The following is a 121,896-nucleotide window of genomic DNA, read 5'->3' as shown; positions in this document are numbered from 1 at the left end:
AAAGCAATGGGAAGAGACCAGTGAGCTCTGAAAACCGGAGTCCTCTGTGAGTCTTCAAACTCCAAGGTGGGGAGAGAGGAGGTGGGGCTGAGGTTAAGTATTCTTTACCTCCACCTCTGTAGAAATAGGCTTTGCAGACCTGTGAGTTGAATAGGATTCCTCTTCTGAACAGTCATGAGACCTTGGCAAATGTTACACTTTTCCAGTTGGTTTTCTCATCTGTAAAATAGGAATAGCACACCAAAAGGTTGTTGGCTGGATTGAGCCGGTGCACATGAACAAGCTCGTAGAGCACCTGGCGTGTGGCGGGTGTTCAGTAACATTACTGTTGTATTCCATTATGCTATTCCCCCTTCGGTGATGGGCACCAAGCTGAAGGATCAGGGACAAATGATTAGATTTTTATCTTTTCTCAATTTGAAATCATGAATGAGGCTCCTGATGGATCATTCTGCCCAGGTATCACAAGCCCGGTAAATTTTCCTCAAGCCTCTTCGAGCAGACTGAATCAATTCTCCTTCACTTGGCTACTTCTTCAGCCTTTCCCTTTTCACAGATCAACTGCCGGATACTGGCTCTATTATGACGAGGGTTACAGAACTGTTCTCTTCCCTCCATAATGATCTAAGTAGTTTCTCTGGGAAGCACTACTGAGACACTAAGACAAGGATGGGAATCCCAGTCCAGTTCAGGCAAAGACTAGAAGGAGGCTCCCCTCACAGGGGTGGCATTCGGTCTTCCTGGGGTTTAAATATTTGCCTGGGGCACTAATTTACATGGACCGCCAAATGTCATTGAAAGAATTAGAATTAGGGGACCAGTCAACTCAGGTTTCCATTTGTAATTCTTTAGGTTCACCAGCCTAAGGGATGCAAATTGGTCCTACTGCCATTCAGTATATTGAAGAAGTCTCTTATTTGGAATTTGAAATTGTGACAAGAAACCCCATTCTAGGAAGGAAGCATCTTGATAAGTGAAAGGGATTTATTTGGGTGAGTACAAGCTAAAACGTCATCCTTAGTATGACTTAATACTCTCAAAGATGGGATTTAGTAACGGGTGAGGATATGGAACTTGGGAGGATGTAATTAGGAAAATGCGAAATAGCACAAGCAGAGAGGGGTGGGGAGGGAGAGGACAGGGGGCCAGGAGAGGGGATATTTCTGTACTTCCAAGGGAAGAAAGAGGTGAGCCCCAGTGGCTGGCTGGTCTGCTCCTGAGTCCCGGGAGAAGAGACTCAGAGCAGCAAAGCTATGAGCAGAGAGCTCTCATTTGCCTGATAGCTCCTGCCCCCAGCTGTCTCTAGCTCATTCTTGGGAGTTTTGTTTTGGGAGAAAGGAATAATTAGACAGTTGAACCAAAAGTTCATGATTTTTACTAATAGGAGACCAAGTCCCCTATCTCTACCAAATGCATATTACATAAATACTCAAAGTATATTTTTAAAGGGGGTGCCAAATTCTTACCTGCCCAGGGCACCCACATGTCTGGTCCTGGTGCCGGGTGCTACATGAGGCTTTCTGAGCACATCTCATCTGAAATGGAGTCACTGAGCTTCAGTGGGGGGCCATGGAATTCTCAAGATCTTGGGGGCTGCATTTGATCAAGGCAAGGCAAGGAGAAATGGAGTAACAGGGGAGGAAGTAGATGCTGGTCAACTTCTATTTGAAGTTATTTGATTTATTCTCATCTCAGCGACAGAGGGAGGCAGAGAGTAAAAAATGGTGTGGGTCAAGCCCTGCACAAACAAACAATAGGCATGTGTAAAAAGGCATACAAAATTTAAGGTATTTATTATGAGAAAGAATTTGAAAAGCTTCTGAGTAGCACACAGGCAGTTCTCTAGAATCATTGGTATTTAGGAGGGAAGACTCATAATTCTAGTCTAGAGGATGATGAGACCATACAGGATGAAAAGAGGTTTGTTATTTAAAAAAGACTTCGTATTTTTTAAAAATGACTTTTTTTTTCTGATCCTCCTTTGGCTTACAGATCTGTTTTCTTCTGTAAACATGGGGCTTGAATTCAAGGTGCAACGCTGTGCCTTTGGAGAAACCGCTTTTCTCTAGACCTCAGAGAGGAGAGGGACTGAGCCTGCAGCTCTCAGGAGAAGGGGGGAGAGCCCACAAAGGCATGGGTGGGCGCAGCCTCTCCCGTGCCATCAGGCCTTCACTGCATTCTGGAAAAACCACTCTGTAGTGTGGAAGGGAATGCCGGAGAATGTGAAGCCACACTTAAGCATGCTTGGGGGGCCTGGGCAGTGCCCAGTAGGCTGTCAGCACAGGACCCCAGCGTCCCAAGGCTCCTAGCATTCCCTGAATGCCTGCTGACGCCTTACATCACACACTGGCTTCCTCTCCTCCGTGTCTCTCCCATTCCTCAAGCGCTTCCAGGTGGGTGAATGCCTCCCTTGAAGTACTTCATTTCCAGGGAAAAATGTGGCCATCTGGTTTCAGCAGTCATTTTCCTTCATAATCTGGTTCAGTATATGTCGAGTTCTGTCTTCCAGCAGAGGAAAGACTTTTATCAGGCATCTAATGTGTTCCTGAAAGTGTGTGCGTAGGGTGGGTGGGCCAGGGGCGGCAGGTAGGAGTTTGAGAGAAAGACAGAAAGTCTTGTATCCAAAAGGTCAAACTATCATGTGCTTATTTTACCCAAGAATTCCATTTTTCCTCTTTTACTAAACCTCAAAATTTCACCTCGCAGTTCTCTACTTTTTATTTTTCTGGTCCACTGTTCAGCGTTAGTACTAAACTAACAGTAAATGGAGAAATGAGAGCTGAGAGGGGGAGACCTGGATTGCTTTGTGGGCATGGGTCCCCAAGGATGAGCACCATTGGAAAGAGGGACCTATGTAGGATTGTGACAGATTTCACCCCTCCCTGCCTCCTGCCCCAACATATTATATTCTAGAACCAATCCAGCTCTTTTCAGGGGCTTGTTATTTTGTGAGCGTTGTAGCATATTTTGAAAACTCTACTCTTCTTAGGAGATTCACACGTAACTCTAAAATCCATCATCTGGTGAACAATATAACAGTACAGCTGCACAGGGACAAATTAGTACAGTGAACTTCTTCCAACATTTAATCTCTTTTTATTTGCCATTTGTTATAAAAACGGAATCTTTACTTTACACAAAAGCTACTTTAAAACAGGAAAGTTTACCAAAAACCACTGAATCTCAGGCAAAGGGATTCACCACCAAAATGCAGATTTACTACATGGTAAACCTGAGGGCCAAAAACATTCAACTCACAACATGATCTTATATTTTCTAATAATTCATTACCAGAAGCAAAACCCGAGCACGTACGTGTTTGAGAAAATACGTGACAAAGATAAATAATAAATGCTAGCTTTCACCGTGAAGCTAACCTAAGCAAATGTTTCCACCCGAGATTGGCCCGTTATTTCACTCAGAGTGAAACATTTGAAGAGCTTTAAAAATATTTCAAACATAAATATTTAGGCTTATACACAACACATATGCACAAACATACCCATTCTAATTCTATGCCCCTTTGTATTTTTTTAAATTGCACCATCTCTGTTAGAGATAATATATAACATGCAGGAGACATTCATAATTGTTTTTCTCAGCAGTGGGGTATTCTACAAGTCAAATGCAAAGCTGAAATATGAATGAAGGTCAACTGGAAGCCATCTCAACTCAGTACGTTAACTCATATAGTCTGCATTAATGCTTTAGTGTTGATGAAATTGTTCATATATATATATATATACATATATATGTGTATATATATGTATATATATATGTGTGTATATATATATGTATATATATATGTGTGTGTGTGTGTATATATATATATATATATATATATATATATATAAAGTTGAAGAGAACGTAGTCCATTACCAAAGGTACTGAGGAGATAGTTCCCAGTGGATGTAGAAGTGATGGATCAGGAACAAGAGGAAACCAATTAAATAGGACCGCAGGTTTTCACTGCTTTCACATTCGACTGAATGTAAGATATAATTATATCCAGGGCATTTCCAACAGTCATTAGTTTATCCCATTTCATGTATATAATGTCTTCATAATTCAAGTGAGGATACAAAGTAGCTCCTCCCCCTCCCACCGGCCTTCCTCTTGTTTCCAGAAAGAAATAAACACAGATTTTGATGCAATATACAGTTCTGGGAAACCAAGTGGACTTACAGTTATATTCTCATGCTTTTGGTAGGCATGAGAGATCATTGATTGAATCAGCTCTAAATACTGCAGGGATGGGTAAAGTGGGGCTTCTATATTAGGCATCATTATAGGCCTTGGCTTCCCCCCAAATAAATACACGCTCAAGTATGACTCCAAGTTCTCTAGCACAAATATATTCTGTTATGTACAAGTGCTGACCAAATTTAAGGAGGTGAGTGAGTGGAGAAGGACAACAACATACCTATGCAGTTAGGACAATATGAAGAGAAAATGTAAAGATGGAAGGAGGGTTTTACTGGAAATACAAGGAAATAAAGCTATAAATCCACAGAATAACTGTTTGATTATTTTAATGGTTTCTGAACCCGTCAGTATGCAATATTTTAAACATACAAAATTTACATCATGAAACACATGAAGAACAGAAACAAATATTGTCACTCTCAAACAATAAAATTACGCAGATAACTCACTGCAGCTTACCATAGCACAGTGGTAAGCTTACCACACAAACTGGAGCTACGCCACAGTGCTGAGAGCCTACGGATCTCTACTTACCCTGTTTAACACAAACGTTTGTTAAGGGACAGTGAAATACGGTGACATCCCGGGAGAAAAATTAAGACTGAGGATGAAGAATGAAAACACACATCTATGTGCCACACAGACATATCCTTATGTAGGTTAGGGAAAGAACACTATACCTCACCAAGAGTGCTCAAAACTGCTCTGGTGTGTGCTTAGCTATGGGCGCCTGGGTAGGTCTGTAAATAAAACGAACCTATGCCATTGCTAGCATAAGCCATCAATTTTGTTCTGAATAACATCCACATTGACTTTTTGGAACATGCACTGTGCATTCTTGGAAGTCAAATGCCAACTAAAGTCTCATAATGGGACAAACTGCATTTTCCTCATTGAAAAGCCTCTGAAATGAATTTGAACACTTGCAAAATGAACACCTGTTCCAACAGTGCAGTAAAGGTGACATGAAACACCACGTGCTCATGTGTCAAGTGGTGGCCTCACAGTTCATTCCATCAGTGCTGTGTGAATTGAAAAGCTACCTCAACACTGGTATGTAGGATTAAACAGAAATCTAAAAACTATGGCATCAAACAACAAAGCGTGCACCAGTAACTGTACCCCAGTGTTTGGAAAGCAGCTTACAGTATTTATCATTGACCCTGATAGTAATGTACTTCCAGAAATTGAAAGAAGCGATGAGGAAGATTTAGTCAATGACTTTTGCAGGAGAAGTTATATGTAGTTTGTGAGAATGATAGCCAATCTGAAATTTGCTTCGAAAACTCTTCTTTATGGAGGAGGGTGGGATTTTTCATATTATGGCTAATTATATGGCCAAAACCATTTAGATACCTCTTCGTGTATCATATTCACAGCCAAAACTTAAGATAAATCCTATCCAACTTTGGAATTAGTACGCCTGACAATTTTAGTGTGAAACATTAAAATGGCCATTAACTTACGTTAAAAAAAAGAAAACAAAAAACCCTAGATACAGTCAGAATCTGTTTTCTAAAGTCCTAGATGAAAGAAAGTTTCGTCAGTTAGGCCTGGGTCCCTGAGAACTTCAATGTTCTGACTAAAGGCAAGTTTTGGTAGGAATTAACATTTTTACACTGCTCTGTCTCGTTCAGAATAAAAATAACCTTTTAGGCAGCTTCTGGCGTTAATAGATTTATATAATATTATTCAAATTACATTTGATGCAGACGATTCTTTTTTCTGAGCTGCAGTTCAGGGGTGTGTGGCGGGTGAGGGGGGCTGCAGATTTTGCTACAATTTCAAGACTCATCTTCATCTTCCCGGAACAGGCAAAGCAAGACACAACATACCATACATCACAGTTCCATGTTTACAGTACTCTTTATCCATAGTGTTTTCCAGTTTTGTCTGGGTGCAGTTAGTAGATTACTTCATCATTAACACCCCAAATGAGACAGGCATCATCATGCCTAGACCCGCTGGAGAAAAACACAGTAAAACTGTACATTTTCCCAAAAATGAGTCACTTGATTTTATTCATTTTACAATATGCATGATAATAAAAGGCTAAACACAAAGCTCTTTATAAAAAAAAGAGCAAAATGTATTCCAGGAAAGTCAGACAAAGGCATGAGATGAATTTCAGTTAAATGGATCTACTTTGTGAGCTCTGAGAGTTCTTCTTAAATACTGAATAGAGGCCGAGTGTTTTACATTATAATCATATCTAGAGATCATGCAGCTGGAGAAGAAAAGTATTTTGCTTTAAGTCTTAATTTCTCCAAGTGTTTTGAAGTCAGTTTTAAGGAGTCAAATCTGTACCTCTCCCCTCCATCACAGTTTTTGAAGTAATTAAGAATTGTACCCGTACAATAGCACAGCAACTAGGGAAGAGAGAGGTAGATGATGTGGCCATCCTCTTATAAGGAAACCCCCCAAATATTTTAGGGCATGAAACACAAGGCTTTTGTTATCCAAAAGTAATGAGTTGCAGAGTACAAAAACATTCTGGAGCAGAATGCACACAAGTAGGAGACGCGTAAGTAGCCCAAACCAAGCACATTAATAGTAAATTCTTAAAGAAATGCATGTGTTCTCTGTACCTTACAAAAATTATTCTCACAGATTTTGAATCCAAGATTATACAATAGAAAATATTTATATGCTTTACATTTAATATAAAAATTATTAGCAAATAAAAAAGGCTTTGATGATACACAAGAAGAGATTTTAGAGAATACATGAATTTTTAGGAGGCCCTGAGGAGGACATGCCCTAAGCACCCTTTCCTTTTCTATGCAAGGGCCAAAGGCAAGCACTTTCTCAGGGTTCACCACAGTTTTGTTTTTTTTGTTTTTTTTTGTTTTTTTAGGGCTCACCGTTGTTGAGAGAAAACAAGATGGAGTAAGACTCGAGCAAGCTGGGACAGGAAGTAAAAATCAAGCCAAGAAGGAATTCTGCCAAGCACAATGCACACCCTGCCTAAAAATATTTAAGAATAAATCATAGAGTGTGGAGTGTACACCAAGGACATTATATTGATGAATTTATGGGCGAGGTGATAAATACCAAAACAGGAAGTCAGTTAAAACAAGTGTGCAAATAAGTAAGTAGCAGGGAATTGGGGAGGGAGATGAAAGAATGCCTAAGCTTCAAGGTAAAAACTGCAAGGGAGAGACTCAGGAATTTCATGTCCCCCATGCCACCCTCCAAGTGTACTTCTCACATCTTAATAAGTTAAAAGTCAATGATTCACAAAACTTTTAGTTCAGTGTTAACACTTTTTACCTGTTTAATGTAGGGCTAGACACTGAGTTGCCTTAAAGACATCTGGTTATAGTTAGTCATAATTATTACCCATTTTTCATCGTTATAACTTAGGAAATTTTAGCTCTCGTTTAAAGCCCTGGGGCAAACATTTAAAAGGTATTTCCCCTTTCGGTCAACATTTATCTAAGCACGTCTGCAAGCGTTCTGTTACAGGGAGAGGAAGAGTGTTGAGCAAATTCTCCTCGACAATCAGACAGCTCCGTTTTAGGGACTGACACCCTTCTAGTTCAGGAGGGAGTGTTTCCAGGTAATTACCAATGAGCTCCAGATGAGTAAGGTTCGACAGCTCACCCACGTGAGGGGACAAACTCATCAGGCTATTTTTCCCCAAAAGTAAACACTGCAGCTTTTTGCACTGAAACAGCCCATCTGGTAGCATCTCAATCTGGAAAGGGAAAAAAAGAAGCCAGTGAAACTGGTTTTCCATGGCCTATGATAACGCATTTATTTATTTATACCCCTACCTTTCCCCAAAAACACTTCTAGACATTTACAGGGATACATAGAACAATGACGATACATTCGAAGTAGATGGAAAAGATAAAGGAAAAGTAAGAACATCCTGACATGAAGTCAGCACTGAGACCTACCGTGAACTTCCATACCCTTGCTGTACATATGGGTGGGCAAAAGACTTGATTCTAAGCATTCTAACAAGCAGTCTCAAATAAAATCTAATTAGTCACATACTCATTGTCCCTAAGGAAAAAAAGAACCAACAACAGTATTTCAGGAAAATTGTAATTATTCTTGAGGCGGAGTTACTGTGTAATGTAATGAGCAACATCCTCAAAAACATCGTGAGTACAGACACAAGGCTCTTTCTCAGAGTTTCAGACTACAGACTGAAAACTTTATTCTGTTAAAAGAAAAAAGTCAACAGAAGCAGAAACAGGAAGATATGATCATATATCATGCACATTTCTTTCCCCTCTATATACACACTCGTGAATATTTACTTCTTCTTGCTCTCTGGCAGTTTCAATTAAATCATGCAACACAAAGAAGTAATTTAAAATATGATAAACAGCCTGAAATTAGGTCAACTCCTACAGCTGCTCAAAGGAGCTGCCCCCCCCTCGTGGTGGGTAGGTTGCACGTGAATTTCTAAGGGAGCCCCATTGCATACATGAAAGATAGTTTATCGGAAAAGACATCCAGAGAAGAGCTGAGAGTAAGCATTCTCAATTCTTGGCATGCCACAGAGATGTGAGTTTGCACCAGGCAGCGCTGGACAGCACACGCTGCAATCTACAATACTCCACATATTTATGTACCTGTGGATGGGGCATCTTTTCAACTATGAAGTAATGCAGGCTCCTTGGATCAGGAAGTGGCTTTGTTAGACAAGGGATGAAAGGGGCACTCAGGGGCTCAGTCTGCTCCTGTGTTGGGCTAACATAGCCCCACCGAGCCAGCCCTCTGCTGGAATTTCCAGGACCATCCAAAACTATCTCCTTAGAAGGATAAATACTCTCTACACAAACTAAAAAATGGTCAAACTACATTCAAACCTGCTCATTATATTGGAAATTACCCTCTCTTCCATTCCCTACACATACACTCAATGCTGGATATCCTAGAAAACAGATCGAATGATCACCATTGCTAAGAATGGCATTCAATATAACTCATCATTGTATGTCAAAATACTAGGTATAAGCAAAGGAAAGATATCTTCCCTCCTATTTCACTCCCCTTCCAAGAATGCAGATGTAAACCCCCACATCCGTGGATTTCAATGTAGACATGTAGCAGAGGGATAAGTGACAGGGGAAATGTAGCCCCTTTCTAATGCAACCTCTTCTGGTCATATACCTGCAGCTCAGAAGTAGGGTCAGTGATGGATAAGTAGAGGAAACAATCTGTCCTCTGCAATGTGCTCAGAGTTGAGAGTGTCCATTGGTGTCTAAACAATGACTTAGGCAAACCAGTTGAATAGAGGGTAGGCTTGGCTCATTTGTATTCAGTAAATGCATGCAGAGATCCTCCTTTTGTGCCAGGCTCCCAGTTAGGTCTTGGGGTTAAAGTGCTGAGAAGACAGATGAGTCTTTAAGGACCTTGGTCTAATGCAGGGTTTTTCAACCTGCAACGTTGGCAATTTGGGTGGGATAATTCCTTTTGTGGGGGGTGCCCTGTGTATTATACACTGTTTAGCAGCATCCCGGGCCTCTGCCTACTAGATGCCAGGACTATGCCCCTCCTCAGCCATGATAATAAAAAATGTCTTCAGACAAAAGTCTCTTGTGGGGCAAAGTGCCCCCATTTGAGTAGCACTGGACTAATAGGTAGGAAATACTAGACAATTTTGTTAATAATTAGTCTCTGCTGGGAAGGAGTGTCCTGCTCAGGGCTGTATCAGGGACTCCCCCATCTCCCTTCTTCAGTCAGCTTCCAGATCCCCAGCAAGTACCTTGTTTTGTTGGATTCCTTTCCACTGAACAAATACCCTGAAGCCATTGCCATCACTGCCCTGCCTGGCTATCAGCACACTACCATGTTCTCACCAAATATTCTTTCAAATTTCTGAATCTGTGGGGCACCTGGGTGGCTTGGTTAAGCATCGGACTCTCGAGACTGGCTCAGGTCATGATCTTGCTGTCGTGATCTCACAGGTGTGAGATCGAGCCTTGCGGCTGGCTCTGGGTTGAGCATGGAGCCTGCTTGGGATTTACTCTCTGTCCCTCCCCCGCTCACCCTCTCTCTCAAAAGAAACACACATTCAAATCTCTAAATTTGTCATTTTTAGTGACTTCTCAGCCCTCAAAGACCGGAGGAGGATTTCACAGTGTGATGGGAGTGAGCTACTGGGCCAGGCCCTCATCAGAGGCCTCTCAGCTGTGCTGCTGTCATGAAAGTGAGTCAAGAGCTGTGGTTAGTGGTGCTGCTTCCTGAGTGCCAAGTGTCCACCTCAGGGACTTTCTCTCAGAGTCAGCGTCCAACTGAGGCACAAGACCCTTGTTCACCTGCCTGACTTGAATTATGTTAAAGGAGGTTGGGGAGCTGTGTTAAGAGACTCAAGACTTTCTTTCAATTAAGCAATTTTATACTGAAAAAAAAAATCTACTTACAAACCTTTAAAAACAGTTTGCCCTGAAACTTACAAAAACACCAAAAATATTTTTCCTGGGCCAATTCATTTTATAAAAAATGTTAGATAGCCTTTCTTTATACTGAATTCATGTAACATGCTCTTTACTAGACAATATACACAAGCCAAAAACGAAAAAATTACCCTAATGGACTACTGATTTCTTTTATAAGATCATAAGAAATGTTTTCAGGGTATCAGGGAGATGATAAACTTCATAAACAGAATGTTTTTATAGAACTATAATACACACACACACACACACACACAGCTATGAAATCAACTGAAAAAAAGACAGAAATGAATAGCTACATCCTAGAATTCTCCAGCAACAAAGTATCTTTAACAAAATGTAGTAGAGCCCCCAGAACATCCAGGGAAGGAAGGTCCTCCTCCTGTGTCTATTGTGGACACCGACAATGAGTACTCCCCTGTTTCCAGAGGCTGAGAACTTATTTCAGAATCCATCTCAATGCTAGATCCCCCCCCCCACCCCCCGTTTTTTTCCCTGGCCATTGACACATCATCTCAGAACATGCTAACCAAATCCATAAAATCCAATTGTTTCAGGAAACAGAAATGAAATATTTCCATTTCTAAGGAGTGATGTCAAAAACGAGTACTACCGCATAAACGATTTTCTGAAGGAATTTCTACTGCCAGCCAGAAGTCTTTGCACTAAGAAAAGACATGCATTAAATTCACAAATGTCGAAATTGGAAGACCTGGGTGCAAATTGGAGTGGTTTTTAAGATTTGAGCGAAACTATGAAGTCCTCCTTTTCCTTGCTTCTCCATCACCTTCGGTACCATCATAATGCAATCACACTTTGGCATTGGGTTAGAGGTAGACGCTGCCTCCCCTTCTCCCATCCCCCGTGCCCACACAGCACTGCTTCCCACGTAACAGCATTTGGTCTGACGCATCTGTGATGCGCCAGAGCGGGCGCTGGAACACCTGCCTTCCACCCTAGGTCCATCACTAGGAGCTTCAGACTTCAGGAACATCATCCTGAGCGTCAGTTTCAGTTTCGGTAAAATGAGGGTAATAACTAGAGCAGAGGTTGGAGAAGTTTCTCTCTACATGAGCAGGCCAGTAAATATTTTAGGCTTTGTGTTAAAAGGCAAAACTGAAAATATTATGTAGATACTTTTACAAGACAGAAAAAATTTCATACATTTTTCAGTGATTAAATTCAAAATATAATAACTGAGTATAAATTTTTTGTAGTATAGGCCCCTGAATGAGAAAAATGGAATTTATTCATATGGACAAATTATATGAGATTTGAATTTCATATAATTTTCATGTGAGACAAAATGTTATTTAAAAAAAATTTCCCCCAACCATTCAAAAATTTTAAAAACCATACATAGGTCAAGGCTATATAAAAATTCAAAAAGCAGGCCTGCGTGGGTGGCACAGCTGGTTAAGCGTCCGACTCTTTTGTTTTTTAATGTTTATTTTTGAAGGAGAGAGAGACAGAGCATGAGTGGGGGAGGGGCAGAGAGGGAGGGAGACACAGAATCCAAAACAGGGGCCCCAGGCTCTGAGCTGTCAGCACAGAGACCAAAATGGGCCTCAAACCCACAAACCATGAGATCATGACCTGAGCCAAAGTCAGCGGCTTAACCGACTGAGCCACCCAGGCACCCTGTGTCTAACTCTTGATCTTGGCTCAGGTCATGATCTCACAGTTTGTGAGTTTGAGCCCTGTGTCTGCCTCTGCGCTGATGGTGTGGAGCCTGCTAAGGATTCTGTCTCTTCTTCTCTCTGCCTCTCCCCCTGCTTGTGCTCTCTTTCTCTCTCAAAATAAATAGATAAACTTAAAAAAAAATTAAAAAGCATTCTTAGCTCAAGCGGTGGGTGGGTTTTGGTCCCAGGCTGTAATTTGCCGACTCGGTGGCCCATGGTGTTCCTCTAAGATATAAATCTTCATTTCTTGTGTTTAATTTATATTCCTACTTCTAAATCATAACTGATTAAGTCTTTTCATGGGGTTTTATTTCTTGATTGTACTCTCCCAACCCTTCTAAATGCTGCAGTCAGAGCCTCTTTTGAAGGAACCAGTTCAAGTCTGACCCCAGCTACTATCCAATGAACTCAAACTTGAACTTGACTCGCAAACTTAAAAGCATTCTCCATTCTGATGCACCTTCTAAACGCTCTCATCTCTTATTGCATCTGAGCCTGCCTGTTGTAATCCTCTGCACATGACCTCTGTCCTTTTACATTCCCCCCCCCCCCCCCCCCCCCCCCCCGTCCTCAGGAACACTCTTCTCAAGAGTTACTGTAAAAAAGAACATCTTGGGGCGCCTGACTGATTCAGTCAGTAGAGCATGCACTCTTGATCTTGGGGTTGAAGTTTGAGCCCTACACTGGGTGTAGAGATTACTTCAAAATAAAATCTTGGGATGCCTGGGTGTCTCAGATGGTTAAGTATCTGACTCCTGATTTTGGCTCAGGTCATGATCTCATGGTTCACAGGTTTGAGCTGCACATTAGGCTGTGCCCTGGCCGGGTGGAGCCTACTTTGGATTCCTCTCTCTCTCTCTCTCTCTCTCTCTGCCTCTCCCCTGCTTGTGCTCCCTCCTTCTCTCTCAAAAGAAATAAATTAAAAAAATAAAAAAAAAAACTAAAATATTTAAGAGTATCTTGCTCAAATACGTTTGGTAAACGTTGCATGTCATGTCTCTCTTAGAGAAGCACAATGCATATTCAAATTCTAAAGGCTCTGAGGAATCCTGCAGCAAAAAAATATGACAAAAAGAAGTGTTTAGTGTTCTGTGTGGTAACACTGATTACTACCTTGTGGAAGAAACTCTAGAGTGCCCTCTCTGGGAATGTCTGTCATTTGGGGGATGCCCAGTATCTTCAATGTCTGGAGAATTCCCTACCTTATCTTGGTGGGAAGCAGAGTCCACTTCCCACTGGGGGGACTGACAACACCAGATTCTAGTGTTCCCAGCTCCCTTACAGCTTGAGTGTGGGTGGGCGTTCATAAACTCTCAGACTTGGACTTTAAATTGGGGCTCCTGTCACAAAGCAGCAGAAACCATGAAGAACCTATTTTGTGGGAGGGCAAGGGGTGCATTAGCAGCAGCATCTAATTTTCAGGGGCAATGCTGTGCCCAGTGCTGGTATGGTCAACGGCAGGGTATCCTCACCATTTTGCTTTTGTGCTATAATTTTGGCCTTTTGGCTATCTAACTCTATGCTTGATTGCTTTCCAAGCTCAATTATTCAGCCTTTTCAGTGATAATATGACATTTCAATAAATGTCTTTTCTACTAAACCACAGAGAGTATTTGTTGCCTCCATCCATGAACCTGGTATACTCCCCAACTTTTTAGAAGAGTATTTTAAAACCTCTTCCTTCAGGAATCTTTACTAACTTCTATTCCAAATGGAGAGATCAACTACATTTCTGAGACTATGCATACCTAAATATTTATGCATCCAATTTGATGTTTTATTTTCTAATTTTAATAAATATTTTGGTCTACCTCATAGAATCTTAAGAATTTCAAAGTTAGAAGGAAACTTGAAACTGAAGCATGAATCCCTGATTCCCTTTAACAATATTCCTACCAAGTAGTTGACGACCCATATCTGACAGTTTTATTCATAAGAAAACCAGGGCACCTGGGTTGCTCAGTTGGTTAAGCATCTGACTCTTGGTTTCAGGTCAGGTCATGACCTTATGGTTCATGAGATTGAGCCCCTCATTGGACTCTGTGCTGACAGTGCAGAGCCTGCTTGGGATTCCTTCTCTCTCTATTTCTGCTCCTCTCCCACTCATTCTCTCTCTCTCTCTGTCTCTCTTAAAATAAATAAATAAACTTAGAAAAAAAGAAGAAAATAAAAATCATTTCTCCCTTCTCAAAGGTTCAATTTTTGGACAGGATTTCGGGAAACATGAGAAATCTTTTCCTGCTTGTCTTGGTTCAAACACTCATGGTTACTTTCCAGAAGATTTCTTTTCTATTAAGTGTTCCAAATATTTAAAGACCAATATCATGGACTATTCTTTTCCCTTCCCTCCCCAATATTTCCTATTATTAGGCTGTTCCATCAGAGAACTTTTCATCTCTCTGGCTTCTGTCTTCTGAGTGAGTTTCACTTTCTCCATATCCTGATTATATAAGTCTCTTCAGAGTTCTGAGGACAGTGTCCTTCAACCATTCAAAGGTGTCATGGTCATTGTTATGGCTCTGGGATGCTTAGCAATTGCTGATTATCAGACTTCTTTTAAAAAAAAATTTTTTTTTGAGAGAGAGAGAGACAGACAGACAGACAGACAGCATGAGTGGGGAAGGGTCAGAGAGAGAGACACAGAATCTGAAGCAGGCTCCAGGCTCTGGGCTGTCAGCACAGAGCCTGATGCGGAGCTTGAACTCATGAGATCATGACCTGAGCTAAAGTTGGATGCTTACCTGACTGAGCCACCCAGGTGCCCCTGGTTATTAGACTTCTGAGACAACCCAGCCTAAGATATCATTCTACTTTGGCCATAAACTGCCTTCACCATAGGACTTTACATGTCAACCAAGTATCCTCCCTAACTCAAAATAAAATGTGTCTGATACTCACACCTAGTTTCTCTTTCACATATGGTAAAGAAGTCAATAAACTTGGTGTCAAAAGTACCAATGGTCTTAAGGTTTTATTACATTAAACTAGGAAAAAACATTAACCTGCCTATACATTTAAGTAATTCATGGCCAGCTAACAATTTAATCAGCTTCAACTTTTAAAAATTCATGTAGTGATATAACTATACAACAACTAGTGGAACCAGTGCCTTTCAAAATAATTATTAATAATTTTTTAATTTGTGATTTAACAATGGAAAAGTATAGCCAAAATATTAATATTAATCTACTGCATAATTAAACAACACTAATGATAAATCTCTAGGCCTGTAGTTTTCAAAGTATGGTCACCACACCAGCAGCATCAGCTTCATCTGGGATTTTGTAGAAATGTAAACTCTTGGACCCTACACACCAAACCTGCTGAATCAGAAACTCTGGGAGTGGGGTCCAGCAATCGGTGTTTTAACAAGCCCTTCAGGTAATTCTAATGAACACTGCTAATCTAGATCAACCCTCAAGGAGTTTTACAGCCTCCTAATCCTTTAAGTCCTTAAGATTTCTCAGGGGCGCCTGGGTGGCTCAGTCAATGGAGCGTCTGACTCCTGGTTTCAGCTCAGGTCATGATCTCACGGTTCGTGAGTTCGAGGGTGCTTGGAATCCTCTCTCTCCCTCTCTCTCTGCCCCTCTCCTTCTCACTCTCTCTCTCAGAATAAACTTAAAAAAAAAAAGACATTAAAAAAAAAAAAGACCTGAAGATTTCTCATTTATTTTAGAATGGGCTCTAGCTTTTTGCATATATGAGTCAAATCAATTTTCTAAAAATTGGCATGAATTCTGCTCTCATTCCTCAACTTTTTGGTGTTTTTCCAATCCATGGTTTTTGAAAATAATGTCTGGTGATTAATATGTTTATTAGCCAACAGCATGCTCATAGCTATATTTAGCATGAAATGCGAATTACAAAAAGTCTAAGAGATAGTACATTTTTTGGGGTAGGAAGAAGTAGTTCCCATTTTCTACTACTGGAAGACCACTTTCGTCTTTTGGCAGACCTGATTTCTGAAAGATTATTTTTCTTCTTCCCATAGGGGCATTACCATCACTCTCTTGCCCTTTTGGCTAGCATGATTTTTTTTTTTTTTCTTTTTCTTCCTCCTTCACATTTTAACCTAGGAAACTGGTCATTTATTTTGTTTTTTCTTGTTTCAGTGAAGTCAAGTTTTTCTTAACTTGGCTTTACTGTTGCAAATTATGGTTCATTTTTAAAGTATGGATGCTGGAAAAAGCTTCTAAGAAGCCCTAGTGTTGCATTATAGAACCAGGCCTTTCATTTGGAATTGTCTTTCTAGACATGCATGTAGATTTCCAGTTTTTTCTTACTGCATCACAAAAAAGATTTATGAATAATTCATGATCCCAGTATTTTTAACAAAAAGTTCTTCTCCTGTGACAGATTTGGAAAGCTAAAAACTTTTATGAAGCTTCCTAAATACTTAAGATCTTTCCAGAATGAAAAGTAAGCTCTGTTACAATTAGTTTAAAATACTTCAGCTGTGATGTTTATGTCAAAAATGGGGACAGAGAATAAAGAGAACATTCGTTGAGCATTACTATGTGCTAGGAACTGGTGCTTTAACTAGATAAATATAAATATAAATATAAATATAAATATAAATATAAATATAAATAATATAAATATAAATATAATTTTTTCTTCTATAAAATCTCCATGACAACTTATCAGTAGATTAAAAACTGATGCTCAGTGTTTTGGTAATTTGCCCACGGTCACATATCTGGTAAGTGGCAGACAGGCCAGGCTCAGAGGATGCTTAGTATGACTACAAATCCATTTTCTTTACGCGCATTATACGCTACAACAACAGACACTCAAAACACCAGCTAAATGAAGGCAAGAACAGATATACTTACATTGTTGTTGGTCACGGCAAAGTACTGCAAATTACTCAGATACTGGATTTCTTCTGGAATGAAGGTCAGATGGTTATAGCTTAGATCCAAATAATGTAGTTTGGTGCATAGGAAAAGCTGTAGGGGCAGATTCTCAATATTATTATGGTTCAAAGAGAGCTGCTCTAGATTAGATAGTGCCCCAATCTGGGCAGGAATATAAGCAATGTTATTGTGCCACAACTTTAAGCAGGAAAGGTTCTGGAGATGCTGAAAGCTAATAATCTCTTCCACGGTTTTAAGGTTATTTTCTTTTAGGTCTAACTCATGCAAATTGTTCAGACTGAAAATGGAGTGTGGGATGCGTTCCAGGTCACAGCTGATAAGCTCTAGGCTTTTCAGATTGACCATCTTTTTCAAGTTGTTCAACACAACCAGCTTGCTTCCCTCATTATCAAGGGATAACTTCTGCAGAGAAGGCAGGAGGTCTGTAATGACTTGAGGGATCCGGGAGAGGCTGCTCTTCAAGTAGAGGGTCCTCAGGTTTTTTAAGTCCTGAAAGCCCTCCAATTGCATGGTACTCAACTGCTCAGGTAGAACACAGCCTGACAGATAAAGTTCTTTGAGATTCCTCAGGTGAAATACCCAGCGTGGGATCTTCCCCATTTCAGTAAATTTCAGGCGGAGGATTTTTAAATTCTCCTCCAGAAAGCCCAGCGCTGGATGGTCTACCACCAGGGACGAATGGTACACATGAAGCTCCTTGAGGTTGACCAGCTGCGAGACTGTGGAGGGCAGCTTGACCTCCGGGATAAGCTCCAGGCTGAGCACTTCGATTTCTGTCAGCTCAAAGACGTTGTCTGGAAGACCATTTAGCATAAAAAGGTGCAGTTCTACCTTGTCCTGGGAATTTTTCACAAGCTTACTTTTCAGTTTCTCAACCGTCCATTCGTTATTGAGGTTGATCTGTTTTAGTTTGTTCTCACTGACCTCCGAGAGGAATATGGAGAAGCGTTTGGAATAAAGAGGATCATATTGATCGGCCAGATGGAGGATGAAGGCGAAGTCATTCTTGACGTCAGGGATATCGCTGTAGTTGCTTTTCTCTCTCAACGCCTCAAAGGAATATTGCTTCAGAGAACTCCTCAGCATCCACCACAAGCTGTAAGAGGAGGTGAGACCGTAAAGTATAACCAAAATGACATAAAATGAAGCCAGGACCTTAAATATTTCTGCCAAGGAGTAGACACACTGGTAGCGCTTGTATCCTGTAAAAGCCTGCACGTCAATGGAACAGTCGATTTCCAGAGTGATGTAGGTTAGGAAATATGGAACATAAGTTATGATGAGGATGAACAAAATGACTTTCACTATGATCTGCTTCAGATACACTCTATAAATGATGTCCTTCTGCTCCACGTGCATGCGGAACCTTTTCACTTTTTCAAAGATGGCTTTGGCCTGTTCGCCCTCCTTCTTGTCCAGGACGCTAGAAGTTGGGCTTTCTATGCTGGCCGACTCCAAGCCAGGCTGTGGGTAGGGCAATGACTGCTTGCTGGAATCGACGTCGGCTGAACACCCTGAGGATGAAAGCAGAACCTTGGACTTGGAGAGTGTCAGGGGCCTCACCGACTGCTCGGCCACTGTTTCGGACAGGGCACGCGTGGTCCACGGGGAGTCGAAGCACTTGTGAAGGATGGCCACAAAATGCTCGAGCCTGGAGCTGGTACTCGGGTAGTGAAGCCAAAAGTTGCTGCAGGCTGCAAAGATGAGTGTGTGCAAGAGCACCAGGTAGGGGAAAAACTTGGCGAACCAATGGAGCTGTTTCTCGTAACAGACAGCATCGATGTAGGAGTACTGCTGTCGGTGGAGGTCATTCTGGATTCTGAGGGGAAGTGGGAGCGGTGTCCCAGGATCAGAGGATGTGTTTGCGCTGGCTTTCAGGAGGTCCCAAGGCACGGCACAGTGATTGTCAAATTCCACCTTACATGGAAGACAGCACAGAACCCTGCTCTGTGTAAGCTGGAGAGCTCCGGCCAGCACGGCCACCAGCAGCATGATCAGGGTAATGTAATACCAGAAGACGTCCCACCATGGTTTTAGGATGTGATAAGATGACTGGGCGTCTGCTAAACATTTCAGCTCTGTTAGCGTAATCATGACTTTCCCTTGTAGGAGTACGGAAACTGGGAGAGGAAAATAAAAAGAAAAACCACTGAAGGGAGTATCCAAAATAAGCATTTAACTCTAATGCTTGTAGGTACCCAAGTAGGATCTAGCTCAGGGACCAAATCTGGGAGGCAGGGCTGATCAAAGGATATAAATGTCTTCTGGTTTCATTTGAAACCTTAGGCCATCCCAACTGTGCACTATAAAGTCCTTCAGATGAGACACCATTTGGTGATAGCCAGACTGGATCTATAAAGGTATTTAGGGCAGATTGTGAAGCAACTATCTAGTTTCCTCCTGGATCTTGACTCCATCCCAAGCTATTAAAAACCAGAAGCCATATTTTATGCCTTCCAAATGGTCTGAGTAAGCTCTTTTCCACATCCTGTCCCACACCTGGCGCATCAGTTACAGCCTAAGAGTTGTGTTTCAACCACCATGGGGAACCTCTTTTGAGCAAGCACTGCTTTACCTAGTTATCCCTTAGGATTAGAGGGATCTACCAGTTCTACGTTCAAAACAAACTGTGAGTTAATGCATTATCTCCTTTCCCCCCAAGCTCTTGCTTTGTAACTTAAGTTCATGTCCAACTTAGAGTATTTAAAAGCTGATGAAGCAACACTAGTGGCTTAACACGGGATAGGGAAGAAAAACTCAGAACATGCTACTATGGGGGGATTCTCACTCGTGGTTAATGTTTTGATGGCAAGTAACTAATAGGATAAATAAGTAAGAGTATACTCTATTACTAAATTATTTTTTGCCTCAGAAAAACAAGAGGTAGATTTTCCATTTTCACATTAAAAAGTATTCAGGCAGTGTTCCTTACAGAAATGATTTATGTAACGTTCAACCTTATATAAATCAATTGTTTAAAAAATTGCTAATTAGTAAAATCCGGACAACCTATAAAATGGCACAGAGTACGAGAAATAAAAAGGAAACATTTGGGTCTAATAACATATCTAGTAAGAAAAAAGAAGAAAAAAATCACAGCAGCATGGTTTTTTAATGGATAAAGAGAATGAACCAAATCGTCTCTAAGGACACCGCCAGCCTCAAAGTTTATGGCTGAATTTGTCCCCTTAAAGGTCCTGAAAGTTAAATTCATTTAAGACATGAGACTGAAATTGCAAAAGAATATAAACACAAATAGAGATAAGGGTATTCAGACAGCGGTTATTCATTCAACAAAGAACACAAGTCAACATTGACCAAAATAAAGTACTTTAAATATTTACACTTACTGGATGAAAAAAAAAAGGAATCCAATAAATTGACTGTGCTTCAATCAGGAGGCCGACACCTTTTGAAATTTCTTAGACACACCATCTCTGTGTTTGTCTTCATTCTGTGAGAAAGCACAGATATCTTATAATAGCTGCAGTATTTCAAACAAAATTGGAAACACTGTCTTCAGAGACCCTCTCCATCATAAGACACGATATGGCAAATAGATTTTCATAGATCAGTTTACTTTTCACACTAGAGGACATTTTGGCAAGGTATATATAGACAGGACCCCACCCATATATGAGATCATACTCAGCCCCTGAATTCCTTTAGGTTACAGAGAAGTTTCCACAGAAACTTAGATGTTAATGTATTTTAAAATGCCATATTTACATCACTTAGATGAACACTTAGCTTTTCCAAGCAGCCTACATATGTTAATTTCTCTCATTCAGTCCTCATACACAGTTGGTCTTATTTGCATTTATCAGATGGCCTGTCAAACCATGTAGTTTCTGCATCCTAATTTAAAACCACACATCTCTCCAAGTAAGACTCGGTGCTCTTCAAATTTAGCCTGATTTCATTAGATTTCATTAGAAATAGTCACAAGTTAATAACTTTTGAAGACACAGCTCAGAAATTTGCTGAAATTCTCTGAAGTTATATTATTAAATGTAGCTACCCTTTATATTAGCTTTTTTTAACCTTGTAGGTTAATAAAAGCCATTCTTAGCATCTACTTGAAACAATCACTTGCAATAATTTAAATTACATATATATCGATCAGTTTGAAATATGAGGATATTCTAAAACATATAAAAATTTAATTTGGTATGAAAATTGCCTATGGAACTTCTGAAGAGCTGCTGGGAATGTTTATATAGTTGCCCCAAAGATACAATCCTTTTTGGGTTTATCAAGTACTTGAAACCCAGCTCAGTGTACTAACTCCAAATTGCATTTAAGATATTTTCAGTAATACTCTTGTGATCTCGTCATTTTCAAAGATCAAAAAGTTGGACATGTCTGAAATTTACTTTGGATTTACCAATCCATGTGCAAAGCCTACTTTATAACTGCCATCCCGTATCAAATTATTTTGCAGGCCAGAAAGCAGAGTTAGTGTGTACGACAATCTAGCTGTGACTAATTCATAATTAGATACGACCAACGGAGTATGAGTTTCTCATTCACAATTCATTTTTAAAAGGCTTACAACATATGATACACACCTGCATTTATGTGCAGCAAGCATGATAAAATATTTGAGGTGTGAAACATTTTACATATTCTTCCATTGCACTGGGTCTATAATATATCCGGAAAGAATATATTACATAATTCCAGAGTGCTTCTCAGCCATCCAGATATTTATTATACAACACAGTTTCCTTTAAATATTGTAAACATATTTTCTACTTTAAACACAGTATTTCTATGAAACAGAGTCACAAACCTCCAACTATAGTACTATTTTAAAACACATATTTTAAAATAATCAATATGAGAAACTACTATAACTAATCCATTAGAGAACCACAACTAACTACAGGTTTACTATATTTATACTAACTTAAATTTATTAGTAAAGAATTTTTTCCTGTTTGCCTTTTTAAGAACTATAAATTTTCCCTCTAATCACCTAACTCAGATTTTCATTGAGGGGTTCCTTGTCAATAAGAGCAAATAAAAATATACTGTTTAAAATCTAATATCTGTCTTTCTACTTTCAAAGCACTTTCATTTACGTTAATTTGTTTCATATAATAAACCATTAGATATATTATTAGTCTTCACATTTTAAAACATGGAAATAAAGCAGGCCCAGAGGAGTTATCCTGTCCAAAGCGACAAAACTGGCAAGAAATAGTTCCAGTTAGAATGGAGGTCTTCAGACTCAAATCTCAAGCCTCGTCCACACTGGAAACAAGATCACATTGTCATTAAATCCAATTAACTGTGCCACTCAGTTCTCTCAAAGATTAAAGAAATAGCTAAATATTTATCTCTTTTCCCCAATTGCAGTGGACTAAATATTTTGTCCCCCTAAAATACATATTTTGAAATCCTAACCCCCAAAGTGATAGTATTAGGAGGTGAAGCCTTAGGTCAGGAGGGTGGGATTAGTGCCTTTACAAAATGGACCCCACAGGGCTCTCTTGCCCCTTCCACCATTTGAGGACACAGCAAGAAGGTGGCACCTATTAACTAGGAAATAAGATCTCATTAGAATCTGCCAGTGCCTAGGTGCACCTGGATGCACCATTGGTTAAACGGCCAACTTCAGCTCAGGTCATGATCTCACAGTCTGTGGGTTCAAGCCCTGCATCGGGCTCTGTGCTGACCGCTCAGAGCCTGGAGCTGCTCTGGATTCTGTCTCCCTTTTTCTCTGCCCCTCCCTCCCTCATGCTCTGTCTGTCTCTCTCTCAAAAATGAATAAACATTACAAAAATTAAAAAAAAAAAAAAACACAACATCTGCCTGAGCAGTGCCTTGATCTTGAACTTCCCAGTCTCTAGGAACTGAGAAATAAATATGTCTGCTGTTTAGGTCACCCAGTCCATGGTAATTTGTTATAGCAGCCCGAACAGACTAAGACATCAATTTACCCCAACAATTGCATTGTAACTTGGTTCTATTTTAGTCTTTTGAAAAACAAAAGATGTAAATGTACAGTTTCCTGCAATGTCCCCTATAACATAATATATAATCTACTTTCTCAGCTGAACTTTTTCTACCAAACATTTTCCACTGAACTAAGATTCAATGTATAAATAGATACCATCCAAATCTAATGATGCATGAAAAGTCTCAAGCATTCCTATATATTAAATGATGTTAACTTTTTCTAACGGAAGTTTTTAACTCAAGAGCTAGAGCATAGCTGTCCTTTGTCATTACAAAATTTAATTCTGTTTGTGTGTCTAGGAAATTTTTTCCAGACCATATTTTTGCAAACAATGAGGATTCAATCTAAATCAGATCTCTATTTCTAATATACAAATGCACTAAATCAGTTCAAAGACACAATGTTAAGAGTAAAGGATTTTGTGGTCCTAATCCCACTCCTTTAGCTTTTAAACCTCATTAAGAAATCATAAAAGCTTTTCAAAGCACATGAATTCATTTGACAATCTCACCCCAAAGTCTCTAGGATTGAAACAAAAACACTCAAGTTAGGCATCTTGTCTTCCCACTAGTCCTTATTTTACTTTGAAAGCTTTTCCAAAATAACCAGTGAAAAAATAAACAAATGATGATCAGATGGTATTTAGAGTCATTCTATGCAGAGAACTGGACACTACTTCAAAGATCTCTGTCTCTGACCCCAGGCAGGATATAACCAAACAATTCAAAATGGGGTTTCTTTCTGCTCTAACTGCAAATTGATTTAGAGATTGCCTTATATCCCTTCAAAATGTTTAGTACTACTTCTCAACAAGAGGTTTCTTGGGTCTAACGTATATCCAACTGAAGTTTAAATTCACCTCTTGGAGCTCTCTCTCTGGGAAATAGTGTGTCAGTACTCCCGATAATTTGTTCCATTTCTTCAGACTAAATAACCCCTTGAACCGTTCTTCAGAGATCTGATGATTGTTCAGCATTTCTCAAGTACTTAAATGATCACTAGCAAGACACATGATATGCCAGCTTATGTCCCTTACCAGTTGCTTCAGATCTTGTCAGTGGAGTAATTTTCAAGTGACAAACACCCTTTCCAAATTTAGTTGTAGTTTTGAGACTTCCTAGAAGGAATTAAGATTTACATAGTAAAGTGTATCTTCAACATTAATGCTCATAAAAATCATTGGAGAGCATATTAAATCGCAGAGTGGTAGGTCCCACCCTCAGAGTTTCTGATTCATTAGGTCTGAAGTAGTCCTCAAGAATGTGTCTAACAAATTTCTAATTAATGTCGATGCTTCCAGTAGGTAGAGTAACCATTTTTTGAGAATCTAAGACAGTGGTTTTCAGTTTTGGCTTCACATTAGAACAACCTGGAGCAGTTTAAAAAACCTCAAATCCAGGGACACTTGGGTGGCTCAGTCGGTTGAGCATCTGACTCCTGATTTCAGCTCAGGTCATGATCCCAGGGTGGTGGGATTGAGTCCTGGTGGGAGGTGGGGGGCGGGGGGAGTCCATTCTGAGTGTGAAGCTGGCTTGATGTTCTGTCTCTGTCTTTCTCCCTCTGCCCTTCTCCCCCACTTGCATGCACTCTCTCTGTAAAACAAAAACAAAAACTCAAATCCAAGCCCTTCTCCTATGATTGGTCAAGCAATTCAACTGGTCTAGCTGAGACCAGTACTTTTTGTTTGTTTGTTTTCTCCAAATTTCCCCAGGAGGAGAAAGCTCACAAGACAGACTGACAATGAAATATCTGGGGAAAGTACTGTCCTTTTAATCCTTCCTGGAAGTTTCACTAGGTATCTAGAGTGCCTCCCCCTCTCTGCAGACTACGAGTAACAGCTACCAGCAACTCCACAAACTCTTCAGAGACCTGAGACCCCAGGTGTGCGAAGCAGTAGGTCAGAGAGTTATTGAGCTATAGAGATTTGCAGGGTGGATTTGAAGAGGAATCAGAAACAACAGAACCCAGCCAAAAGGTATTTAAATTGCGTAGGCTGGAAGCAACGAGGGAAAATTTTGCAATGCACTGGAAAGAAAGCAATGAATGAAATAGTCACTGTAAATGAAAATTCAACACCATTTAGCAACATCAAACAGAGGGGTCCATGGAGAAGCAGGAGTCAAATGGATTAACGTTTTGAGTCTATGGTATTACAGTATCCTCCACAGTTTCTAGCATGTGGTGTACGACAAATATTTGTACAATAAAAAATTGAACATATCAGAAGGCAGGAAATAATGTGGTCAGATGTTAGGCAGGGTATATCTAAGGTAATTGGGCATTTCCTGAGAGAGACTAGAACACAGCCGCATGTAGACAGGAAGGACTTGGGCTAACTCTTCTGCATATTCTAAAGCCTAACAGCTTAAAAAAACAATAGTGTTTTATTTCTCATGATTCTGTGGGTGGTTCTTTCACTTCATGGTACTGGCTGGCACAAAGTGGCTGGAAGGTCCAGAATGTTCTCATTCATCAGGCGGGTAGCTGGAGCTGCCTGCTGGCTGGCACTTTCAGTGAGACTCCTCATGGCTGTTTCAGGGTCCTCACATAGACGGTGGTTGGGTTCCAAGATGGTGCATCCCAAGCACGAAGGTGAAAAATTGCAGTTCTTTTAGGGCCTGGCTCTCAAAGCTACGGTGTCACATCCACTCCATTCTATCAGCCAAAGGAGCCATAGATCCAGCCTAGATTCCAGGGAATGGGAAACGTCACTTCCCAATGGGAGGGGTGGCAAAGGATGGGCAGCTCTGCTTAACCTTCCCTGGTCTCTCTGCCCACAAACGTTGTGAAGTCCTCCTACATGCAAAGCACACTCACCCTCTTCCAAGCCCCTAAAAATTTCGTCCAACTCTGGTATCGAGTTCAGGCTTGAAGTCCAGGATCTTGTCGTCTAAATTAAGTAAAGGAGGCTGTGGGACAACATTCTTAAGGTCCTTGGAAGCCCTGTTATCTAGTTAAGAAGCCCCAGGAGGCACAGACTTACATCTTTTTGAAGTCATAATATAGGGTCTTGCCGCTATGCCCTTGCTTTCATTTGTACCTTGAGATTAAGTTTTATTGGCAGTATTGCTCTGGATCTGTTCTTTCCACCTGAGGCCATTTCTTACTTTGAGTACCTTTTCACTGAGTCGAGAAGCAGGGAATGAGAAACAGTTTTATTTACAACCCTAGAAAATTCTGGATTGGAAACACATCCTCTAAAGTCTACTTAAAATCTGAACAGTTTCTTCTTTAATTCATCTCTCTTTTGCAATACTTTGGTCATGAGTGGTTAAAAAAGTCATGTGACGCTTCCAACATTCTGCTAGAAAATCCCCTAAGCTGGATATACAAATCCATTGGGTTCATTTTCCATCTTCCGTGTTATTGGAGATACAAGTCTTGTCGGTTTTCCTGTCAGTATGAAACAAGGGTACTGTTTTATAGCCTCAAAAAGCAATTTCTTCATCTCCCTACCAGCTACCATTAATAGTTGTCTTACTTCCCTTCAGACCTTCACTGTCACCTGGTCTCAAAGCCAATGCCAGATGTTTTGTCACGGCAGCACCTCACTTCTGGGTACAAATTTTTGTTTTAGTTCTTTACTGCTATGCAAAAAAAAAAAAAAAAAAAAAAAATCCGAAACTTCGTGGCTAAAACAACCATTTATCATTTCTCATGATTCTGTGGGATGATGAAGCAGTTCTTCTGTTTCACGTGGTGTTGACTGGAATGCTGGGAGGGCTAAGTTCTAAAACGCCTCAGTCACAGGACTGGCATTTGGGTTGTCTGCTGGTCTACAGCTCAGCTTAGGCTAATGACCAGAGGCCCGGCCACTACTCCATATGGCTGTTCAGGCTGCCCCACAGCAAGGCAGCTAAGTTCTAAGGAACACTGCAAGCACACAATAGCAGAAGCTACACACTTCCTTAAATTCCAGCCTTAGAAATAACTCCACACCATCTCTGCCATGTTTGAGTGCTCAAAAAGGGTAACAGGGCCAGCCCAGAATTTTAAAGGGAAGGGTAACAGACCCCAACTAGAGCATTTACAGACATCTTTAATTCACCATAGGGACTCAAGAATATTTAAGTAGTAGATACGCCATAAAAGTGAATTAACTCTTTGAGAGAAAGAATTGAGTGAATGAAGAACAAAATCTCTTTCCTAGATAATAAATCCCATGAGGAAGAACTCTCAGACCGAGAGGAACAAAGGGGGAGAAAGAAGCAGGGTCAGTGAGATAAAAGAGAAACGCGGCGTTTCTGGAGCACAGAAATTCAAGGAAAGAGTCTGACATCATGGTTGATAACACAGAGAAACCAAAGGAAAAATGTGCTGCGTAACTAGCGTTCTGCAGCTTCTTACCAAAAGCTGTACAGTGGCAATGGGTCTATGAAACAATCGTAAATAATATTCTAAATCCTAGGAAAATTAATCATCTGAAGCCCCAGAAGACACTTGCTGAATATGACAACACCATGGTAATAACTCTAGAACTCCTTATTAAATCTGAGTTGTTCTGAACTTAAAAAACAAGTAACAACAATAAATAACAACAATAAATAAAAAACAGTAACTCTAGAACTCCTTATTAAATCTGAGTTGTTCTGAACTTAAAAAAGTAAAACGTGGCTTTACTTTTCCTTGTTTCTAACAGTTACAGAACACATGATTTATTTAACGTAGATGGCGAATGTCCTTTTAGGAAAAGACATCTCAATTCTTTGATGAGTTCAGTAAGCTACCAAATTCTCTAGAATCCATTTAAAATGAAAGAAGTTGCAGTCACATTATAATATTAACACTAGCACATAAGCCACCAGTGGCTACATAATTCTTTGGATGTGTGAACAGAAGGCCACCTCAGACCTTTCTCCACCATCTTCATTGTTAATAAAAATGTCTTCTTGCCTCCCCCTCCCACCACCCACAGTAAACATGCAATTTGGCTCTTGTGAATCTACATGCTCTCCTTTCGAATGTCTGGCTGATAGCTGAGACAATTACAATTACAATTGCTTTTCCACTGGTTACTTACTTTCACAAGAGCTGAGTCACATGGGCTATTTAATCCAGGAGGAAACCATGGAGATCAGAGTGCAACTCTTTACAAGTAAGAAACCTAAAGTTTAGAGGTGTTTAAATTGCTTCTCCAGGGCATGGAATTATGGTCACATTTCCTAATTTCAAAAGAGCTGGGAGATTGAGAGCATTGATTCTGGCCACCTGTCCTAATTAATAATAGGCTCTTCCTAACAAAATAAACAGGGTTTTATAACATGAATTTGCAAATGGAGTCCAGAATATTTCTTTGTTATATATATATTTTTAACTATAAATCAAAATGATTTTTTTTTTTTTTTTTTTTTTTTTGCTTTGGGACGAACCAGTGTGCTCTAGAAATGCTAAAAATATGATTAAGCCACTAGTCTTAACCCTTTCTCTAAACTTAACATTTATATGCACTCAATTATGGAGGCTAGGACTACAAAAGCATACCGAGAAAATATGAGACCTTGTTTGTGCTTTCATGGGATTTACAGTCCTGTTGTGGACAGAAGACACGCATAGTTGAAAGTCAGCACCACCATGTCATGCTGTCACCAGTATCAAATGGGTGGGATGACAGCTAAACCTAGAACGTACTACATCTGATTCTATATAAAGAAAATACCCAAAGGGGTGCCTGGGTGGCTCAGTCGGTTGAGCGTCCGACTTCAGCTCAGGTCACGATCTCGCGGTCCGTGAGTTCGAGCCCCGCGTCGGGCTCTGGGCTGATGGCTCAGAGCCTGGAGCCTGCTTCCATTCTGTGTCTCCCCCTCTCTCTGCCCCTCCCCCGTTCATGCTCTGTCTCTCTCTGTCTCAAAAATAAATAAAACGTTAAAAAAAAAAAAAACAAAATACCCAAAGAGAATGGGTGAAATATCTTAACAGCAGCATTTCTCAAAGAGAGGTCAGGATTTTAGTCTGTAGAATGCCTATTATGTGCCCAGGGGAGTTCAGAGGGTTCAGGAAATATAGATATGCAAGACAGAAAGATCCCTGCTCTCAGAGACCTTACTGAGGAAAAAGGGAAGAGAGGCAACCAAACAGACAACCATAATAAAATCAGAAATGCCATGAAGAATATAGAACTTCTTTATTTATTTTTAAAGCATTTTTAAATGTTTGTTTATTTTTGAGAGAGAGAGAGAGACAGAGGATATGAAGGGGGCTCTGCGCTGACAGCAGTGAACCCAAGCCCGATGTGGGGCTCAAACTCATGAACTGTGAGATTGTGACCTGAGGGTCATGACGTTGGACGCTCAACTGACTAAGCTGCCCAGGTGCTCCTAGAGCTCCTTTAGAGTGGGCAGACAGGGAAGGCCTCTTTAGACCTGAATGGAGCCAGCCATGCAATGATATTGGGGAAGATCATTCCACATAGAAGGAGGAAGAAGCTTATGAATGGGTGATCAGAAAGGAGGCCCCAGGCTGGAATGTCAGGAACCTGGGGAAAGCAGAGGAGTGAGAGGGCCTGCAGACAATACACAGAGTTTGGATAAGAAACAGCCCAGGAGTGATGGGAAAGACACTGAAGAGCCTTAAGGAGAGAAGTAGCTGATCTCATGTTAGCTTTTAAAAAAGTCAACTCAGCGGATCAGCAGGGCTATGTGGATATACTGAAGACATCAAAGGATCTATACCTTCATCTATAAAAAGAAGGGTATTCACAATACATTAGAGGACAGAGGCACTGTCCTCACCATTCCTTAACCTAGATTATATATGTTCAGAGCTGGGCGATACACTTTTCAAGATATCTGTCATATTCACAGTACTAGAGAGTCATGCTACTTAACACAGTGTACAAATTCATCGGTCATTACGTCAAAGTCAAAAGCTCTGCCACAGAACTAATTTAAGATTAATTTGCCACAATTATAAAAGATAAGTGATGTTTCTAGGAAGCAACAGAGAATAGGACTTTTTTATTTTTGACTTACGTAATTTGGGAAAGCATGGCTATCGTTACTTATGGAAACATGGCAAATTGATTCCATGCATAAAAAACACTACCTTGAACAAAACCCAGAAAACTATAGACATGGAGTTACAGAGTCTAAGCCTGTCATTGACATTAAATTCCTCAGATCTTTAAGGTTTAAAAAAATGACAAATATCAAACATACACACATATATTTTGCAACATACAAGACCAACGAAGGATAGCAAGATGACATTTTACCAAAATGTACAGAGATTTAATTGTCTGTTTATTAACTGGCTGAAAAACGTAAAAAAGATTTTATTCAAAATGTCGGTCGAAATAACAATCTCTTTTTACATACTAAGTATTCAGTATTTGCCCCAAGCTACCAATGTTAAGAGTAATTATCTTTACCATGTGTTCACAATTCAGAACGTTAGTCTTACCCTATGAATGGTGGTCAACTGGAAACTCTGCAATTAGTTTCTATTTGAAAAATTCCTAAAGAGAAATCATAAACATATTGTTACATTTTACCCATCAGACTGCAAGACAAGTTATCCGCTCATGCAGCTCTAAGATTTCCAACATCTATAATAACTTTATGAAACATACAAAAAGTAACTAAAAAAGTGAGTGTTGTTAAAGAGATCACCTTCTGATCTCTTGCAAAGGTTATCAACTAATACCCAGGGAGTGACCCAGGGAATAGCACAAGTTACAATTTAATGTCATCACCACAGCAATTTACAAGGCATAAAATATGAACATTAAATGTTTACTTGAGAATGAGATAAGCATTATATCTCAGGTACCACTCACTTTATAAATAATAGAAAAATCCCATTGAAAAAACCCATTGAAAATATCCATGTTTCTTATAGAAAAAAGAGGAAACATGGTGGGGTGGGGGGAGCCAATATTTGGGATAGTTTCTCTCTCCAGTTTTTGTTGCCACTGTTTTTGTTTTTTTGTTGTTGTTTGCTGGCCTGCTAGTTTTACACAAACTATGCCATTGTAAAATTCAATGGCACAACATTTTTGCCTATTATTTATCATAGGCTTTCTCAGTGTTGTCACAGTTTCTCTAAATAGCATTTTAAAAAAAGATTTTATTTTGAAGTCGTTTCTATTCTCAATGTGGGGCTTGATCTCACAACCCCAAGATCAAGAGTCATATGCTCTTACCGAATGAGCCAGCCAGGCATGTCCCTGAACATCATTTTTGTTTTTGTTTTTATAATAAAGTTTATTTATTTATAAATTTTTAAGCTTATTCATTTATTTTGAGAGAGAAAGTGTGAGTGGAGATGGGGGGGGGGAGAGAGAGAGAGAGAGAGAGAGAGAATGAATCCCAAGCAGGCTGCACAGAGCCTGATGCAGGACTTAAACCCATGAACCGTGAGATCATTCGTGACCTGAGCTGAAGTCAGACACCCAACAGACTGAGCCATGCAGGTGGCCCGTATTTATTTTGAGAGACAGACAGCGTTCAGGGGAGTAGCAGAGAGAGGGAGGTCTGTGGTGACAGAGAGACTCAATCTTAATCTCACGAACCTTGAGATCATGACCTGAGCCAAAATCAAGAGTCAGACACTTAACTGACTGAACCACCCAAGGAGCCCAACATCATTTTTCTTAGGAGTGTAATAGTACATATGTATGTCATAGTTAAAAAAAATATTTCCTTACTGAATCTTGGATTTTCCCTTTTCCCCCCTTTACTAATAATACTGTAAATATCCCTGTACTCTGTTAATATGATTTCCTTTGCATAGATCTCTAAAAGTGAGAGTAATGGGCCAGAGGGCATAAACATTTTAAGGCCTCTGATATATAACAACCAATTGTTTCTCAAGAAATACACTGATTTTCTTTTCTATAAACAATATATGAGTAGCACCCTCACCAGATGTGGTCATCATCATTAAAAAAACAAAAACAAAAAAAAACCCCAAAACACAAAACTGTGCTAATTCCATTCTAAGTTATTTTATTGTTTCTTTATTTTGCATTTCTTTGATGGAGTGGAGGTGAACGCTTTTCAACATGTTTTATTAACAAATTTCATTAACATTTATTTACCTACACCAGAGGAGTATTTTGCTGAGAAGACGGAAATGTAAAGACAGCTCTTACAATGACAGCTTGTCATCTCCGAGTGAAGTGACTGCTGCCAAGTAAAAAAAACAACAGAATGTAGCTCGGTTTCTGTACCCAGGCTAAAACCAAATCACTCAAACTAATTTTAGAAACTACAGCAAAAGTTATCGCCTTTCTTCCTCCTCAGCCCCAAACAAAAGCACCAGTTAGAAAAATGAAATGTGAAAATACTAAATGACAATGCTTGTTCTAACGGAATAAATAGTCCACATTAGGCAGCTTAAAAACAGGCAGGACTCTGATTGCCAGAGTAACGCTGACCGACCCGTGCTGACATGGGCTGTGGGGTCAGTGGTTCCTCCAGCTTGCGAGGCTAATGGGTTTTATAAAACTGGCATCACCTACCCCACCCCCCAAAACATTTTTGCTCCCCAGTGGCAGGACACAAGACGTGTTCACTTTCACTTACAAAGTCAATTCCAAAATAATCTCAAAACACGTATTCTGGAAGATTAGGAGAGGACACACAACACTAAGAATTGCCTTTCTCAAATAAGAGCTCCCTCTGGGAGGTTCCTAGTGAGGGACATATAAGGGAATACCCGCCCCTCCCCCCCAAGGACTGGGGATTAAAGAACAATAGGGGACAATCAACTATGACAGAAAAACAGGAGGCCCCCAGCCTTTTACTTTGAAAGCAGAGAAGTCTGGATGCTCTGATTTCCTTCTGGTCAGTAGAGATAGGGGAGACTGACAAAATGAACTCCTTTGTAGTTAAGCAAAGAACGGTTATAAAACTTTGGGATCTGAAAATTGGCTTTCCATTTGGGCAAATTTGTGTTTTAGATGGCTACATAAAATCTTTCCCTTTAAGGTTTAGCAAGAAGTCAAAAATCTCTGCATAGTAACCCGATCTCATTTTGTAAGTCAGATATGGCAAGAGTCACTGCAACATCACACTTATTCATCCTGCCTTGGGCAATTCCGTAAGTTTAAGGCTTTAGGTTATATAATAGCCTATTTCATCAGTTTGAAAAGTTCAAACTATGAATACCAGATGTACTTAAAAGAGGGACATTTCCTTTCACCATCTGTCCTATCCTGATCACCTCCATGAATCACTTCCATGAGCCACCTTGACCTCCATCTGTGTTCCTATGACACTAACAGTTCTCTCCCACTGTTTTATGGTATACAATAAGCTATTGCCTCAAGTTCCTTGAGTGCTGGGACAGCATCTTATTATCTACATCTCCAGGACTGCTCTTGGTATCTCTTTCCAGTGCTAGATTAAAAGCCTGCATGTTACGGCAGCTTGCATGTACAGATTCATCAGCAGGGTGTTGAAAACATCTCTGGAAACTTAACTAGATTAAATAAGAATAGTATCCACCAGAACTTTTCTCAGGGATTGTACAGAGTGTGGTTGCAAGGAAAAAGAAGGGGTCTGCTGTTTTACTTCTGGTCAGTTGAGATGCTAGGAACTTGAGGGGTTCTTTGGCTACCCTTTCCCTCTCACCCAGGGCTTGGCTTTTCCTCTTAAAAAATGTTGTGAATAAATATATAAAGAATAACAGTCTGAAGTGGCATCAAATCATTAGCCTGCCCAGGGTAACAAATTATTAGCTTATCTCTTGTTCCCTCATGTTTCAGTCTTGCCTCTATTCCCACCATAAATATTTAGTACATAATTACTGAGTGAACAAATAATACTAGGTCAGGTCTTACCACCCAGTTAGGAACCAAGTACAGAGGAAGAGGCCCAGCTCTGTGAATGGTCCGTGAACCCAACCACACACATGATGAGTCTCAAAGGGTGAGAAAGCAAAGCAGAGGGAGGGGACAGAACCTCTGGCATTTCCATCACCCCATGATACACCCAGAGATTCAGAAGCAGAGGCTAAGCCTTCACTCTTCAGGAAGAAAGGAAAAAAATTTGCACCTGCCAGTTTCACCACCACACATGACATCTCACAAACCTGAACGGACAACCGCTGTCAATTTACCATGACTGGCTGCATTATAATGGTGGTGGGTCATTTGGAATCAGTGATGGGTCCCTGGATAAATGCCACGGCACTCCTAAATGGCTTTAATATCTTATCAAGTTATGATCTCACAATTCTTTTGTACAAATGGAAAGTACAATGCAACAGGAATGATACCAAGACCAGTGGAAGTATCGAGTTTTCACCCCAACAAGGATGGTGTGTACCATGCTGTTTTGTGCCTACCTGCCCTTCCCACCCATCCCCAAGACCATAGGCCCTGGGAAGGCAAGAATATTTCTCATCTCCTCAGGCTCTGCCAGATCTTAGATGCTCTGTAAGTATTGTAATTCCACAATTCCTGTGAGCTATGACCAAGCTCAAAATACTGTATGTCTTTTGGATGGTTTCAGTCTCATAAAATTGGTAACTTCTCATAGGGATCGCTGTAAAGAATGTTACATCCATTACCACCTATTCTTAACCCAATGATAAATATCAATTGCCATGCACTGCAAATCACCCTGGTATTTAGATCAAATTCACTTCTGACCCTAAAATTAATCCTAAAAGGGTTAATGTTCACCAAGTACTAAATGACCGTTAAACACAAAAGATGTTTAAAATGAATGCTGCTATCCACTCTCCCCCCACTCAGAAAAGTACTCAAAACATTCCTCAGGCTTCTTCAGCATTTAGGGAGTACTGATAGTTCTATTACACTGCCATTAAACTGCATCACAAAGAGCTGGTTAGATGCCTTTCAGCCTCTCCCTTTCAGCTCTTTGAAGAGTGCAGGGTCCTGGGCAGGACCTAACACACAAGAGATTCTTAGTAATAACTAGCTGTTGAATTAAGAGGTAGGAGATGGAAAGGGAAGGCTACCATTACCATGTATTCAGTGAGGGAGGTATTAATGATCTTAGCTCTAAAGGTGAGAAAGTTGAGGACTGGAGAAATGAAGAAACTTGCTCAAGCTCACACAGCGAACCCCAAATTCACACCAACCAGCGCTATGAGCCATCTGCTACACCGCCTCTCCAATGAACTATATAAAAAGGAGTTTTATATAGAACGTGGCATCTCTCTGTAAAAAAACAAAAATTACAATCTATCTTTTAGAGGAACCAAAAGACACAATCTAAAAATCCGATCTCTGCAGGTTTCCCAGCTCATTACTCAGTACTCCATCCCCATACAGAATCAACAAACGCTCCCTCCATCCTGCCTGCCTCTATTATGTAATTAATTAAGACTGACATGCCAGATAGCCAGAGCAAGGGTGCACCCTGCAGGCACAGCTTCTTACAAAGAAACATTCCCCCATCAATTTTATGACAAGAGGAATAACTAACTGAAGTTGAATCTGTATTTAAATGATATTTTACGAGGCTTTTCTTCCTGGCTTTCCTATTAAAATGCAGTTCCAAGAAATTAATACCATATCCCCTACAGATGACATTCCTTCTGAATTACTTAATAAAGAAGTATCACATGCCTTCAGTATGTTTGTTACTTTCTAGTATGTTAGTGCCTTTGTTAGGCCTAATTCTTATTATAAAACTCTCATGAATGTTTGAGAATACTGGAAGGGAGCTGCAGCAGAATGGTTAAGGTCAGATCCATCTTTGACTTGGTCATTTACCACCTGCTTGATCTTAGATAAGCTAAGTATCAATTTTCTCATCTATAAAATAGGGACAATGGAGTTATTTTAAGAATTAAATGAGATAACCATAAATCAAATGCTTAGCACAGCAGCAGGTACAAAGTAAGCACTCAAAAGTGGTAATTTATTAACAGTGTAGCAGCTTTATCCAAAATTAATCTTTTAAAGATTGGCTTTAAAGTCTTATCCTGTAAAGAGAAACCAGACTGGATGTTAGGGGGTTTCGTTCTCCACCTAAATGAGTGATTTGTATGTTGGATTTTGCAATATATCACATGACTCCAGTTATTAGAAAGTGTTGTGAAATATAAATGTAACTTACCTCAATTATTTAATATATGGCCCAGAGGGAAGACAAAACAATACATGCTGATACAAAAGTAAGTTAGCCTGGGCAAGGAACCCCCACTTTTTGATGCAGTGCCTGTCTTTCCAGCCAAGATTCATGCTGCAGGCAAGTCAGATAGAGCCAATGTCACCCAAGCAAAGGCCATGTTTTAAAATCCATAGTTGCACAACAATGTGCATGAACTTACTGTCACAGAACTATACACTTAAAAATGGTTAACGATGTACATCTTATGTCATGTATATTTTACCACAAAGAATCTATTACCATGTAAAACATAAAAACTGTTCTGACTGCTTTAAATTAACAAAATGGATTATGCAAATTAAATATAGTGTGGGCCCCAATGTCCTAGAAGGCACACCAATACAAAGTGTCTATTGTGTCAAATTTGCTTTAGCCATAATCCATAGATTATAATAAATACTATTTAATTATCAATTTTGTTTGTTACCTTGAATTAGGATTTGGCTGTGTGAGAGAATATGATCCTACTAATTTGTCCAGAAAAGGCATAGATTTTCTTTTATCCTAGATAAATAGCCATATATGAAGCTAACACATTCAAAAATCTTCCAGTGACTATCTAGGTAAGCATGCCTATGAGATCTTTTTTCCCCCTAAACTAATCATTGAAGCACCCATATGTTTACAAAAATCACCAATAACTTTAGATGGGTTTGAAAAGTACTTGAGCTTCTTATTAATCTTCTTTTATTAAGAGGTCAATCTAGCAGAAGGTGTCAACAAGGATAGCCTAATGTGAAGGAGGGCTGGGGAGAGAGGCAGATGGGGGTTTGGAGGTCAGGGTGGGAGTTGGGGTGGAGGGAGAGGTTGGTGGTAATGTGGAGAGACTGTATGTGTGTTGGGAAGTAGTTAAAGAAGAGTAATCATAACGATTTGCTTTAGTGATAGCGGACATACGTACTGGGCACTTACACTCATCAATCAATCAGTTCCTGAGACTCTCATAATTGTGAACTCATTTTTGTACAGTTGCCTTGTTACTTCCTTGGGCTCTGGATATGTGGGATGGAAATGACCATCTAAGGCCCAAGAGGACAGAGGTAATGATCCATATCAAATGAGAGCTAATTTAATAAGAGAAATCATTGCTCTGCCTCTCTGTATGGGGTATACTGCAGGAGGATGAGGGAATGCAGGAATGAGACTGGATATTTAAATAAAGGAAAGTAACCATCACAGTGGCATAGGGAAGACTCAAGACCACAAGGCAGTATGGCTTATCAGAAAACCCCTGACTAGGTGTCAGGAGACCCAGTTTCTACTTCCTGCTTTCCATTGATCTGACAGTATAAGTTAAGTAAGTTACCTTACCTCATTTGACCTGACTTTACTTACTTGGAGGAAAAGCCAAATGATAGATAGACCCTCCACTTCCAGTATTCCACTGTCCTCTGAGTTAATTAATTGCAGTTAGATTTGGGGGACACCTAATCTGAAAAGACCCCTCTGGAGTCGTGAAAACTGAGGTCTTTAAAAGAAAACAGTGACAGCACCAGAGAAAACATGAACTCAAAGACCAACAGTGTAGGTTTTCTTAGAAAGAGAGCAATGAATGGTCTACAATTGGCAACTAATAAATCAGTCTTGCTAAAAAGAGAGTAAAAGTGGTTCATAGCAAGAAAAGAAAGTCATTGGGTCAAGCATATTAACAAAAGCACTGATTTTAATTGAAGGTAGAGAGGTAACTGGAAACCATGCAAGGGTCCTAATACAACCCCTTCCCTTAAGCACCGGAGTTCACCATGATTTGGTCCTTGTGCCATATATGTGTTCCTCAGGTGACATCCTCTGCTTGAAAGCGTCATCTACCACCTCTGTATATGTGATCCCCAAAACCATATGGTGAACCCTGCTTCCTAACTCTGAGCCTAAAAATCATCTCCCTAACACCTTCCTGGCTATTCACTGAGATGTGTGGGAACAACTCACACTCAACACATCCCAAACTAAATCCACCATTTCTGCTCACACCCACACCAAACCTGCTCTTCTTGGATCCCTGAATATTGGTAGCAACATCCAGCCTGACAGGTGAATGATGCTGAAGGTTGGTAGTAATATCAAGAGCTGAGGAATCTACCCCAAAACCTTCTTTCCCTCTATTCCCTCAAATCTACAAGTTCTTTTCTTAAACTAGCCCCTTCTGCATTCCTGCTACCACGGTCTTGGGTAAAGCCCATTGAATCTTTGGTGAAGACAACTGAATGTCTTCCTCTCTTGACCTCCTTGGTCCCATTTCCAAATTGCAGCCAGAGAGCTCTTTCTAAAACATATCACCTCCTAATTTTTTTTTTGTTATTATAAAGATAAAATAATATCACAAGGAGGGGTTGGGAGGCCTGACAATGGAATGTGATGGGAACAAGTGTTATCCAGCTTCTCTTGGTGTTTTATTGGCTCTTGCTGTTTCCTTCCCAGGAATGCCAGGGCTTGACTCCAAAAGACTGGGCAGACTGGGTCACATATTAGGTGATCATCACTCATTTGAGAATAGCTGGACTCGGAAGAAAGGGTGCTTCACCCTGTGGCTCACTGTGGGTACTCACTCAACCTGACAAGTTAGCTATGGCTCTCCTAACTCCAGCTCACGCTGCCTGTGTCGAGGATTCTGATACACTTTGGACTAGCGCTGTGAGGAGAAGGGATTTTTAAAGCTTCTAGCTCTGTTCCTATCTACATGTTACCGGTGTCTATGCTCCCAGATACTGAGCATTTTTACAGAAGTTTGCTTCTCCCTGGACAGCAGCAGTCATTGCCATAGTAGTCAATTCTGGGAATACAGAGTGATTGCTCCCCCTGTACGTATTCTGGAGTAGCTTTACGTAAGTGCAAACTGTCCAACTTTTGTTTATTTTTATACCTCTTGTTGCCCCAACCCTGGGGCCTTGTTGCTGATCAAGTGAAGCCTCACTTCTCCATTCCCACCACAAGCAAGAATTAGAGGCAGGGGTTGTTTTGCATGGCTGTAGTGTGGAAAGTGTGCACTATGAGTCCCTGGCCTGCCTCCACCACCATCTACATGGGCTTAGCAAATCAACGCACCCAATCTGGCCTTCCAGGCCTCCCTTGTACAGTATGGGCAATCATACAGGCCCCATGGGTCAATGCTGGTGTTAAAATAAGTATTGTGGAAGTACTTTGGAGTCATTAAAGTGGTACATAAATGTAAAGGTGAACTCTTACAAAGAAAGCCAGTGGTTTTTTTTTGTCAGTAAAATAATTTTAAAAGAGGATGCCTTTGGCCTTGGAATATTATCTTAAATCGAAACAAAACAACCCATGAAGTGAACTTTACTTATACCACTTTGGTTCCAAGGAAACAAAACAGTGAGAGTTACAAGGTCACTGACACCTCCTAACATTGAAGTCCCACTACCAAAGTCAAAGGAATATTTCCGAAAGGCCCAGGGGTCCAGGTAGAAATTTGTGGCCCAAACACAGAACTGCACAGTGAGAAGACAACAATGTAAGTAGAAAATTCTTTCCCAAGGCAACCTTGCAAAAATGGACTGATAATGGACCATTTATATTCTGTCAGTTGGAGAAAGAGGAAAAGACAACGTTAACACCCACAACCTCTGGCTCACAATGCCAATGAAGTGCAGCCATGCCTACCTACATATAACCCAGAGAAGGCCTTTTACAGCATTCCAGTCAGCTGACACTGCTTATCTCTTCCCTGGAAGAAGGTGTGGAACACTGAAGCATCCAGCAAGGGCATTAACAGAGAGAGAGGTCAGTTTTGAAAGAACAAGCCCTCCTGGCATCTATGTTTCAGGTAGAAAGTCCACTTTCACCTTGGTGTTAAATTAATGCTTCATGTGTGCAACTTGGATAATGGCTGCTGGTAGTCAAAATCACTGGTTTCCACTTGATCCTCTGCCAAAGCAGAAAAATGTCTGGTTCACATTTAGAGTAAACATGGCGAGATGTCTTTTTTCTGACATTGTATGGGTGTCCTACTGTGTGGTCCTATTCTGACACTACCTCGAGATAGCGTGAGACTGTACAGGTTTAAGGGTTCAGTCCCACAAGACTGCCCCATGTCAGACCCAGTCACAAGTCCCAGGACCCAGACAACCCACACTTCTGTCTGACTTTGTAATAGATCCAAGGGTTCCTGTAACCCGCTCCTTAAGTTTGGCAATTCATTTGAATGACTCACAGAAATCAGGAAAACACAAAGCAGTAGGTTTATTATCAAAGGATACAACTCAGGAACATCAAGGAAGAGATGCACACCGCATGGTATTTGGTGGTAGTCTCGGTGGGGGAAGGGGAGGTGGGTGTGGAGCTTCTATGCCCAATCTGAAGGTGCCACCCTCCCAAGCACCAATTGGGAAGCTCCCCAAACCCTGTCATTTAGGAGTGTTTATGGACATTTCATTACATAGACATGGTTGACCTGTGTAAATCACTGGTCACTGGCAATGAAACATCTCCAATCCCTCTCCCCACCCTGCTCCCCCAAGGTCGGATTTAAAGTTCCAATCCTTGGGGCTCCAGGGTGGCTCAGTCAGTGTGCGACTTTGGCTCAGGTCATGACCTTGTCGCTCTGGAGTTCGAGCCCCACATCGGGCTCTGTGCTGACAGCTCAGAGCCTGGAGCCTGCTTCAGATTCTGTGTCTCCCTCTCTCTCTGGCCCTCCCCTGCTCGTGCTCTGTCTCCCTCTCCCTCTCAAAAAAAAAAAAAAACAAAAACAAAAAAACAAAAAAACGTTAAAAAAAAAAGTTCCAACCCTCTAATCACAAGGCTGGTTCCCCTGGTGACCAGCCCCCAACCTGAAATTCTCCAGGGGCCCAGAGTCACCTCATTAGCCTAAACTCAGGTGGCTAAGAAGGGCTCATTATGAGTAACAAAAGGCGCTTCTATCAGGAAATTTCAAGGGTTTTAGCTCTGTGCCAGGAGCAAAGACCAAATACATATGGTACCACTGGTAGCACAGCACTGCCTAAGAACAGTGTCACAGGAGGGCTAATTCCTATTCAAAATAGTTGCAATTTGGAAGAGTGCAAAGCAGCACACTTAGAAGGTCAAATTCACCTTCAAGGCCCAAATAGCAGTCATTAAGCCACGGACTTCCTGAGTCAATGACTTACAGACTTTCTTCCTAAGGGAAGCCTTCCCTGCCCACTCTGACCAGGCCTGTCACAACGAGCTCTTTTAGTTTTCTCTCCCTTGCTTTCATAGTGCTGGCCACACATCTTCCTGCAATTGTTCAAATAAAATTGTTCAAAATAAAAAAGTTTATTTCTCTCCCACTAAACTATAAGGTCTATGAGGTCTGGTCTACATGTATCATGCTCATCACTGTATGGTCCTGTATTCGTACAGGCAGAAGCTGCTATTAAACATTAAGTGAATGGAGAAAAGAGTTAAAATTAGACTTCCTTGCTTGGAGCAAAGACCACAACAACTTCCTACAACCACCGCATCATCTTCAATTCTCCAAATTCCACTTGACATGCAGAAGCCCCTGAGACATTTAGCAGATTCAAGACCTATCGGCAGAGGAGAGAGGTTTAGCTCAGCCATGGCATTAAGTATAATTTCAGGCAGCTCAGGGCATACTGAAGTGATAAAGCAAGGTCAGGCTTCTAAAGAAACCCACAAATAACTACTAGGAATCAGGGAGAATGCCCCACATTGCAAAGGTGACAGGCGGAGTTTCTGCACACAGGTTTGGCTTCGGGCTTCAGAGGCCAGCAGGATTCTGAGGCTTCATTTGATGTTAGCAAAGGAGAGGAACCTGGGAATTTTAGAGTTTTGATGGCTTCTCAGGAGACAGAAGTCACATTTCCCATCTGGAAGTTTAACACATGACTTCTAAATCAGGGTGGGGCTTTGTCTGGCTCAGTGACAAATTCAGCTGCACAAGAAGCATAATCTCCGGGTTAGTGACCTAAGTTTCTCCTTTGTACACAGCAAATGAATCTTCGGTCATTTCTTAGCAACCAAACTTGAAAGGCAGAAAGACTGTGCCAAGAAAGCTAATGGTGTGTTTTTTTTTCCCGTGTCCTTTTTTTCCCCCCTTACCACCCACAAGAAATAATATTTTTCCGTTTATATTTGACAACACCATCTGTTTTGATTGTGGAAAGTCTTACCCATTCAAGGAAGCCAACAACTTAGCTGCTGCTAGCTGAACAGATGTAGAAGTAAAGAGGACCCTATATACCACCAACTTGTGTCATGGCCAGAGATGGGACCTCAACAGAGAGTGTGATAGGATGTCCTATCCTGCATCCACTCTCACACTAGGTGTCCTCGACAATCGTGACCTATTTTCGACAAAGGTGCAAAGCATCAGCCCAAATGTTGAAGGGAATAGAAGGGTGTCGAACACAGACCTGACCTTTGAGAGGAACTCATGCTTTAGTGAAATAAAGCATGAATACAAGAAAGTTCAACTGGATTACATCTTAGGGCATCTTAGTGGCATCTTAGGGCAATATACACCAAAGGAATAATACTTACGGCAGAGGAGTTACGAGTGGATCACGAAAGATGCATAGGATTTATGTATGCATAAATCTTATCCTTCGGGATAGAGGTAGAAGGGGTAAGAATAATAGAGCACATATTTTATATGGAGGAATGAAGGAACAAACAAAGAAGGTAGGAGGATTCTGAGGTGAATTTTAGGAGTTAGTGAAGAGACATACACAGATGGAATAGAATTTTTGAGACAGAAATAACAGACGTAAGTAGATTAGGGTCAGATGGTAAAGAAAGTCTCCAATGTCAGGCTAAGAACTTTTCAAGACACAGCTCAGGCCTGAGAAATTATTGTTTTAGGGTCACTTTATATTAGTTTAATTTTACTTTTAGAATTAATAACAAAATATTTTTATGAGAGCAGAAAGTAATTTACATTTGAGCATATAACCAGTAGGGAACCATTGATGGTGTCTGAATAGGGGAATGACGGAAAAAATACATTTAAGGGCATGTTAGTATATATTAGAGAAATTAATCTGAAAGCATCAGGAGAATTCATTGCAGGGGGTTTGACAACAAGAGCAGGAGCCCTAATTCTATATTAAGGTATATATCAGATCACCTTATTAAACATAAATGGGCTGCAAAACTAAAATCTCAAGCAGAAAAATAGTTATGCTTAAAAAAAATTAAATTTTCAGATTAGCCAGTCAAATGGTACACCTGGACAGAACAATTAGATTTTGAGGGAGCAGCCTTTTCTGCTTAATTGGTGTTTTCAAAAGACAAATTGATTTGATTAGTTTTTTGTTTTGTTTTGTTTTACACTAGACAGTACCTGAATACTTTGATGAAATTAGAAGTTTTGGGGTAAAAATATCACTTTTAGAATTAATAGCCCACCACTTGATGCAATGCTGTAACACACACAGCCTTTTTAAAAACACAACACAAATGGTGCCAGATGGACCAGTGGCCATGTTTAACACGCCATAAGCAAGCCATCAGTTTGAGAATATACCAGGCTCTTCTTCTGGAAAAATCCTTAGGCATTATGTCACTCACCACGCAATCAAGCCTCTGCTTAAAATCAAGTTACAATTACTCTAATTATGGGCCAACATTTCATTTGTTTCACAACTGGTGCCTAATCAAACAGTTCTGTAGACAACTTCACCACAAGGTAACTTAATTAACTTCAGCACCAAAGGTTTTTCTTTTTTCTTTTTTTTTTTTTTCCTACAGTTTTCTTTGGGCAACCGATTTACCAGTTCAGGCGTCAGAAATCTTAGTTCTATAAAACTACTACATGAACTAAATCAAAATCAAACCCAAATGCTTTCATCCATTGCAAAACAATATGCTTCTCCCATAAACGCTTTATTTAAATATTTCCCAGCAACAACAGACTGGTGTGGACAAACCAGGAAGTGAAACCAAGTATGATCACATTGTGAAAGCCCAGTAAAATGAAAGAATATACTGGAATTAGCTGAGGCACTATTAAAATTTCATTTAAAAGTCCATCCCTCTGGAAACTTCAATTTAATTAAAGCAGTAATAAGAGGAATTTCAAAAGCATAAGTCTTCATTTTGTTGTTTGGCAATTTTCCCAAACTGCTATGCAAATGTCTTGTCCTGTAGCCAGGCTAGATCATCTGAAATGTGAGCACTCACTCAGCCCGCCTGGTGAGTGGAGAACACGGTTAAGCTAGCATTTTCCATGTCACTAAATCTACTCTGAAACAAAACAATCACAAATCCTTAATGACTTGCTTTGGAGAAATGTGCCATTTGGTTCTAATGTGACAAGCAAATCCCACTTCTCCTAATTGTTTTGCTGGGGTCACTATTGTTCCCTTTATCCTACTGTAAATTAGGAATTCCCTGAAAATAGGGACTATATTTTACTGTTTGATTCATTTTCTTTTTAGTTTAAAACATTTTTTAATTTAGAAAGAGAGAGAGCATGTGAGGAAGGGAGAGAGGTAGGGAGAGAGAGAGAATCTCAGGCAAGTTCCATTCTAAGCGTGGAGCCTGACACGGAACTCAATCTCATGACCCTGGGATCACAACCTAAGCCAAAATCAAGAGTCAGGTGTTCAACAGACTGAGCCACCCAGGCACCCCTTGATCAGTTTGTTTTTTAAATGAGTACTAAGACTCAGTGACCCAGACATAGTAAGAGTTATAAGTATCTAATGGTTCTTCTTATTGTCCAAGGATAGTGTTTTCCAACAAGAGTTGTCACAGTTTGTATTTTTCTTTGAGTGGTGGACACTAAACAGAATCATAACTCCTCACACCACTACCGTATCTCTTGTTCCTAGGAAATTGCCTGTGGGAGATGGGTTAGAAGATAGCTATGCAAAAATGAATTCTGGTTTGCTGATTATTATTTATTCTTATTAATTTTAAGTATCATTTGAGTAAATTATAATATTATAATGCAATATTATTATGGACACTTTTTAGCGATTTAAATACATCAGGTAGTTCCTACAAATACCTATGACTTTATCAAGTGATCAGGCATCCCCATCACCACACAAACACCTTTCAAATGTACCAGTGCTACTCTGCAGACAAAGCAGACACACTCCTGCTACATGTCAGAATGAAATTTAAAAGGGAAGAAAAATGTGGATAATTACAAGCAGTGACAGACAAATCCACTGGCATGTATATGTGGGCATATAAACATACTGTGTGTGTATACATGCATAACAGTAGGAAAATTATGTGCATGGTGAACTCAATAAACATTTGACAGCCTACTCTGTGCAAGAACTGTTATTCTTAAGAAAGTGAGGCAACTCTAACTATTAGGTATTTACCCAAAGAATATAGAAATACTAATTCAAAGGGATCCATGCACCTCAATACTTACAGCAGCATTATCTACAATAGCAAAATTATGGAAACAGCCCAAGTGTCCATCAACTGATGGACAGATTTTTTACAGATTCATGAAAAAGAATTAAATCTTGCCATTTGGAACCGTGAATAGAGCTAGAGACTATATGCTAAGTGAAATAAGTCAGTCTGAGAAAGACAAATACCGTATGATTTCACTCATACGTGGAACTGAAGAAATAAAACTAACAGTCATGGGGGGAAAAAAGAGAAAAGCAAACCAAGAAAGCCACTCTTAACTATAGAGAACAAATTGATGGTTACAAGAAGTGAGGTGGTTGGGGGGATTGGTTAAACAGGTGATGGAAATTAAGGAGTGCACTTGTTGTGATGAACACTGGGTGATGTACAGAATTGATGACTCACTATACTGTACACTTGAAACTAATATTACACTGTATGTTAACTGGAATTTAAATAAAAACTTTAGAAAGTGGGAAAAAAAGAAAGCGAGGCAATTCTACTGTTGTGGTATGAAAAGGTTGCAGAGACTGCCTGGGAGTTGAATCCTGAGTTTGTCAGTGGACCCATGAAAGAAGTCAGTATTGAGGCAGGCCAGTTCCCTAGATGGGCTCTTTCTCTCTGGTCACCTTGTTTTCTTCCTGTTACTCTCTCATTCCCTGTATCAAATACTATCCTTTCCTTTAGCACCTGGAACTTTACACTTTTATTCATTGGATTCTCCCAACATGGGAAATTTTACTAAACATTTGCTATGGTGTGAGATGAACAAGACAAAAAGGAATAATAATCTGTCAATGAGAATTCATTTTATTTTGTATTTCATCTTATATCTACCCTTAAAACACACATAAAAGTTAGGAAGATGGGAAATATACACTAAGTGATCAGGCAACAAGAAAATATATTATCAAGAATTAAACAATACAGTTGAAACACAGTATGATTGAAATGAGATACAGCTGCATAATGCTTTAAAGTTTAGGGAGCATTTTTTCCCCATAAGTCATTCAAATCATTTGCTTGGCTTTATAGCAGCCCAGAGAGGAAAAAACAAGCAGCCTAAGCCACAATTTGTGAACAAGAGCTTGATCCCATAACTGATACCAAACATTGTGTTCTTCTCACCATCCAAAGCTTGTACAAAGCTTTGCCTCGTACAAAGGTCAACAAAGTCATAGTTCAGGGACTAAAGAAAGCAGCCTGGGCCCGTAGGGATATGCAGGAGCTGGATCAGAAAGCACTCTAGTCACAGTAGAGCAAGAACAGAAAGGTCTTGAGATAAGAAGAGCAATGAGGTAGCAGGTCCCCTGAGGAGAGACTATTCCTAGTCAGAGGGAGATGACTTCACAAATAAGTGACCTAGTGAGGCTTTTAGTGTTAAGATTCCAGAATGAAGAGGATGGCTTCACTTGACTCACAAAAGAGAACCATGAGAGATTCTAAAACAGAATGCCAGACATGTTTCAGGAAGACTAACCTGGTGGGGCATGGGAGATAAATGGGGCAGGAGAAGAGAGACGGAATGAAGGCAAGAGAACCAGGTAGGATCCTACAGAAGTAATTAAAAAAAATTTTTTTTAAATGTTTATTTATTTTTGACAGAGAGAGAGAGAGAGAGAGAGAGACAGAGCATGAGCGGGGGAGGGGCAGAGAGAGCGGGAGACACAGAATCCGAAGCAGGGTCCAGGCTCTGAGCTGTCAGCACAGAGCCCGAGGTGGCCTCGAACTCACAGACCGGGAGATCATGACCTGAGCTGAAGTTGGACACTCAACCGACTGAGCCACCCAGGCTCCCCCTACAGTAGTAATTTAATAATTAAGTAGCAAAGACCCAAATAGGAGAGTGTCAGTGAAAATGACCAGGGATGAGGCAATTTAAGTAGCATTATGAGGGAAAACCTGGTAAGTACTGGCTGTTGGGAGACACGGGGAAAAGAAAGAATAAAGCTCGACTGCTAAAAGGCTTTATCATAAAGTGTTAGTTAATATGCCAACATTCACTGGAAGACCAGTGAGCAATCTCGTGAATTTTGCTCTTTAGCTTTAAATCAAGGATAATTTGCTAACCTAAGGTTTCATACCTTTATAAAGCGTTTGGCATAGCTAAGTTTTGACTCAGTATTGCTCTCAAGAGTGAACCCAGTAGGAAAGCTGATGAAGGTGAGATGAAGGACATAAAGAGGCCTGGGTACCATCAAAGCTTCATTGTTGGAGGCATCCCATTGTCTTCCTGATCATGAACTACTAACTCTCTCACAAAATATGTAAGTGTATCTATTTCATTTTATTTTAGTTTAAAAAAAAAAAAAGCTGCTACCTCTCCCATGGTACTTCAACTCACATTTGTGCTTTAAACTTACTGGTTGTAAAACAGTGAATACATTTGGTTTATCAACAGAATTAATAGTAACATGAAGGAATTTCAGATGTGCTGTGTTTTGTATTTTTATAACTCTCAATCTTCTCTTTGCTAGCTTTGATAGAGTTGGAAAATGTATCCTTGGGGAATCTAATTCTGGAGAATATTTCCTGTTTGTTTTTCTCTAATTTATCTCTGTTTGATGTGCTATATAATTATTTAGTCTATTGTCTGGATCTACCCACTAGGCAGTAAGCTCTGAGAACACAGGGCTTTTACCTGTAGGGTGCACCGATGTATGCCCAGCACTTAGCACAGATAGTAGAGCTTAATAAATAATAGCTGAGTGAGTCAGTCATAGTCCTGTGATTGTGATACTTCAAAAATTTAATATGTGTTTTTCCTTAGTAATCATGTCTCATCTGCATGCTTCAACTTAATCTTGAACCATGGTTTCCATTTATAGATTCTGAAGAAATTCTTTCAGGACCTATACTGTGATGGGACCACGCAGGGCACGGAACGTTGTGGTTGCAAAGGAATTAACATGGGGAAAATTGCAGCCAGGTCTCAGTTTCTACCAGGTTCTCCTGGGATTCCTCTGTCTAGCTCCGTCTTAGGAGGGTGAGTCCTGATTCTTGTTCTACCCGTGCAACTCTCACTTCTGGTTTCCTGCTCTCGATTCCTGTTTCAGTCTAGGTTTCCTTCTGGTATTCTGACCCAGGTTACCTGAGTTTGACATCTGTTGTTTTCATTGCTTGACACTTTGATTTTTTTTTTCTTTTTTGTGGTTAAACCTACAGAACAGTCTAAGTTTGTATTTCTACACAGACCAGAGAGACTCACATAAGTTAAAATTACAAAACAGATATTATAGACTACTTTCTCAAGGTTCTTACTGTCCTTTCCTGTCCCCATTATAAAGCCAAATAATATCCTCACCATGCTAATGATGGGGCAATCAAAGTGACCACTTGCATTCCCTTATTCGACATAATTTTTTTTTTTTCTGGGCAACTGGATTTAGTTAGGATGAATTATTACACAAAGACAAGAAGAAACTATCACCATAATCTAAGTTCCTATTAAGAATGAAATGGGGGGGGCGCCTCAGTGGCTTAGTCAGTTAAATGCCCAACTTCAGCCCGGATCATGATTTCACAGTTCATGGGTGTGAGTCCCGCATCGGGCTCGGTGCTGACAGCATGGAGCTTGCTTCAGATTCTGTGCCTCCCTCTCTCTCTGCCCCTCCCCTGCTTGCATTCTGTCTTTCTCTCTCAAAAATAAACAAAGAATGATAATGAAAAAAGAATGAAATGAAAGGGACTTCAAACATAGGGAAAGAGAGATCTATTCTATGTAATTTGTGCTATACATTTTCCATTTGGTGTCTAGATACGTGTTAGGAAAAAAACACCGTGTTTGTGTACTCTTTGTGAAATGCAGTCAGTACATAGCCTACACTCTGCTTCTTAAGCCACTGGATTGGATCTAATTTAATTCACAGGCCAACAATTCTAAACACATCACTTGTATCAGCAAGGCAATGTTTAGAAAGGCTCTCGTCATCTGCACAGAAGACAATTCACTTGACAGCACTCCTTTCTTGAGCAATGACTCAAATCAGCTAGACTGAAAATAAATCTAAAGGGTACACAGCTGTCATGTAATCTGAAGTAGCCCTCTGAGCAATAACTTGATTCATTTTTTCCCTATTTGTACAACTGGTTCTGCAAACAGGATTGCAATCCAACAAATGCATTTTTCTCCCACTTTGAAGAGAGAGCTTTTCAGTGTCCTAGGGAGGGTTCTTCTGGATTCCTCCATCCTTATGGGTATGGCAAACCGCACAGAGTGATCTCTTGATTTTATTTAACAAGAAACAGACATTTAAAGTCAATGGTGTAAGGGTGCCTGGGTGGCTCAGTGGGTTAAGCTTCTGACTTCAACTCAGGTCATAATCTCACGGTTCGTGAGTTCGAGCCCTGTATTGGGCCCTGTGCTGACAGCTCAGAGCCTGGAGCCTGCTTCGGATTCTGGGTCTTCCTCTCTCTCTGCTCTTCTCCCGCTTGTGCTCTGTCTCTCTCTGTCTCTCAAAAATAAATAAACATAAAAAAAAAAAGTCAATGGTCTATGTGAACCGGTTACAAATAGGGCTCTATAGAGTATAATACTCTATATGTTTGATGTTGGCATCAAAGTTTGAAGTACCGACAGGTACCAGACTATCTACTGGGTATAGGCAACTTATTTATTTTCATTGTAGCATTCCTTAATTGTTAACTTTTCGTTATGGGAAATTTTAAACATACATAAAAGAAAGAGAGGAGTGTAAGGAAGCCCATGTGCCCATCACTCTGATACAACAATCAAAATACCCAGCCCCACTGGATTACCTAAAATAAATTCTAGATATCATATTTTATCTGACCTATTTTAGAACATATCTCTAAAAGGTTTAAAGTCTTTAAAAATCTTTAAAACACAGACCAGAATACTATAATCATACCCAATGGTGTGCAGGTAGATATTCAACAACCAGTTCTCTGAGGAGGGAAAAAAGGTCCTGATTTACAGTCTTTGCTAACTTGCATGGCAAAACTGTTTCCACCATGGCCAATTTCAAGCTACTAACATGATGGCGCTGAATGTGGGACTGAGAAGAAATGTGTAGCCACCGTTATATAGTACTTCCACTATGCAGACACCTGACACATAAGTAACCTTAGGAGCATGGATAACAGCAAATTATAGTAAAATAATTAGGAAGTGATCAGTTTTGAGTATCACTTTTATTTTAATACTTTAAGTTTGTATAATTTAATTATTTAATGGATGTGTTTAACAGTTGGCTTGGAAAGTTCCTGAAAATACAACAATTAGCTCTTGTCCACTCTAGCATGCCAGTGAATCACATCCAAATAATTAACAATTCCTTAATACTACCAACTATCCAAATTTCTATGATATGTCCTTCCTCTTTTTCCTCAGCAGTAGAGTAATATTTTAAACAGGAAGGAAGGAGGAACTTTGCTTCAGAAAGCTACACTAAAGTGTCTGGATTTCCAAATGGTTCAGAGCCACTGTGTATAACCCACTTGGCTGTTAAAGTCTGTTTCCAGGAGATTAAGTTAGTTTCTGTCACACACAAGTCCCTTCATATTACTGGGGAATCACGGTAACGATTTTATTTCCCTTCAACTGCCCATTCTTAGGCCCACAAGAGACAGAGTTTGGGAAGGAGGAGAGGGACTTGGCAGAAGGGAAAGTAAGTCCCTAACCAGGTAGACAACCTTAAGTTAATGAAGTGTTCTGCCAGGAAGATTCCCAAGAAGATGTGAGATGCTTTTCTGCGCCTGAGACGTCCCACCATGGAAACTTGGGTTTGTAAAAAGTCCTCTTTAAATGTGCTTCCCAGAACGCAATATGCCACATCGGATGTGGTGGGGCCTACCCGGATGTAAGTGCGGTTGTGGCCATCCTTCCATCTCTGATAAGGATGCCAGACTGCACTCCAACTCTGCCTTAGCCTCACGGTAAGTAAGACTCTAGTCCAGTCAATGAACCAGTGTCTACCAGTACTCACCCAGGCTCTACAGGGTACAGTCTCCAACACCCTCTCTTAACCAAATCTCATCCCCACCTCCTTTCCAACAACATTTCACACTATGCCTTTGAACAAACCCTTTTATTCCAGGAGCACAATTCCAAACACACACAAAAGTATAAATAATAGTATATGGAAGCTCCATGTATCCTTCACCCAGCTTCAACAATTCTCAATTCATGTCACACCCACGCTCAGGATTATCTTGAGGCATCCTGGACATACCATTTCATCCACAATTATTTCAGAATTACATGCATTCTTTCCTGCACACCTCTGCTCAGACATTTCCTCCCCACCCATCTTTCTAAATTCTATGTCATCCTGCAAGGCTCAGCTCAGGTCTCACCTCCTACGTTGCTTCCACTGAACTTGTCACTTATAGTCATGTCACCTTGGGACATCGCTCTTACTGCTATCCTGTTGTTCCTTATTAAATGGTTCACTTACAATGTCCTTAGCCTGGGAAGCAGGAAGCTTCTCTCACTACACATATAGAGTAATAATAAATGCTGAGTAGGGAAAGAACTAAAGAATAATATTTTGGTTTTATAAAGGGTGTGAAAATTTGGCCCAACAATTTTACATAGTATATTGACCAAATTCCTTACATGAGAAATGTGTCATGCACAGACCAGGGTATGTCGGCACAGTATGACAGGGCAGAAATAACACCGGACATGGTGTTAAAAGGCCCGAGTCCTTGTCCTTGCCCTTCTGTTTGTGTGTTATTTTGGGTTTGAGTGACTTTTCAGAGCCCATCCATATAATAGGAATTAACTGCAGCCAACCTCCCCTTTTCCCTCACCAGATTGTCAGAATCAGATGCTATTACACATGTAAAAAATACCTTTGTAATTGATAGAGCATGTTGTTGATACATATCATTACCTGTAGATACAGAAATGTTTGGCCATATGACCCAACAACAAGGAAAACTATTGCTTCACATCCTGAATGCAGGAGGAAAATTTACACTCCAAACAGGGAAAGTGAGAATATGATAGCATAGAGATCAGATGGGATTCAGAATCAACAAAATTAACCCTGGGAGGAATATAAGAGCATATCTTTTCTTTCTGAGACTTCAGAAACCACTGCCTTGCAATTAAACCACAAAAACTAAAGGAGCCCTAGAAACAGATTGCAAAGGAAGCAAGATATATTGTCAACTATTAAAAAAAAAAATCCTGTTACATGAAATAATTAAATGGAAAGGCAAAATTCACCATCTGATTCCCTCCAAACAAAACTGCAGAATTATCCAACAAAGTTGTTGTCATTCTAAGCTTATGCTCTCCGAAGCCTCTGGCTTCTCAATTTTGTAGTCTGCTTTGCCAAAGAATAACCATTAATATCAAACTGCAAGCATTTATCATATCACACCAAAGACTACTTAAATTACAATGGAACTGAGGTCTTGTGTTCTCCCAGAAGAAAAGAGGATAGATGGCTTTATCAAGAAAACACTGTTCTACACACCACACTACAAGCTGCACTAGTGTCCTGGGAGAGATGTGCAGCCTAGCTGAGCCGTCCATTGGAATTTTAATATTGTAAGTTTTCTTGCAAATACATGAAAATTACAATGGTTGGGGAAAAGGCTTAGATTTTATAAAACTAAATAATTTGGGCCAAGGTAGGAAAAAAAAAGAGTTTTTCAATTTGAGACATTAATGCAATTTAGCAATAGTCGGTGAAAACCACAGCTGCTAAACCTGGTAAATCCAAATGAAATTATTAGGTTAAGATCACAGAATTACGCAGAGGGCATTTCAAAATTCCTAGCACATGGACGACAAGGGCACCAAAGCAGAATCACATTAGGAAAGGAAACATTTTGTTTAAAGAGAAGTTTTTATAAGACTTCACCATGTGTAATATCTCTGAGGACTTCACTAGAGAGGAAAAACACAAGAATCAAAAGGGGAAACCAGAACACAAGAATTTTCTTCTCCTGCTCCCTCTACCCCTGCACGTATCAGGTAACCCCTCTGTGTATCCTTACATCTCATTCTCCATAAACACACACACTCCAAGAGATTATTCAAATGATGGTCTGTTTTCCAAAAACGAGATTATTAGAATAAACTTTCTCGCATATAGGAAACTACCAATCACTGATTCCATTACCTTCATGCACAAGAGGAAAAAAAAAAAAAAAAACCCTACAAAGGAATTTTAGGACCTCTAACAAAGATTTTTATAACATCTAGACTCGTGTTACTTCGAGTAACTCGTGTTACTATGATGATCAATTTGCATGAAAGATTTTTCAAGGTTAAAAAGTCTACCTATTTCCAAATAGCCATTAAAAATGTGAGACTATAGTTTTTTGTTTTGTTTTGGCTTGTCCATTTGCTGAATAATTCAAGATTGAATTTTGGAGAATGTGAAGATTGAAGAAGTCTCAGGCTATAACAAAAACTCAGAGGCTTTTCTGATCTGGTCCTGGGACAGCTCTACTTTTTCCTAATTTGTCTACAGTGTGCCTCTTCAATCCATAATTATACAAGCCTAATTTGTCAGCATTAAGCAATATGACTGCACTTTAAAAATGACCAGGAAAAAGTCCATTTAGGCCTAGTTAACTGAAATGACAAATTATAAATTATCCAAAGAATCAGGCAGAACTCGCCCTGCTAGTTCCTCCAAGGCATGTAAGACAAAGCAAGCCCAGTGTGGGAATACATTGGCCCTAAGGAACCGATGTGAGGCTGAAGCAGTTGAATGTGTGCAGTTTATTATAAGAGTCACGGAAGCTGGTACTCATCAGAACACAATCATATGCTAAATCTTCTTCTAAACCCTTTATGTCAATTATTTAATGCTCCCAACGACTCCGTGAGATGATCTTTACTGCACAGATGAGGCAACTGAGGCAGTTGTGATTTACCTAAGTCTGCACAACTGGTAAACTCTTAGAAGCAAAACTAGCATGAATGGGAGTAATCTTCCAAGAGACCTGTGAAAGGAATAAAAAGCAGCTTACCCCAGTGGCCTGAACAAAAGATGAAACGTGCATTCGTTCATGCACTCCTTCATTCGGTACTAAGTGTAGTAGTAAGAGTCTGAGCAAAACGACTGAGCAGAGTGAACTCGAATCCTGCCCACCATCTGCCTGGACTGTAGCCAAGCTACACAATCTGTCAGAATGCCAGCTTCTTAATTGCCAAAATAGAAATCACTCTACCTGGCCTACTTTCTACCTTCACATTGATGATACCATCAAAAGCAATGGAAACTCCCTCTGCCTCAGAGGTATCAGGGAACAGTCTCCCACAAAGGAGTAGACTCCTTACAAAGACAAGCTCTGTTCTCCCCAGGCCATGAAACACACCTAGTGTGCCCAGGTTTTTCTGGCCCTCTGGAAGATGAGGAGCTGTCCCTCGCGGAATGATCACCTGGTGTCAGAGGACCTCTCCTGTGCCCAGAGTCATGATTCTTCCCACAGAACAAACGTTACTTCCTTCTCCCAAGTCTCATTTCCAGTCACAGGATATCCATGTTTGGAAGCTATCTTAGTCCATTCGGGCTGCTATCACAAACTACCATAGATGGGGGTGGGAGGGGCTTCGTCAACAAACATTGATTTCTCACACTTCTAGAGGCTGAGAAGTCCAATATCAAGATGCTGGAAGATTCGGTGTGTGGTAAGAACTCAGTCTTGGTTCACAGACAAATATGTTCTCTATCGTGACCTTTCTACCATGTCCTCATGATAGGAGTGGCAAGGCAGCTCTCTGGATTCTCTTATGAGGGCTCCACCCTCATGGCCTCATCACCTCACAAAGGCCCCACTTCCTAACACCATCCCCTTGGGGGGGGGGTTAGATTTCAACATATGAATTTGGGTGTGGGGGGCACAAGTCATTCTATAGCAGAGGTTATGATTTTTAAAGTTCTGCTAATATAATGTATATTCACCAGTAATCTGAAATTTGAGGATTTGGGGGACCCAGTAAGTAATCAGGAGAGAACTTAATCCATTCCTTCTATGAAAAATGGTTGAAACATTAGGAGTAGTAAGTCAAACTAGTAAAACTTCAGTAACCACAACTTATCTTAAGTAATTGCCAAAGGATCCTTGTGACAAAAGGAAATGGGACCATTGAATCTTATGACTTCTTTCTCAAGTTTCTTTGCTATTAGTCTCCTCTCTTCCATTCTACTGCTCTACTTGGTCTCCCAAGATGATCTCTCTAACACATCCTCCATACAGCTGCTGGCATTACTTCTCTAAACAAATCTGATGTCACCTTTGGTTTCAAACCCTTGTGTGTCCTCCTGATTAAGCTGTGTCATGACTAAGCTGTGTGCTCTTTACAGGGTTAAAAGTGCATCTTCAAGCCGACCCCAGGTGGAGGCTGAGCCAGAGTCAGCACTGAGTGTCCCAACTCCCACTCCAGGGCTGTCTTCAATTCCACAAAGGGGGAAAGCTGGCTTTGGTGGGGAGGGGTCCACTGTGTAGGTATTTAAGAAACTCATAGAGTCTGGGGTTGCCTCTCAGCATATTTTCACATCAGCACAAAAGCCCTTACAGCAGGTGACAAAATAGGAAAAATACAGGTCCATAAGGGAGAAAAAAAAAAAAAAAAAAAGGAGTCACAAAGCCAAAGAAATAAGAAGTTGCAGCTAGAAGGAACTTCAGGCCACCGTGCAGTAGGTACGGTGAACACTGAACTTCCTTAGCTCCGAAAATGTGTTCATGTCCGGGGACTCTATATGTAAAACACTTTGCTAAATGATTTTACCCTGTACATGTCCCTTAAATATAAAAATGCTAGAAAAGAAAAACTTAAAAAATAACAATAAACTTAAAAATAATTGTCCAGGAGGCCTGTGTTAAGCATCCGACTCTTGATTTTGGCTCAGGTCATGATCTCACAGCTCGTAGGATCAAGCCCTGCATCAGGCTCCATGCTAACAGTGCAGAGCCTGCTTGGAATTCTTTCTCTCCCGCTCTCTGCCCCTGCCCTGTTCATGCTCTCTCTCTTAAACATTAAAAAAATAAAAAATAAAAATAATTGTCCAGAAGATGGAATTGAGTAACTGGAATATTTTATTTAATCTTTGGGTAATTCATTAGGGCATCTAAGAATATGATACTTAAGATGTAATATGTAAAAAATAAACATGTATGTAGAAGGTTAAAAAATACCTATGGGGAGGCAACTGGCTGGCTCAGTTGTACAGCGTGTGACTCTTGATCCTCATGGTTGTGAGTTTGAGGCACATAGGTTACTTTTAAAAAATGTAAAAAATACCTATGGGCATCTTCTCCAAGATCTTAAGGGAAACATTCATTTATACAATATCTAGAACATATTTAATTGTAATTCTAAAGCAAGCACACAATAAGCACACATTAGTAGTTTAACCACTTATTTTAAAGAAAGTCAATGGATGGGATCAAACACTGCAAGCTGTTGGTAGTAATCTAGATGGTAATTTAAAATAAAAAAAAAAAAAACTAAGTACTTTGAAGGGAGGAAAATCTAAACTGGCAGATCTTCTCTACTGAAATATTCAGTTGAACAATGAAAAATCAAGCAATAGGATTAATGACTGGTTAACCTTAAAACCAGCTCAAGATTCCCTCTCATGTAATATGCTTTGGCAGAAATATTTGTCTTTTGCAGTGGATTGAGTCTGTGGCACTAATTTCTATACTGCACTAATTTCTGTACTGCATCTTCTCTACAGGCCTCCATTTCTCTTCCTGCACTTTGAAGACTCAAAGAAGGTCTGGTGAAGTATTGAAGACTCATGGAAGGTCTGGTGAAGTACAGAACAACAGGAATATGGGAGCCTAAATCAGCTGTAACTCCAGGTATTCCCCCTCCCCCAACGGAGCTGGTCCAGTTCTGCCACCAATAAAGAACAAGCCATGTCTGAAAAATCTAGATCCCTTTTTAGCATTGTAAACCATGTAGGAGATGCTTATTACATCTGCTTTGTTCTCTATTTCTATGGTGCCTATCACCATAGTAACAAGGCACACAGATGGAAAAGTAGGCTAGGCATACCCAAAAATGGGGGTGGGGATGGGAAAAAGGGGGAAAGGGCCTTTCACTGATTAAGAGAGAAAAGGCTCAAGTTTCTTCTATCTGGGCTGTCAGTACAATATTAATGGGCAAGCTAACTGAAAAAAAGTAGGTTTTGTCTTTAAGAGAGTCACAGTAGAAAACAGCCTAACAATTTAATAAGTACCAATATTTACAGGAGATAGACTTGCTAGGCTTCTGAGGTTTTAAAATCAGATATATTTTATTAGAAAATCTTATGTGCAAATCAAAGTTTTTGTAACAGTCTCCAATTTTGGAAATCATGTGCTCATTTCACAGAGCAGATGATTACTATTAAAATCTTTTGGTTATTTTGTAATACTAAAAGTTGAGACATCTGTTAAGGAAGTGTGGCTGAGAAGATAAGTTGATACAATGAATACTTTCCTGAAAGTGACAAGTGTATCTTCCAAGTTTTTGTATAAAATGTCCCAAAAGGAAATCACTGGGTGGGGAGTAGGGGTGACTGTTGTTTCATCTTAGGGACTCACTGCCCCTGTTGAAACTGGCATAAGGCCTTTCCCATATGCAGCCCCCCTGCTTTCCGCAGGTTCAGAGACCTTCAAAGGCATTATCTGTGCCTATATGCTCTTTAAAGCCATGATGAGCCAAAGTTTCATCTGTAAGAAAACTTGCTATTCCAAGATCTTTTTCCTTTCCTGCTGCCAGTTTGAGTCCTTCCTAGGACACATTTGAGATACTTAAGATGTTATTTATGTTGTTACTGGTCAGGAAATAAGAAAAGCCACACTAGCTACATAAATTACTTGTTTTACTACAAAGGTTTTTTAGTACATAGGTTTTACTCTATGTAAAAAAAAAAATGGCGCATATACAAAAAAAAAGGCAGGAGATGTTTTATAGACTATGATTGTTTTAGAAAATTTAACACTCTAGCAACACAGATTTTAGTGGAAAAAGCAACATGCAACTTTGTGGGAATCTTAGGTCCTTGACTCAGCCACTAACTGTGACCCTGTGGACAATTTTTACTTTGCTTTTCTCAGACTAAATGTCTTATTAGTAAAAAGAAAGGACTAAAGTAGACCAGGGATATGAACTTGAGGGGAATCTAAGGATGATCTCAAGGCATGTTAAAATGTTATGCAGGAGTGTGTGTGTATTATTCTGGGAAAGAGCCTCAAGGATATCTATAACATAAAATTAAAAACCAATAGATACTCTGTACGGTCTTTTCCACGTGACTCTAGAATACCATGACTTGAGTCAACCCACCCAAATGAAGTCAAGGCTTTGAACTCAGACTCAGGTGAGCACAATGTTCAGGTCTTCTCAAGTCCCCACCCAGGGATCACCCTATATAAACCCCACACCAACCACCCCTTTGCCCTTTACAATTGCTTTATTTTTCTCATAGCATTTAGCACATGACATTTTATCTTGCATCTGCTTATTATCTATACTCCCTCCTCTAGGATGTATGCTCCATGAAAAAGGGTTTTTTCTCTTTTCACTGTTGGATTTATTCCCAGTGCCTGGCACAATGCCTAGCAACTATTAAGTGCTCAGAAAAAAAAAAAAAAAAAAAAAAAAAAAAACCAAATGAATTATTTTTTTTAATCCATAAAATAAAGTATGCCAGAAAAAAACTTCAAATATATTCTTTTTCTCTTTTTTAAGTCTGGGGGCCTGCTAAGAGCCATGCACTCTACTAAGTGTGTTGCAAGCATATCTATTTTACTTCATCGTTAAGGCAAGTCTTCCAATCCTTAGAGCCTTTTATAAAGTAACACATCTGGGAAAAGGAGCCAGGCGCTATATTTGTGGAAAAAGCTGCCTCATCAGGTACAAGATATGCCACTAACTCATGGGATTTGTTTAGACAAGCGACTATTCCCTTACAAACTCCGTTTCCACATTTATAATATGCAGATGATATCTGCCCCACCTACTGCAAGTCAGCAGGAGGATAAATGCTTTAGTGTGTTAAAAGTGAGGTACACACATATATATAATAAGTAATGTGGTGGGGGTTCCTGTAAAGTGCTTCAGCAGAGATCTGCTATAAGCTTTTGGGTAAGAGAGCAGGGGATACCCTGTAAAGGAAAAAAAAATGTCCCAAATGTAGCCTGGGACCAATATTTTTTGCATGCTATAATTCACAACCTCCTCCTGGGAAGAAATTTACATGCTTGATAAAACTCTGAAAAACACTTTTTCTCCACAATGAGATTGAGACTTATTCTTAGGATTGAGGCACCCACTGACCCAGCTCACTATCAGCCAAGTGTCTCGTGATCTTTTTGTAATTTCTATTTTTTAGTCTAACAATAGGTCTAAATAATTATGTTCTGGGAGAGTTTGTGTATTCTTAGAATGAATGATGGTGATTAAGTCATTTGGTATCAAATTAGCTTCCATCAGATATATAGAAAGCAATAATGTGCTCTAACCATTCCGTTTCCCTATTGAATGTTCCTGCCCACCACAAGGAAATCTTTAGATTGGCCTACTAGGGACCCTTTAATTTGAATGAAAAGTTTCCTGTAGCACCCAGTTGATCTTTAAAGAGGGCATGAGGTTTGGGAGTCCTTATTTTTGGAGAGAGGGGTACTCTGGTAGATTCTATTTCTAGATCATCAATTAATCCTTGTCTAAAAGTATGTGCTTCAAAACACCAGATGTCGTCTTGATTCTTTCCAGCCATCTCCTTTTTTTCCTTTTCACATTTATCTTTTCCCATATTCTAAAAGAAAGGCAAATCTTTCACTTTCCAGGAGTCTGCTTACAGTACATTGCTGTGGGATGTAAAAATCCGTAGGACCCAAGCAGATTTGGAACTACCTGTAAGATTACAGATGCTATGAAAGTGACGAACTTTCATGACTGAGAAACAAGTCCTTTTGGAGTTAGGGGAAAGTTTCCATTTCTTTGCTTCAAATGCAAGACCAAGACCTAATCAATAGACAGTAGAGACTGAATGCAATAGAATAGAAAAACCAAAAATCATTTTTTGTGACCAATCACTGGATAACTTTTGGCATGTAACTCAGGAGTTTAAAAAATAGAGTAGAATTATACTGCCTTCACCCCAATATACTTATTTATGTAGCAATATTTCTTAAATACCACATCAAAAAAAGAAATACTTGATTTGATTATACTTGATTTGATCTTACTCTGGCAATAAGTAATATTTATGTATAAACTATTTTTAAAACCATGCATCTCGTTGAGAGATAATTTTCCCCCAAATTTTACCTATACCTAAAACTGAGTCATCAACATTCTACTTGTTCTGATCAATTGTGTACTAGTAAAAATATAACAATTCAATCCAAAACAAATTATATTAAACAGAGCCTATTGCCACAAGAACTTAAAAAAAAAAATATATATATATATAAAGGCACCTGGGTGGCTAAGTCAGTTGAGTGTCTGAATCCTGTTTTTAAATGTTTATTTATTTTAAGAGACAGTGAGCGAGCACAAGCAGGGCAGAGGGGCAGAGAAAGGGAGAGAGAGAATCCCAAGCAGGCTCCACACTCAGCATGGAGCCCAATGCTTCCATGGATCCCACAACTCTGGGGTCATAACCTGAGCTGAAATTACGAGTCAGACACTCAACTGACTGAGCCACGCAGGCACCCCAAGCTTCCAACTCTTGGTTTCAGCTCAGGTCATGATCTCATGGTTCGTGAGATGGAGCCCTGCATCGGGCTCCACGCTGTGTGGAGTCTGCTTAGGATTCCCTCTTTCCAACCCTCCCCCAACCTTCTCTCAAAAATAAAGAAACATTTAAAAAAGAACAACAACAACAAAAGATATATGGTATGTGTATGTGTGTGTCACAAGAGTTTGAAAAGTAATCAGTGGAAGATTTCCAACATAAGAATTTTAACTGCGATTAGGTTGTATAGGAAAAGAGAAATGAAATGAGTTCCATGAGGGAAACAACTATGTAAAATTCCTGACACCTGGAAGAGCTTGTTGGTATGTTTTTTAGATGGATGTTATAGTAGATATGAAATCACATTGGCATTTAATTTAGCTTCCATTAGGTACATTACAAAGAATATTTTTTTAAAGAAATCAATACTTATAATATCAGAAATGTCATCTTTCACAACTATTTAAAATTATGATAGGGTGCCTGGGTGGCTCAGTCGGTTAAGCATCCGACTTCACCTCAAGTCATGATCTCGCGGTCTGTGAGTTCAAGTTCCATGCTGGGCTCTGTGCTGACAGCTCAGAGCCTGCAGCCTGCTTCAGATTTCTATCTCCTTCTCTCTCTGCCCCTCCCCCTGCTCATGCTCTGTCTCTCTCTGTCTCTCAAAATTAAGTAAAACATTAAAAAATTTTTCTTTCATTAAAAAAATTTAAAAGTGATAAAAAATTTTAGATATTAACTTAAAGTTTTAAAGTGTATGAGGAAAGCACATAGTTTTTCAAAATCCTCTTAGGGGTACCAGAAAAAATACATTCAGAGACACTACTCTAAACTGCCTCTAAGCCAAGAGCTTCTGTTGGCTAAAATTTTGACTTCTAATAGAAAGACAAAACCAGGATTATTTCAGAAAAGTGCAAAATCTGTCTCAAGCATCCACTGCAAATTACCAAATCCGTTAACTCTGAATATAGTAAATATTCAATAAACACTAGCTCATTGGCAAAATATTCTGATTAGGTATTAATTAGAATACCTAATTAGGTAATTAGGTACCATTAAACTGATACCTATTAACAGCATATATACAATATGTACGTATGTATATACATATATGTATATATATGTATATACAATAGGTATATATACAATACCTTCAAGGAGATCTTTCAAATTTGGGTCAAATACTAGTCAAAAGTATGTTACCCAAACAAATCCCAGGACTAAGTAATAAGCACGTGGAGTTTTATTCCTAACTCTTTTCCGGACATCCATTTACATGCCAAGTGTGATGTCTAGCCCAGGAAATAAGCAAAATAATCCTTATAAAGGAGCACCTGGAAGGTGACATAAGTATTCTCTGGCTTAAGTATCACAACAGGTGTACAAAACTCAGAGGCAGCAGAGAGGAGGGGAATGTGGAGCTCTCATGGTTGGTAGGCAGACGGAGAGTGTCTGGAATGGCCTTTCAGAACAGGTTTGCTTGAACTGATCCTTGAAAGATGGGCAAGTGTTTGACAAGAGGATACCAGCACCCCAGGTAAAGGGAAGGAACAAAGACACAGAGTACAGCCATCTGGCTATCTCATGCCTTCCTCCCTACACTGCAAATAGTTTGGAATGGCTGGTATCGGAGTGTGACTGTGCACACCGTCCATGGTGCATGCATTGGTGATTTAGAAACGACAGGGTAGCCAGAGGTGAAGCTGGAAAGCTATGGAAGCAGACAAAGGAAGACTTTATTATATGGTTCACCAAGGCACTTGGACTTGATCCTGTGGCAGAGCAAGTCATTAAAGGGTTATTAAATTGGGCAGTCATGGTATGAGATTTGCCTTTCAGAATGATTACTTTCCTGCAGAGTGGACAACAAATTTGCGGGGTGGAGGATACAGAAGACTAGAAACTGAACTACCAGTTGGAAGACAATTAGCAGTTGTCCTGGAAAAGACTCAAGGCAATAAGGGGGCCGTGGAAGAAGGTACAGATGGGAAAAACCTGAAAGACGTACGTGTCCCTTGGACAAACTGACTACAAATTGTACAAAGAGCAGTTGAGGGGAATGAGGCAAGGAGAAGCCCAGAATGACCTCTAGGTTTCTGCGGGTTATGTAATTGGGTAAATAGTATTGCTATTTACAAAAATATGGACTCTAAAGACAGATAACAAGTTTTGGGGGAAAAGAAAGTATCTTCAGTACACAGACACTACACTTTGTTCTATGAGTCAGGCAGCACAGGCACTATTATCCCCAATCTATGCTCAAAGGGGTAAAATTTTTTGCCCCATATCACATGCAGCAGTTGGGAAAGCTTACTGTATACTAGGCTCAAGAGCCGGTAAACAAGGGAGACAAGACCCACACTTTCAACAGAACTTGTATTCTTTTGGGGGTGAGGGGAGTAGAAGACAAGCAAGCAAATAAACCAAGATCTGAAAGACTATTATGGGGTAGGTGTGGGGGGCATGGGTACTCGATCTGAGGGGGCCAGGGAAAGTATCTCCGAAGTCCCATTGGAGCTGACCTTTCATTGAGGAGAAGTATTCATACAAATCATAAGTATTCAGACAAATCACAAGGGAAGAACATTTCCAGACAGAGAACAGCAATTGAGAAATCCCTGAGGTAGGAGCGTGGTTGGTGGGCCACTGAGGGAGGAATTCCAAATACGAGGGCAAGTGTGGAGTGAGAGGAAGTCCCAGTTCCAAGGGTATTCCTGGGAGGGTGAAGGTGAAAGGCATGTGGCCCCTTAGGGCAGCACTGGTGTAGCATACCCTCTCTCAGGGAAGCCTGCAAACCTGACCACTGTGCACAACACTGGCGTCTGAGAAACTGCATCATGACTCAAATGCTTTTGGAAGACAAGTCATTCCTCAGTGAGGACTGCCTATTTCGGCATTGAAATGGGGCCAGGAACAAACTCATTTAGTTTTGCCTAGAGAGATGAGCTTTAAAAATCTTTAGATGAGCAGAATTCATCTTCTATTTATCCACTCAGAGTGAGAAACAATGTGCAGTACAACGGCAGGTGGCTCTGCCCCCAAGGCTCGGTCATGCCGTAACACACTACACGGAAGCAGAGCCTCCCTGCTCACCCTCCAAGGTTCTCAGTGGGATTGGAAAGGCGACATTTCCCCTAAAGAATCCCCAATTAGCTCAGCTGGAGGGCAAGGAAAAGTGGTGCCCCACTGCCAATGTGCTGAGCTGGGTTGTCGTGTACATAAACCTAAAAGCCTTGGAGGTACTGGATGTTGGGGTTGCCTACTGGTCCAGAGATAGGCCACCCTAGGCACAGCAGTCTAGCCCTCAGAGAGGGCTCTGAGCCCTCTGAGCCCTCAGAGAGCAGTCCAGCTCTCTGGAACACTCTGCCCATGCCTCCCATCCTGTGGTCATTTTCCACTGCTGCTTCATGGGCTAACTAGTCCTCTGCCAAGTCTTTCTAATCGCCCCCATTCAGCCAAATGGCTTTAAATTCCACTTGCTAAGGTGATGCAGATCAACCCTCTGACCCTCTCTGAAAAGATCCTCCTTTATAGCCAACTTTCTCAGATGCATCTGCTTGGTGTATCCAAAAAAGTATCTGTATTTAAAGTTTGCCAACATAGCATGAATAAATTATAGAAGAACTAAATTATTTCTGAATTATGTAGCCCCTTTCAGAGTATCACATTGAGAAATTATATATTATACACACTTATTTGAAAGATGGCTCCACACATTATGAAATGCCTTCTTTGGAGTGGTGTTGGAAACCTGTGACACATTATGATCCACGCCTAGGGGATGGTGACAGATCATCATCTCATGTCTGCACTCATTTCCAACCACACTCCCACACCATCTCTTTACTTCAGATCCCTGGCCAATTTTTTCTTCCTAAAGTCACCATTCAACCTCTGACCATAGAACATGTGCTTCCGTATAGCACCTGTACTTCTCCTTAACAGCTTTTGTAGTGGCAATTTTTAAAAATTTAATTGTAGCAATAGATTCATTTGTTCCCCCCAGTAACCCCTCTATGGGGGCAGGGGCCATGTCCATTTTTCTTACCTTCTGTCCCCAGAACACGGCACAGTGTCTGGCACACAGAAGCTGTTAAATAGTTGCTGAAAAAAAAATACTATGAAATGAACTCATTGGTGGATATGTTTCAGCTTCTGAGAGCAGATCAGTCAAAAATCATTCAAATCAAAGTTGAAGAAGCTTAAGGCTGAGCTATTCTGTTTTTGATCAAAAAATACAGGAAAGACTTTGCTATTTGGATTTAAACTGATTTTGGAGACAGTTCTCAAAAAGTCTGAGTAACAATTTAACAACACTTATTTGGATATGTAGGAAGATGAACAATTTTAAACTGGTTTATGTTTTTAAATAACAAATAAGAGTTCATTTTCAGAAAGGTTCCCAAGATTAGGTCAAATTTTTTAAAAAGTTAGACTTACTTTATCAGGCAGTTTTTTAGTCACTCTAATTTTTTTTTTAACGTTTATTTGTTTTTGAGACAGAGAGAGACAGAGCATGAACAGGGAAGGGTCAGAGAGAGAGGAAGACACAGAATCTGAAATAAGATCCAGGCTCTGAGCTGTCAGCACAGAGCCCGACACGTGGCTCAAACTCACAGACCACGAGATCATGACCTGAGCCAAAGTCAGAAGCTTAACCAACTGAGCCACCCAGATGCCCCATAGGCACTCTAATCCTCCTATCTGATTCTTACCCCTGGATGAGGAAATTGAGGGTGCAAGAGGCTAAGTAAGGTTGCATACACAGTAAGTGGCAGAGACAGGATTCACATCCAGGTCTATTTGATTACAAGAGCTATGTTTTCAATCTAAGCCAGGGGCTAAGCTAAGAAGTAAATGCTGACACTAAATAATAATGCATTGCACCCTCCCATGACAAGGTAAGAGAGTGTGGTCTGATACTACCAACTGGGGCAAATACTTACATATTTAAAAAAAATAGGATTTGGATGCCAATGATGTGGTCACAGGGAAACTAGACAGTTCATGACTCCAAAGGAATAAAGAGAATTATGAACTATCATTTACTGAATGCTTGTTTTATGCCAGATACTGTAAGATGCTTTAACACTAGTATTTCCTTTAATTCTAAGAATCCTACAAAATGGGTAATAGCCAAGAAAAAAAGAGATGTAGAATAACTGTGGTGTTTGGCTACCGTAATGTTCCTTCCCTCCTTCTTCCTAAGGATGTGAACCTCCCACATTAAAAAAAAAAAAAAATTAACGTTTATTTATTTTTGAGAGACAGAGAGCACAAGCAAGGGAGGGGCAGAGAGAGAGAGGGAAACATGGAATCCAAAACAGGCTCCAAGTTCTGAGAGCCTGACACAGGGCTCTAACCCATGAACCACAACATCATGACCTGAGTTGAAGTCGGATGCTTAACCGAATGAGCTACCCAGGCACCTCGAACCTCCTCCATTTTAGTGGGGCACAAGGTTGTCAGGAATAAGGATGATATTCTCCAGTCTCTGTTCCAGATTAGTGAGGTCACGTCACTGAGTTCTGGCCAGTAAGCTGTAACAAGAAGTGAATGACAGCTTCCAGGAAATTTCTGTAAGAGACCATCATCTCTTGCCTTTCTCCCGTTTTCCTACTTCCTTCTTTCCTCCTTTCTGCTACTTGGAATCTGCACATGATGGCTGAGGTTTCATCTAGGACCATGAGGTTGAGGGCCTCTCCTGATGTATGCTAGATCTACAAGGTGGAACCAGCCTATGTCTCAGGCGACTATAAAAACATTATACCAGCCCTGGATTGTCTCTCCATAAAGTTTTGTGTTTTGTTTTTTTTTTTTTAATTTTTTTTCAATGTTTATTTATTTATTTTGGGACAGAGAGAGACAGAGCATGAACGGGGGAGGGGCAGAGAGAGAGGGAGACACAGAATCTGAAACAGGCTCCAGGCTCTGAGCCATCAGCCCAGAGCCTGACGCGGGGCTCGAACTCTAGGACTGCGAGATTGTGACCTGGCTGAAGTCGGACGCTTAACCGACTGCGCCACCCAGGCGCCCCAAAGTTTTGTGTTTTAAGTTTAAGTTCTGTGTTTTTTAAAATGTTTTTAAAGAGAAACATTTTGTTTAAACAACTGCTCTTTTCAGGTAGTTAATCTAATCCAGCAACTGGTTCATCAGGCCCCTCAGTCTGCAAAGTCCATGCTCTTAGGTAGAAGTTGAAGAATTCCTATTTATAATTTGCAATAGATTTGAGAAGGGGGGGGCAGTGTAAAAATGCTGAGAGGGAATCTGACAGAAGAAAAGAAATAAGGTTCAAATACGCTCTCAAATCTACACAACTGAGAAATGATCAAAAGGAATATGCTACTCATCAATATAGAATTCAGTCTCCTTTAGAGACGGGCGGAGGAAGTGCTGGTAGCTTCTGAGAAAGATGCTGTCGGCTAAGGAGTAAGCAGTGTAGAATGGAGCCCTGGACATGGCCACAGGATGAGACAGACAAGAAGAAAGAATACAAGCAACTCTGAAACTGAAGAAGCAGGAGATGAAGCTCGAAGATACACAGTCTGGAAAGGGATAAGCAGAATCATATGACCCATATCAAAGACAGCAGAAAGGCCAAAAAGGCAAAAGGAAAGGTCAAGGATGAAACTCTGACAACTCATTTTTATTCATTTCTTTTACACAGGTTCACAACAGCATTGAAGAAGTGAATTTAACTTGTGTTGCAATTGAGTAGAATCCTAAATGTGAGGACCTCATAGAATAGGGAGTTTGTTATTACTCTTTGCTCAGTTTCTAAGTGAAGAGCAGTGGTAAGAACTCAGCAGAGAGATTCAATGATTGGAGTTAGGCTTCATTTTATTTAAGATCAATCTTCATGATTTAGAAAAGAAAAATAAGTGGTTATGTCGACCAAAGTCATTATATTAAACATCAGGAAAAAAAGAAACAAAACCCTAACTCGTTATAAAGGTATGTAGGAAGTTTAGAGAATATAGATGGGACGTGGCACCTGGATGGCTCAGTCGGTTAAGCATCCGACTTCAGCTCAGGTCATGATCTCACAGTTCATGAGTTTGAGCCCCACGTCAAGTCTGTGCTGACAGCTCAGAGCCTGGAGCCTGCTTCAGATTCTTTGTCTCCCTGTCTCTCTGCCCCTCCCCCATTTGTGCTCTGTCTCTCTCAAAAATAAACAAACATTTAAAAAAAAAAAAAAAAAAGAGGGGCACCTGGGTGGCTCAGTCGGTTGAACGTCCAACTTCGGCTCAGGTCATGATCTCACGGTCTGTGAGTTCGAGCCCTGCGTCGGGCTCTGTGCTGACAGCTCAGAGCCTGGAGCCTGTTTCAGATTCAGTGTCTCCCTCTCTCTCTGCCCCTCCCTTGTCCATGCTCTGTCTCTGTCTCAAAAGTAAATAAACGTTAAAAAAAATAAAGAAAAAAAAGAAAATATAGATGGGAAATAAAATGAAAGTAGCCGATAACAATAAAAAAAAAAGGTAAGAATAGGAAAACGCACACAACAGAAATTAGAATGCATTTTACAACTGCTCAAAAAAATTCTATGATATAACTTGATCTCCCAAATTCCTTTTGAGTGGTCACAGTCCTGAATTGCTTCGCAGCATTCAGGATTCTCTAAGTGGGGACACAGGGAGGGACATGCTTTGCAGAAGGCAACGCAAAACATTCCACCAAGTCTGGAGTAACATGACAGGTTCAGCATGCATTCATTTCTGATAATATCAGTGTATGCTAGACGGGTGGTAGAAAGGAGAAACAAAAGTAAAATTTGGAAATTCAACTTGAGAGACACCAAATGAAAATCAAGGATTAGATTAAACTGGCTATTTTTGATATGGGTGGTAAAAAAAAATTAGAAAGGCACATAAAAATACTCAGATACCATTAATAAGAATTTGAAAAAAATTTTAAAGTTGTTTACAAATAAAGATTTTGGCTAAAGCAAGAATATTTAATATTTTTATGTTTTTGTTTTGTTTTGTTTTAAATAGGCTCCACACCCAATGTGGGGCTTGAACTTGCAACCCTGAGATCAAGAGTTGCATGCTCTACCAACTGAGCCAGGCAGGTACCCCAAGAACCTTTTAAATATTAAAATATTTGCCCTTTTCAACTTTAAGAGGATAAAACATAGTATCACAAGTTTCAGGCCACTGCAAGAAAATACCCACCCAGTCTAAAAAAACTTGGAGGGGGGTGTCTGGGTGGCTCAGTCAGTTAGACATCGGACTTGGGCTCAGGTCTCGATTTCGTGGTTTGTTAGTTCGGGCCCCGCATCAGGCTCTACTGACAGCTGATTGCCCAGAGCCTGCTTTGGATCCTCTGTCTCCCTCTCTCTGCCCCTCCCCCTGCCTCAAAAAATAAACATTAAAAAAAATAAATAAAAAAAAAAAAAACCCTAGAGGGATAGTGTACTACTATTTAGTGCTAAAGAGAAATGAGCTGTCAAGCCATGAAAAGATCTGGAGGATACTTAAATCCATAATACTAAGTGCAAGAAGCCAATCTGAAATGGCTACAGACTGTACGATTCCAACTATGACATTCTGGAAAAGGCAAAAAAAACCTCCAGAGACAGTAAAAATATCAGTGGTTGTTAGCAGAAGAGGGAGGGATGAATAGGTGGGGCACAGAGGATTTTTAGGGCAGTGCTGTTGTGACACAGTATCATAGTCTGATATTATAGTGGTGGATACATGTTACTGAACCCTAATGTAAACTATGGACTTTGGGTGATAATGATGTGTCAGTGTAGCCTCACTGATTATAACAAATGTACCTCTGGTGGGGGATGTCCATAGTGTAGCAGGCTATGCATGAGTGGGGGGGAAAGGAGTTTAAGGGAAACCTCTGCACTTTACTCTCAATTTTGCTATGAACCTAAAACTGCTCTAAAAAATAAAGTCTATTAAAAAAACAAAAAACAAAAAACTTGGAGGATCTGGTATCTTTTCCAAGTTACATTGATTAGGGCCCTTTCCATTTTAATTAATATTGGTGCTTTCACTCTAAGAATCCTCAGAAGCAGTGGGGAACCATCTTAGAAAAACAAATCTTAACAAGTAGTCAAATGAAATCACTCCAAATGTGAAAATATACATGTGAGGCTGGACATGTTGGAACACCTTTCCAGTGGAAGGAAAACAGAACAAGTTTTGATAATTTCAGTAAATGTTTTGACAAGTTTAGTAAATTTAATTCTAACATGTACATTTTAATTTGTTTTCTGCTATAATAAAAACATTTTAAGGGGAGAGTAGGTATAAGAAAAGTGCCATGACTCAACTGTACAATCAGTGATAACTTTGCCCCATTTATTACCTGAACTGAAAGTAATATCAGACATGTTAGGGCTTACATTCTTAGATCACACAGGCCCAATTACTTGGAGGATTAGCTGTCATTTTACATTCTCTTCAAGAGTGGAGCTGCTGACTAGGAGAGCCAGGGGAAAAAGAAAGTCACCTTGGCACCCACAACTCAAAGGAGCATTCTGGGTTCTCAGGAGGTGACACCTGAACACATGGAGGGTACTGGAATCGTTAAATAATTCTACTGCAGTGTGACTTCTTTCGTGTGCTTCCACCCTACACTTAGGTTTAAGAGACATGCCATTTAATCTTCTCCTAGAAAGCAGGGAACAAATTGAGTATTTCAAGCTGGCTACATATTTGCCATTTAAAATCTTCATACTGTTATCTTCTTACAGAGCTTTACAAACAGTTTTCAGGCAAGGCAAATGTATTCAAGAAAGTTCGGGCATAGGTTTTTGTTTTAAATTTAGGTTTGTCTTTTTCTTGGGAAGGGAAAGGGAGCTGCAGAGAGAGACTTGCTACCACAAAGAAAAGTCTTCCACAAATGTCATCTGACTCAAGGCAACCTATGGACTTTGGGAAGTCAGCTGGGAACACAGTAATGAGCGAACACCGAGCCTCCTGCGTCTGACCTCTCAGCACCTGCTCCACTGTAGCCTAGAAAAAGGAAAGTCTTGGCTTTTCCACATGGGTAGAGGTGGAAAAGCCAAGACCCCCACCCCCACCCCCGCCCCCTTCAAGCAAACGGACACCAACACCAGCATCCAACTGTAGGCGAACAATGAGTATCCAACGAGTTTGTCAAAAAAACAGCGCCAGGGCAAGGGGGCAAAGGAGAGCGACCAGACGCGGGGTGCTCACTCAGGACGCCCTCGGGAGAGGAGTGTTCACTCCAGCCTGGGAAACCAGAACCCTGTTCCCGCACCACCCCGAGGACTCACACTCAGGTGCGGCGCCGACACCGCCGCGGTGGAGAGGGGACCGCCTCGTCGTGGCCGCCCACTCCTCTTGCCCCGAATGACCCCGGCACCCGGGAGAGGTTGTCTCGGGGGGTTCGCTTCCTTTCTCCCGGAAACATGGGAGCAGCGGAGCGGCCACTGGTGTGTGGCCGCGCCACCTGCCTGCAGGCCCGGCTCGCAGGTGAGGCGCGGGCAGGTAACCGCACCTGCTCGACAACCCCACCTGCTGCGTCCCCTCGCCCCCGTCCTCCGCCTCCGCCAGCGGGGTCGGCTTGGCTCCTCCTCCGGGAGCGGGGGGCGCCCCGCTCCGACCTACCTGCGCGACCCCGGCCCCCGGCGCCCGCGCTCCGCGCCGCGTGCGCCCCGCGCCGCTCCGGGCGCGCCGGCGGCGGCCCCGCGCCGGCACTTTCTCGGCTGACGGCTGCTGCGGGCTCAGCGGGAAGCCCCAGCGCTGCCGGGCTCGCCGCCTCCGAGCGGCTCCATTGTGACGCGGCGCGTTCCGCCGGCCAATCGGCGCGCGGCGGCGCGAACCGCTGACTAAGTTCGCGTGTGGAGGAGGAGGGGACTGGGCGGAGGCGGGAGGCGGAGGCGGCGGCCGCGGCGCTGCGCGGCGGCGGCGGCGGTGGTGGCCGAGGCGGAGGGGGAAGAGGTGGAGAAGGGGAGGAAGCAGCGGCCGCTCCGGGAGCTGCCCCCGCCGTGAAATGTGCAGCAGCCTTGGCCCGAGCGTGTGCCGGTCTTCGGGACCGCGGGGGCCGGTGACTCGCCGCTCGCCGGTGGAAACAAAGCGCGGCTGCCGTCGCCCGGAGCGCGCCATGTGGCCGCCCCGGCCCGCTGGCCACTGCCTCCGGCCGGCCGGCAGCAGCAACCCCCCCCCCTCCCCCAGCTACACGACTCACGCGGGGCTGGACAGAGCGGGGACTCTTTTCCAGACACGCGAGGGACAGGGGCTTAGGGCCGTCTGCGGGGCGCGCCGTGCAAGACTTTGGAAGTACAGTATTTATGTAGCCCCCCCCCCCGCCCCGCCTTTTCACGTGGGCACCCTGAGTAACTTGTTATTTACATAATGTGTCGGGCCCTGAGGGAAGGCTCAGGTGGACCACGTGGAACCTATCTCTGACACACACAAGTCCCTTTACTTTTCTTTACTCTGAGGGCTTAGACCACAGGCCCGAGCCCCTGTGCCAAACCAAGCGGCTTAAATTAGGATTCTGGGACTCCAATACCATCCCCCTCTCTCAGAGGTCCTTGTCCTGGGGGCGAAGAGGGAACTGGGTGGAGGGGCCGCACTTTACTCATCACCAGCGTCTTGCCGCTAATAAACTGCAGGACCACCCCATCTACTGCCCCACTCGGGTCCCTCTGCAGTTGGGGCCCCGCGTTTGAAAAGTGACAATGTGCCTTACAGGACAAACAAAAAATCCAAACCCAGGAATCCAGGGGACGTGATAACGTTGTCATCTTCACTCAGCCCCCACTCTCATCCCCACCTCAGATTCATCTCAGTCCATTTGCACAGACTAACCTCTTCAACACAATGATTCAATTACATTAGGCAGCATTTATATCCCTGAGTTGCCATGGCAATCACATTCCCATTAAAAAAAAATGTTTGTAGAGGGACCTCCCAAAGGAATAAAATGAAGACTGTAAAAGACTCAGCATCTGGGGGCATATCTGATGGGTTTGGGTAAGTAAGAATGAAGAAATGGCACAACCGAGTTCTAGGAGAGCACGTCGTGTTCCACAGACTGTCCAGGTTAGGACTACAATTTGAATTACTCTGAAAGGGATTAAGAGGGCTGTCTTTCCGGCACTGCGCTATTCTTTCCTTGTCCATTCCATTCTGGGTTGGCAGCCGTGTTTCTTCTTAGGTCTTGGAGGAAAGGTTGAAAGAGCATTCCTGCATTTGGTCATTCATTTTATTGAGTTTATGGGTGAGATACTGTGTATGTACACATCAATTAAGCCAATTAGGTTTAGGTTTGCTGCTCAAACAGCTTACTATCTGCAGAAGAAGATTAAAAAAATATACAGAATTAAATATGAAACAAGGAAAAAAGTGAGTGCTGTAAGCGATGCTGATGATAAAACGATGAGATTAAAAATTGAAAATGTCTGGGGCACCTGGGTGGCTCAGGTGGTTAAGCATCCGTCTCTTGATTTTGGCTCAGGCCGTGATCTCACAGTTAGTGGGATTGAGCCCCACGTTGGGCTCTTGCACTAACACCACTGAGCCTGCTTGGGAGTCTCTCTTCCTCCCTCTGCTCCTCCCCCACTCTCATGCACAACCTCTTGTGTTCGCACACCCATGCACACTCTCAAAAAATATTGAAAATGTCTAATTTTCCATGTGTTTCTTTGAATGTTTGGAAAGGAATATTCTCTTCCCGTGCAAATCCCTGGACAAATAATCCATCTTCTATTACAGCAATATCACTACCTGTGTGGACTGGGAGTAATTGCTTAACATCCTTGGGAGTCAGTCTCTTCAGGTATAAAATAAAAGATTGTAAACTAGATGATGTGTTAAGATTCCAATTCCAATGATAGGATGAATAAAAAAGTGACCTCATGCTTGGTAACCCAAGGTACCATTAGCAAGAAGTTAAAGTGATCAAGTGTATTAAGACTGCATTAGCCCTGGATTAATCTCTGATATGTAGCTTATAAATATATTTATTTTAATCTAATTCTCATGAACAAAGCCACCCTCCATGATGACAACATTTATTACTGAATAATGGGCTTCTGAATTTGTGATATTGCTTCTAGAAATCCTTTTCTGAAACTGTAGCAATCAATGAATGTTTGTTTCTTCTTCCCCCTGTGATGCTTCATATAAGCTCCTGCTTGCATTACAGCTAGAAGAAAGATGAATAACTTCTAATGCTGTTTTCAGAGAACTTTAATGCTATGTACATTCCATGAGACCATAAAAAAGAGAAAGTATTTAGTAACTGGAAACTATTGGCATCCCAGGGTAGGCTTTATAATGAGAAACACAAATACTGTTTGGCTTTTTATGCCTATACCCACTTTTACCACTACATTGTAATCTCTGAAAACAGGACCTGTGGAGTCTTAGAATAGTTCAGTCAGGATTATAGGAGTATCTGAAATTCTCTAAGGGACACTCTAAGTTATTTTGATAAAAAAAAATTAAAAGACAGTCACTATTTCCACAGCCAGATGAATCGAGGTCTAAAATATTGGCAGGTCACTTCACGGCTGATTCTCTGAAAAAAAAAAAAAAAATCTGTGAGTAACATCAGCGTAAGCTATGCTCCATGTGGCTGCCTTGATAAGAGTTTCATTTCTCTGAGTCTTGAGAAAAGTTTTATGATTAATGGAAGAAAGAATATTATCCAATATTAACAGTTCTTTTCCAATTCTGTATTCTAAAAATTATTTATGATAATGAAAAATCCTCTTTCTCTAAATTAATTAAACATTGAACGTCTAGAGTGTAAAAAAAGAAAGCACTGGGGATTTGACAGAGGTGAGGGGGGATATCAAGATAAATATAATTAGTCATTTTCTTAAAGATATATACTAAAGTGTGGAAGGTATATCCAGATAGTATACGGCATCTTAAAGAGGAGGGTTGGTGGGCCATGTAGGGTTGAGGAAGAATCACACTGAACATGGGTCTCAGGAAGTTCGGCTAGCTTTAAAATTCTAAACTGGATTATTACTTTTAAATATTGCCTCAGCATCATAGTTCAAGTTTTTTAGTTCTACCGAGATGTCAGGTCAGAAGAAAAGAACAGAAATTAGAAGTCATTCACAGTTTTGCATTCTCAGAAAGTTTGTCAGAATCCCCCCGGCTCAGCTATATATGGTTGAGCATGTTGTCATTGATCAAGAATTTTTATTTTTGGCCAACAGTTCACCATGTTTTCCTGACCTTTTCAATCTACTGGTTTCAGAGCTTTCACATGAGTTTTCCTTGGGCCTGGGGAAAATTCTGAGAATAACCCCTGAGGATGAGCTCAGTGGTAGGGATTCTGAGGACAGGATGAGTAGGACATTGCACCTGTGTTTAGAATAAAGTAGCTTGATCTAGAAATCCAAACTGCAATTGTGCAAGGCTGCTGTGCACTTCAGTGTGAGTTGATCCCTTATCACGGTCCCAGTCTAGAATATTCATGACCAGTTACTCTGTTTTCCACCCACCATGCTAATTGCCCCCTCTGCCGCCCCTTCCTTATGAGAAAGGTGCCATGAAGGTGACCTCCTAGCTTCTTCTCTGAAGGAAAAACACCAATTCCTGCAGCAGGATGCCCGGCATCCCCAGCTGATCTGTCTTCTGGGAAGTTGTCCAAATATTTCTTTGAAAGTTTCTCATGCATCCCATTTAAAGAATATATACTGTCATCTGGGTCACATATTGGAATCCACCATAGAGCAGCCAGCCAGTTATTGACTTTGTCCCTTTCTTATCCATAAAAAGGAGGTGACTTCTAAGAAAATATTTGCAAGTGAAGCCAGGCTGGAAGCCTAGAATTAAAGCAGAGCTGGTACTCCTCAGCTCCTGCAAAGTGGTCTTCAAAAGCTCTGATGAATTCTGCTAGTGACTGAGACAGTGCTTGCTAGGATCCCTACAATGATTCAATATGTGATCCATGAACCATGTTGGAACCTGAACAAGAGGTATCCTGGTAGTGTTAAAGTGGCTGGTTTCTAAGGTTCCCCATAGTAAGCCCTTCCATTTATTTGGTGGGGAGTAACCCAAGTCTAACAGCAGCCACCCCCTGATTTCTCCCCTTATTTACCCCTCAGCAGCTGTGTGTACATGTGTGTGTATGCATGCAGGCACGTGCATTTCTTGGCCTAATATTAGGTCATCTGTTAATTATAATATACATTGAGTACTGCAACTTTAAGGGTAGGGACTAATATAGTTCTGTGGTTTATCAATGGTAAAAAAAAATTACTTATAAAAGAACAGGATTCAGAACATTTTAGAGCTGGAGAAGAAAGAAATATGTGCCAGGAAGAACACAGGACTTGGAGTCTCGGGTTCTATTGGTGGCTCTTATGGCCATGTGACCTAGGTCAGACCCCCTAACAGTCTAGGGAGGAGTTTCTATTTTACAAGGTGTTTAATATATCTATCCTGGACTATATAAGAAAAGAAGTCTCATACTTCATTTCACTCACTCATTTATCATCCAACAAACATTTATTCTATGCAAAGTAGTGTACCTGCTTCTGGGGATACACTGGTCCATATGATGGATGTGACTTTTTTCTTCCTGAGATCCACATTCTCTAGGCCTTCCTCCAGAGAATCTTAGGCTGAATGTAATAAATCAATGAGGACTAACTAACCAAACTCCAGTCTGTCCCCACAACACCCTTCTCTTTGGCTTTGTCTCCTGAATCTTGCATATCTAAATGCAAACACACTTTCCAATTACCTACTTAGTCTTCTGCTGACATATCTTGGCAAACCTCTTTGCATCCAATTCACTCTCTCCACCAAACTATAATAGTTTTCAGAGCATGTAAAAGCAAAAGGACACTTGAGAAATGTAAAGTTTTTAAAACAAACAAACAAACAAAAAAATAGAGGCGAGTATGTAGCCAGATATGTGAGCAAACCACGGGGCCCGGTAGACCCTCCTAACACAGGATATTGGCCTGGCTCAGAACCTATGACTCAATTATCCCGTATAGTAGCCGAATATAACTTGGCTACCTTATGAAAAAGGACAGCAAAATAATAAACCGGATGTTCTTTTTTCATTACAAAACCAAGGGGCCAAGGTAGTAGGGCTTACACTGGTAGAGGGGAAGGCGGGTTAAAGTAGGAAAAACTTCTCAGAGAAATTAAGACTGATGAGTGACTTAAAGCACTCAGGGCTTCAAAGGAAACCTGTTGTTTTAGTGAGTAGTATAGCTTTTGGCGGCTGACAAAGGCCTGTGTAGGTGGAAGAGTTACACACAGCTTGAATTCCAGTAGAAATGAGAGGGGAGCATCCTGAAGGATGAAAACAGGTATATAGGTGGGTGGAAATTTTACAATTTTATCTTTATCTTTGAATGAACTTGACTGTCGAACAAAATTCCTGGACTTATTTATCAATTCAATAAACAGATATAATCTTTTGCTCTTCAGGGTCTTCTAGGACAAAAAGATGTGTGCATTCTGAGTAAATAACAATCATAATGCAAATAGTTTCTATTCGTAACCTACTTTAGAGTTCATGCAAATCACCCAATGTATTATAGTCATTTCTAAACAATATACTTTTTACCTCTATACTCTGTATACCTAATAGTGCTATCATCTATTAACAGTTCCTAGCCTTGCTGAGTTACTCTGCTAAACTTCCTGCAGCCCAGCCACCATTCAGAGGCCCAGAGGGTTGAAAGATGACAATGGCTTAAAGGCAGATCCCTAACATCCTCTGAAGGAAGACTGTGAGACTGTGGACCTCAGGAGGATGAGGGCCCCATCCATCACATGTACTAGTGTATCCCCAGAAACTGGTACAGTGTTTTGCACGTGGTAGGCACAGAATAAATATTTGTCAAATGATAAATGAAGAGATGCAATGAAATGCAATCTGAGATTTCTGAAATGCACATATTCTCTGTCCTGTATATTTCAGGGTTATCTCAGGATTTAACCCCTAGCTCTGTTTCCTTCATGTCCCACAGTTTAACATGTTCTTACTAGACTGAAGAATCAACAAATTTAAAGACTGGGATTGAGAAGTGCAAAGGAATACATGGGGATGATTTGACAAGACAAATGAATACTGTACAAGTAGCAACATTTGTTGAAGTTAGCTAAAAATTGCTTATTACAAGATCACTTATATTCTCATGGCTGTGGATGTCTTTAGTTCCTCTTTCTTGATAACATATACATCCACACTGGCATTGGGCCATTTTTTTCTAACTTGAGTGTCTTGCGATGTTGAAATTTAATAATATCTTGAGATTTCTTTGATAATTTTTGACCAGAGGATTGGCTTTGGAGATGCCAGAAACTATGATGATTAGCATAAAAGACAGCATATAAGATATATGACTCATGTAAAAACATGAGTCAGCAAATCATGACTACTTTTACAAATAGCTACCTAAATTTAACATAGTGACTAAAAGCATGGATTCTGTAGCAAGGCTACTTGGATTCAAATGTTGGTTGGCTTTGCCCTTATGAGCTGTTTGAGTTGTGTTATTACTTAATTTCTCTGTTCCTTAGTTTTCTACTTGAAAAATGGGTTGTGGTAAGGTTTAAATGAATAATATGGTAGAATAGTTCCAGAAACGTATTAATTTACCTCTTATCATGATCTTTGGCAAGTCACTTACCCATTTTGAGCTGAGAGTTTCCATGCACAAAATGAGAGGTCTTGAGTAGATTATCCCTAATGCCCGGAATCTGTTGTTTTCAAATAAGACAGCTAGTCTATGTGTTTTTCTACATATATCTGTGTGGTTAGAGATGAAGTGAGTAGTTAGTAAATGCTTTCCTTGATTGATGGAAGAAGTGGTTACTGGGAGATTGGGCCAAGCTTCTTCACTGTTCTCTAAATTCCTTGAAAGAGGAAATATATTGTTTCTTCTTTGGTATCCCGAGGCCTAACATGGTACCTGGGGATAGTGGGCACTCAATAAACTGCTAATTAATGTGGAATAAATGCCCTTGTGTCTTATGTTCCCAGATGTGTGGGAAACAGAAATGGTGGTAACTGTTTCCTAAGCCTTTTCGCATTTTTTAACACTACTTACACAAAGTATTCAAATGCCATGAGTGCTCTCCACTGGATATATTCATAGTGCAAGGATTCAGTTGATAAGTTTTTGAAGCAGATACTGATTTGAGTTCAGAAGTCCTGGATTTTAGACTTCGGATATGGCAGATAGACATATTTTGCTGTTTCAAGTACATATTTGGTGTTACGGCACTAAGGATGATATGATATGATTAGCACTCTAATTTCTTTGCTTTCTGTTTCTGACCTTTCTTCAGAGCATTTGTATCTATACATTTGTACAAATTTTGTATTCTTTCTCATTCATTGTAAATAAAAAGAGAGGGACAGCATTAATTAAAATATCAATGTTGAGAAAGCAAAAAGACAACCCAGAGAATGGTAGAAAATATTTATAAAGCATATATCTGATAAGGGACTTGTAAAAAATACAAGAAACCCAATTTTAAAATGAGCAAAATATTTGAATTGACATTTCTCAAAAAAAATACACGAATGGACAATAAGCAAATGAAAAGATACTCAACATCATTAGTCATTAGAAAAATGCAAATGAAAACCACAAGGAGATACTACTTTGAATGCATTAGGATGATTCAAATAAAAAGAGTGACAAGTCTCAGTGAGGATGTGGAGATATTGGAACCCTTATAACATTGCTGATGGGATTGTAAAATGGTGTGCAAACCTTGGAAGACAGCCTGAAAGCTTCTCAAAATGTTGAGCATAGAATAACTAGCAATTCTATTCCTAGGAATATCCTCAAGATAATTGAAAACATATCACCACACAAAAACCTATACATGGATGTTCATAGCAGCTATATTATTCATAATAACCAAAAGGTAGAAAGAGCCCAAAATATGCATCAACTGATGAATGGATAAAAAAATTATGGTGTATCCATATAATTGAATATTTCTTAGCCATAAAAAGTAACGAAGTATTGATATGTGCTACAACATAGTTGAACATCAGAAACACTCCCAGTGAAAGGAACCAGTCACAAAAGACCACATATCACATGATTCCATTTATATGAAATATCCAGAATAGGCAAATCCATACACACTAAAGTAGTGTGTCAGGGGTTCAGGAGAAGTGTCGGAAAACAACTGCTAATGGGTACAGGGTTTATTTTGGGGTGATGAAATGTACTAATACTAGATAGTGATAATGACTACACAACTCTGCATAATACTAAACGACACCTAAAAAAGGTGAATTTTGTGGTGAACCTCAATATAATTGCTATTAAACAAAATCAATGTCTTCTAAATACATCCAGTTGCAATAACCGTAGGATAAAATTTCAGGCTTTCTTGGATTTTTTTAAACCTGTACTTTGCCATATAAAGATCTCCTAGAGAGCTAAGCCTGTCAAGTGATTTCTGTTTTGTTTTGTTTTGTTTTGTTTTCAACTAAAGAATAAACTGAAGTTGTGTTTGTATAATGCCAAAATCACTGATTAAGAAGAAAAAAAAAAGCAATTCAGTTATTTTGGTTTTATTGAATTTAAACTTTTTACCTTCTAGTTTGCAAACTATCAGGTGTGTTCATTTTTTAAAATAAAATGTATAAAAGAATGAATTCTGTATCAAGTACTCCCCAAACTGTGCATTTGGACTTATGATAAATGCTGGCTAGGGCTTAAAAATGATATGGAATGTTTTATGTATATATATTTCTCTCTTTATTTTTGTCAGTTTTATTTTATTATTTTTTTAGCGTTTATTTACGTACTTTTGAGAGAGAGAGAGCACAAGTGGGGGAGGGACAAGAGAGAGAGGGAGACCCAGAATCTGAAGAAGGCTCCAGGCTCTGAGCTGTCAGCACAGAACCTGATGCGGGGCTTGAACTCATAAACTATGAGATCGTGACTTGAGCTGAAGTTGGATGCTTAACCAACTGAGACACCCAGGTGCCCCTTCATTTTTGTCAGTTTTAATTTCATATCTTTGATATTGTTGTTAGGTGCATATATGTTTATAATTGTTATATCTTCCTGATGGATTAATAGTTTCACCATTCTGAAATGTCCCTCCAGGTTTATTGTTATTTGCATGATGTATCTTTTTTTCATCCTTTTACTTTCAATCTATTCATAATTTGGCAACAAACTGTATCTCCTGTAGACAGCATGTAGTTGAGTCCTGTTGTTTTTTGTTTTTTATTTAAACCCAGTCTGACAATCTCTGCCTTCAATGGAATTATTTGGTCAATTCACATTTGTTATTAATATAGTTTGATGGGGCGCCTGGGTGGCTCAGTCGGTTGAGCGTCTGACTTCGCTCAGGTCACGATCTCATGGTCCGTGAGTTCGAGCCCCGCATCAGGCTCTGTGCTGACAGCTCAGAGCCTGGAGCCTGCTTCAGATTCTGTGTCTCCCTCTCTCTCTGGCCCTCCCCCCGTTCATGCTCTGTCTCTCTCTGTCTCAAAAATAAATAAATGTTAAAAAAATTTTTTTTAAATAATATAGTTTGATACACTTGCCATGTTGTTTTCCATATGCCTCGAGTCTTGCTTATTTATTTCTCCTTTACTGCTTACTTTTGCATTAACTGAACGTTTCCTAATGTTGCATTTTAATTTCCTTAATGATTTTATTGCTATATAGTTATTTCCTTAGTAATTGCTTTACGGCTTACCATACACATCTTAATATATTAAAAACAGCTCAGAATTATATTAACAATTCCAGCGAGATGTAGAAGCATCATTCCCATATAGTTGTGTTCTCTTTGCTATGTTGTTGTGGTATCATTATATAATAATATACTTTATGTATATACATATATACATATATATGTATATATACATATATATATAACATATGTTATAAACCCAATAATAAATTGTTATAATTATTACATTTATGGCTTTTAAAGAAGCTAAGAGAAGAAAGAACAAGTATATAATTTATAGCTTCTGTTATATTAACCATCTTATTTATCATTTTAGGTTTTCTATATTTGTTCCTGTGTACTCAAGGTAACATTTTGAGTCGATTTGTAGCTCAATACAGCTTTGTTCCCCCCACCTCCTTGTCCTCCTTGTTATGGGCAAATACATTACGTTTCTGAAAGTTACAGGCCCAACAATACAATTACAGACATATTGCTTTATGCTCTTTAAATCAGTTAAGAGAATAATGGATAAGAACTAAGCATTTATCCTCTGATAGTTGCATAGTGACCTTTACCAGTGTTCTTTGCTTCTGTTGTATGTGGATTCAGATTACTTTCTGGTGTTACTTGCTTTCAACCTGTTGAATTTGCTTTAGTACTTCTTGTAAGGCAGATCTGCTAGCAACAGGTTCTCTTGGTTTTCATTCATCCAAATGTCTTTCACCTTCATTTTTGAATAACAGTTTTGCTAGATATAGGATTCTTGGTTGACAGTTTTTTAAATTTGAGGACTTTGAATATGTTATACCATTGCCTTCAGACATCCATTGTTTCTGACAAGAAGTTGACTCTTAATTAAGAATTTCCTTATAAGTGAGTAATCCTTTTTCTCTTGCTGTTCTCAAGGTTTTCTTTGGCCTTTCTACTCTGATGTATCTATTTATAGATCTCTTTGAGTTTATCTTTCTTACAGCTTTTTGTACTCCCCAGATGTGTAGATTTGTATTTTTCAGTAAATTTGGGAAGTTTTCAGCCATTCATTTTTCAAATATTTTTTCTGCTTCATTCTGTCTCTGTTCTCCTTCCAGTACTGCCATAACATATATTTTGGTGTGCTTAATACTATCCTACATTTCTCTGAAGTTCTGTTCATTTTTATGCATCCTTTTTTTCTCTCTGTTCTTTGGACTGTGTAATTTCTATTGATTATTTTTGAGTTCTCTACTTCTTTCTTCTGCCAGTTCAAATTTTCTATTCAGTGTGTCTAGTGAATTTTAAAATTTCAGCTATTGCATTTTTCAACTCCAGAATTTCCATTTGGTTCTTTTCATAATTTCTATCTCTTCATTAATGTTTTCTACATGATGTTACATCGTCATCATACTTTCTTTCTAAAAGCATGGTTCCCTTTAGTTCTTTAAACATATTTATAATGGCTTCTTTGAGGTCTTTCTGGTAAATCTAACATCTGGTCTCTCTCTTCTTTTTATTATTTAAAATTCAAGTTAGTTAACATATAGTGTAGTATTGGTTTCAGGAGTAGAATTTAGGGATTCATCACTTACATATAACATGCAGTGCTCATCTCCACATGCCCTCCCTAATGCCCATCACCCATTTTGCCCATTCTTTCACCTACCTCCCCTCCAGTAACCCTCAGTTTGTTTCTATATAAACAATGTCTTATGGTTTGCCTCTCTCTCTGTTTTTATTTTATTTTTTCTTCCCTTCCCCAATATTCGTGTGTTTTGTTTCTTAAATTCCACATATGAGTGAAATTATATATTTGTCTTTCTCTGACTGACTTATTTCACTTAGCATAATACACTCTAGTTCCATACATGTTGTTGCAAATGGCAAGATTTCATTCTTTGTGATTATTGAGTAATATTCCATTGTGTGTGTGTGTGTGTGTGTGTGTGGCACATCTTCTTTTTTTTTTTTAACGTTTATTTATTTTTGAGACAGAGAGAGACAGAGCATGAACAGGGGAGGGTCAGAGAGAGAGACACACACACACAGAATCTGAAACAGGCTCCAGGCTCTGAGCTGTCAGCACAGAGCCCAACGCGGGGCTTGAACTCACAAACCGTGAGACCATGACCTGAGCTGAAGTCGGACGCTTAACCGACTGAGCCACCCAGGCGCCCCATAGCACATCTTCTTTATTCATTCATCAGTCAATGGACATTTGGACTCTTTCCATAATTTGGCTATTGTTTATAGTGCTGTTATAGATATTGGGGTACATGTACCCCTTTGAATCAGCATTTTTTTATTCTTTGGATAAATACTTAGCAGTGTAATTGCTGGGTCATAGGGTAGTTCTATTTTTAACTTTTTGAGGAAATTCCATTCTGTTTTCCAGAGTGGCTGCACCAGTTTGCATTCCTACCAGCAGTGCAACAGTATTCTCCTTTTGGGGCACCTCAGTCCTTAGTTGGTTGAGGACTTTGGTTCAGGTCATGATCTCATGGTTTGTGAGTTCGAGCCCCACATCAGGCTCTCTGCTGTCAGCACAGAGCCTGCTTCAGATCCTCTGTCCCCCACCCCTCTTTCTGCCCCTCCCTGCTTGTACTCTCTCTCTCAAAAGCAAATAAACATTAAGAAGACATATTTTCCTTTCTTTGCATCCTCACAAACACCTGTTGTTTCTTGTGTTGTTAACTTTAGCCATTCTGACAAGTGTGAGGTAGTATCTCCTTGTGGTTTTGATTTGTATTTCCCTGCTGATGGGTGATGTTGAGCATCTTTTCATCTATGTTTTCCTGTTTATTTTGTATGTCTCATACTTTTTGGAAACAGAATATTTTAGATCATGTATTATAGCAACTTTGCATACTGGCTTCACCTCTCCCCTCCTCTGGGACTTGTTGTTGGCTGGTTGACTTGATTAGAGACTGGTTAGATTACTTTAATGAAGTCTCTTCCCCACCTCTCCCCTCCACCCTGCTACACACACACACACACACACACACACCCATGCACGCACGCACGCATGCACAAGCACACACACACACACACACAATGAAGCCTCTGATGTTTGACATGGGTCCATCCTTGGATATGCTCACAGTCACTCTGGGAGGACAGTAGTATTGGGAGGCTCTCTGTCTGGTTACCTGCCCACATAGCTCCACTAATTGCTGGTTGATTGCTGCATTGTTTGTAATAATGCTCAGGGGAATACATTGCCTCACACACTAATATAATCAAATGTGGGCTCCTTTGAAGGGATAGTTCCTGACATCAGTGTTTGAGGTTTATTCAGACTTCAGGAAATCTCTTCCAACTGTTTGTTTATTTTTCTCCAGCAACTCTTTGGTTCACTGTGTAGCCTGTATCTTTCATGAATCTCTCAATCTCCTCCCAATTGTCTTTCACCAAAACCTCTACTGTTTTTGAAAGCACGCTTAGGCTTGAACTTCATATCCTGTTGCAAATGAAATTGGTTTCTTTAGGGAGAGATCTTGAGCTTTTGGTTCTATGGCCTGCTTTTCCTCCCCGGCAAAATTTTTGAACCACACCTCTGATGCTGAGGGAAGAAACAATATCTCACTTCTCCCTAAGGGAAACCCCAGCTTAAAGAATTGAGAACTCAGTGGATGTAGGGGCAACAGCCCCAGTGTCCCTGGCTTGTCTCCTGTGGTACCCCCTGCACTATGAGTTGAGGCAAGGGCACTTGGGACCTCAGTGTTCTACTGTACCCAAGATAGAGACTTTATCCCATGAGTGGGAGCTGGGTGGAAGGATGGAGTCTCCTCCTCTTGGCTGTGTTTGCCCAGAACTTTGTCTCAGCAACTAGTTAGAAGTAGCAACCAGTAGTTAGTAGTTAATACTGGTGTCTTATCCCTCCCAGGGAAATGGCCCTCCAATTAGAAGCTGGGGGAATTCATGAGCCTTGTGTTCTTGTCCGTACTAGTCCAGAGTGGAGTTCTCGTCTCAGGAACTGGAAACAAGGAGGGAGGGTATGGAGTTTGGTTCAAATACCACAGGCTCTTGAAGCTTTATGGAGTTTCAGTAAATAGTCTTGAGTAAATGTTTCCTCATTTGCTGTATGCCCATAGGACCATTTCCATTTTTATATGCCCATGGAGTTAAGCATTTTTTAAATGGTTATTTTAAAAATAATTTCATTAGTTATGCTGAGGAGTGACCCTGAGCTGCACGCTGTCATGCCAGAAGTGGAACCAAGAAAGGGACTCTTTGATCCAGTATAGATTAGCATTGTCTTTACCTGAGTGCTTGAAATATCTTTGGTTGCTAGTGAAAGGCTTAAGATCTATTTGCATTAATGATAATAATAATAATAATTGCTTAGGCTAGTATTTCAGAAGCAAGGCCTAAGATGGGCATTCCTGTAGGTGGTTTGTTTAGGGAGTCCTCTTAGAAGAAAACATTTAAAGAAGTGGTGACATGGGGGTACATAAGTCCCCAAGCATCTCTTGAGGGAGATGCTGTAACCCTATACCAGCCAATATGCATTGCATCTAGGGATGTCCTAGTAAAGAGATTCAGAGTGCAGTTTAACAGTGGTAAAGAAGAGTTCAAGAAGTGGACAAAATAGAAATTGTTGGAGAAGTGAATAAAGTATGCCAAAGATGGCCAATGGGGCTAAAACAGACTCTGGTCTCTAGCTTAGAGAGCCCTCCTCCGGGTTCTTCTTCCTTTGTTTGCTGTGCACGCAAAAACCACCACAGATATGGAAGCTGATGACCATAAATTACCCTCCCCACTTGCATTCTGGGCTCAGAGCTTGGGAGAAACAGTCTCCTCTAAGCTCTCCGGTGTAAAATAAATCTCCAATCCACCAAGATCTCTGAGTGCCGCTTGGTTTTTCCACCAGCATTCCAGCCTGGTTCCGTAACATACTTGGTTCCCTGACCGGGAAACCCAACCACTCTGGCCCATTGTTGCCACCTGTTTGGGACAACAGCGAAGTGGTGACTGAGCGAGAGATCGCAAGGGAGAAGGCATGCCCTGCCTGAATTTTGGCAGTCTCCTCCGTTGCCTCAGGCTGGCCCTGCTCTGTGTTCCCACTGGACTCAAAGAGACCTGGTAGGTGAAGACCTGGACCTGATGTTGGAACCGGTAAGGCTGGGGCCCCAAAGAAGTCAGGCCCACCCAAAAGGGTGGAAGGGGGACCTGATCAATCCCTGGAGGCCTTAATAGGTCTCACAGGTAGAAAATTTTGCAGGAGGGAATGTAATAGACTCTGGTGTGTGTGTGTGTGTGTGTGTGTGTGTGTGTGTGTGTGAATGTGCGGCTCAGCCAGGCTTGCCAGTCGAATTTGAGTTTGTGGCTCCATGGACAGGCACCTTTAAGGTCCCCAAAAGTCTACAGAATCTGAATGGGCTCTCCTCTGTCATAATGAGAGTATAAGGTCTAGGCCGGTATCCGATCAGATTCTGATCTCAAGTCACAAAGCTGAGTCCACTACGGCCAAACCTCACCTAAAATTTCCCTCGGGAATGCGACCAGAGGAGTATCTGATTGGTCCTTTCATCCGAGAGGATACCCTCCCTTTGTCTGTCTTTGCCACACTGAACATGACAAAGAAAATAATGGGATCAAAACAGAGTAAGCCTACGATTTTAGAAGTCATGCTTAAAATTTTAAAAAGGGATTTTCAGGCGATTACAGGATGAAAATGACACCCAGGAAGTTAAGGACCTTTTGGGAACTAGAATGGCCTATATTCTATGTAAGATGGCCCCCAGAAGGGACATTAGATGGTCAAATGGTGCAGCAGGTTTGGCTAATAGTCACTGGGAATGCAGGCCACACTGATCAATTTCCATACATCGACTCCTGGCTTGAAATTGCCCGAAATCCCCTGCCTTGGGTGCAATTCATCATTAGCAAACAGAGCCAGGCAAAGGTTTCAGCCACTTTATCCAGAGGCTCACCCAGGGAGCCAAAGAAGCAACCCACTGCTCCTCTAAGATTTAAAGGAGATGTGGAGGAAGATATTGTCTTTCCACCTCTTTATGACTTGCCAAGCTCCCTCCCCGCTGCCCCTGAAACTCCTCCCCCATCTGTCTCTCTGGCGTGGCCTGGCTGAAGTAGGTGCTGTAATTGGTGCCGCCCATCTCCCCAGCCCTCTCGGACCAGAGAACCCTCCCCACAGGGGCCACCAGCCAGACTGAGCCCCAGACCCAGACATAACACTCTCCAAATGCCTGTAAAGGAGACGAGCGAGCCTGAAAGACAGAATGAGGATGGAATAGTCCAGCCCAGCCATTCCAGGATGTATTATCAAACTTTCTCTACAACTGACCTCCTCAGTTGGAAACACAACACTCCATCATACTCTGAAAAGCCACAAGCAATGGTCAACCTGATGGAGCCCCTCTTCCAGATCCACTGACCGACTTGGGAAGATTGTCAACAGTTACTCCGTACTCTGTTTAATACAGAAGAAAAAGAAGAAGAATGAGAGAAACATGACAGTACCTAGAAGACCACTCACCTCCAGGGATTAATGACCCTGCTGTCTGGGCTCAAGCTTCCATGCCTGAAGAACGCCCAACATGGGATTTCACCACAGAAGAAGGACAGGCCCACATCTGATGATACCAGGAAGCCTTCCTTCAGGGAGTCTGAGCTGGAGCCAAAAAGCCCATGAACATGACTAAAATATCGTCAGTCATGCAGCACCCTGGGGAGTCTCTTGGAGATTACTATGAAAGATTATGTGAAGCATACCATGTATACACCCTGTTTGAGCCTGAGGCACCAGAAAGTCAACAGATGGTAAATACCTCTTTTGTGGCACAGGCTGCCCCAGTTATCAGAAGAAAACTCCAGACGTTGGAGGGCTTTGCTGGGATGAATATCACTCAGCTGCTTGAGGTCGCCAATAGTTTCATGAACAGAGAAGTCACAGACTAAAAAAGAAGGCCACCCTTCTCACAGCAGCACTAAAAGAAACAGATGCTGCAAAGATGGGAAGACCCCAACTACCAAAAGGGGGGAAGCCCAGAGTCCTCTTAGCAAGGGAGCAATGTGCATACTGCAAAGAGAAGGGACACTGGAAGAATGAATGTCCAAATTGAAAGGGGCCCTCAAAACCCAGCCGATATCAGGAGGAACCTCGAGGTGAGAACCTTGTTGGTCTGGCTGGGGTAGAATTGGACTGAGGGGGACCGGGCTCTTTCTCTCTTCGCCCCCATGAGCCCACAGTCGAAATGAAGGTAGGGAGCCGAACAATAATTTTAATGGTTGACATTGGGGCTGAATACTCCATGTTACTTCCCTGGTGGGCACCCTTAAGCCAAAAGATGGCAACCATACTTGGGACTACTGGGACATGGGCAATGCAGCAGCCCTTCTGTCAAGCTCGACAATATGAACTTGGGGGCCACAATATGAACTTGGGGGTCTGGCATGAGTTCCTCTACTTACATGACTGCCTGATTCCTCTCTTGGGCCTGGATCTGCTCTCCAAACTTGGGGCCCAGATAACCTTTGAACCCACTGGACATACTAGCCTCCAATTAAACCCAAGGCAGAAGGAAACCCTGGTGTTGGCGATTACCCTGCCAAGGGAAGAAGAATGGAGACTGTTCTGTGCCCAGGCCTTACCCTGTAGCCCATCAGAATTCAGGCTTACATTCCCCTCCATATAGGCTGAAGATAACCCACCTGGACTAGCTTGGAGTCAGGCCCCCATCATTGTTGACCTGATCCCTGGAGCCCAACCTCAGAGACAAGGCAGTACCCCCTTCCATTCGAGGCTGGAATGGGTATACAAGAGCACCTGACCAAGCTCAGAGAAGCAGGTATTCTAATTGAATGCCAATGGGCTTGGAATACCCCACTCTTGCCAGTCAAGAAGCCAGGAGGAGGATACCGACCAGTACAGGATTTGAGGCCCATTAACAAAGTGACTGTTTCCTTACACCCAGTGGTTCCAAACCCATATACTCTCCTCAGCCAAATTCTGGGGTCAGCCAGATGGTTTACATGCCTCGACCTAAAGGCTGCTTTCTTCTGCCTCCGCCTGGCTCCTCAAAGTCAACCATTGTTTGCCTTTGAATGGACTGAGCCCATTACAGGGTACCAGATGCAGCTGACCTGGACATGACTTCCCCAAGGTTTCAAGAACTCGCCCACTCTTTTTGGGGAAGCACTAGCTACAGACCTCACTGACTTTCTGAGGGAAACCACAGGGTGTGTCCTCCTCCAATATGTAGATGACCTTCTTCTTGCCAGCAACACCCAAGAAGACTGTATGAAAAGTACGAAGGCCCTTCTGCAGCTCCTGTCCTACTCGGGGTACCGGGCCTCTTGGAAAAAGGCACAGATTTGTCAGCAGCAGGTCTGATACTTAGGCTTCCTCCTCACAAAAGGAAAAAGAGAACTAGGACCGGAAAGGAAGAAAGTTATCACCACACTGCCACAGCCCCAAACAAAACAAGGCTTGTGTGAAGTTTTAGGGGCCACAGGGTTCTGTCGCATTTGGGTTCCCAGATTCTCAGCCATAGCGATGCCCCTCTATGACCTGTTGGGAGGGCCAGACCGGGAGCCCTTGCATGGACTAAGGAGGCAAGGGCCGCTTTCACAGAAATAAAGTTGGCTCTGGGGCGAGCCCCAGCCCTGGGTTTGCTTGACATAGAAAGGCCCTTTAAGCTCTTCATACATGAAAAGGACAAAATAGCCCTTGGAGTGCTCACTCAAAGCATGGGGCTTTGGCAATGGCCAGTGGCCTACCTGTCAAAAAAAACTTGATCCTGTGGCTTCAGGATGGCCACTGTGCCTCAGAGTGCTGGCAGCCACAGTTCTGCTCATCAAGGAGGCAGACAAACTCACGCTGGGACAAACCCTTAATGTTAAGGTCCCACATGCGGTCATGTCCCTCGTGGGCACCCAAGGACATCATTTCCTCTCCAATTCTTGGCTGACACAATACCAAGGCCTTATCTACGAAAACCCAAGGGTCACTCTTGAAACAGTAAGAACACTAAACCCGGCCACCTTCCTTCCCACAGAGGAGGGAGAACCCGACCATGACTGTTCAAAGTAGTGGATGAAGTCCACACCAGCCACCCGGACCTCCAAGACCAGCCTATAACAAGCCAGGAGATCACCCTGTTCAGCAATGGGAGCAGCTATTTACAAGAGGGCAGCGGAAGAGCAGGATACATGCTAACCACAACTTCCAAAGTTCTGGAAGCCAAGGCTTTGCCGGAAGGATGGTTGGCACAACGAGCTGCACTGTATGCCTTAACCTAAGCCCTCATCCTTGGCAAAAGTAAACAAGTTACCATCTACACTGATTCCCAGTATGCCTTTGCTGCTGTGCATGTACACAGAGCCATCCATAAAGAAAGAGGCCTCCTTACTGCTGCAGGGAAAACTATCAAAAACAAGGAAGAAATACTAAAGCTTCTTGAGGCCATGTGGCTGCCAGACAAGGTAGCTATCCTACACTGTAAGGGACATTGGAAAGGAGACGACCCCATAACTCAAGGAAATCACCTGGCCAACAAAACAGCCAGAGTGGCCGCCTGTGGTGACCCAGACAAAACTCCTACCTACACTATGACTCTTGTGCCCCAGAGGGAAGCCTCCCCGCCCCTGTACATAAACAAAGAAAGAAGTTGGGCCTCGACAGAAGCGGGCACACTAAGCAAAGAGGGATGGTGGGTCATGCCAAATGGGCACATCTTTGTCCCATCGTCTATGGGAAAACACCTAGTGAAGGAATATCACCAACTCACGCACCTAGGGAAAACTGCTCTAGAGGCCCTCCTCAAAAAGAACTACTATATCATCCAGCTGCCGGCATCATGCCAAGCTGTCAGTGAACAATGTGTAATGTGTGCCAAAAATAATGCTTGGTCTGCCCCATGGTCCCCGCCTGGCATGCAAAGGATGGGGGCCGCCCCTTTCGAAGACTTAGAGGTGGACTTGACCGACATACAACCAAATAAAGGATTCAGGTGCCTTCTTGTAATAATCTGCACATATTCGGGGTGGGTCAAAGCATTCCCAACCAGAACGGAACGAAGTCTCGAGGTGGCCAAAGCTCTTCTATGGGAGATTGTGCCTCAGTTTGGTCTACTCTTAACCATACACAGTGCTAACGGACCTGCATTTGTGGCAGACATTATATAAACCCTGACAAAGTCCCTCAACATTACCTGGAAATTGCACACTTCTCACCAACCCCAGAGCTCAGGGAAAGGAGAGTGGTTGAATCGCACCCTCAAGGAAATCCTGGCTAAGTTCCACCAGGAGGATAATCTCCCATGGCCAGATTTACTACCGCTGGCCCTCCTGCGTGCCCTATGCATGCCTGGGGCACTGGGATTCTCCCCTTTTGAGTTATTATACGGGCACACCCCCCTGCCCCATGTTTAGGAAAACTCCCAGGAGACCTACACCAGATTGGAGACAAGGGAATAAGAGAACAGCTCCAGACCTTGGGGCAGTCCTAAATAAGTTACAGAGGTACACCACAGAAAGGGCCCCAATTTCCTTAGGGATCTCCATTCACCCTTTCAGCCAGGAGACTCTGTGTGGGTCAAAGATTGGAAGAGGGAACCCCTTAGACCATGGTGGACTGGGCCTCATACTGTTATTCTAACAACTCCTACAGCCCCTAAAGTTTCAGGTATCACCCCATGGGTCCATCACTCCAGAGTTAAGAAGGCCAACTCCGAAGAACCCACAACCTGGCAAAGTGATCCAGATCCAGTCAACCCATTTAAACTGACCCTCAAAAGGGAAACTCATCCCTGAGACCTCCAGCCCTGCTCCAGCCACACCTTGGAAGCTGGCTGGCCCGCACACAGCAGAAGCTTGAGGAATCAATGTGTGAACCTAGCCCAGGGGTTTGGATGCAACTCTGCCAGCCCTTGCCCCTTACTGGTGCCATAGCCCTGATCTTACTTCTTACTGTTGGGCTGATAGAGACTGCACCAACAAGCTGGACATGGGACAAAAGACGCATGCTGGGTCTCACATACCTGCTCTGGATGGGATGATTATTAAGTATTGCCTATATATTATGATAACCTGTCTCACCCTCACAACTGCCACTTACCCACTTTGCCCCCAGGATTGTTATATGACAATAAGGGGGTCAAGGGTGTTCAGCGCCTTCACCTCCCTCCACAAAGATTGCTACAAGGGAAAAACACCCACTCTCCGTCAGTCACTCGGTCACTGAAATTTCAGTCACTGAAATTACCATCCAGTAAGAATAAAATTCCAATGAGATGGTCAGTTAGGTATCTAACTAAACCCATGTATGTCAGGGAACATGTAGTGGGGAGTTAGAAATCACTTTTTCTTGTCTTGTTATTTTAAAATACATTAGCAGGGGCATCTGGGTGGCTCAGTTGGTTAAGCCTCCTACTCTTGATTTCACCTCAATGCATTATCTCATGGTTCATGAGATTGAGCCCCACATGTGGCTCTGTGCTGACAGCGTGAAACCTGCTTGGGATTCTCTGTCTCCCTCTATCTGCCCCTCCCCCATATCAAAAATAAATAAATAAACATTAAAAAAGTAAAATACATTAGCAGATAAGTAACCCTGTCCATAGCTCTCATGACTCCAAATAGTGTGCCATTCGAATACCACAGATATATTTAAAAATGGTGATTTTAATCACAAAACAGGAACTCTCCTATTCTAAAACAGATGTTATGATTTCAGACCCAGAAAAACCAGTGCAATCTGACAAGCTAATAACTCCAATAACAAAATCACAAAGACCTCATTGACATATGAATATTGGGGGAGTTATAACAAAGACATTTGGGAGAAATTTAGATATATTCAAATGGAATATTTTCTAAACTTTCCTTTAACATATTACCAAGATTGGTAATATGATTGAATCATATTTTGAGTATCTTGGGTTTCACATTGTTTAAATTTGTCATGCCAGAATATTTGTTTAGCAGATGGCATTTCAATATATTTTAAGGTTTCTTACAGCAGTTTCTAGTAGAACTTAAAACTAAATTGTCCTTAGGAAATGATTCCTTATCTCTACCCATTGGAATAAAATCAGAACTCATAGCTGGATTAAACAGAACCTGTGAAGCAATGGTACAAATGATTGATATGTGTTGCTAAATGACCATTACTAATGTTTAGTTCCTTACAAAATCAGACTGATCCATCATTCACTCTTATTTTTGTTATCATTTTGATTTTATGCTGCAATTAGAACAATGGGCAGCACATTAAGACCATAACAATATATTAAGACAATAATCTGTACTTTGCCTACATCATTTTTCAGTATTTCTGTTATGTCTTAATTGTGTTCCATGGCAGTGAATTTTTATCTTCAAGGGCTCTTTAATGCCCACAACTCCAAAGTCAACTGTGACTGGAGCGGATAAGACCCTCTCCATGCCTTCAATCTTATTTTTCCTCTTCCTAACCCTTGGGATTCTGCCCCATTAAATCAATTCAAGAAGTGTCACTGGTTGATAATAGCTTAATATTCGCTAAAGTTAACAACCACAAAAAGTCATTAAACATCTACTATATCCTAGATGGAGTCTGTGCTTATATTTCATGTTATAACACACACACACACACACACACACACACACCCCAGGCAATTCTCCATGGAAGACTGAAATGTAACAATAACCTCATGATTCTGAATAAACCAAATATTACTAGCTTCCTGATGACACTATATTTTTATCTAGGAAATATAATAAACATTATACTCTTTTTCAAAGTCTACTGACATTGATGAATAAATATGTAATTATTGGCTTACAAAGAACCAAGAAGAGCTGTATCCCATTTTAGGCCAAGTATTCATAGAGGAGACAGAAACCCAGAATTATAAAACAGACTGATTAGGGGTGGTTATTTATTCTAAGCAAGGATACTTTACAGCATTCTTTTAAAGTGTAAACTCTGATTTCAACATTATTTTTATTATTTTTATTTTTTAAATATTTATTTATTTTTCAGAGAGAGAGAGAGAGACAGACAGACAGAGCATGAGTGGGGAAGGGGCAGAGAGAGAGGGAGACACAGAATCCGAAGCAGGCTCCAGGCTCTGAGCTGTCAACACAGAGCCCAACGTGGGGCTCAAACCCACGAATCGTGAGATCATGACCTGAGCTGAAGTCGGAGGCTTAACTGACTGATCCACCCAGGTGCCCCTTAAACATTATTTTTAATAATTACATTTGAAAAATTCAATTTGTGTACTAACTTTAGGGATATACCTGTTAGCATTACAGTTACAAAGATTTAAATGTTTGAGCTACTTCCTGAAAAATACATCCATTTGGACTGAGGGCTAAATGGAGGTCAAATTACTTTAAATTTTTTTTTTATTTTAGAGAGAGAAAAAGAGCATGAGAGTGAGAGAGAGGGGCAGAGGGGGATGGAGGGGGAGAGACAGAGAGAGAAAATGAGAGAGAGAGAATATCTTAAGCAGGCTTCATGCTGAGTGCAGAGCTGCCACGGGGCTTGATCCCTTGACCCTGGGATCACGACCTGAGATGCAACCAAGAGTCAGATTATACTTTTTCAAACTACTTTTTAAAATTTAAAAGCATTGTATTTGATTCTCTTGGAACATTGGGCATAGAGAAGAAGAAAGCAGAGGTAACTAATATTTATTTAATACTTTATTTTTCTAGATTTTATTAAAAATTTAAGTGTATTTATTTTTGACAGAGAGAGAGAGAGAGAGAGGGCATAAGCAGGGAAGGGCAGAAAGAGAGGGAGAGAGAGAATCCTAAGTAGACTGACCGTGTAGAGCCCTATGTAGGTCTGGAACACACTAACCACAGGATCATGACCTGAGCCCAAACCAAGCTTAACCAACTGAGCCGCCCAAGTGCTCCAATGTTTCCAGGCTGTTGCTGAGTGCTCTCTCTCTCTCTCTGTCCCATTTAGCATCAGAACAGTTGAGGTGAGTGTTCCTATCCTTATTGTGTAGATCAGGAAGAGACCCACAAATAACCATGGTTATACAGCTAGTAAGGACCGGAAAGAAATTTATAGTCAGGTCCACTGGACTTCAAGGTGCATGCCTCTTTAAAAAAAAGAAAAAAAACCATTTTGTAAAAATAAAAAATACAACTGAGAACCCCCCCTCCTTGATTTTGAAAAGAAATAAGTATTTTTTGAGTATCAAGGGCCAGATTGTTACACTCCAACTACATGTAAAACAACTTTTCTAGTTAGCTAGCATTAAGCCCTTGCAAATTATGGTTTTAGCCGCTTGAAAAAACAATGAAAATTTACCATGCATGAAGAAAACAATTCATTGGACCAATTATAGCCTACTGGCATATTAAATGCTCAGTTTTTATGAGTAAGCCATGCCAAATATAGGATCATTTTAGCTGTTGAAATCTGTCTTTATGTAAATAGATATCTGCTCTCATTGGTGCCATACCCAGCAATACAGATGGGCTATTTGTTGCACGGTGCCAGCCTGTAGAAAGATCTTCGAGTATCACAGATTGGTCTGCTGTTTGAGTTGGAATTGAACCAACCAGCATATGATGATTCCAGTCATCTATGATGATAGTCAGTTCTCTTCATTAGCATTCATTTTTGCTTTGGGGATTCAGCCCTCACACAAAGGGTGGGTCCCTGAAAGTATCTGGTTTCCCTTTTCCATATCACTGGCCTTGGGTATTTTATTAATGGGCATCATTTACTAGTTTACTAGTTTCAGATATTCTTAAATGCCATCAGTATACATAATTCTTTGTTCCTTCTTTATAAAAAGATCACAGGATTAAAAATCTTTAGCTTATTATGATGTTGTAGTTTATTTCATTCTTTGTATGGAGTGAGCACAGCCCATCTCTCAGAATGTGATGAAAACGGTTGCTGTGTGACTAAGCATTTTTCTTGTATGACTTTATTCTATAGTGACTTTCCTTTAATCCACCCTGCCTACTCTGGAAACTCATTCTGTTGTTTCTCTCAGAATTTTCAAATCTTTTGGAAGTAATAGATGTCACATATGCCACTTCAGAACTTCCATGTGTCCATATTCAAGTTAGGCTGTTTGCTATCCTTTTACCACTATGTGAATATGGACCATGAGGTTACTCGAGCAACTGAGGAACCTAGGCTATGAAATTACCAGTTTATCCTTTTCTTCACCCACCCTACCTCCAGGGAAAAGCTTGGAAAAATACTCATTAGACATTTGGAAGTTCTGAAATGGAACAGATGTGACGTGTTACTCTGAATGGATCCTATACACTAAAGAAAAGCAGAACATTCTATATGACATCCCGGTGTGGCAGCAGTACTGGACTCTGCCTCAGATCCTGCAAAATCTAGAAGCCCCAATGAGACACAGAGGATGACACAACTTTGGGGGGCACTTCAGATATCACCACATATGCTGCCCTCTTTTATATAAGCAACTATATTCTGGGTCTTGACATGGAGTCACTAGGATTTATTTATTCCTCGTTTTACTCTGTCATTCACTCAACAAATATTTATCGCTTATCTGTTGTGTGCCAGGAGCTATGCATACAGCTTAGAATCCTCTTCTTGGCATCATGGTGGTCTTTCCCCTCCTCTCTCCACACATCATCAAGGTATCATTCAGTATTTGCCAAGCATTTGTGTTGTGCTAGGCACTGTGGTGGTTATTTTCATAAATACCTCTCATCAACATCTTAATCTTGCATGATCGATGCTAATATTCCCATTTTATAACTGAGGAAACAGAAACTCAGAAAATACTAGTTGATCTTCTCAAAGTCTGAGGTGGAGCCTGGCTGCTGGGGACCTTAGTTCTCTTCAGCTCCAAACTCAGCCATGCCACACATTCTTTCTCATTAGGTGGTAGAAAACCCTCCTGGACAGTGAGTTATAAAGTGCTTGACGTGCCAGACCAACAGCATCCTGGAGCACTTTGGTCAATTCCAGCGCTTGTCCAAGCAGGGCTAAGGTCGGGCTTCCTTCCCTCTCCAGGGTTTTGGGGACTCGAGGTTCTTCTTTTTCTCTTGTGTCTCCTGACAAATGTTGCCCAGTAGCAGACTCAACTTTTTTTTTTCTCTTTACAGCTTTTTTTACCTGTGTGAGAAAATTTGTTCCCACTTGTCTTTCCTTTTCCTAAAATGCACTTAGCCTTCTTCTATTCAAGGTTTAAGTTTCTCTGTGTCATTGCCTGGATCAGTTGGATGCCTTCTTTCCCTGTTGAATATGTATGCATTAAATTATCGATTTTCCTAGAAACTTCTACATGGTTGAGTCCAGTCTGGCTTTTTCTGCTTAAGGGCAATTAATATTGGGCAATTTACCTAACCATTATGTGCCTCAGTTTCCTCATTTGTAAAAGGCAATAGTACCTGCTTCATAGAGTGTTGTAAGAACCAAATAAAAAATACAGTAGTCACACAGTGACTAGAACTTAATAAGATATTAATAGATGTTAACTCATTCTTATCGAGATTCAGTAGAACATGTCAATTACTTCCGTTGGAAACAGGCTCATTTGAGCAGATAGAACCTGACAGTAAACCCACCCATGGGGGAGCTGAACCCTGATGAATATGCTTAGCCACATGTTTAGGTTTTTGGGTAAGTACACTTTCCAAAAACTACAGCTGGGTTCAGTTAGGCCAATAGTTGGTGACAGAACCAACATCGAAGTAGCAGGGAATCCTGGGATTTGAGCAAGATACAACAATGAAGACTTGAGGAAGATTTATCAAGGGCTATAAAGGCTCACCTCCCTGGCTGCTTTCTAGACAGACCTCCAATCCTTCAGACACGAGCTTTAGAAGAAGTCCTGGAAAAGAAAAGGAATATAGACAAGGAATGAAGATGGGCAGAGGTCAACTGTAAGCCCAGGAGGAAGATGCCAGAACCTGGGAAATCAGTGAGGGCTCATGGCGCCTACCACCAGAGTCAGATTCAGAACACAAGGAGCAACATGTAGCTCTCGGATGCGGGGATGGAGTTGTCCTGGACCAAGCCTAGGGACCCAGGTAGCCAGGGGAGACCTGGATCCAGATCCAGTGATTCTGGGTGGGGAGAAATATAGAGGTGAGGGACCAGGCTGAGCTGGATCCTTTATAAGTCTATTATATTAGTCTATACTAGATTTATAAACTCTGAGAGTTTAGATACTTATGTGTATGTAGGTGTCTGGATGTGGTGCTTAATTAATATCTTATTCTGCTACTACTATGAAGGGTTGTAGAGATAATGAAAAATAGACGTGAAGATGATTTTTAAGCCATTTAAAAAAAAGGTTTTTAAATGTAAGGCATTGTGGCCATTATTTATAATCACACTTTTTCATGATAGCAATGCAATTTTCCATTAAAATTTCTTTCAAAATTCAGCCTGAATAATATTTCCATTATAGTAAATATAACAGGTATATCGAATAAGCATGGTTTGGGGAATGTAATAAGAAAAGCAATTTTATCTTTGTCTCCTGCTGTCACTTCAAAGTATATTCGATGAGATAAGTGTTTTCCCTGCTGCTACATGAAAGCTCAAGGGGGTTTAATGACAGAAGGTCCCATCGTTGCTTTAACTTTCAAAACAGAGCTTGATTCAGAAATTAGTATGTCTAGTCCAAATTTTAGTTTTCATTTAAAGGTAAGACTTCCTTGCCCTCTCCCTCCCCCTTCTTTCCCTAGCTGCTTCCTAGCCACCTTGGCGGGGAGGGACTGTAGGTTGCTTTTCCCACCTAGGCAGCCTCAGGTCTCCCCTGAACATTACACTACAAAGCACAGAGGGAGAGACAAGGCAAAAGGGACCAGAAAATTCCTACTTCACAGGTACATTCGTTCTGTCTTTTTCCTCTCTGCGTGGCTGATGTTTTCATCAGAGAGGAAAAGTCACCTGCTGGGCCCATCTGACCTCAACTCCCATGGGGTGCAGTGCTCTTCATTCTGCTGGTGACGGGCACTCCTTCTTAGTTTCTAGATCTCCAGCAGCCCAGCCCAAGCCCAGACACTGTGAGGACCTCTTGCCCTCTGGCCAAAGTCATGGTTGAACAGGCAACATCCCCCTAAAAACATTGCCGGGATGGGCTCTCATTCATTCTCTGTTGATGAGCCAACAGCAGCAAATCTAGTAGTGTTCCCTGTCCTGACCGTCAGGCCAGTGGCCACTGCATCCCACCATAGTGTCAGGCTTGGGTCACATGTCAGCCCGGCGAGCATGGGTTAGGTCTCTCAGGGGCTCCATATAAACATTTCCTCACCTGATTTGAAGAAGGACAAAAATCTTTTCTTTTTTTTAAAGTTTATTTATTTATTTTGAGAGAGAGAGAGAGTGAGCGAGCACGAGCCAGGGAGGGGCAGACAGAGAGAGGGAGAAAGACAGTCACAAGCAGGCTGTGCACTGTCAGCGCAGAGCCTGACATGGGGCTTGAACTCAGGAACTGTGGGATCATGACCTCAGCTGAAATCAAGAGTCAGATGCTTAACCGACTAAGCTACCCAGGAGTCCCCAAAACTCTTTTCGATAGGTGAAATTTGTTTATGATTCCACCCTTCCAGCTTACCCTCAACATTCTGTATCATCCAATTAGGTGAGGGGTTTTAAAAGTGCTGTAACTGGTTCTCCTGATTTTATTTGAAAATGTATATATGGTCTGACATCTCATTTTGGAATCACGTATCTATTGTAATAGATGTTTAAGTAACATTACTTCAACTTCCTGTCAGCCCTCACCCCCTGCCTTATCAAAGACTCTGAGGCATCCATTAATAGCTACTTCAAGGCACTTTGGGCTTGTTGTTCTCCTCAGTGCCCACTGTCCAGGTCCTAAGCCACTCTCACATTTTAGATTTTTGTTCTGGCAGCACCCCACTTCCAGATACCAAGACCTATAGTAGTTATCTACTGTGTAATAAGTGACTCCCCAATATAACAATTTTAAACAACAAATATTGGGGGGCCTGGTGGTTCAGTCAGTTGATTGTTGGACTCCTGGTTTTGGCTCAGGTCATGATCTCATGGTTTGTGAGTTTGGGCCCCCAATCGGGTTCTGTGCTGACAGCATGGAGCCTGCTTGGGATTTTCTCTCCCTCTCTCTCTGCCCCTCCCCTTCTTGCTCTCTCTCTTTCAAAATAAATAAATAAATGTAAGAAATTTTAAAACAACAAATATTGGTTGTCTTACAGTTTCTGAGGGTCAGGAAACTTGGAGCTGATGGTTCTTTTTCAGGATCTCTCACATAGTTGTACTGAATTGTCAGCTGGGCTGCAGGCTATGGAGGCTTGGCTGGGTTGGGGTTCCATTTCTAAGCTCGCTCCCCTGGATGCTGGCAAGAAGCTTGAGTTCCTCCTTACATGGCCTCTCCACAGGGCTGTACATGACGCGGTTTCTCCCCAAGTCAGTGAGCCAGGACAGAAGAAGCACATTCCCAATGAGAAAGCTGCAGATTTTTTACACTCGAATCTCAGAAGTGAATACCTTCACATCTGTTCTACCCAAATCATTAGACATTAGGCCTTAAAATTAACATACACTCAAGGGGAAAGGAATTAAGCTTTACTTCTTGAAGGGAGGAGATTCAAAGAACTTGCGGGCATACGTTCAAAACCACTGCAGGCAACATTCTGACTGAAGAAGACAGTTTTAGATAGTTTTAACTTCTTTGTTTCCCCATTGTCTGATTTAAGATGTAAAACATCTAACCCCACCCTCTAAAAAAAAAAGACTTAATATTAGTTATATAAAGGCATTAAAGGAATTGATTACTAAATGTCACAATCTAGCTTAGGCAAAGAGAAAAGGAAAAAGAAATCTTGTGTGTGCGGTTTAGAAAGCATTGACATCAGTGAATTGAGTACATTCTTGCATCAGCAGTGAAAATGGACAACTCCTACTGCTAGCTTTATCTGGTAGCTTCTTTCTTTCATATTTGTGGCTAAATAATATGTGGTCAAAGGGTTTTCATCACCTGCCTTGTCATAATTATAAGTACTTCCTCTTTGTTGACTTCTAGTTAACTTTGAACTATCAATGCATTACAACCTGAATATGTTTTCTATAGACAAATTCTATGAATTTGAAAAAGACATAAAAATTATATAAAAACTATAATTAAATATTTTTACAGATATGGTGTAGAGATGGTATATTTGTTCATTCCTTAGAGAGGTACAGAATTGTTATAGAACCTTGTCAGTTGTAATTTTCATTTGCATTTTTTATTCTCTTACATAGATGCAGAGCAGGGTAGTGTTAATCCAATAAATAGGTAACATTTAATGGCCAAAAAGGTTGGAATGGTTCTAGAACAGTTCTGTTGTCAAACATTGTTTTGGTAAGAACTGGAATTCACTAGAATTGAGGATAGGAGAAAGGAACGTATTCCAGTATTCCCTAAGATATTCACATGGGCTGTTTAAAATGCATACTCAACATTGGGTCCTAAAAAAGGAAGAGGGCTATTTATCAAGTAGAGTCAACAAACAGGAAGAGTACTGTCATTGATTGCTTATTTATCTTTTTTAAAAACATGTTTATTTATTTGTTTATTTAGAGAGACAGTGAGCAGAGGGAGAGGCAAACAGAAAGGAGAAGAGAGAATCCCAATCTGTCAGTGCAGAACTTGATGTGGGGCTCAATCTCACAAACCATAAGATCATGACCTGAGCTGAAATCAAGAGCTGGATGCTTAACTGAGTGAGCCACTCAGGGGCTCCGATTGCCTATTTTCCTTTATTTACCCTCCTCCGTCCAGGACAGCAAATGGTACAGGATTTGGAATGGTTGCAGCTAGTGATGAGATGATGTTAGTACTTGTAGCTTATGGCCACAGATTTCAACGCCTGGGAATGAGCTATTCTGCACCTCACAACGCCCTCTTGTGGCCAAAGTTCAATCATCTTATAGAATTTCTCTGCTTCTCACAGATCCTTCTTCCAAGTTACACCAGAAATAAAAGATTGTTTCTCACTGTTACCTACTCCTACAACCAACTCATTAGAAGTGGGAACCTAGTTATTATAGGTTCACATGCTTTATGTGTTCAACAGTTGTAGGAATCAAGACATTGTTGTCATCATTGACTGGTTGTATTGTTAGTATTGTTCTCTTGTACCTGGATTTTATAAAAGAAATCAAGCTTTATTCTCTTTTTTTTTCTTAATTGATGATACTTATAAGCAGAAATTTAAGAAATCACTATATATGTATGTTGACAAAATCATAATCTTATAAGAAATAATAACATTAACAAAAATCTCAATAATTGTCACGAATCATTCCATTATCACGATATTTTGATATATATGGAACAACCTACAGCTATCAGAAGTAAATAATGTCATTAGAAAAGTAAAGATGTCTGATGGTGATTTGAAATAGTAAAGAGGAATTTCCTAAGTGTCAAAGTTAAAAGTCTGTAATGTGCTCATTTACTAAGAAGTTTCTATGATCATCATAGAAAATGTTATATATTGTCATTAACATTTTGTCAAATAAAAAATTTTTTTATGAAGCCATACTTTCCACTGAAGAATTATAATAAATAAAAATAAAGGAATACTTTGTCTCATATTTTCCCATATTGCCAGCTTTTAATTAAAGAAGGTAGAATTAAGTATTGACTTAATTCAGAAAAGTGAACAAACTATAAGTTTCAGCTCAATAAACTATCACAAAGTAAACTCAGCTGTGTAATTACCATCCAGGTCAAAAAACAGAGTATTATCTTCATTTGCCTCCAGTCAATGCTTCCTTCCTTCCTTCCTTCCTTCCCAGGAATATACATTATCCTGACTTCTAGCATCATTTTTGCTGTTTGATGACTTTATATGAAAGGAGTCACACAGCATGTACTCTTTAGTGTTTGGCTTTTTTTGTTCATTGTTGTATTTGCGTGAGTCATCTATATTGGGATGAGCTATAGTTCTTCAATTAAATTTTTTTTTAATTTTTATTTATTTCTGAGACAGAGAGAGACAGAACATGAGTGGGGGAGAGGCAGAGAGAGAGGAAGACACAGAATCAGAAGCAGGCTCCAGGCTCTGAGCTGTCAGCACAGAGCCCGACGCGGGGCTCGAACTCACGGACCGTGAGATCATGACCGGAGCTGAAGACGGTCGCTCAACCGACTGAGCCACACAGGCACCCCCCGTTCTTCAATTTTAATTGCTATATATATAGTATGTCATTTTATGACTATATTTATTATAGTTATTCACTTAATGCTGGTAGATATTTGAATTATTTCCAGTTTAGGGTTAGTAGAAACAAGGATGTTATGAATACTCTTGAGCATGTATTTTGGTACACATACACATGCATTTCCATTGCCTATAAATCTGGGGGCAGATTGCTGGGCAGAGCTGGCTTCATGGGCATGCAACTTGTCCACTCCCATGGGGTGCTGTGCTTGCTCCCAAGGACTCTGCACTTGGTTTAAGGCTCTTGTTGTTACTATCTTGAAATTCTTAATAATTTTACCTTGAAACTTGGGTTTTGTCACTGAAGTTTGTTGAGATAAAGAGCATGGGCATAAGCAGAGGAGAAGGGCACAATATGGGTGCTCCCAGCTCTGGGTGCCTTCATTGGCATATGGCCAACGCCCCACAAACCTGGAATTCTGGGGAGTGATATTCATGGGGTTCAACAAGACTCAAAACGAGTCTAAGGTAAGTATGTTACATCTATAAACTACGAGCGGGGCACGGACAGCCTTGAGAGGCCGTGCTTTCTTTCGAATGAGAACTTGTATCAGATGCAGAAAGAAGGCAATGTCTTCTAAGAAACACAACTTCCCTTTATTAGCCAATTCATGCTGAAAATGCTGACAGAGAAGGAAAGGGAAAGACAGGGCAAACTCTAGTTTCTTTTCCTCTTAGTCTTTCCATGGTGGTCAGTAAGCCAAAGGTAGAGAATGTGAGTGTATGGAGAAGTGAATAGAAACGGCAGGGTTAGTTTTATGCAGTATCCACTGTTTTTGGTAGAATAAAATGCATGTGCTTGTATGGGCTACAAAATACAAGTTGGGAAATTTTGGTGATTGCACATCAGGGTTAAATGTCCTTATACTTGTGTTAAAAACTGGCATCGCACAAGTTCAATGATGAAATTCATGCTAATCATTTAAAATTTTATTTTTTCTTCACTTAAAATGGCACTAAAAAGAAAATAAACAACATCATGACATGCAAGACAGAATGTGGAAGAAAGGAAACATTTTTATGTTTTAGTAACTTTAACAGCACTTTTTTCCTCCTGTTATTTGAGCAACGCCTTGTATTTTTATTCTGCATTAGACCCACAAATTATGTAGCCAGCCCTGCTTCATAGGGTCATTAGGGTATGCATGACTATTTTAGCAAATGGCTTTTCAAAGTGGTTGTACGAATTTACACCACACTTGAAAGAGATAAAAGTTCCTGTTGTGTCATAAGCTTGTCAGCACTTGATACTGTTGTCAGTGCTTTTAATTTTAGATATTCTGATGTGTGTGTTGCATTTCCCAGATGTTCAATGAGACTGAGAACTTTTACTATGTTCATTGGCCATTGGATATTTTTTCTTGGGAAGAGTCTATTTAAGAAAACCATTGTTTAACGTTTATGTATTTGAGAGAGAAATAGAGAGAGAGAGTGGGGAAGGGCCAGAGAAAGAGGAAGAGAACGGGAATCCTCATCAGGCTCCCCTTTGTCAGCGCAGAGCCCAATACAGGGCTTGAACCCACAAACTGTGAGATCATGACCTGAGTCGAAATCAAGAATCGGATGCTCAACCAACTGACCCATCCAGGCACCCCAAGAGAACCATTTTTAATTGATTTATCTGTCTTTTTTTATCAGTTAGGGTCTTCATATATTCTGGATGTGCACTCATATTTCCTGGGTTGAAAATATCTTCTACTTTTTTATTACCTTAACAGTCTTTTTATTAACTTAAATTCATCATTTCAATAGAGTCCAATTCATTAGTCTTTTCCCTTTTGGGTTTTGCTTTTGGGGGCCTCTTGAAGATGTTTTTTCCCATTCTCAAATCCTGGTATTTTCTCATGCTCTCTTCTGGAAGCTTTTTTACCTTTCATATATAAGTCTACAATCGATTGATTGATTGTAAAATTGATTGATTTTTGTTTATGGTGTGAGGCAGAGGTAATGGTTCAGTGTTTTCCACATTACTATTGACTTAATCCTGCACCAGCCTTTCTCATATGCTCTGCAGTGCTACTTTCAAAAAAAAATTTTTTTATTGAAGAATTGACATACAATATTGTATTAGTTCCAGGTGTACAACATAGTGATTTAATATTTATATACATTGCATTATGGTCACCACAATAAGTCTAGTTACCATCTGTCAGCATCCAAAGTTGTTACAATATTATTAACTATATTTCCTATGTTGTACATGACATCCCAAAGTCTTAATTCATTTTCTAAGTGAACGTTTTGCTTTTTAATCCCCTTCACCTATTTTGTCCAAATGGGCAGTGCTACCTTTTGAACAAACCAAGGGTCTATGTATATGTGAGTCTGCTTTCTGAGCCCTCTGATTTGGTCCATTGTTCTTTCTATTCTTTTTTTTTTTTTTAATGTTTATTTATTTTGAGAGAGAGAGAGTGAGGGGGGTAGAGACAGAGCAGGGGAGGGACAGAGATAGAGAGGGAGGGAGAGAATCCCAAGCAGGCTCTGCATTGTTTGCACAGAGTCTGATGCAGGGCTCAATCTCACAAACCGTGAGATTGCGACCTGAGCCGAAATCAAGAGTCAGTTGCTTACCAGACTGAGCCAGCCAGATGCCCCACCAGCTTGCTTACTCTTAAGTGTACATTGTATTCGTATAAAGTGGGAATTTGTCACTCGTTATCTTTTCAAATATTACTTCTGCCTTATTCTCTTATGTCTTTTCCTTTTCTGAACGTCAAGTATACGTTAGATGTCCCTGTATCCCCTCTCTCTCTTATATAATTTACTATATTTTTCAGCCTTTGTCTCTCTGTGATTTATTCCAGCTGTTTTCTTATGATCTATTGTCATTCTCACAAATCCCTCTTCAGCTGTAATCTAAGGGATTCCAATCTGCCCTTAACTTATCCATTGAGTTCTTAATTCCAGTGATTTCATTTTTTCTAATTCTAGAATTTCCACTCCCTTAAAATAGTTTTTTATTGTGGCAAAATATACATAACACACATTTTAACCATTATTTATGTGTACAGTTCAGTGGCATGAAGGACATTCACACTGTCGTGCTCTCAGCACCACCATCCATCTCCAGAATTTTTTCATGTTTCCAAATGGAAACTTCATACCCACTAAACAACGGCTCCTTATTCCCCCTTCCCCGAGCCCCTGGCAACCACCATTCCACTTCCTGTCTCTGGTTTTGACTACTGTAGTTACCTCACAGAAGTGGAATCACACCATATTTGTCGTTTGTGACCGGTTTATTTCATTTAGTATAATGTCTCCAGGGTTCACCCACATTGCATCATGTGGTAGCATTTACTTCCTCTTTCGAGATCCTGGAAAAAAAAGTTTCTAATTCTCCGAAAACTCTCTCAAGCTTTTATTTTTTTTTTAATTTTTTTAATGTTTTATTTATTTTTGAGACAGAGAGAGACAGAGCATGAACAGGGGAGGGTCAGAGAGAGAGGGAGACACAGCATCTGAAACGGGCTCCAGGCTCTGAGCTGTCAGCACAGAGCCCAACACGGGGCTCGAACTCATGGACCGCGAGATCATGACCTGAGCTGAAGTCGGACGCTTAACCGACTGAGCCACCCAGGCGCCCCCCTCAATCTTTTAAAAACAATTTCTTTAACCATCTTAATCATAACTTTTAAAAAGTATGTATTTGGTCATTCATTATTTATATCTCCTGTGGGGCCTATTTCTCTTTTTTGGTGTTTTTTTTTTTTTTTATTTGCCTCATCATATGGCTTGTAACTTTTGATTATTGGACATTGAGAATTGTGTTAGAAAATTATAGAGACAGATGTTCGAGATGATGTCATATTCTTCTAGAGAGGGTTTGTGTTTGCAAACCCAGATACCTAGTCGGGAATTGATGTATTCAAAACTGAACATCAATCAGTCCCTGAAGGGCCTGTCCATCCCGGATAATACCCTATTTGTACTGACGGGTCCTTTGGGATTCCAATAAAAAGTTAATGGGCTATCAGGATCCTCAGTCCTTGGCAGGTCTTGAACCCTAATTTTGTCCTACTAACCATGTGAATTTTTTATATCTTGGTTGGGCTTCTCAGCCTCTCACTTGTAGCTACTGGACATGGCCGATATCCTCTGGAGAAAAGCAGCCCCCACTACTTGGTTTAACTCCCTGGGTTTCTTCATCTAGAATTTGGCCACCTAATTTTTCTTTACCTTTTTAGTGCTCTGATGCCTTGAGACATATGTTTGCATATTTTTTTCCACTTCTTTCAGTCGTTCTGTGTGGGAGGGCTGATCTGATTACTTTGTCATTGCAAGACATGGAAGACAAGACTAGTGTGCTTTAATCTTTCATGCAATGTCCAAAATATGCTATATTCTGCATAAAGTAGCACATCTTTTTAACCAAAATGCAAGTCTGATTTTGAGTAAAAGAAAACTAAATGAACAAATTAATGATTTGGGAGGGTTTCACATTTTATTCTTATGGAAAATTCTTTATTTACTTAACTAAATGCCTCTGCCATGCTTATAATACTTGGTAAATACATCCATTTAAAAAATGTTTATTTATTTATTTTGAGAGAGAGGATGAATGGGGGAAGAGCAGGGGGGCGGGGAGAAGATCCTAAGCAGGCTCCATGGTGTCAGCTCAGAGCCCGATGTGGGGCTCAATCCTACAGACCATGAGATCATGACCTGAACTGAAGTCAAGAGTCCAGCACTTAGCCAACTGAGCCAGCCAGGAACCCCTGTAAATACATGCATTTTAATTGTACAGATATGTTTGTTATTTCTGTTGTACTTACAGTTCAAGGTGTGACACAAATGCCATTTCTACCATGAAACCTTTTTTGATATCTCAAGGCAAAATAGTTGCTTCCTCTTTAGGACTTCCATATTAATTTGTACAGCTGCAAAACTATACTGTAACCATCTATCTTTTACTTTCACTGTACAATTTAAGCTCTTCAGAAGAAGAAATTGTGTCTCACCAAAACATATACACTTTAAAACATCTAACATAATATTTTGCAGATGAAGGGAGCTTAATATATGTTTGCCAAATGGGGGAGCCTGGCTGGCTCCTTGGGTAGAGCATGTGACTATTGATCTCAGGGTCATGAGTTCAAGTTCCACATTGGGTATGCAGCCGGGTGTGTGTGTGTACATATATGTATTTGCTAAATAAATGGAGAGATAAATGAATAAATAAAGATGCTGGAGCACAGTGAAAGGAATGTTGACTGGAACGTGAAGAACTAGGTTTCATCTCTGCTTTGGGCAAGTGTTATAAATGTTTTCTCGGTATATTCACTTGTAATATCAGAATAATACCCACCTCAGGGAGTTTTGAAGCTTAAAAACATAATTTATCTTGGGGCATCTGGGTGGCTCAGTCAGTTAAGCGTCACTTGATTTTGGCTCAGGTCATGATCTCACGCTTTGCGATCTGAAGCCTCGCCATCGGGCTCTATGCTGACAGTGCTGAGCCTTCTTGGGATTCTCTCTCTCTCCCTCTCTGTCTGCCCCTCCCTGCTTGCTCTCACTCTCAGAAATAAACTTTAAAAAAGTTAAAAAAAAACATAATTTATCTTAATGTGTGTTGCAAAACAATATACAAAGTGGCCATTTATAGTTTTAAACACATGAAGGGGAAAATATATGCCTGTAAAGGCATAAAATGTCCTTAGGATAAATACTATACAAGAAACTCTAGGCAAGGGAATGAGGTGGCAGGTAGACAGAATAGGAACTTGACTTTTAACACTAAGCCTGTTTGGAGCACCGGATGGCTCAGTTGGTTGAGTGTCTGGCTCTTGATTTTGGCTCAGGTCATGTCTCACGGTTCATGGGTTTGAGCCCCACGTAAGACTCCATGCTGAGAGTGCAGAACCTGCTTGGGGTTCTCTCTCTCCCTCTCTCTGCCCCAATCCCTCTCTCAAAATAAATAAATAAGCTTAAAAAATACTACACACCCATTTGAATTTTGAACCATAAAAATATTTTAACTATTACAAATAAATAGAATTGGGGTACCTGGGTGGCTCAGTTGGTTAAGCAGCTGACGTCAGCTCAAGTCAGATCTCGCAGCTCATGAGTTCGAGCCCCACATCAGGCTCTGTGCTGACAGCTCAGGGCCTGGAGCCTGCTTCAGATTCTGTGTCTCCCTCTCTCTCTCTGCCCCTCCCCTGCTCGTGCTCTGTCCCTCTCTCTCAAAAATAAACAAACATTAAAAAAATTAAAAAGAAATAAAAATAAATAGAATTTAAGAAAATGTAATGTATTGTTACTCTGTTTTATATCAGAGTAGTTGGCTCAGCAAAAACACTTTTTGTGTTGATTGCAGTTGATTGAGAGCCTTATCTAAACAGCTAGTTTTATAGATAGAAGTTTAAATAACTTGTGAATTAGCTACTTTTATTCATTTATTTAGTGGAAAGTTTTTACTTTTAATATGTGTACTCTAGCTCAGAGCCTGGAGCATATATTGATTATTTCTTAAATTTCAGGACATAGTTTAGGTTTGTTAGATTACTGTGTAACTAGATTTGGAAGGGTCAAAAAGCTAGAGATTTCTGGCATGTGAACTTCTTTGTCACTTAATATAATTTAGAAAGGATTTCTGAATATCCTGCTACAAATAGAGAGATCTTTTTTAGGGCATCTAGCAGGGAGTGCAGCTACCCATGTGTCCTTGATGAGGAGTATTTTCCTCCTGGGCTAGCCTTGTAGCATTTATAGGGATGCATGTGACTTAATGAGAGAGGATGGGGCCTCTTAATCAATCATCAAATTTGATGATAAATGCAGTGACACATATGCCAGACAGATGGCTTTTACCTTCAGAATTTCTTTAAAAAATACATATATATATATACACGTGTGTGTTTGTGTGTGTGTATACATATATATATGTGTGTATATATATATGTGTGTGTGTATATATATATATGTATGTATACATATACATATATATACATATATATGTACATATATATATATATATATATATATATATATATATGTTATTTATTTTTAGAGAGAATGTGCACACATTTGCATCCTAGCCAAGGAAGGGCAGAGAGAGAGAGAGAAGGAGAGAGAGAATCTCAAACAGGTTCCAGGCCCAGCACAGGGCCCTGACATAGGGCTCAGTCTCACGACTATGGGATCATGACTTGCCTAGTCTGAGGATGGAGGTTGGCTCAAGCTCACTCATATACGTCTTCCACAGGTTGACAGGGATTAAAAAAAATTAACTTGACCTTGTCTGCAGCGACTGTCAAATGATTTTTGACATTTTAAAAAACTTTTTTACTTTTTTATTTTTTAAGTTTATTTATTTATTTTGAGAGGGACAGAGACAATGTGAGTGGGGGAAGGGCAGAGGGAAGAGGGAGAATCCCAGTGCAGAGCCCCATGGGGACTTCAATCTACGAACCGTGAGATCACGACCTGAGCCCAAACCAAGAGCTGGACGCTCAACTGACTGAGTCACCCAGACGCCCCCAAAAATCTTTTTAAATTATCCTTTTCAAACTCTGTAGCTTTGCTAAAGTTAATTTATGCTGTTTTTAACTAAATAAGCTGAAAAAGACTTTGGGAGGAATATTTCCTACTTCTAATTTGTTTGGATATCCCAGTTTCTTTTTTTAAAATTTATTTTCATTAAAATTTTTTTTATGTTTATTTATTTTTGAGACAGGAGAGACAGAGCACAAGCAGGAGAGGGGCAGAGAGACAGGGAGACACAGAGAGAGAGACACAGGATTGGAAGCAGGCTCCAGGCTCTGAGCTGTTAGTACAGAGCCTGATGTGGGGCTTGAACTCACAAGCTGTGAGATCATGACCTAAGCTAAAATTGGACACTTAACCAACTAGGCCACCCAGGCGCCCCCGGGTATCCCAGTTTCTTAATCATACCTCTCAAAAGACTCAGGTTTTTGTTTTTTTTGTTTTTTTTTATCTTAACCTTTCAAAATCTGTAGATTACCCTTGAGAGAGGTAAATGGGACGTTTGCTCACAGCCCTGCTATTTCCAAATCTGAACATCAAAAATAAGTCACAACAGGCATTATTTTGACAAAAGATTCATACTTTCCACTGACCTGCAAGTAATAGGAACTCGTTATTTAGCTTTAGTTTGATTAAAAACCTGGGCAAGTCATTATACATTCATGACTTTTGGTTGTGTTGCTCAATGTAAAATATAATATGAACCAATTTTCTAAGCATTTCAGTTATGTATTGCTTATAATTTGGGGTGGTTTGTTACACAGCAATTCATAACTAAAAGAATAGGCAGTAACAACTATTTTCTCATGATTCTGCTTTTGGGGCAGAGCTCAGTGGGGATGGCTTGTCTGCTCATATGATGTTGCCTGGGGTGGTTCGATTGAAGACGGAACATTTACAAGCTTCAGTTGCAAGTCTGGTACCTCATCTGGGGTGCTGGATCAGCTGGAGGCTGACTTGGGCTTCTGTCTTTTTCTTTAAAATCTCTTGTTACCCAGGGCTTCTCTCCATACACATAGTGTCCATGTATCTATTTATCAGTGTATCTATCTATTACCTGTCTTCTATCTATCTATCTATCTACCCATCCACCCATTCTTCCTTCCTTCCTTCCTTCCTTCCTTCCTTCCATCCATCCATCCACCCATCCATTCTTCCATGCACCCACCTATTCATCCAAGTGGCTGCTCTTCTCTAACATGGTAGTCGAACTTCTTTATATGGCTGCTACCTTCCAAAAGTAACAGGATCTACCATGTTTCTTAGAGCCTAGGCCTTGATCTGTCAAAGAGTCACTTCTTTCATATAATTTTTGACAAAACAAGTCACAAGGACAGTCCCTATTCAAAGAGAAGAGAAATAGACTCCATCTCTTCAGGATGAAGTGGCCTGGGTATGCAGAGAGGAGAAAATGGTGGCTATCTTTGGAAACAATTACCATATCAAGACAGTGAGATAGTCCACTAGAATGTCTCAATGATTTCCTTTATTCTGTTTTTTAAATGTTTTTTTTAAATTTATTTTTGAGAGAGAGAGAGAGAGAGAGTGAGTGTGAGCAGAGGAGGGGCAGAGAGAGAGGGAGACACAGAACCTGAAGCAGGCTCCAGGCTCTGAGTTGTCAGCACAGAGCCCGACATGGAGCTCTAACTCACAAACCCGGAATCATGATATGAGCTGAAATCAGACACTTAACCAACTGAGCCACCCACGTGCCCTGAATTCCTTTATTCTTAAAAAGGAATTAGCACATTCCCATAAAATGTGTCCTTTGATGAATCTGACCTTTTACTTTTTATCTGATTCTCATCAATATGCACAGGTTACATTACAGATTAGATGTTTAAGTTTGCTTTCCTTATTACATTTTTTTAATAATTACACATATTTCCACGAACACCACAAATGCGCACATGTGCGCACACACACACACACACACACACACACACACACACACACACACTGATTTCTACCATAAGACAGATCTAAATTTTAATTCCAGGTTTTATCACACATTACCTGTATGGCCTTGGACAAGCTACTTAAACTATGATTCTCACTTTCCTCATCCGCAAATTGGATTGACAGAAATATCTATTTACAGCATAGTTCTGAGGTTTAAATGAGATGGGCAATATCTGGTATATAAACATTCAATCATTATTAACTATTATCCTGTCTTCTGATTTCAAGTTCATTTATTCAACAACGTTTATTTTCACTCTTATTTTTCAAGGCTCCCTATAGTCTGAACAACCAGGCAAATGGTGGTGCCATTTATTGAGGTGGAAAAGACTTAGATTAGAATTTGTTTGGGGACAAGTAATTTTGTAGGTAGGAAATGATCCCAGAGGCTATTAAGATGATATATGAACATATACTCAATTGTACATATATATTCATATATACATGCATACATTTAGGTGTATACGGCTACATAGCAAGACATGCAGACCCAGGGAGAGAGAGAGAGAGACAGAGAGAGAGAGAGAGAGAGAGGTGAGGGGGAGGAATAATTTTCAAAATAATCCCAACTGATGACAGATGACTAAGGACTAGTCATTACTTTTTGCTCTCAAAGACAGAGATTTTACCTTATTTATCTTTCCAGTCCCAAAAGCACACACCACTATCTATCATCTCCATGTGATAGAGTATTCATATAATTTTTTACTAAATTGTGTTAGCACATTGCCTGTAGAGTTAGCTTGAGAAGTAATCTGGAGACAATCTTTAGAGCTCCTTGGTGTTTCACAGATGCAGTTACACCCAAGTCAGCCCATGCCTTTCATTTTCTGAGTGTTCTAAATACCTTTCTTTGCTTTTTCAATACTGTAATAGAACAGGGAAGAACTTAGAATGTGAGTATTTTCTTTGTCTCTAAGACCAGTAACTTCTATTAGAATTTGGATAAGCAAATATGTTTTATTACTTATGAACATTTAATACTAATTAACACTTATAATTTATAAACCATTTTCATAGTCTTTACAGAATCTGGTAAAGATGAACCCTTGAGTTATCATCATTGTGCCCATATGATGGAAAAGGAAACGTGCTCAGAGAAGTTAAGCATGTAACTAGTCGCAGTAGAGTTAAGACCCCAGGACACGTCTTCCGCCTCCAGAATCTATACAATAATAAAAGGTTTGATAGAAGCAGCAGCTTTGGGGATGTACATACATTTAAGTTAGTCCTGATTCTTGTTACCATAAATAATTTGAAGTGACTCTACGTATTTCAAAATTTCTAATTAAAATATTTTGGTAACATCCTTTTAAAATGCACCATCTGTGATTCTTCAGCATCTTTTCATAGTAGATCTGTGGTTTGTTTTCAATATATAAGTTATGAATTCATAATCAAAGTGGACTACAGTGGTAATCAGAGAAACTCATCAACAGGTAAGTCTTCCATTAAAGAAAGGATTTTTAAAAGTGTTCTTTTGGCTAATTCATTATAAGATTTTTTTAACTAAAATTATTCCCATTATAGCAAGCTGATACTTAATATATCTGGTTTAGGAATTATTTTGATTGGCATACTGTCTTTACTCATAAACTCATGTAATTAGGCATACAGAAAATCACATTAAAGAGACCTTCTCCCCCTTCAGCAATTGACACCCATGGTACAAAACTAGAATAAAGTGATTGGATTTATTTTTTCTTCCACTGTTACTTAAAAATACAAACTTAGCTTTTAGCCAACAAGAATTAACTTGAGACAGAATGGGATGTTATTAACATTAGGCAAATAAAGCTTCCATCCTGATTCTCAGAATGTGTTTTCACAAAGCAGGGTGTGAAAGCCCCATGCTCAATTTTTCCAACTGTACAGAAATATGTCCTGCATTTTAGATAGCAAAAAATAACCCCAGAGACTGTCACTCAGATGAAGAATGTATGCACCATTTGTCATTACAAAGAAGTGTTCAAAAGAATTCTGATGTTCAATTCTGTTAATTCTTTTTGACCTATGGGTTACTTAAAATACATGAATATTTTTCTACTTACCTTTTACTTTTTATTACTAGCTTAATTCATTGCAGCCAAAGGTATAGTCTCTGATTTCAATCCTTTGAAATTTGTTTGAGAATTGATTTTGAGGCTCTGTTATTAATAAAACCATGGAAATAGTGTAACTTTTTTCATGAAATAAACATTTATTGTGATGAGTCCTCTTTATCTCCTTTCTTTTTTTTTTAAAGTTTTTAAAGTTTATTTATTTATTTTGAAGGGGGGGAGGGGTAGAGAAAGAGGGAGAGAGAATCCCAAGCAGGCTTCACACTGTCAACCTGATGCAGGGCTCGAACCCACAAACTGTGAGATCATGACCTGAGCCAAAATCAAAAGTCAGGCACTCAACTGGGGGTGCCTGGGTGGCTCAGTCAGTTGAGCGTCCAACTTTGGCTCAGGTCATGATCTCACAGTTCATGAGTTTGAGCCCCGCCTCAGGCTCTGTGCTGGCAGCTCAGAGCCTGGAGCCTGCTTGCAATTCTGTGTCTCCCTCTCTCTCTCTCTGCCCCTCCCCTGCTTGTGCTCTGTCTCTCTGTCTCTCTCTCAAAAATGAATAAATGTTTAAACAATTTTTTTAATAAAAAAATAAAAAATAAAATGGCACAGAAAATGGGGCACCTGGGTGGCTCAGTTGGTTAAGCCTCCAAGTTCGGTTTAGGTCATGATCTCACGGTTTATGAGTTCCAGCCCCGCGTTGGGCTCTGTGCTGGCAACTCGGAGCCTGGAGCCTGCTTCAGATTCTGTGTCTTCCTCTCTCTCTCTGCCCTTCCCCCACTCACTCTTTCTCTCTCAAAAATAAATAAAAATTAAAGAAATATTTTTTAAAAAGTCAGGCATTCAACTGACTGAGCCACCCAGGTGCCCCTCTTTATCTTCTCTCTACTCTAGCTCACCTGCTTCTTCTGCAGGCAATACATACATCACTTCAGACAAAGCAAAAGAAATTGCCTCTTTACTTACAAAAAACCTACATTATTGCTCTGAAAGAAAATGTAATGGTTAACAATAGCCAAGTCAATCTCATGAAAAAAACCCAGGTTATATCTCATATGATCCATATGATGGGTACATTCATGTAGTAGGAACTTGCTGACATGAACAGAAACAGAAAAATTGTTAATTTTTCTGTTAATTTGGTTTCAGTTTTGTCAGTAGTATATGGTACTTCATTCTTGGCAAACGGATTTTTCCCTGGCATTGTAAGGCAGTGACATGAAATTGCAGTTTCATTACCAGTTAATGGACTAGCTATTATCCTAGATGCTGTTACTGATGATCTGAGCATTTGCTAGGCTTGTCTTTTTTGGACAGACTCTGATTAATGGCTCTTCTCTTACTACAATAGCAAACACATGTTTCGTAAGCCTGCAGCCTATGCTACAGAATTACAGAATTACATTTAGTTCCTGATGTGTCATGATCATTCTCTCTAAACTTTCAAGGAAGAAGCTAAAATAGATTGCACAAATAGACCGCTCAGGGGAAGCCGAAAAACTCCTGCCATTTATATATTCTTAAAAGCTTGTAAAGCACTTTCTCAGACTTCTGTAATCCTCAGGATGGCTTGGGAAGCACGTGTTATAATTAAGATCTTACAGTAGTAGCAACTGAAGTTTAGAGATATTAAGTGACTTACTCAGGTAAGGTCCCTTTAGTGGTGGCAGAGAAGGGTAATGGGGCAACATCAAAGGACCAAGGTGGGAGAGAAATTCATGTCCAAGTTCTGTGTGTCATGTCTGCCATTTCCTAGCTCTGTGACTTTGGGCAGGTTTCTTAAAAATATCTGAGCTGGTTTCCTCACCTGCCTTGGCTCTCTTGCAGGGTTGCAGATAGGAGTGAATGAACAAATAGGTGTGGAAATGTCTATAACCTGAAAAAGTGTGTGTTAGTCACATTATTTATCTTTGGGGAGGAGATGGTAGATGGCACAGTGTTGTAGACCACCGCATTTCGAGTCCCACAGAACTGGTTTTAACCAACATTGCTGCATGAACTTGAGTGTGTTACTTGAACTCTCCGAGTCTCTGTCTCCTCTGTTGTGAAATGTGTATCATAAGATGACCTTGTGGAGCTGTATGGATCAGCATGACCGACGTGAAGCGCGGAGCAGAGGACCAGAGTCTTAGGAGGTACCCCAGCTTCTCTCCGGCCCCCGGCCTCATGCCAGTGTCGGGACAGCACAGTCTCCTGAGAGAGCACTGAATCATCTAGCATGGAAGAACTCTAATGGACTATGTGGGTCCCTGCATGGATGAGGAATCTGAGACCCAGAGAGGTGAACTGACTTACCCAGGTCACAGAGCTAATGGCAGAGTTGGAAGTTGAACCTAATTCTGATTTCAAGTCCAGAAGTCTTTTTTTTTTCTTTTGATAATATTATGGTAATCTCAGTAATAGCATTATTTATACCTGTCCTCACCTTGTGAAAGTGATTTTTTTTTTAATTTTTTTTAACGTTTATCTTTGAGACAGAGAGAGACAAAGCATGAACGGGGGAGGGTCAGAGAGAGGAAGACACAGAATCTGAAACAGGCTCCAGGCTCTGAGCTGTCAGCACAGAGCCAGATGCCGGGCTCGAACTCACGGACCGCGAGATCACGACCTGAGCCAAAGTCGGAAGCTTAAGTGACTGAGCCACCCAGGCGCCCCAAGAAGGAGTTATTTTAAAAAGGTAATTTTAAAGATAAGTATTTATTTGTGTATCCAGACTACATTGCTAGGAAAAAAAAAATAAATAGAATTTTGAAAACATTTAAGAGTATACCTGTTGTGTAGAAGGAGCATGGAATTAAAAAAAATTTTTTTTTAATGTTTATTTATTTATTTTTTCTTTTTTGAGACAGGGAGAGACAGAGCATGAACAGGGGAGGGTCAGAGAGAGGGAGACACAGAATCTGAAACAGGCTCCAGGCTCTGAGCTGTCAGCACAGAGCCCGATGCGGGGCTCGAACTCACGGACCGCGAGATCATGACCTGAGCCGAAGTCGGCCGCTTAACCGACTGAGCCACCCAGGTGCCCCTGAAAGTGATTTTTATTAAGAACACATAAGTAGGGGCACCTGGGTGGCTCAGTAGGTTAAGCATCTGACTTTGGCTCAGGTCTTGATTTCATGGTTAGTGGGTTTGAGCCCCTCGTCGGGCTCTGTGCTGACAGTGCGGAGCCTGCTTGGGATTCTCTCTTTCTCTCCCTCTCTCTGCCCCTCCCTAACTCGCACTTTTTCTCGCTCTCAAAATAAAGAAATAAACTTAAAAAAAAAAAAGAACTCATAAGTAAGTGTTGAGAGCATTGCTAGGGCAGTTGAATCAAACCTGAGTTATTCTACTTCACATATAGACAAGTATAGGACTTTAAGGATAGAGACGTTTCTTTTTGTATCTTGGGCTATTCTCTGTAACAAAACCACAGGGATTATTTTGTCTCTGTGCTTGATGTTTCAACTTGTGTTCTCTTAGAAACAAGACACACACTTTTAATGTCTACATTTTATTTCACTCTGAATTCCATGTTGCTATTACTCCAGACACTTAGGTATGTCCTTTGGAAGATGCAACAGAAATAGCCTAGCGCCATGGCATCAAGAGACCTAGATTCTGATTCCACGTTTGGTATTAACCAGTTGTTAAACCTTGTTGGAAATGTATCTACCACCTCTCTGACAGCTCTGGAGATCTTAAAGTGAGTCTGAAATCTTACCAACGGTATTAGTTTTCTATCGCTGTTGTAACAAATCGCCATAAACGTAGTGGCTTTAAACAACACAAATTTATTTTCTTACAGTTCTGGAAGTCAGAAGTCTGAAATGGCCTTACAGGGCTAAAATCAAGATGTCGTTTCCCTCTGGAGAGTCACAGGAGCACCTACCTCCTTGTCCTATTCTGTTTCTAGAGGCTCTGCCTATATCCATCGGCTCATGACTCCTTCCTGGCATCCCTCCCATCTCCTACTTCCATCACCATATCTCCTACCTCTCCCTCTGCCTCCTCCAATGTCCCTCATAGAAGTACCCTTGTGATTACACAAGGGCCAACCTGAATAATCCAGCATAATCTTCCTATCTCAAAATTCTTATAAAGTCCCTTTTGCCAATCAGGAAACATTTAGTTTTAGAGATTAGGATGTGGGCATATCCGGAGAGACAATATTCAGCCTACCACAGTAACCAAAGTGGTCTTCGAGGACTGTGGGATGGAGTAGGAAAGAATGAACTTGTTTTTTGCAACCTGACTTATTTCTTCAAATTGTGGGCAGATGGCAGGGAATTTAGCACATGAATCAGAGACCTATAGACCTAGATTCAAATCCCAAACATACCACTGACTAGCTGGGTGACCTTGGGCAAATAATATAACCTCTTTGAATCTCTGCTTCCTCATCTGTAAAATGAGAATACTAACATGATTGTGTGTGTGTGTGTGTGTGTGTGTGTGATTAAATGAGATTATGTATGTTGAGCTATTTGCACAATAACTAGTATAGGTCAAGGTCTCAGTAAATGAGGTTATCGCCACTGCTGGAGCCCAGGCCTTGCTTCTAACTTGGTGTGTGACCTCAGACAATTCCTCCATTTTTTCCTTTTTAAACATTCCTTTGTGCAGAGTTAAGTTTACTGTACTCTGCAGCATTAGTCTATATTAATATTAAACTTTTAATATTAATTTGGTTAAATTTTAATACTCTTATCTCTTTTCCTCTGGTTCTCATTCCTATCTCCTCCATTGATTTCTCAACAAACACTCTCTAATGTGTTTGGTATGTGTCTTTGGATTTGCAACTATTCTTCTAAAATATGTACTGGGGCTCAGTCGGTTAAGTGTCTGGCTTTAGCTCAGGTCATGATCTTGTGGTTCATAGGTTTGAGCCCCATGTCGGGCTCTGTGCTGACAGCTCGGAGCCTGGAACCTGCTTTGGACTCTGTGTCTCCCTCTCTCTCTGCCCTTCCCCCGCTCTCACTCTGTTTCTCTCTCTCTCAAAAACAAATAAACATGAAAAAATAAAAATAAAATAAAACATACACTATTGTGTGGCACGCGTAGAAGTCTTTAAATGTTATATATTGTACCATAGAATGTGTCTAGTACCTTTTTTTTCTCTCACGGTTGCATCGTTCAAGATTGTCTAACCCAGGTTATGTTAGTTACCCACTCCATGGTGATGGGCATCTATGACAGAGGAACATCCTTTGCATGCATTTTTATAGACTTATACAAGAGTTTATCTGGGATGTGCACACCATAGTTGGAAGAAAGGTCATGGGATAAGTATTGACAGATTGCTCCCCAGAAAGGCCACACTGTTTCTTCTTCCACCAGAGGACAAGTGTTCCTGTTCACTCCTTTTTTGCCAATGTTTGTTGTTCTGTGACTCTGGTTTTTGCCATCTGATGGGTACAAAGGGCTATCATTTATTTTTTACTTTCCTTAAGCACTAGTGGTGTCAAACATAGCTTTATATTCTTGCTGGTTTTCAGGTTTCTCCAGTCTATAGATACTAATTATAAAATCTACATGGATAGAAATTCTTTGCTCATTTCTTTTTTGGCTTAACTAGGTTTTTGTTATTGCTTTTTGTTAATGTACTGGTGTTCCTTGAATCTTCTAAATGCTATTTATTTGTTGGGGTTAGAGATTTCAAATTTCTTGTCCAAATTCTCATCCTTTGATTAACTTTATCTATGATATACATTCTAGATATATTCTTTGCCCAATCACCTGTATTTTAATAGGTTCTTTGGATGAAAATAAACTCAATAATTTTCCTCCTTATGGTGTATGACTTTGGGGTCTAATTAAAAATTTCCTCCCCACCCCAAGATAACAGAGATGCTCTCATATGTTTTCTTCTATTATCTGTAAATAGTTCTTTCTCTTTTTAGTTCCTTAAACCTTCCAAACTCACCTTTGTGTACAGCATGAGGTAGAGATCCAACTTAACTATTTTCTGTCTATTGATTAGTTTTCTTAATACCACCTCACAAGCCACACACCCTTTCTCCACTTACCTGTGGGACCATATCCATTATAAGGCAAGTTTCCATATGCACATGGATTTATTTCTGAACTCAAGAGGCCTATATGCCTATCCCTGTGTGAGTACCATGTAAATACATAGTACATGTTAATTTCTAATAGGCAGAATCCTCTTTTCTATACGTAAAAAATAATTTTTGGTACTTGTGAACTTTTATTCTTCCATATGCTAAATTTGTTGAAGTCTCCTAAAATTTCTATTGTATTTTTAATGAAAATGACAGATGTAATCTTTGATACTTGGCACTGGATAAGACATGAAAACTAATGTACTAGAGAACTATTTCTAGCATCTACTACAAATTGTTGAGGAATAAAGAGTGCATTTATGCATAGGGACTGGGAATTATTTTT

The 121,896-nt window shown here is 40.5% G+C and overlaps 2 protein-coding genes and 1 long non-coding RNA gene across 4 annotated transcripts; 1 reads left to right on the top strand and 2 right to left on the bottom strand.

The window, feature by feature from the left end:
- Nucleotides 1–7,465: 7,465 nt before the first annotated feature.
- LRRC8B (leucine rich repeat containing 8 VRAC subunit B) lies at nt 7,466–22,225 on the bottom strand. Its single transcript, XM_053214390.1, has 4 exons — nt 21,759–22,225; nt 20,538–20,641; nt 17,143–19,307; nt 7,466–7,906 (listed from the first exon to the last, which is right to left on the bottom strand). Exons 3-4 carry the CDS (start codon nt 19,279–19,281, stop codon nt 7,634–7,636), a joined length of 2,412 nt encoding a protein of 803 aa, XP_053070365.1. The 5' UTR covers nt 19,282–19,307; nt 20,538–20,641; nt 21,759–22,225; the 3' UTR covers nt 7,466–7,633.
- Nucleotides 21,777–72,359, bottom strand: LOC128313920 (basic salivary proline-rich protein 1-like). 2 transcript variants are annotated; one of them, XR_008295037.1, is made up of 4 exons: nt 71,822–72,359; nt 30,554–30,608; nt 24,192–24,272; nt 21,777–21,834 (listed from the first exon to the last, which is right to left on the bottom strand). XR_008295037.1 is itself a non-coding variant. In XM_053214391.1 (3 exons), exons 1-2 carry the CDS (start codon nt 72,317–72,319, stop codon nt 30,594–30,596), a joined length of 513 nt encoding a protein of 170 aa, XP_053070366.1. In that variant the 5' UTR covers nt 72,320–72,359; the 3' UTR covers nt 29,324–29,829; nt 30,554–30,593. The 2 variants fall into 2 exon arrangements, 1 of the variants encoding a protein (XP_053070366.1); XM_053214391.1 differs by lacking the exons at nt 21,777–21,834; nt 24,192–24,272 and adding an exon at nt 29,324–29,829.
- LOC113599266 (uncharacterized) lies at nt 46,948–57,432 on the top strand. Its single transcript, XR_003420032.2, has 2 exons — nt 46,948–47,105; nt 57,237–57,432. It is a non-coding gene; the product is annotated as an uncharacterized LOC113599266 (long non-coding RNA).
- Nucleotides 72,360–121,896: the final 49,537 nt, after the last annotated feature.

The sequence above is a fragment of the Acinonyx jubatus genome, chromosome C1, assembly GCF_027475565.1.
Source record: "Acinonyx jubatus isolate Ajub_Pintada_27869175 chromosome C1, VMU_Ajub_asm_v1.0, whole genome shotgun sequence".
NCBI classification, from domain to species: domain Eukaryota; kingdom Metazoa; phylum Chordata; class Mammalia; order Carnivora; family Felidae; genus Acinonyx; species Acinonyx jubatus.
Note: the sequence above shows the minus strand (reverse complement) of the source record. Positions and strands in the feature narration are given on the sequence as shown.

Excerpts from the sequence above, each read along its gene's own strand:
- LOC128313920 (XM_053214391.1), bottom strand. The coding sequence starts at position 72,319 with ATGGCGCGCTCCGGGCGACGGCAGCCGCGCTTTGTTTCCACCGGCGAG.
- LRRC8B (XM_053214390.1), bottom strand. The coding sequence starts at position 19,281 with ATGATTACGCTAACAGAGCTGAAATGTTTAGCAGACGCCCAGTCATCT. Across the intron at positions 7,907-17,142 it reads TTGCCGTGACCAACAACAAT|ATTGAGATGCTACCAGATGG; the intron begins GTAAGTATATCT and ends TTCCCTTTCCAG.